Source organism: Rhipicephalus microplus, chromosome 4, assembly GCF_043290135.1.
Source record: "Rhipicephalus microplus isolate Deutch F79 chromosome 4, USDA_Rmic, whole genome shotgun sequence".
NCBI classification, from domain to species: domain Eukaryota; kingdom Metazoa; phylum Arthropoda; class Arachnida; order Ixodida; family Ixodidae; genus Rhipicephalus; species Rhipicephalus microplus.
In genome coordinates, this window is record NC_134703.1 from 8,019,271 (window position 1) to 8,163,449 (window position 144,179).

General features: G+C 45.7%; 2 protein-coding genes and 1 long non-coding RNA gene across 5 annotated transcripts in view; 2 read left to right on the forward strand and 1 right to left on the reverse strand.

Annotated features, from left to right (window-relative positions):
• The first annotated feature begins 3,633 nt into the window (after positions 1-3,633).
• On the forward strand, positions 3,634-61,163 carry LOC119171630 (heat shock 70 kDa protein 1B). Of its 2 annotated transcripts, none has more exons than XM_075892132.1 (8): positions 3,634-3,781; positions 7,971-8,190; positions 16,609-16,964; positions 29,115-29,395; positions 49,323-49,803; positions 50,694-51,014; positions 58,261-58,374; positions 59,076-61,163. In XM_075892132.1, the coding sequence occupies exons 2-8, from the start codon at positions 7,986-7,988 to the stop codon at positions 59,187-59,189; spliced, it is 1,872 nt and encodes a 623-aa protein (XP_075748247.1). In that variant the 5' UTR covers positions 3,634-3,781; positions 7,971-7,985; the 3' UTR covers positions 59,190-61,163. The 2 variants fall into 2 exon arrangements, with proteins under 2 accessions (XP_075748247.1, XP_075748248.1); XM_075892133.1 differs by having other exon boundaries at positions 7,974-8,190.
• Positions 28,532-48,102, reverse strand: LOC142814158 (uncharacterized). Its single transcript, XR_012894824.1, has 2 exons — positions 47,861-48,102; positions 28,532-29,288 (listed from the first exon to the last, which is right to left on the reverse strand). It is a non-coding gene; the product is annotated as an uncharacterized LOC142814158 (long non-coding RNA).
• Positions 61,164-133,383: 72,220 nt separating the features above from the next.
• LOC119171352 (uncharacterized) overlaps positions 133,384-144,179 on the forward strand; it is a 172,175-nt gene continuing 161,379 nt past the window's right edge. For both annotated transcript variants that reach the window (XM_037422208.2, XM_075892134.1), the window contains exon 1: positions 133,384-133,942. In XM_037422208.2, the coding sequence (XP_037278105.1) occupies positions 133,861-133,942 (82 nt within the window). In that variant the 5' untranslated portion in view covers positions 133,384-133,860. The remainder of the gene's footprint in view (positions 133,943-144,179) is intronic.

Consider the following 144,179-nt stretch of genomic DNA (forward strand, 5'->3'; position numbering starts at 1 on the left):
ACATCCATGTAGACGCCGAAGAATTCACTCAGCGTGCCGAAGAAGCCAGACGGCTCGCACGCGTGCGCATCTGTCATCAGCAGCATCAAGATGCACAACGCTACGACACCCGACACAAGTTTGTTAGCTACTCACCAGGCGACAAAGTGTGGGTCTGGATTCCAATACGTCGACGTGGACTGTCTGAGAAACTGCTAAGGCGGTACTTTGGTCCATACAGCGTCACGCGACGCTTGAACGACGTGAACTACGAAATCGTTCCCGACACTAATTGTAGTTCTAAGCGCCAAAAGCATTTGCCCGAAGTCGTGCACGTCGTGCGTATGAAACCGTATTTATCGAGTTAATTAACTCCCGGTTACCGTTTTCATACGACCACTTCATACGCCTGGTAGAGCACCTAAGTTGCGCATCGGGACGATGCTTCTTCCGGAGGGAGGCAAATGTCACGTGCTTGCCCAAGAAAGATGATGACAGTTGTGCATGTGCCACGAAGGACTACAAAATCGGACGAAGAAGAAGAACTCGCTTGCGCGCGTTCTAATTAAAAAGATCGACCTGCTTCTGGTCTCTCAGTCTCTACGCCAAGACCTCTGTTTTGACGTCGTGACAATATTATCGCAAGCGCGAAAAATTCGGCACATCCCACGTACCTGGGAAACGACGTTATGCGAAGCATGAGAAAGGTGGCCGCGGGGTAATTTTTTTTTCACTGAGCGACATCTCATGAAATGACGCTGAATATGTGTACAAATGTCGCACGCACAGACATATGTTGAATAGTTGCAGTTGTTTATATAACCAGTTGTTTGCACTTGCACAATGATGTCAACTGGAACATGGGTATTAGCAACACCAGAAGCGGATATGAAGTGCTGATGCTTGCGAAGATGCTGGCCCTGGACAATACTACATAAATGAACTTCATTGCATGGCACCTAACCAGAAGGGACATTAACCCGACGTGACGGCTGTATCGAAGGAGCACATATGTACTGTTTATAAAACTGGGTAGGCAACACTGCAACCACTATTGACGTTTCACGTAGTTAGCGTCTATTTGAAAAGTAGTTCCAAGACCTGGTGTATCTCTGTAGGAGAATGCTTGACTGCCACGCAGAATGCTTGGGTTGGATTCCTGCTGGGGTCCTGAAATGTATTATTTTCATTCGTCAGGTGGTCAACGCTACCTATATCAAGTTTTGCTTAACACTGACATTTATTGTATGCCTTCAGTTGGCCGATGCTACCATTATTGATTGATTTGTGGGGTTTAACGTCCCAAAACCACCATATGATGCTGCCATTAGAGAGTTATATAGCTACCATTAGAGAGTTATAGTATACCGAGTTTACCGGGTTACCGAGTGTACCGTGATACGGGAATCGAAGTGCGCATGCGCAGATACGTACGTCCCCCATACTGCTTCCTGTACGCGCGTTATTTTTCAGATTTCACGTTACCGTGGTAGCGTAGGTGTACGTAGTGTACGTAAACATGGCGGCGCTCTCGGACGCCCGCGTCGAAGTGATTTTGGCGTAGTTGTTGAAAGATTCACCTTGTCCGCCGCAAACGACTGTTCAAAGTGGCTTCGCTTGCCTCCAGTTAGCTTCGATAACCGAGTATTACAGATAAGTTGGCGTAGTTTTTGAGATCGCTTGCCCTTTTGAACGAGCCTAGGCCTAACTACAAGATCAATGTAAACAAATCGGCGACGCAGATGCTTTCGCGTTTGGTGTGTGGTTCATATTTATTTACTTTTATTACACTAAAATAAACTTCTAACAATAATTCGCGCGGTGGAATAGACAAACATTCTCGTTTTCTTTTCATTTTCACTGTTTAACTTTATAACCATCTAATGGGTGGCGCCACCATCCCAGCTGGGGCACGTAAACCACGTAAACGCTATTCCGCTAAACTATAAGACGCTGCCCACAACGAATGTTTGCTCTATGGTAACGCCATTCCCTTAACCTACGCTATCACGCTAACGCTTAACAATAACTGTCTATTGTCGGATATTGCTTAACGCTCACGCATTAAAATGACCCATGTGTGTTCTTGTCGTTCCTGGGTAGATACTGAGTGTCAATCACCTGTGACACGAACCCGCATACCAGTGGCACATACTCGCTTGTGGGTATGTGCCACTGTCCGGCGGGAAGTCTTTGACGACGTATGCGACGGGATGACATTATTCATGTCTTGACCAGCACGTTATATTCGTCAAACCATCTCACCGACCTATGCTAATTTCGATTCACACCAAGGGGGTGACTAAAAGAGCACCCAAACGTAAACGGATAGATAGATAGATAGATAGATAGATAGATAGATAGATAGATAGATAGATAGATAGATAGATAGATAGATAGATAGATAGATAGATAGATAGATAGATAGATAGATAGATACGCTCAAAGTCGCCGAAGTTTGCTAAGAAATGCTCCACATTTAAAAAAACCTACTAGCCCTGCATTTGTTCTAATGCTTACACTTACATCAGCCGCCGGGTAACTCCCACAGCGAGCAGGAGCCAGTGCTGAGGAGCAGGCTGGCGACGCCGTACTGGGTTGAGCCGTGCCTCCGCGCGACCATTCAGCCGGCTGAAAAAAGCAATCCAGAGACTTCGTACATCTAAGCTTCTTGTTGGAATAAACAGTGGTGCGTTCTTGGCAGTTAGAAATTACAATCACTAGATTAAAATGTGGAATTCCGCACTTAAATTATTACTTACATTAAGTTGGATTCACAGCATATTCGTTGTGTCTCTTTTGCAGGTAAATAGAAACAATATACCATTTCTTCTCAATTTGTCACCGATTTTGTTATCAAAGGAAAAAATACAACATCTTATCGATCCAATTGAGAAGGTAGGTTTAGAATAAACGTGGCAGTAACTATCCTTTGCAGGGATTACAATAGGTTATAGCCCCAGGAAGCATTGTCTGATGTGTTTGCGTACATAATGGAAACAAAAAAATTACCTTGTTAGTCTACTATTATTTTCGGCTCCGCGAGAGAAAGAAAACATTTTTTAGGTATATATAAGCAAATCATCTAGGAGGGAACCCTAGTCCAAGTTCCCCATCACGATCACAGCAACCAGCTGGGCCCATTGAACCATTGCCTGGCCGACCTCGGGAGGCCCGTCGCAGAAGGCATCGTCCCACAGCTTTTTAGTGAGGAAGGTGCGCAGGATAGCGGGAAGGGGAGGAAATAATTTTGTGGAACACTCCACCCTGACGTGAAACACTTTTGAGGAGCTGCCACAGACAGGGCAACAGTCTGCGCAGGGCAGAATTTATGCAAGGAAAGGAGGCTGGGGAACGCATGCATTTGGAGTTGGCGGACCCCTTCCGCTCGCGAGAACGACGGTGACGGCGGGTGCATGCGTCTAGCTCTGGTGTAATATGCCAATACGTCTCGGTATGTGAGTGGAGGGCCTACTTGATCAGGACTGTCGGCCTCGCCACACCGGGCGGCTCGGTAAGTTTTCGAGCAACCGCGTGAGCGCGATGATTACGAGGCTATCTGATTGCTTGACTGCTTGCGTGTGTAGCATTTTCATGCGTTATTTGTGATTTGTTTTTTACTGAAATTCCATTGGATGATTTTAGATACATAACCAACTAACGTGATGATCCTGCCACCTGGTTCTTGGCCAACCCCCTTTGTGGGAAAGTGACAGCAATATGAGAGGATCATCATCATCAAAGCACGAAGAGCGTGGTTTAACGTTCCACCAGCGAGCTCCCGGTGTGCTCCGCCAACCAGGTGAGTGTGTTGCAAAACTCGCACGTACTGGCGCCTTCACATCAGCTTCGTGAGTATAAGCACGCACATTAAATCACACGCTTTTTTTTTTCTCAAACGAGCTTCGTGATGCTTTAGTCAAAGCGGACAGAACGTGCACCGTGCTGGCTGTAGTGTAAGTCGTTTACTGGAGACGGTAACACCGGCATAGCATGGTCGTCTGAGGAGCCCGTGATAAGACGACCAGTCGACGCTGAACCCGGTAACAACTCCCTTTATTCAGCTTCGCATAAATGGCATTACAGCTATAAGACGGGGTGCCACCCACTGACACAATAGTAGTGACCTCTGCAATACATCTCCCCCCTTTCACACGCTCAGCAGTTATAAGTTTAGAGGCCGGTGGAACAGCGCGTCGGACCCTACGCACGCGCACAAAACTGTCGTGACTACCAACACCATCATCACTCTCACCACCACCCCCCCCCCCTCACCACCAGCACCAACATGATCACCAGCCTGTCCCGAGTCGCTCGTCGTTACCAAGGTACTTAGAAGACCTTGATATGGGTGAGCTACCTGCAGTGGTAGCTCGGTTTCTTCTGACCAAGCTTGTGGTGGCAATGATGCTGGAACGAAGGGGACAAGGCGACACGTGTTGCGCTGCAACATAGCACCTTGTCTCGTCTGTATTATATAGCTCCTGGGCCACTGTGCTACACTTAACGCTATCCTCTTGACGCTTTCTGGCCGTACCCAGACTTGCGATCCTACGGGGAGCTAATTTTATGTCTGGCCCAATGATGCCCATTGTAGCCCTTTTCGTTTTTTTCTGGTAGGATATGCTACTCAACGTTACTGCACCTTTCGGCGGCCCGTTTCGATGCAGCAATTCTTGCTTCTTGGGGACTTTGGTCCTCAGCCGACGACGCATCAAGAGCTGAGCCGGACTAAAAGCATTGGCACCTGGGGTATCCCTGTACCACAAAAAACCACGTGAGGGTCCTCTGTCTCGTTGAAGGGGTTTTCCACTGTCATGACGCATCTCTCCACCTCCTCATTCAACTGGGCCTAGTTGGGATGGCTTGTCGTATGAGAACAAATCGATACGATGAAACAAAGGTTGCAAAATCTCGTGACGAGAATGGTGGGCCATTGTCAGACCAAAGTGCCTCTGGTATTCAATGGCGAGTGAATATGCTTTTTTGAACATACACAAAACCTTTGTGGTCTTGCTCCTCAAGACTATCTCTTCTAGGTACCTTGAGTAATAATCAACTACCAGGAGAAGAATGGGTCCACCGAAGTGAAATAGCTCTATACTGAGAAGTTGTCATGGATGATCCAAGAGAGGTGTTGGTACAAATGCCTCAGCGAAGTTGCTCGCAGTTCACGACCAGAGAAGTAGTTTCATTGGAGAAACCGGGTCACAAAACTGAATCTCGCGTCTAGGCTTTGCTTCTGTTACAGCATTGATGTCCCTCATGCAGGAGTGCCAAGACTGTAGACCGAAGTTACGATAGGATCACAAAACAGGTACCTTTTATCAGCACGCCATCATAAACCAAAAGTTATTCGATCAGCCAGCAAGACTTAGAGATGTGCTACAGTAGCTTCTTTTTTGGAGGCCACGCCCGCTAACAGAAGCAGATCAATGTTGTGCATTCGCCATCCGAAGTTTGGGCTCGACGCACCTCTTGCACATTTAGGTATAAAACTTAGCGCCCAAACACAGAGGGACAAACAGACACAAAACACAGGGTTCCATAAGATCACGGTGTGTGCGAGCCACAGTTCCTGTGGCAAGAAGCTGAACAGCATCCGCGGGATATTCGTTCGAGTTGTTGCGAGAGAGAGTATTTGCTGTAGCCAAAAGCACCTGTAGTCAAAATTCGCTGTAGCCAAAAGTACCTTAAAGCGGCCCTGAAACACTTTTTCAAGTAACCGTGGAATGAATTCACTGGAAGAGATTATTGCCTTACGAATTCCACGTCGTAAAAATCCGTCCATCACGAGTGGAGTTACTAAGGCTTGTCGCATGCTGCAATTGCATTATCTCTTATTTGGTTCCGAAGAAAGCGCTGAGAGCTAAGCAGGGAGGGGTAGCAGGGGCAAATAAACTACGTCACCTGCGCCTAGTGACCTTAAGCACTTTTTTTTTCTTCGAATGCAAGGCTTTTTCAGTGTGATCGCGTGCGCACACGTGGATAGGTCGCGCCTCCTACGGCGATCTCTGTAATGACCGAGCGTTCAAATCAGCCAATAGCTGATAGATGGGCTTGCTACGTGTGATTTTTGTGCGTCTTGTGTCATTTGTCGAAATAAGACAATGATTTTTAGCTGACTGATATTTTATTGTGAATTCCAGGCCACGTGCTGCGCTATAATATTTGGTTTGTGTGTTGTCGGCATAGTCTACTATCGATTGGCAGCGTTTTTTGTCCATGCTCAAAATGTGTTGCAGGGCCCTTATGAGTTGGTAAAGCGTTGATTTTTTCCACCCCCTCTGTATTCTTAGAGGCAACATGTCAAGCTCCATCTTCCAAAAAGGGAGACGAGGGTTAGGTTATATGCCTCGATATCGAGTGATTTGACTGACTTGATTGATATGTGAGGTTTAACGTCCCAAAACCACCATATGATTATGAGAGACGCCGTAGTGGAGAGCTCCCAAAATTTTGATCTACTGGGGTTCTTTACCATTCACCCGAATCTGAGCACACGGGCCTACAACATTTCCGCCTACATCGGAAATGATCCGCCACAGCCAGGATTCGATCCAGCGACCCACGGGTCAAGAACCAAGTACCTTAGCCCCTAGACCACCGCGGCAGAGCCCTAGCGTAAAAATCGCGACATGCATGTCATGTAAGTCAAGACTACAAGCCATACTTATGATGCACTCGCAGCCGTTTCGCGAGCTTCACATATACGAAATTTGGTATTGCGTGGCGCGAATGAATTACAATGGTATGTAACTGGTGCAATAAATAATAATGCGATGCATGTCATGTAACAACATGGCTACCTGCCCCACTCATGATAAGCTCGCGGCCGTTTCGCTGGCTTCGCATGTGCTAAATTTAGTAATACGTGACGCGAGCGGACGACGATAGTAAATTACACGTCTAAACATGATAATCAAGAAATGCGTGTCATGTAACAACATGAGTACATGCCACACTCATGATGCGCTCGTGGCCATTTCACTAGCTTCACATATACCAAATTCAGTGTTACGTCACGTCAATCAATGATGAAGGTCATTGATTGACGTGACGTAATCATTGATTGACGTGACGTAACACTGAATTGGGTATATGTGAAGCTAGGGAAATGGCCACGAGCGCAAGCATAATAATCACTGGTGCAAACATAATCACAACATGCGTGTCATCTAAAACAAGACTACAAGCAACGCTCATAGCGCTATCTTGGCCGTATCACTAGCACCACATAGATCAAATTTGGTATCACGTGATGTGAATAGATGAAGGTAAACGACATGTTGAAACATGACATGCGTGTAATGTAAAACATGATTACATGCTACAGTCGTATCACGCTTGCGGCCGTTTCCCTAGTTGCACATATGTCTGATTCAGTATTACGTCACCCGAATAGACGACGAAGGTAAATGACATGTCCAAACATGATAACCGTGATATGGAAGTCATGTACGGCGTAATTTACGTCCGTCTCGTAACGTTCTGCTGATATTAAAGTGACATCTTCCTCAGTCGTGGTTCGCATACCATCGATTGTCACTGTACGTGGGATCTGCCAACTTTTTCAATTCCGCTTATTTCACTGCCTATTTCTGTTGAATTATCGCTCGTACAGGAAAGTTTCGATGTCGCTGTTACTATCCGATGAGCTTGAGCTTTCCGACTCGGAGTCGTTGCTGATTTTCGCAGTCGTTGATGCCATTCAGGTTGCGTAGTTAGCGCGAAAACCTGCGACAGCGGTGAACAAACGTGTTAAAGGGAGTACGTCACGCCGAGTTACCATTTACTCCACCGATTTCGGTGGAGCAACACTTCTTGCTGCTCAGAGTCACTGCCACTCTAATTCCACTTCGACTCAATCATTGGAACTGTTGACTCCCCCCGTCACTCTGCCATTGAACACATTCGCTCCAAAGAAAGTGGGAAAACTTGCTCCGAATCCGCCACTGAAATTCGACATCACCCTTGTGCCCTTTCCTCAGCAGGTCGGTGGCGGAATGGCGACGGCGCCAGCAATCGGCATCGACCTGGGCACGACGTACTCGTGCGCGGGCGTCTACCGCCAGGGAAAAGTGGAGATCATCGCGAACGAACAGGGAAACCGCACGACGCCCAGCTACGTGGCCTTCACCGACCACGAGCGCCTCATCGGCGAAGCCGCGAAGAACCAGGCGGCGCTCAATCCCACGAACACGGTGTTTGGTAAGCGCTCATCCGTTGTCAATGCATTATTTTACAGCAGAGCTGTCGACATCTTTGTTCGCGAAACGTGACCCAAATACTATCGCGATAATGAACCCGAACACGCTCCCTTCTTCGTTCCCAGAACACGGACTCCCATTTGCCCGACGTCAGCTGACCGATTTTGCGCTCCGCTGCCCGTTCCGCGCAAAAGCACAGCGTTGCCGGAGCGCAACGCGCATTTGCGGTTTTAGCCAAACGTCGTTCGGTCAACGCAATCACGACGCCACCAGTGCATGAACGTTGTTGTAAAGGAAATTGTTCTTATCTTGCAACAAGGTAGAAAATTGTGTTTGAAAAGAGTGTGGAATCATTTACTGTTTGACGCGTGGGGATTTCTTTGTTTTTGTCACCTTCACGTAGAGCTCGACTACAATCAAAGCCTTCAAGGTAGCCCGAACGCGTTTCAAACGCCCTGCCATGAGGCAGCGCGTTCACTGCGTTGTCTTGTGGCGAATCAAACTAAAGAGAGTTTCTGAATGACTCTTCGGTTAAAAACAAAATTATTACTAGTATATATGTTAGAAATCACTTACCAGCGATGGTTTGCAGAGTCTTTTAGACAAAAGTACCAAAGCAGCAGCTGGAGACGCCCCTTTACCGCCCGAAGTGTCAGAGGTCAATGTATCGCTGCGTGAAATGTCACACACATGCCCGGATTCTCGAAGGCATTGACTGCGACGACTTCTCGGAGGAGGCACAGATTCTTGTGTGTCTTGAAGTGCCGTCTGTGCTTGCGTGTTTGCCGAACAACCACTGCGTTTCCCGAGCAGCGCGGACTCGCAGCACTGGAGGCTGCCATTTTGGTCGTTTCTACCTCATGATCCTTCGTCACATGATCCTTCGCTCGCTATACGACGATCCGTTCACACGCTCAGCGCCTGGCCGTCTAGCGCATGCGCAGTGGTGCAACCTACGAATGGCTGAGCGGAGCGGGAGGCAAAATACGATCGGCTAAAAGTGCATATATGATGGCGAGAACGTGTACGAAGGGAAGCAAAATAAACAAAGAGAATGAGAGAAATGGATAGAAAAAAGGGAACAAAACGGAAAATATAGAAAAAAGGCAGGGAAACAGCAAGCATGCACATTTATTTTGCATCAAAGTATGGGAAACTGGGTTTAGGGGAAGAGAAATCGGAACGTGGAAGGGTAAACCATAGCATGATCTTGTATACAACATCGCTATATATAGTACTATAATACTATCTATAGTATAATAAAGGGAACTTTTCCGAGTGGCGGTGGCGCTGTGCATTGCGGGTAGTCCGCCATTTTGAAGGCATAACCTCCATCTGAGCCAGGAAATGAGCGTGCAGCAGCTCAGTGTGAACACGGACGTACCGGCGTTACCGCGGCTGTTGCTCGTATGAGAAGTACCGAGCTGTACCTACAAAATCATCAAGACCAGCATGTACGTAGCGACGCTCTCTCTGAAAGACCGCTAGATATACGACGAGAGAATCTTACTATGTGCAGTGTTCACTCTGCGAGCAGCCGACAGCACAGTAGACGTGAATTTGAAGCCGCGCGTCAATGAATCGGATATTTGCGAATTACTGCTCTTGCGAACGAGTTTTGTTACGCGGCAGCAGCAGAAAGAAGAGAACGCTCTGGACGGCCATAACTTCGTGACAAGCGAATGGGTACGCGTAACATGAGTGAAGGAAGTTGCCGACAATAGTGAGATTGTCATGTCACAGGTAAGCTTGTAAGAACATTTTAACGCCGAGTAGATTTTCATTTTTTCGCATTCTTTGATATGGGGGCCTGTATGCAGGCTCTGAACAAGCCTACCGTCAAAGTGCGGTTCCCGGTGAAGGATGACGGGGCCATTCTGACGTGCACTGCATTTTCATGGCCGGAAATTGTGAGGCGTGCTCGCACGTCACAGTGCCCCTTCTGCTACCTCGTGGAGTAAGGCATAGATGACGAAAACTTCTGGCTCCTTCCTGCCATGGAAAAAAAATGGCAGCATATCCACAGAGTGAATGATGGATAGTGGGGCGAAGCATCCGTCCATCCATTCGTTCTTGCTTCCGTCCATCCATGCGTGTGTCTGTGTGGCCGCCCGTGCGTCCATCTGCCTGTCCGTGCATCCGTCCCTGCGTTCATCCATGCATCCGCCCCTGCGTCCGTCCATGCGTCCATCCGTGCGTCCGCCTATGCATCTGCCTGTGTGTCCGTTCGTCCACCTATTCAACACTCCAAGTACTATCATCTCGCATCTTTTCATCATATATTCGTAATATAGAAGCACCGCCATCCAGCGGACATTCCTAGGGCTGAACGAGAGGAGACACACGCACACTTTCTTACGGCTTCCGCTTCGTGTCTACTTCCTACCTTTAACCCTCGAGTGCATGGTATATACTAGTTCACTGTATTCATGGCACTGCGGCCCAACGCTCGCTAAACCTTTCTAAAACCTAGGAGGTTATGCCCAGCGAGTATAACGTAGCTAAACCTTTCTAAAACCTAGAAGGTTACGCCCAGCGAGTACAACGTAGCAACCCTTTCTTGTCTTCTGTGCGTCGTTAAACAATAAAAATTCGCAGCATGCGCGTTAACTAAAAGCCAAATTCTCCTGTCTCTCATTCCCCCTTAGCAGCCATTGGCATGCACATTGAGCACTATCTTTTATTGTTCAACAACGCATAGAAGAAATCTCTCACCGGCACCACCTTGGAGGTCAAAATGTTATACTTGTTACACACTACTACAACGGCTACGAGGGACAAACGGGTGCCGCTATAAGGAGCTTCGCCCCTAAAAAAGTGAAGTGCGGCCTGCTGCTGAAATGAACTTGTCATCATCGGCGACGCAGAACAGAGGCGTCGAAACTGCAACCAGCGCAACTTATGCACCGCAGCCTTGTCTGCGACTAACGGCACCAGCCCCAATGACGTATGAAATGAACCTTTCCATAAGGAGCCTACATGATCACTTTTTTGAGGGTGGAGACATGCCCTAAAAAAAAACTTGGCCAAAATCAGCGGGCAATCGAGCACGCTGTTGCCAGCTCCCGAAAATTTCAACATAATGTTTTTGTGCGCCACCATTTTGGGGCCAACCGTATCATCCTCCCTTGCTAGTCGTGGTTTCATTTCGCTACTCGTGATCTGCAAGATTATTAATGACTTGCAGTGTATTTTCAAAGGCTTTTTTCTAGGCTATAACCTAAGCCTTCGATACATCAGGCGTGGCCCCGCCACAGTGGTCTAGTGGCTAAGGTACTCGGCTGCTGACCCGCAGGTCGCGGGATCGCATCCCGGCTGCGGCTGCTGCATTTCCGATGGAGGCGGAAATGTTGTAGGTCCGTTTGCTCAGATTTGGGTGCACGTTAAAGAACCGTTAAATTATGACAGGTAGTTAGCCACTATCCCTCAAGAGGAAGGTATACAACAGCTGTATCTTGCCGGTACTTGGCTACGGAGCAGAAACCTGGAGACTTACAAAGAGGGTTCAGCTAAATTGAGGACGACACAGCGAGCAATGGAAAGAAAAATGGTAGGTGTAACCTTAAGAAACGAGAAGAAAGCAGAGTGGATTAGGGAACAAATGGGGGTTAAGGATATCATAGTTGAAATCAAGAAGAGGAAATGGACATGGGCCGGGCATGCAGCGCGTAGACAAGATAACCGCTGGTCATTAAGGGTAACTAACTGGATTCCCAGAGAAGGCAAGCGGGTTAGGGGGAGACAGAAGATTAGGTGGGCAGATGAGATTAGAAAGTTTGCGTGTATAAATTGGCAGCAGCAAGCACAGGACCGGGTTAACTGGCGGAACATGGGAGAGGCATTTGTCCTGCAGTGGACGTAGTCAGGCTGATGATGATGATGATGAAATAACCCGAAGTGGTCGAAATCTCCGGAGCCCTCCACTACGGCGTCTCTCATAATCATGCCGTGGTTTTGAGACGTTAAACCCTACATATCCATCAATCAATGATACATCAGGCGTGAAATGTTGGTGGCGTCCAGCGTCGGCGTCTGCACGAAGATTAGATGCATCAAGTGCGAAATGTAACCACTGGTGGCGTCGTCCAGCGTCGGCGTCAACAGGTTACCAACGCCTCCCGTTACATGCCTCAAGCTCAAAACGTAACCATCCAGCGTCGTAGTCAACGTGTTAAATGCATCAAGCATGAAACTTAACTATCGGAGGCGTCGTCCAGCGTCGGCGTCAACACTAATCCTTAAGTGCATCAGGCACGAAATGTAGCCGTCGGGGACGTCCAGCATCGGCGTCAACACGTTACATGCAAAGCTCGAAACGTAACCGTGGGCGGTGTCCAGCGTCACCGTCAACACGTTACATGCATCAAGCGTGAAACGTAACCGTTGGTGGCGTCGTCCAGCGTCGGGGTCAACACGAACCCCTAGATGCAACAAGCGCGATATGTAATGGCCAGTGGCGTCCAGCATCGGCGTTAACACAATGGCAGGTGCAGTCGCTGCCAGTGTTGTGTACTTGGGAACTACGCTCATTTTCACTGATCCTGCACGTGTTAAAACGCTTGCGCTTCTCTCGACATTTGCTCCACCGTGATTTCCTTGCAAAAAAAAAAAAACCAACCTCCTTGAGCCCTCAGCTTGATCGCGCTATGTCGTAATGCAATAAAAAGTGTCGGTGTTGAAGCCATGCTCGTCGAAACAAGAGCTGTAATTCAAAGCTGTTACTGAAGGACCTCATGCTGATTTTTACGACTGTTTCGTAATAACGAGACATGCTTTTCTGTTCGTCTTGCCTCTGCAAAAGAAGGCGTCCCATTTGCGAAATCGCGATAGTGCCTCTCTAACACGATAGATTTATTTTTGCTTTGAAACATGATTGCTGGTTTGCTGTCAATAAATATGGTTCCCTGTGCTCACTTCTGAAATTTTTTTACTGATACTAGATGCCAATGAATGCCTATCGATTTCATGTAACCATTGTACGCACAGCTACTGAGAGTGCTTTGGTGTGCTGCTGAGCGTATTGATGCGCCTAAAACAAGCGGGCGAAAGATAACGAGACACCCGTAGCCCTGCACGAGGCCCGGCCTCTTTCATCGACAAATAAGTGTAGCCTTAGCACAAAGAACCAGCCGACGCAACCGCGTAGGCGCATACGCAAGCGGTACAGAATAAAAAAAGGCGACCATTTTCTTCCTACCTAAAAATAAAATAAACCAATAAACTTAGCTTTTCGCTTCCCGTTTACTCAGCGTCATCTCTTGGTTGCTCTCGGCAGTTCCATGGACCTCTGCTGCTTATCTTGCGTACTGTAGTCAAGGCTACAGTTTTCCTTCTGTAATTTTTTTCTTATTCTGTTCGTGCGCCTCACTATTGACCATTCTCTGTCTGATGAATGTGTATATGAATGGTTACGGTACAGATACTCATCACGTCAATAATTTACGCCATTAAAATTACTACGCCATGTTTTCTCAGCGAGAAATGCGCTTGCATTTCCTCAGGGTTCCCGTCATAAAGGCGAGGACAAATTTTTTTATTTTTAACTTGACAACGCACTTGCCGCTGATCTTAGCTCCAAAATGTGACAAAGATTTTATATACTCGTTGACGACTAGTTGCCTCTTTTGGGGTGTGACTCGGCAAGTGTTGCTGAAGATTCTAAATATGTTTTGCACTTGTTCAAAACTGCTTGTACCTTTTTTATGTCACCGATACACTTCTAAATGCCGGGAGCATTCGTTTTTTTTTTTTCATATGAACATCAGCTTTTGATAAAACCGCGTTATCTTGGGCTATAAACACCACGAAAATAAAAAAAAAAACATTATTCCTTGTAACTCAGTGCACCAAAAAATTGTAAAAAGGGGAAATGCGAATGTTTACCTAAAAACGCCCCGGGAAAATTCTGCCACATCAAGTGATTCGAGCCTTCTCTCAGTGAACAGCACGTTTATCATAGGCGCGTTACACTGATAAGTTCGTTGTTTCCGTAGCCGAGAAGCTGCTTCCGCGTCGAGCATGCCAAGCACACCTCAGGAGAGGGATGGAAGAAAATTTGTTGTAATTTCCTTATGTTAATAAGTTGGTCACACAACATCAAAAATATTGCCCAGAAAGCCAATGCCTAGGTTTCGTCTTTTGTGCTAGCCAAACTGTCTTCAGTGAGCAAAACTACAGACGCTAACTGCAAAAAAAAAAATGTAAAACACATCAAGCCATGTGATACATGCCTCGACGCCATAGATCTTGCTCATTTGCTCTGGCATTGGTCAGCGTTATGTAGTCACAAGGAAAATATTGAAAAATGGTGGGGCGTCGCTGTGCGCAGTACTACATAAGAGTGACAATTATGGGCAGTTCAACAGGCCTGACAAGCGGCCGAAAGGCTAGGTCTTTCGGTCCTAACGTAGGATCGGCCCGCTTCGTGCTAGGACACTCGCACGACCTATTGGTCCTTAATAAAGCTGTTTCAGCCATAATCCATCAAGCTAGACGTCCAGTGGGCTCACGAAGTCGCAGTGATGCACTGATACGTATCACATGATAAGCGGGCCAATCAAACCCCCAAAGAAAATTTCGAAAGCCAAGCAATTGCTGCTGAATGGAAGTGGCGAGACCACACGTGGTAGTTGTCGAGGTTGCCCTGAAGACCACGTCTGTTTATGTAGGTGAGCCATTCCCGCAGGTGCCACTCTGACAGCTCCTTCACGTTATCGCACCCGTTCAGGCACACTTTTGGTATCTTGTAGGCACTGCAGTCATCCTTGTTACTTCAGATGCAGCTGTTGCAGCCAACGCCCACAGTGTACAATCGCGCCACCTCCGTGCGCAGTGACAGCTGTCGCGAACGCATTGCGGATAAGTAGCTCTGCTGCCTATGACTTCAAAATGGGGGACACGACCCTCACATTACATGGCACCGCTTCCCCCAGTGAGAGCTCCCGATAGGAAGAAATGGGCAAGATGGCGAAGAGGGAAAGAAAGAGGTCAGACGCCACCAGCTCAACTACTCCGTCAGTTTTTGCCCCATTGCATCGTAGCTTCCTCTTGTTCATGAATGCACTTTTGTAACTTTCGAATTTTATTATTCACCATAGATATATTAGTTATTCTATGTACGCTACCACTATATTGCCATCATTGATGTTATGCCATCAATCAAACAATGGAAGACGGATGATTTGCGTAGTGAGAAACCTTTGAAGAAAGTACTTGCCTTCTTCGCGGTAGCAACTGCCCTGTCGAGAACAAGTCCACTTGTTGAAGCCGCTACTCCAGCGACACAACCTGTTATATTTCTGGCGTAATAAGAGAGAGTTTCCTAACCACCGATTTTATATGCTGTGAGTGCTGTTTGTTTCAGTAATTCTATTGCAAAAAAAAAAAACAGGAAGAAATGTGCACGCGTTGAGTACGTCGTTGAAAGTAGGACAGACAGACTTATTCCGACATGCGCGCATTTTTCTCATTGGCATTTTGCTTATTAAGGGAGTACTTTCGGAGTAACCATCATATTTGTGACTAAATGATTTTTCGCTCATTAACAGAAAAATTACTGGCGGCTACTGCAGTTTATTGGAAACAATATCGACTGGGTCTAATTCACGTAACAGCGTTCCCCTTTTTCTAATCGCGCTTTGTGATAACGGCACAACCTGTATTGCTGATATGTAAAAGTTTTGTAACAACATGTGATAGGAGAACAGAACGTAAATCATAAAAAACAACAGATAAAAATAAAGCCGCCACGATTCTCCGTTTACCACTCCGTTCTAGTTACTTCAATTGATTGATATATGGGGTGTAACGTCCCAAAACCACCATATGATTATGAGAGACACCGTAGTGGAGGGCTCCGGAAATTTCTACCACCTGCGGTTCTTTAACGTGCACCCAAATCTGAGCACACGGGTCTACAACATTTCCGCCTCCATCGGAAATGCAGCCGCCGCCGCCGCCGGGATTCAAACCCGTGACCTGCGGGTCAGCAGCCGAGTACCTTAGCCACTAGACCACCACGGCAGGGCTCTAGTTACTTCAAGTATCAAGAATCACAAACTCGCCCAATCAGAAATCTTGCATTCATAATGTGCAGGCCCATGCTAGAATTGACGAATATCCTAAATACTATAGTCTTTCCTGTGTTAATGTCGTGGCTCTTAAGTGGCTTTTATTCATCGCTAATCCCCTTTGCTGCGTTCGTATATGTGTAACGTTATCAAGAAGTTTATTGCACCATAGTCACTGAGAGTACAATATTGTATAATATAGAAAGCCGAGCATCATGATACGCTCGAAGTATCGTGGTTTTAATAAGAAAGAACAAAAACATATTACTTCTTTTTTCAAGTAAACGTGACGCCCAGTGACATACGGGCAAGTGATATCACTTATGAATTCTTGTACACACACACGACAGATGCGAAGCGGCTCATCGGACGAAATTTCGATGACCCTGCCCTGCAAAACGACATGAAGCACTGGCCCTTCAGGGTGATCGGCGAAGGGAACAAGCCACGGATTCAGGTCACGTTCCGCGGCCAAGTCAAGGTATTCTGCCCGGAGGAGATTTCATCCATGATCCTTTACAAGATGAAAGAGAGTGCAGAGGCCTACCTCGGCAAGCCCGTCACAAAGGCCGTCATAACCGTGCCGGCCTACTTCAACGACTCACAGAGGCAGGCAACCAAGGACGCCGGTGCAATTGCAGGCCTCGAGGTACTCCGCATTGTCAACGAACCAACGGCGGCTGCAATAGCCTACGGCCTCGACAAGGTTCGTTGCTCATTTTTAGGGACATACTCTGCGCGGCAACACCCACATGTATACTCTCCTAGGCTGCTCAAACTGAGCGTGAAAGTGTTAGTGTAGTATACATACTACAAAAGGGAAGTGGCCAGACCGAGCTTCGAAAAGTCAAGGCGATACAGGGTCAATCTGCTTCTGGCGCTGTGGTCGGTTGTCTGCAATTTGTCGTCATTTTAGGAGTTGTGTGTGTGGCTCCACCCCAGTGGTGCATGGGTAAAATGCCCGCTTCTCATTCAAAAGGCCTGGGTTCAAATCGCAGCTGTAGATGGCATGTTTTAACACGAAAGTGCTTTATGCTGGCGACGACCATGCCCCCGCTGACGCAATTTCGTCACGGGTGTGACGTAATAAAATTTTTACAAACAGATTGCGAAGAAAAATATGAGAAAAAAAATGGCAGATGCCACGTACAGTGGGAATCAATGATGTGCGAAGCACGAATGAGAAATGTTGATATGTTGCTTTGAAATCAGCACAACGTTACGAGGTGAAGGTAAATGATGCCGTACATAATTTCCATGTCGTGATTATCATGTTTGGATATGTCGTTTGCCTTCGTCATCTATTCACATCACGTGATCCCAAATTTAGTATATGTGGAGCTAGCGGAATGGCCGCCAGCACGCTATGAGCGTGGTATGTTGTCATGTGCTTACTTGACACGCGTGTCAGGATTATCATGTTTGCACCAGTCATATATTTCGCACCAATTGACATACAACATCAAATTTGGTATATGTGGAGCTAGAAAAACGGCCGCGAGTGCTTCATCAAGTGCCCAATATGCTTCAACGTAGCGGTGACGCGCGCGCACGCTGGGTACAGCGACGCTACGTAAGAGAAGCACGGGCACTCTATAGTCTGACGCGATGCGCAACCAGCGTCCGTGGGCGCGGCCCTACGGCAACCGGCCCAAATGTGACATGCTGCATTTCGCGCCCATGCGTTACGCAGACAGCACTGCGTCTCCCTCTTTTCGTGACTTAGGGACACCGGATGCGCTGAAACGCGCATGCGTCAAAGCAACGCAGGGCGGCGCACGCCTGCGAGTATATGGAAAGACCAGCGCCTGACGTGGCAAAGCCGGCGTGACGCGATGAAATGAACGCCGGCGAGCACGCGCACCGCGTCACGTCGAAATGTATTGGTGCCTTGCCTGTGGCACGTTTTCATGCTCTCACATGATACGCATCTGATGATTATCATGTTTGCACCAGTCACATACCTTCGTCATCCATTGACGTCACGTAATACCAAATTTGGCACATGTGAAGCTAGCGAAACGGCCGCGAGCGCATCATCAATGTGGCATGTAGTCATTTTGTTACATGACACGCATCTCATGTTTATCATGTTCACACCACTATCATACCTTCGTCGTCTATTCACGTCCCGTAATACCAAATTCGGTATAAGTGACGCTAGCGAAACAGCCGGGAGCGCATCATAAGCGTGGTATGTGGTCATGTTGTTACATGACACGCATGTCATAATTTTCATGTTAGGTTCGGTCGCTTGCGTTCGGCATGCAATCATGTCATACTATACCAGTTTTGCAACTTGCCATGTGAATGAAACCACCGCAAAGATCTGGAGGACCATGAAATGTAAATCATGCCATTCATGACATGTATGTCATGATTTTCACGTTATGACTGGTCACTTACGCTCGTCATACAGTTATGTTATGGCACACCAACTTTGGTATCGATACCACAATGAAACGGCCAGGGGAGCCAGAAGTCGCAGGCGGCTAGATAGTGTTACGAAGGCGTGACGCCAACACGGTCCCGAAGGCGCCACTGCTCCGAACTCCACCGCCAAGGCCACCAGACGTTTGGTAGCGTGTGTTACTCAGCTCGCGACTGCTTTTGCGCAGAGCTGATAGACGAGCGGACGAGACGACGGTGAATTAAGGCAAGGTTTATGTACAGCATAGAAATAGAGGCATTACATATTCGGCACTGGGGCCGACAGCTTAGGGACTCGAAGAGCCGAGATGTCTTATCTCGCAAGCATACGTCGGCTTCTCTCTGGCTCATAGGTCAACTGCTGGCGACGCGCCTCTTGGCTTTTCTTACAGGCACCGAGAGGACCTTTTGCGTCACCAACGTCCAACCAGAAGCGCCGCTGGCCGTGATGTCAGAATCTTCCAATGGGGACCCGCAATTGCGCTGCGTCTTGATTATCAAATTCGAAGCCGCTGCGCTTGGTTGCACCCACGGACGAGTGACGTTGCCACGCGTTGCGTAAGACTCGCCAGACTGGAAGGCGCTGATTGCTTCATCGGCTTCATGAGCTGAGGGAGCTTGCTGTGCGTTGCGTAAGACAGACCTGCGCCGTCACGTGATGACTTCGTTGAGTTGATCATGTCAGGCGGGCTCGATCGCTGGCCTTGACACAGATTGCCTTTGCAGAGGCATTGACGTTCGGTGTGGACTCCCAGATGTAACAATAGATAGATAGATAGATAGATAGATAGATAGATAGATAGATAGATAGATAGATAGATAGATAGATAGATAGATAGATAGATAGATAGATAGATAGATAGAAACATATGCTTAAGGTCGTCGAAGTTTGCCAAATAATGCTTCACATTTAAAAAGGGTTCTGCCAGGGGGCGTCAGAACCTCTCGATCCTTAGCCCACGTCACTATCCACTAAACCATGAAGCATACGTTGACCAAGCTTCTAACGGTAAGCCATGTATATACGCCATACATCACTGGGCAGTCCTCAGAGCTCGGCAGCCTGAGTGCGGTTTCGTCATCAGTAGTGAGATGGCGCGATGGACTCTAGTTTGGCGGGTTCTGAAGGTCGTCGCACTCGTTCTTCCGTGGAACGTCGCCTCTTGCGTTTGCATGAGCACCACCTCCACGGAGCGGTGTTTCTTCTGCGCGTGCGCTTATCAGACTCGTGATTCGAGAGAGAGCAAAGGCCAGTTGCTTGCTTCCACGGAGGAATTTGCGAAAAGAGCACGCAGTTCACAAGCGTAGTAAGAGTTGCGACAGTTCACGCTTGTCTTGTTTATACTTGTGGTTCGGTTCGTGGGTCTCTCTGTTTTGACAGCGTTTTTTTTAAGTGTCAAGCGGCGACAGTTGTTATTCCGCACTCATCCTGCTGATTTCACGCGAACTTTCTGCTTGGGGTGCGCACTGCAGTTTCGAGCTGCTTGCTGTTCTTCGCGTGACTTCGCAATTTGTTGCTGTAGCATTCATTTGTTCGCCCTTGTCTCGAAACTGCCCCGCCGTGGTGGTCTAGTGGCTAAGGTACTCGGCTGCTGACCCGCAGGTCATGGAATCGAATCCCGGCTGCGGCGGCTGCATTTTCGATGGAGGTGGAAATGTTGTAGGCCCGTGTGCTTAGATTCGGGTGCACGTTAGAGATCCCCAGGTGGTAGAAATTTCCGGAGCCCTCCACTACAGCGTCTCTCATAATCATATCGTGGTTTCGGGACGTTAAACTCCACAAATCAATCATTCAATCTTGTCCCGAAACAAACCACAATAAACGCTCAACTGCGCCTGGGAACACGGGGTTCACTTTCGAGTTATACCGATCCGTAGAAAAATATATCAACCTCGTTTTTTGCATTTTTAGTGCCACTTCACAGCTGTATAGGTTCGCTTTTGTTTCCTAAATCTAGCTTCATTTGCTACGCATTGTTGCAAAAAGTTACAGAAAATGCAGAGTCAAGAAAAAAATATGACAGCGAGTGTATTTATTTGCAGCACCACCACACGATATTCGAGAAAACGTAAAATATAGCTTGCGAGGTGTTAGCGAATACGAGACTCGTGCTGCGTGTGCTCGATACGCTGCTATTCATTGTTGGCTGCTCACTCGCTTCAAAGAAGAAAGCTGAAATTTTGCGTTTTCGGTCACCTGGAAACAGCGAATGTCTGAACACTGCAAAAGCAGCCATGTTCGGTGTTCCTCCCGACACTTCTTTCAGCGATCTTTACGTGTTCCTTCTGACTCTAAAGAAAAGGCTATTTGGCTAGTATTTTTAATAAAGTGATCACAAGGTGTGCGTAAACAGGTGACAGCTCCATATTGTGGATGCGAATGTCGTATTCCTGTAAACTGATTTTGCGAAGATATGCCTTAAATAATGACAAAGTTCTACGCTGTGTTCATATAAGAACTAAGTAAATGAATGACAGAAACGAATATTTGCGCTCGCCATGAGTACGCTCGCTGTCGATTTTTTTCTTCCTTAATTCACATCTTTTGCAGCAATGCGTAGCAAGTTAAGCTAGAATTAAGAAACAAAGGTTAAAAAAATAACCAATAACAAGTGATACAATACTCGAGAACAACTTTCTGTGGCAGTGAAGGGAAAGTTATGCGTGGGTGGAGCTACTCCTCCTGTACTCTTCCGCGAAGAAGTCCGGTTCGGATCGCGTTTCAAATGACGGCCTTGTTCAAGTACTTTCACTGCACACAATTTGATACGCCTGCTCAGAGAGCCACTTGTGAGTGAAATTCGACACACTATCCGTTGGCGAGTCGTCCAAATAGCGGGAGGGCGACACGCGCTCACTTAAAGACGAAGAAGCTATTTTGACGGTAAGGTGCACGTAAAACATGCGATGTTTTCAGACGCACAGAAACGTGAAATGACTCTTCAGATAGCAACAACAAATATGGATATCTTCTTGCTGCGTGCAGCGTCTCTTTTTAAACAGCATCCTGTAGAAAATATTGATCTTTGTAATTATCAAATGCGAAGCTTTTCTTAGCGAATTTCGGCGACTTTGAGCATATCTATCTATCTATCTATCTATCTATCTATCTATCTATCTATCTATCTATCTATCTATCTATCTATCTATCTATCTATCTATCTATCTATCTATCTATCTATCTATCTATCTATCTATCTATCTATTAATCTTAGCTCTCCTGGCCGTTTCGATAATGGCTCCCATAATTGCTCTGACGCATGCGCGTTTCAGCGCGTCCGGCGTCTCTCCATCATAAAAAGAGCGAGGCGCAGTGTTGTCTGGCTAACGAATTAGTGCGAAATGCAGCATGTCGCATTTCATGCCGGTTGCCGTCGGGCCGCACTGACGGAAGCTGGTCGCGCCTGGCGTACGACTATACAGTGCTCGCATTTTGCAAACGTAGCGTCGCTGTGCCCAGCATGCGCGTGCGTCAACGCTATATTGGAGTATATTGCTCTTCATGGTGCGCTCGCACCGTTTCGTTAGCTCCACATATATCAAATTTAATGTAACTGGACGTCAATGGATGATGAACTATATGACTGGTGCAGACATGACAATTCTGACACGCGTGTCATGTAAGAACATGACGACATACCTCGCTAGCGTGCTCGGGGCCGTTTCGCTAGCTCCACATATACTAAATTGGGTATCACGTGACGTGTATAGATGACGAAGGTAAATGACACATCCAAACATGATAACCATGTCATGTACGGCATAATTTACCTCCACCTTGTAACGTTGTGCTGATTTTAAAGTGATATATCAACATTTACCCATCGTGCTTCGCATATCATTCATTTCCACTACGTGGGATCTGCCATTTTTTTTTTACGTAGAAAACACGGACGCATTTGTTGCAGTATATTCTAAAGCGGTGGCACACGCCAACTTTGGCTCCATAGCCTTCCCTTCATTGGCAAAAAAAGTTGTCCCCGAGTATAAGAATAAAAGTCTACCACTAAACTGCAATGCAAACCCAGACTTTTTGAGAGAGAAGTGGGCCTTCCACTTTTGAACCCCTCTGGTGAAGTCGCACGTAGCTCCTAAAACGGTGACACATAGCAGACTACAAGCGGATTGACCCTGTTTGGGCTTTACTTTCTATGCATTGGTGCTGCAGCCATTCCGGACACTCCGCTGTGCTCTATAGCGTTAGTCACGCATGGTGACTGCATTCCTTAAGCAGTCCTACGATTTGTGGTTCACGGTGGGTCCACAGGAGCGCAGGAATCCTCCATAATGCAGGCCGGCGAACTCCAGCAGTTTACGTGACAGCATTGTTTTAAAGGCATGACAAACAGCAACGAAGAACTGAAAGGGTCGCCTGGGGATAGCGGTCATGATCTATCACGAACGCTCCTATTCTCATCGCTGGCAGCCACTCCCTAGCTCCGAGCATGCCTTTTCAACTGCCCAGCATCGTACGTCCACCATGCATATTTGTCAACTTGAACGTGGTGGTGCTTTAAGCAGAAGCAGATGAGGCCACGATAAACACAGCAGCGTAAGTTGCTGATAAAGGAGCACGCAATAAATTATGACAGCGCATACACTCTCTGCCCCTATTCCCAAGTTTTGTGGCCTATAGGGGGCGCACAGGGTGGTTCAATATGGCGCCCGCAGAAAGTATGGGAGTCGCTGCGCACATTTGTGGCCTACCCTTCACTGTTTTTTTTTTTTTTTGCTTCGCGATGGCTCTACGCTTCTGGAAGTCGCATACAATTCCCCGTTGAAGGTAAAGAGCTCCTGAATGCCAAACACATCACTTGTTGCGGCGTGCTATGTCCATGCACGTTGCCCTTCACTAAAGGCGTGCCTCACGATCATTACGTGGTTTGTCACGCAAAACCTCAAATAGTGTTTCTGCGTTTCCTTTCACGTCCTCAGTTCTTAGCGGATACTTATTGATGTGTGTTACCGCAATTCCGATATTCTTGACGCATTTTTGATAAAAGTCACAGACTTGCCGCAAAGGCGAAGCAATGAACGCGATAGCAACAAATCCGAAGGTCATGCGCTTAATGGCAAGCAGATCAAAACGTGCCGCGCGTTTCTCACGCACAAAGGACGCACGAAACGTACTCACAGGTACAGATAACGCGAATAAGCGTCTCAGTTGTTACTTCGCTGTGTCTGAAAGGCGCACCCTTTTCGCAAACAGAGACTGTGCAACGATTTCAGTAACCTTTGTGCGCCCGGTAATTACAACAGAAAAGTTCCAGTGAAGGACCAATGCCAGCCAAGACGTACATGCACATGCTATGAGCACCGCTGCCACACTATCTCGGTACTCTTCGAAAAAAAGAAATACGCTGGAGGCTGCGGAGTGGCATGACAGTCTATACGGAACTTACAAATAGTCCTGAAGCTTTGATATCAGTAATTCGATATCTGTAGACGCCGCGCGCTTCCAACGTCAAAGAACATACTTTAATTAAACATTGATATACGGCTAAGCAAGATGACCGTCTGATCGCTAGCGGGGTAGCTATAGTCACACACATGATTAAACGCGCACGCGTGCATACACGCCTATACGCTAGTGCACACACCTGCACGAACGCACGTACGCTTACAAAAACGGTTCTAAGCTTGTTCCTCCTTCAGAACATAGTGTTAGCGGCATCAGTTACACAAAATATGCTAACCCCTGACAGCAGCCGCTGAATAAATTCATTGCGCGAGCTGTTACTGCCAATGGTGTCACCAATGAGGTTGAAGATTGAACACATCATCCTCAAAAAAAAAAAACTGGTTATGAAATTGGCGCTCACCTAGTACCAGAGTCATTCAATGCACGTTACGGTCAGAAAACTGCCGTCTCAGTTTCATATGAAGCCAGGTGCAACCACCAGAGGCACAACTGTGCATGAGAACACATTCGACGCTGCTGTCACTGTGGCTGAGCGCAGAACAGCCTCGGTGCTCTATAGCTTGCTAAACTTCCAGGACAGTCGATTTACTTTCAAACGGCTACTTTTAACGTGTACTATGCGTAAATAGTTGCCAGAGTTTATCGTAAATCTGGAAATGACCCCTCGGGTATTAAGAGTAGTCGCTAATAACGCGCAGCTCGCGGTAGTGCTGCCTAAATTACACAAACATTCCGTCCATAATCAACTTATGCTCATAAGGCACGGGACACTGGAATACAACAAATGCTCTTTTGATAATTTATCTAAGCTATTTGTCCAAGCAATATTACACATTGTTTTTTGCTTCCTCCTTTTAGGGGCTTAGCTCCTTATAACGGCACCCGTTCGTCCCCCGTTGTATGTAACAAGTATAACATTTTGACCTCCAAGGTGGTGCCGGTGAGACACTTCTTTTGTGCGTTGTTGAACAATAAAAAATAGTGCTCAATGTACGTGTCAATAGCTGCTAATGGGGAATGAGAGACAGCAGCATTCGGCTTTTAGTTAACGCGCAGGCTGCGATCACCATTAGCAGCCATTGGCATGTACATTGAACACTATCTGACAAGAAGGGGTTGCTACGTTATACTCGCTGGGTGTAACCTCCTTAGCTTTAGAAAGGTTTAGCGAGCGTTGAGCCGCAGTGCCATGAATACTATGAACTTGTATATACCATGAATGAACTCGAGGTGGTTAAAAATGGGAAGTAGATACGAAGCGCAAGCCGTAAGAAAGTAAAAGCCGAATTCTCCGTCTCTCATTTCCCATTAGCAGCCATTGGCATGTACATTGAGCACTATCTGACTGGAAAAGTTTGCTACGTCATACTCGCTGGGCGTAACCTCCTTGGTTTTCGAAAGGTTTAGCGAGCGTTCGGCCGCAGTGCCATGAATACAGTGAACTAGTATATACCATAAACTCGAGGTGGTTAAAGGTGGGAAGTGGACACGAAGCGCAAGCCGTAAGAAAGTGTGCGTGTGCCACCTCTCGTTTAGTCCTTGGAATGTCCGCTGGATGGCGGTGCTTCTATATGGGGAATATATGATGAAAAGATGCGAGATGGTGGTACTTGGAGTGTTGAATAGATGGACGAATGGACACATAGACAGATGCATGGATGGACGCATGAACGGACGCAGGCGCGGATGCATGGACGAACGCAGGGACGGACGCACGAACAGACGCACGCACGGACGGGTGGATGGACGCATGGACGGTCACACTGACGGACGCATGGACGGACGGAAGCAAGAACGAATGGACGGACGAATTCTTCGCCCCACTCTCCATCATTCACTCCGTGGATATGCTGCCATTTTTTTTTTTTTTTTCACCACGAGCGAAATGCAGCCGGGGTCAGTGCCGTTAGTTTGGACACTATATAAAATGGTTTCCACTACCTAGTATTTGTCTCAAATTAAATGTTGCACACTCAGCCGTGTCACTTTTATCTGACCCGTAGGTCACAGAAACCAGTTCCGACCGCGGTGGCCCCATTTTCGGTGGAGCTGAAAACTATTCAGGCCCGTGTGCTTAGGTTTAGACGGACGTTAAAGAACCCCAGGTGGCCGAAATTTCGAAAGCCTTCCCCTACAGAATTTCTCTTAGTCACATCTTGCTTATAGGTTGTTGAACCCCAACAATTATCATTTTCATAATTGTGCATATATAGTCAAACATGTGAGAGGTTCCACCCATGTTCTCCCGAATAAATCGCGATTTCATTGATTGCGCAAAGGGCCGATCGATCATTCAGGCCGTACAGCCTTAAGGGTGAGCAATTCAATTTTCTGTTAGAGATACTTTAACAGGAGATGAATTTTTTGCTACTGTTGTTTCCTTAGAATGACTTCGTGTCTAGTGAAATGAAACTGAGGTGCTTCGCCAGCTGGATATTTTGTATTAACAGGATGCCATTTCTGATCGACCATTGGAATTGAAATCGCATGCAGCTAAGACTTTCGGGACATCAATGTGCTTCGCGCACATGCGCATTGATTCAACATTTTTTTCTCCGATGTGCGCTGGGGACCATCTCACGCTTCATCTCGTTAAACGAAAAGCACCGTTCGATGATTTTCTTGTAAAAGGAACCACCGGCCGGCACGTAAAACGTGTACGGCATCGTCATCCCGCAAGCGCACTTCAGTTGTCCCAAAAAATAACGCCGAAGGCGCACAGAAAGCACCACAATCATCATCAGCTCGTGTTGCACCACGCAAGCGTTTCGGAACGTGAACAGAGGCCACATTGGCATCGATTTGCCACGACTTTGGGCAGCGTATGCGAACCTGCCCCATAGCATGACGGGGAATATTCGTCACTCTAAGAAGCATCGCCGAACTCAGGTCGTGGTGACACCGTCATAAAGAAACCTCGAGACATCACTGTTATCAGTTATTTCGTTCGCCCTGTTCTATCACCTAAAACGCCATCTTGGTCCGTTGGAAAGCAGTCCCCGTGCAAGCTATTGATTGATATGTGGGGTTTAACGTCCCAAGCCCGCGGGCCGCGGGCCGTGCAAGCTATGGGCTTGAGTTTAGTAATGGGGAATTCTGAGTCGCCGTGCTGAACTACGTTTCTGTTCTCACTCCTTAAATTGCCCTTACGAAGATGTGTCACGTTAGAGTGCGTGCATGGCAATTTTTTTTAGATATCACAAATGGTAAGTGGTGCATGCTGACGTTGATTCGTCTTTATTCCTGCGCTTTATATGCAGCTTCTTTCTTCTTTTTTTTCTTTTCAGTGTACGTCGCAGGCCCTATTTAGCGCCAATGGACCAACAGTACTCATTCTCCTCATATTAGCGAATAATTCGCTCCTTCGTGCGACTGAGTTTTTTCTGACGACAATATTTAGGCTGACAACAATTACAGAAAGAAAATAGGCTGATAGTGAAACTTTAACGCTAACATGATTGCAATGTGCGAGACTGGAGCAAATCACGATATAAACAAGCAAACCACGAAATGAATGCTAAACACGCAGTAGAGGAGCAGTCCGGTAAATTTGACCACCTGGAGTTCGCTTTACGTGATCTAACATCCCACAATAACGGGTTTCTAGTGTTTCTGCGTCATTGTAGTCCGAAGTCTGGCACCGTCACCACCGCACCACCGAGACATGTGGTCACGCGTTTTATGGTTGAGCTAAGAATTGCAGCGCAACTGAAGCTTTAGCACGGATGACGACATCTGGGGAGGTATTTTGTAAGAGTAGACGACGCACACTGTCCATTTCTGCGCACTTCGATTTGATGGCATCCAATAGCCATGGCTACAACCAGCACGGCGTTCCGCCAGCAGTCGAGCTCTGTGCAATCAGGCGGAAAATATGAGAGAATGCATGCGATAAAACATAATAAAATGAACTGCTAGAGGTTACAGAGAGTTAAAGGCGTTAATCTTGCGATTAGTGACACCTTCTTACAAAACGTATTTACAAGGTCAAGTACAACGGCTCGTACAGGCACGTTTTTCGAGGTGCCTCCTGGTCACGCAAATAGAAGACACGCTTGCCGTTATTCGAAAACAAAAAAATACACAGCAAAACCACTGAGATCCACAAATCGAAGCTGGCCATCATTCTGTATGAGTGTCCCACAAATTAAAGACGCCGGCAGGCTGAGCAGTAGTTCCAGTTGCATTCTCGGCCCCGTAAAGTCTCAATGTCTTATGCCGGAAGGTCAGTCAAGACGAACCATCCAATGAAGCATGTGAAAAGAAGCACCAGACTTCGATTATCACTTCCTTCAAGGGAGTCGTTTATGACATCCCTCTGAGCTGCGGCTGCTGCAACGTAGGTCAAACTAGACGCTGCTTTAATGATCGCCCGATAGAACATTCCATCAATGTCAAACAAAAACAAGGTAGCTGCTTAATTGCATATCGTGTAATTGCACACCGAATTTTAATGAACTCACCGTCGTCAGAAAGCATTTGCGCCAGCGCACGCGTGAGAACACTGAAATATTCACCATTATCAAGCGGGGTCCTTGTTGCGTTAGTTCTCATGCAGTCCATCCTGATGAAAAAAAATAACCTATCTGCGAAGTTCACGTCTTCAACAGCTTATAATTCCAAGTCATCTTTTTATAACGTGCATTTTCTTCTCTTTCTTCTGCCTATATGTTTCGTGTTCACGCAATGAACCTTGTTGAAAGTGAGCGCCTGTGTTGTGTATAGTCTCATGTTGTCTCGCTTCCGCGCTGTTTGCAGTAACGATAAAACACGTCGTGCTTTTGGGACATAAAGCCGCATCAATTATTGTATTATCGCAGGGTGGTGCTTTAGTAAGTGCATTCTCTCAGCGAACTTCAGTTGTTGAATACTTGCCCTGTGCGTTTCTCCTGTGGCACCGTAACGTGGTGTTCATTCGTCATATAGTGTTCTCACTGGCGAAGGAAACCAGACTGCTAAATTGGTTGTGTCGAATGTTCCAGAGCGCTGTTTCTCCTGTTTCAGGAGGACAAGAATGCACGCAATGTGGTCATCTTCGACCTCGGCGGTGGCACGTTCGACGTGTCCGTGCTCTGCATCGAAGAGGGTACCTTCCAGGTCAAGGCGACGTCGGGCGACACCCACCTGGGTGGCGAGGACTTCGACAGCCGCATGGTGGCTTTCCTGGCACAGGAGTTTCTGCGCAAGCACAAGAAGAACATCGAGGGCGACAAGAAGGCGCTGCGCCGTCTGCGCACCGCCTGCGAGAAGGCCAAGCGTACGCTCTCCTCATGCACGCAGGCCAGGTGAGCTCTGCAGGGATTCATTGATTGATATGTGGGGTTTAACGTCCCAAAACCACCATTTGATTATGAGAGACGCCGTCGTGGAGGGCTCCGGAAATTTCGACCACCGGGGGTTCTTTAACGTGCACCCAAATCTGAGCACACGGGCCTGCAACATTTCAGCCTCCATCGAAAATGCAGCCGCCGCAGCTGGGATTCAATCCCGCAACCTGCAGGTCAGCAGCCGAGTACCTTAGCCACCAGACCACCGCCGCGGGGCACTGCAGGAAAAAAGTTTTATTTTATTCATATCTTAAAGCATCTTCTTTAAGCAAGTGGAGTTATACAAAAATATGTTAAGCAATGTGAATTAAAAAAAACAAATCATTTAACAAGTCTCAAATATGTGTACATAATTTATAAAGGAAGAAAATCGTAAGAGCTCATTTCTTTTTTGTTTTACACAACCATAACAAAAACTAGCCGATAAAAACTCCCAAGCATTTCCCCGAGGTTGAACATGGTTAAGTGCGAATACACGGGGTGATGCTATGAGGGCTATTTATTAATTCGCACTATTATATTTATTAATCACGCTATGGCGCCTTTATGGTGTAATGGTTCCTGGGAATCGCAATTTGATCACACGGGGGAGTTTACGTTAACTCGCTGGCGAATGCCGACGGATTTTAACTTTACTCCTCCTCACGACCCGCTCTCGACGGGAGACTGAGAGAGAAGGCGGGCGCGCGAGAGAGAGGGGTGCGCACGCAACTGCAGCGAGCGAGGAGTGCGGAGGAGCGAGCGAAGGGGGAGGGGGTATAAGGCACGTTACTGACACCGATATCAGCGTCGCGTCCGTGGCTTATTCAGTAGAGCGTCGCGCTGCGGCCCGCCAAGTCCTCTTTCTTTTAAAGATAGAGAGAAGACTGCGGACGCCGCCGACGGCGGTGGATGGTTTGGGGTCGCTTATAAAGTGTATTCACACTTAATAAATAAACAAAAAGGTTGAGGTACAGGTAGAAATATAAACCAAGGAAGAATGAGCAGATAATGAAGTCAAGAAGAGCACGGGGGACGCTAACTCTACTAAAGGTAGTAAGATGCCAAAAGTAAGCTTGACGAAAAGGCAACTAGCCCCAGCAGGGACCGATCCAGCAACGTTCGGATTACTCTCCCGATGCTTTGACCAATTGCACAACGATGGCGGTCGTTCACATATCGGGTATTTAAGGACATGCACACGTGGGAGTGTTATTCAGCACCATGTGTAGCCATATAACAAGTGAAAATATCGGCAAGAAAATACGGAGTATTCACAAATTTGGACAAATAATAAATACAAAAAAAAACTGACAAGAATGTGCTATAGGGTCATCTAGTACACTGTACCGATATTCACAGTCAAACACAATGAAAAGAAGAGAGTCTTTATTTTTTATTTGTTTTTCAGTATCGCACACATTCTTCACAATTGCGTTGAATCAGGCAAGTTGGTTGTATGCCGGTTCAAGTGTCGTCTCTAAAAACCAGTAACATGATGTATAGGTGATGACGATTGATATTTGGGGTTTAACGTCGCGAAACCCCCATATGATTATGAGACGCCGTGGTTGAAGGCTCTGGAAATTTCGACTACCTGGGGTTTTTTAACATGCACCCAAATCTGAACACACGGGGCTACAACATTTTCGTCTCCATAGGAAATGCAGCTGCCGCAGCCGGGATTCAATCCCTAGACCTGCGGGTCAGCAGCTGAGTACCTTAGCTACTAGACCACCACGGCGGGGTGCGAATCATTTTTTAGTGAACTTCGGCAAATTTGAGCGTAAAAGTAGTAGGTCGTTCATAGCCGCCTACGACTTTTAGCTCTCCTGGCCATCTCGAAGGGGGTATCTATACCAAATTGGTATGGCATAACATGACTGTACGACTAGAATAAATGGTTAGTCATAACATAAAAATCATTATAGGTACGTCATGAACGTTTTGATTTACATTTAATGGTCTTTCATGCTCTTGCAGTGGTTTCGTTCCCATGACATTTTGCAGAACTGGTTTGGTATGACATGAGTGCATGGCAAATAGAAGAGATAGACACTAACGTGGAAATTAGGATATGCATGTCTGGATTTTCATGTTAGGGCTAGTCATGACTACACGTCACGCTCATGGTGCGCGCACGGTCGTTTCACTAGCTTCACATATACGAAATTTGGTATTACAGGACATGAATGGATGGCGAAAGTACATGACTGGTGCAAACACGATAATCATGACATCTGTGTCACGTAAAACATTACTACCTGCTACGCTCATAGTGCACTCGCAGCCATTTCGCTAGCTACACATATTCAAAATTTCGTAACACTTGACGTAATAGACGACAAAGGTAAATGACACGTGCAAACATGATAATTATATTATGCGGGTCATGTGAAACATGATCACATGCTATGCTCATAGCGTGCTCGTGACCATTTCGCTAGCTGCATGTATCATGTCACGGGATACAAAACTTTGTATCTCGTGACGTGAATAGATTACAAAGCTAAATGACACGTCAAAACATAATAAACATGGCATGGAAGTCATGTTCGGCATAATCTACGTCCATCTCGTAAGGTTGCGCTCATTTTAAAGTGACATATGAACCTTCCTCATTCGTGCATCGCATATTGTCGATTCCCACAGTACGTGGGAACTGCTAACTTCTTTTGACACTAAGAAATAAGACGGAACCAAATGAATAATGGTATTCTGGAGCCCGTTTTGAAACTCTGCGGTTCATAATTGTTCTTCGCTGTTGGCCAGCCTCAATCACTAATGATATGCTCCGCCTATGGACTGCATCAGACTGCCTCTTTAAAAAAATCATGATATGTACCTACAAGCCAAGATGATGTCAGTCTTGATTATAAGCTGTCAAAACTGTGCCAGAATTGTCACAAACATGAAACGAAAAAATATATACAAGACGGACAAAAATATAGCAGCCGCTTAGATCGTTCATCATGGAAATACAATTACATCAACAAATATGTAATGAGGAAGAACTACGGTAGCCAAACCTGGCATCCAGAAGTTAACAATGAACGTTCAAGAAGCAGTATTTTGCTAGTGGCAACGCGAGAAAGACGGTTACAGATAAACAGTGTTGACACACTCCAGAAGTTAGGTTCATCGCTGATGATGGAGCCACAAAATTAATTAAACAATTAGCCTCCACTAAAGCAGTGCATTTGTAGATCTGGCTTGTGTACTGCTGTACCAGATACGTTTACGCAATCTTGTGAGCGTGCGTTTGAATGTGTATGTAAGTGTTTACTTGTGTGCGTGCGCGCGGGCATGTTTGCGAATGTGTGGTAGCCGAAACGAAGTAAAAGCAATATATATTATTTGCTGGAGTTTGTCCTTCCGAAATCGCCTTCTAATGACGATATACACCGTAGTTTGTGACTTTTGATCAGTTTCGACAGCCAGGTGTTTTATATTAGTGCACTTAAATTTAAGTACACTTTTGTTCTTGCATCTCGCTTTCGTAAAAATACGGATGCCATGACTGGGAGTCGAACCCCCGAGAATAGCAGTGTGAGAGCCTACATGCTAATCTACCACAGCGGGTGTGTTGTGCGTGTATGTGCGAGTGCGTTTGTATGCACACGCGATCGTTGATTGACTCCCAACACGCAGTGCAAACAATGTATGTCACTGACTCAGATTAAACCACAAAAGGAATAATGAAAACAACCAAGCTTGCACCCTTCAAACCCATCTCGTGTTAGAGAGAGAGAGAGAGAAATAGAGAGATAAATAAAGATGAAAGGCAGGGAGGTTAACCAAGCTCGGCTCGGTTGGCTACCCTACTCGTGTTATATGTTTACTGTAAAGACTAAGAACACACTGTAACGATGGAATTAATTTCTTTACAACGCGAAAAGCCGGAGATGCGTTGCGCAGTGCAAGGAACGGTCAGCCCACAACGGCTCACTGCTTGCGCGCGCTTCTTCCTCCTGTCCTCCGGTTCGGCGGACTCCTGTCGTGTCGCAATTTCTCCGGGTCGAGACGAAGCTCTCCGAGCGACTTACGTAGCCTGACTATATAATAAAGCTTCAGTCGCGCAGCGTGCGGTGTTTGGGTTCGACGTGACGGCCGCTTGTCAGAGGTCATTTTGGCGATGACGAGCTCCATGTCACTCAGACACCTATGACGTATGGTCCGCTATACCTGTAAGAAAACTTTCATAAACTTGCATAATCCTTTCTTTCGCACAGGCGTTCAAATCAAAACGAAGTCTCCTGTTTCAAAAGTGACAGACCTGTATCTAGCGTCATAGCGGGTTTTGGCTCGGTGTTGAGACGAAATAGTTCTGCGGCGAGCGAATCGACGAGCTTTCAGTGCGATATAAATTGCGAGCTACTGAGAAGTCTTCGTGCGGAGGCCAGGGATTCTCAGTGGCGTAGTGAAGGGGTGGGGGTGGGGGTTCAACCTTTTCTCCGAATTTTTCGCCCCCTCCCCCTCTGCCACTTACTCAACTATTTTTTTTTCATCACTTCGCGCTTACATGATTTAGAAAGTAAGCGATGCTACTTACTATCGCAATGTCAATGCTGGGCGCTTTTACAATAAATAATGTCTGCATACAGAAAAAAAAAAACGTGCTGCGGTGTTTCTCAAGGCTTAGCACTCTGTGAGGTTTAGGGCAGGAATCTCGGCTGCGAGTGTTTTAATTGGCTTGGCGACAGGATTAATGCTGACGCGGTGGTCATACTTGTATCCGCTGCAACAGATGTCGCCTGAGTCGATCACTCTGATAATTTTCGATAGGCAGAGGTTCATTTTAATAGAAATAGCCTGACACAGTTCTAAGGTCTGATAGGCCTCGTTCAAGCACATTACAGTGCGACTTTTAGCACGTGTGCTAAGATATACTCAAGCTAGAGAATAACATATCTATTGAACATTCGCATGTTATGATAAAATCTAAACACACACACACACACACACACACACTCACGTGCAAGCGCGCCACAGAATATTCGGTTTGTACACCTAACTCGACTTCTGTGCGAGTGTACAATGTATTTGTATATATATTTATTATACCCTAACGTCTAAGGCACTCCGAAGTGTTGTCCAGTGACGAAGGTGCAACACAGGCAAGCGTGAAGGTTAATCACAGCCTAAGAAAAGCCTACTAAAATACTCATCATATTGGCTTATAAATAAAAAGTTGGTGGTCATACACCTAAGGCAGCGTAATGAGAAATGTAGTGTGGGCAGCGTTAGTGAACACAAGCTTTATTGTTCAGCACTGTGGCAAACAGCGCAAGAACGAGGAACATAAACCTGAAAAAATATACAACTTATATATATGGCTTCGCTTCATCTGTTAGATTCGTTACATTGAAATGACTAGACGGTCACATTGAGAAAAATCTGCAACTAGCGAATCGACGCAGGACAAGGAATTCGCAGAATGAATAAACATGGGTGGCCGTGTTATCTCGTCATTTGACGAGCAATATACATATAAAATAACCATATTTTTCACAAGAAATGCAACAGGCTACGTGCAAACAGTGTCTCATGCCTCAATCAGACACATTAGATAGCAGAATATTGTCGATCATCTTTTTCAATTGAGGCAAAGATAGTCCTACGCATAGCATGTCACATTACATTTCCCCCTATGCTATCGAAAATTTGCGAGAATGTCCACATGCAAATATGGGTTGGTGCATTGCCGTTCACACCTTTCGTATCCGCAAACCACGCCTGCAAGTGAAAGGTGCCACCGAAAAGGAAGAAGTAGGCAATGGAAAAGAACGGAATTACTCTGCAACGCTGTGAAAGTGGTTTTCAGCTATTTATCTCAGTTTAACTTGCGCCCTTACAGCTGGACGAAAAGTAGGACATACTGATTTTACCGAAATTGTCTTTTTTACTATACCACCAGGGTGATCCTGTGGTTATGGTGCTCCATTGCTGACCCGCAGTTAGCGGGATCAAATCCCTGTCGTATTTTCGTTGTAGGCGAAAATTCTTGAGGCCCGTCACTTTGATTTAGGTGCATACTAAAGAACCAAATTGGTGAAATTTCCGGAGCACCCTAATACGGCATCTCTCGTAGTCATATCGTGGTTTTTGGACGTTAAATCTTTTAATTTTATTATCAACAACTATATTTTACTGTTATTCAGAACATTTCAATCCAAGAATAACTTCAGTTAACTTTCATTCTTGATTGAGCTGGCGCCTATCATTGATATTATACACACATTCAGCTGAAGCCGTCTACGTTCCCTTTAAAGAACAGAGAGAATGTCTTCCGGGTGGGCTTGTATTTAACGGTGGGTGTTCAGAGAGCGATGCAAAAAATATTTCATTTGTTGTTGTAGCTGTACAGCTTTAGGCGTCTTAGTGATGAAATATCGCCGGAGTGAATGATGATGAGTGGGGTGAAGCGTCTGTCAGTCCGTCCGTGCTTTCGTTCATCCGTTCGTTCTTGCTTCCGTCCATCCACGCGACCATCCGTGCGTCCATTCATGCGTCCGTCCATCTGTCCATGCATCCGTCCGTTAGTCCGCCCATTCATTTGTCTGTTCCTGCGTCCATCCGTCTGTACGTCTGCGCGTCTATTCATCCATCCATCCATTTGATAGTCTGTCTCTCCATCTATCCGTACATCTATCTAGCGAAGACTTCAAGTACCGCCATCTCCCATCTCGAATACCGCTCTAGAGCGGGTATGTGCCACCGATGACTAAGTACTACGTACATACATACAAAGGATGGACCGACCCACACCTAAGGAGCTCCGCCCCTAAAGAATCGTGCTGCTTCATCTGTCCTCACCGGCAGAGTTGCCGGAATCTTTAGAAAATGGTGCATGTTTGGGAAGAGTATCTCTGGGCAATCGGCAACCACTTGCATCGCAGACATGCTCAGCGTTTCTCGCTTCTCTCGCTTCCATTTCGCAGTTTATGCTGCTAACTCCCCTTGCAGTGCCGAATATGAGATAATGTTCGAGTACACGTCAGTAAACTCCTCGGCAGTGGGAATAGTGGCAGATTCGGGAATATTCTGTGGCAGAAGCGAAGAAACCATCTTCAAAGCGAGCCGATGTTTTTTAAAGCGCTCATTGAAGTTTCCTATAAATAGTCCAGAAAAGGCTAGAAATACTGAAAGCCTAAAGTGCTCTTTCACGCCAGCCACTGCCACGTTATTTTGATGAAACTGCCTGCCTGTGGCAAGCAGCATTCTCATTTTAGCCACTTGTCAAGTGTTCACTGGGAGCAGCGTCACTTTTCGGGAAATAATCATCAACCGTTATACCGTACGGCGTTTCGGCTCGACCATCGAGTCTGGTGGATGGGTGCTGATCAACCCAGGACATGAACTACCAAGCATCACGTGTGGGCAGCGTATTTCAAGGAGGTGGCTTCACATTGCTAGGAAGCAACGAGCTCGGCAATGTTCGGGCGGTGACCCTGAATGCGAGAAACGAGAACTTTAGCAACGATACATGTCGGCTGGTAAAGTTCCACCTTAAACACTAGCACTCGTTTGTCTTCTGGCGGAAAGATTCGCAGATATACATTTCCTTCGCTTTCCTTCAGGTGCCGGTAAGGTTGCACTCCCCCAGTATCTTACTCGGCGCACGAGATGTCTCACGTTTGTGATTGCGCTTATACGGAAAGCTGCTGTTTCTGTCGAGTTGTGATGAAATACCACAAACATGAATGAACGCGAACGAGGTGATGGCAGCAGTAAAACTCTATTGACTCGCATCAGAAGGCCCGACGCAGAAAACCAACAGGCATGGATGGTGCACAGTAGAGCGTAAGTAAACTCGTGTTACATGAGTTGGCAGTTCTCGTCGGAGTTCATGCGTTCTGAGAGTATTGTGGTGCACGTGCTCTGAACAACTGCGGAGTTCATTTTTTCATCACCGGTGAACCGATCAATGAAGATATTGTGTGGTTCGATGCTGCTCCTGTTCATGCTGGCGTAAGTGCTGGAAATATGACTGCACAGTTCTGAATCTGTTCAGATAAACGAAAAAGTCGGCTGCACACTTGCGAACAACGGTAGACACCATGCCACAACGCTGTCGTTTCAGAGAGCCAAGTGAAAAAAGTTACGAAAAAAAACAACAAGAACATACCGCGTTTCTTGCCCGTATTTAGGTGGTTTGGCCCATATACGCAGTGATCAAGCTAGTTTTATGTGAGTAGGTATAGTCCGGTTGCACGTGCACTTTTGATTGAGACCAAGTGAACATTTCTCCTCAGTGATTATCTTGCCCTCGAATATTGCGCTATAAAACCTGTATACGATTGGAGTGCTTTATTGCTATCAATAGTCACAGTGCAACACCAAGTCTGCACAAAAAATACTGTGTGAAAAATGGTGTTGCCAATGTGCACCTTATCTTACAATAAGTTACTTAGTGCGTATCGCAAGCATGCTTGGAGGCACGCAGTTAAAAAAAAAAGTTGACTAAATCTACCACTGCGTCAAGGCGGCATGACGTATAGATGTTAACATGAAAGAATTCCAATTGGGCATGAAGTCACAGACATCGACAGTAAAAAAATCGCCCAGCAAAGTAAGCAAATCCAAAGTTTAATTATGAATGTACAAAAACATGCTGCGTATCTCTCGTTCCTCGTTGTAAGCGGAACCATCCCTTACTTTTCAAACGTACATCGCCCGGACGAGAGCCGAGGATGAGAGACAAAGATTAGCGAATAACGATGTCTTCTTCGATCAGGCGTGTGATTCCAAGAATGCGTTTTTGAAGAGAGAGAGAAACAACCTTATTTAAGTGAAAAAAAAATTCACAGAAAAATGGTGATCAGGCCATGCCCGGCCGCCACCTTCTCAGCTCATTAAATGGTGCGCGGAGAGGTCGTTGCTCCAACCTGTCACTGTACCTGTCGTTTACTGTATTTAGAGTACTTATTACAATCCTGTCCCACCGCCGTGATCTACTGGCTAAGGTACTCGGCTGCTAAACCGCAGATCTCGGGATCGAGTCCCGGCTGCAGCGGCTGCATTTCTATGGAGGCGAAAATGCTGTAGGCCTGTGTGCTTAGATTTGGGTGCACGTTAAAGAACCACAGGTGGTATAAATTTCCGGAGCCCTCCAGTACGGTGTTTCTCATCATATGGGGGTTTTGAGGCGTTAAACCCCACATATCAAGCAGTCATTCTTACAGTACTTTTACTTACTCTTTTCACAACCATACGTATGGGAAGAGGGGGAATCTCATGAATTGATATACACGTGCGCCATCTGTTTAAACTACCACCGGTAGTAGTGACGTCACAAAAAAAACGATAAATGTGCCCCCCCCCCTCATTCAGTTAGTGTGAACACCCCCCTCCCCTCCCCCGAAAAAATTCCTGGCTAAGTGCTTGGCAGGGAAGTATTGTGTCGATTAAAGTTTGAGGATTTCGAGCGTATATCAAGAAGAAGGGAGTGTAACTAGTGACTTCATGCTTAGCCGTGTTGTATGCTTACGTAATAAGTGTCAAAATATAGTCCCGATTTTTGTGGTCGTTGGACACGTACGTGGCGAGCACGTTGCAGGTTCGATTTGTGCGCTCAGTCTGGCCGTTCATTTGAGGGTGGTAGGGGGACGGCTGCCGGTTGTCAGACCCGCAAAGACACAATAGCTTCTCAGCATCATCGCCCCCCTGCCGCTAATTACAACAAGCGGAGCGCCATGACGAACAAATATTGAGTGCAGCAGGGAAAATGAGACGTCCACTTCCGTAGCAGAAACGAGTATGTATAGCGTCAGGTAGCCCACACACATCATTATCCAGCGTCACTCTGTAGATGACTTGGGAAAGGGGCCAAGCTAGCCAATGCCGACCTTTTCAAATGGAAGGGTTGGCGGCCTGACAGGCTGCAAGGCAACAGCCGTAGGCTCGGTTGGTTGTCTGTGACACTGGCAAATGGCACAGTGGCAACGTACTGTGTCGTCGCTTTCCAGAGCTTGGGCCAATAGAAACGCTGACACACTCAGTGCCGCGTCCTAGCAAAACCTAGATGACCTGATATTGATTGATTGATTGATTGATTGATTGATTTGTGGAGTTTAACGTCCCAAAACCACCATTTGATTATGAGAGACGCCGTAGTGGAGGGCTCCGGAAATTTTGACCACCTGGGGTTCTTTAACGTGCACCCAAATCTGAGTACACGGGCCTACAACATCTCCGCCTCCATCGGAAATGCAGCCGCCGCAGCCGGGAATCGAACCCGCGACCTGCGGGTCAGCAGCCGAGTACCTTAGCCACTAGACCACCGCGGCGGGGTAGGTGACCTGATATGTCATAGTGCATGGCGCCAAGGATTTCGGCTCTAAAGTTCTGGGGCATGGCGAGGAGAAGGAGTGTACCTTCTTGTAGAGTAAACCCACCTATATTGTGAAAGGTAAGCTCCATGTTGCTGACCGAGCGGAATCGAGAAGAGTCGTTAACGAAGGATGTAGCACCTGTTCACGCTGGAAAGCATCGGGAAACTGCGTTCATATCCGAAAAGGTATTCGTCCAAGTCATCTTTCCCATCTCTGGTGCTTGCTGACGGAAGTCTTGATAAGCAGCATCGGTGTGACAGCGACTGCCCTTGTACGTGACGGAGAAGTGTTGGAGCCGAGAGAGAGAGAATAAAATGAGGGAAAGGCAGGGAAGTTAACCAGAAAATGGAGCATCCGGTTTTCAACCCTGCACTAGGGGAAGAGGGAATGGGGAAGAAAGATGGGAAAGAAAGCAAAGGGGGAAATAGACGCGCGCAAAAAAAGGGGGGGGGGAGCTGGGGTGCTACAGTCTATACAATATGCCACTGCCACGCAAAAAGTTTAGTAAGGCCTTCACTGATTTTCTGTGAGCACACAAATCATGTCGCCTTTCAAGCACTGATTGTTCAGACAAAGGTCTGTCGTCAAGGTGAGCTAACGCAGCAGCTAGTTGCCGTCTTTGCACGTTGTAACGAGGGCAGTGACAGAGAACGTGCTCTGTAGTTTCATCGCTGCCGCAGTGACCGCAAGCAGCACTGTCTTCCATGCTGATTCGGAAGGCGAAAGCTTTGGTGAAGGCGGCACCAAGCCATAGTCGGCAAAGCACCGTTTTCTCGAGTCGAGGGAGTCCAGACGGAGGCCGGAGTCGACGAGACGTGTCCAGTCTATGCAGTCGCGTGTGCCGTAAGCATTCGGCGTTCCACCGGGATTTTAATTCTGCATTAGCGATTTTTCGGATTGTCATTGCAGCATCAGTCCTTGAAAATGGCATAGATTCTTCTTCACCATCTTCGTGTGCTGATCGAGCACCTGCATCGGCATGTTCGTTGCCCAATATGCCGCAGTGACTGGGAAGCCACTGAAACGTGATTCTGTGTCCTGCGTCGAAGAGGTGGTAAAGCAGCTCTCTAATTTCCAGCCCTAAGTGTTCATGAAGTCCCCGGCGTAAGGCGAATATCAAAAACTGTAGTGCTGCCTTAGAGTCCGTGAACATGCTCTATTTCTTGGCTTCTTGGTGTTTAATGACTTTAACTGCGCTACGTAGAGCAGCAGGTTCCGCAGCTGTCGATGATGTCTGGTGGGATAACCAAAACTCCACCGTTGTCGCTCTTGCAGGAAAGATCACCGACCCTGCAGACCCACCCACTTTAGTTGAAGCGTCAGTAAATAGATGAGTATGCTCACTGTACTTTTCACATAACAAGAGAAGAGAAAGCTGCTTTAGCGCTGGAGACAAGAGCCGGGCTTTTGACCCTATGTCTGGACCCGTGAGTTCAACATGTGCATACTCCATGGGGGAGTTGAAATTCCGGATGGAGTTGTGTATCCCGTGGGAATGCGTGTGAGATATGACAAGACTGTCTGGCAAAATGAGGCACGAGGTCGGTCTTCTGGTTGTGAAGCTAGATGATGGGCAGGGGCGCGAGTAAGATGCCTCACGTGAGCTTTGAGCACTTCTATTATGATATGCGTCTTGAGCGGGTAGTAATTAGTGATCTCGATTGTCTCAGCTGTTGATGAACATCGCGGTAGCCCCATACAAACTCGCAGAGCCATAGCCTGGATGCTTTCGAGAGTCCGAATGCTGGTTCTACAGGTGTTGGACACAGGCATACTGTAGCGCGAAAAGCCAAGATAAAACGTTTTGTACAATTGCATCATTGCATGTAGTGATGTCCCCCAGGTTTTTCCTTCAAGATAATTGAGTAAGTTAGCAATTTCTGTCAGCCTCTTCTTCAAGTGGGCCACATGTGGGCTCCAGCAGAGGTCTCTATCAATGAATACGCCTAGAAACCGATGCGTCCTGACATATAGTATGACTTGGAGCTGAACTTCCGAGCGAGCTAACGGCTGGTGGGGTCTCGTAAATCAGTGTCTGATCAGTGTCCATCCTGAAGATGCAGACGTACCGGTATGGTCGGAATTTCTGAATGGCAAACACTACCGCAAGGCATTCTCTTTCAGTTCACTTTATTTACCTTCATAGAAAACATGCATGCTTACATAAGTATACAGAAGGAGGTCCCAGACCACTTGGCTGAAGGGGGACCTCCTATCAAAAAAAGTGTTATATGTGTACAAGCAAAATGCAACAACGTAGAATATGTTAAACAATATATGTAACACAGACTAAGGGTAGTCGAATTTCAACAATCATAAGTACCACAAAAAACTGCATCGAACATTTTAAAATAAGTTTGCAGATCCCACGTACACTTGGATTCGATGATATGTCAAGCACGAGTATGAAAGGTTGATATATCACTTTAAAATCAGCAGAACATTACGAGGTGGAGGTGGAGGTAAATGATGCCGTACATGACTTCCATGTCATGATTATCATGTTTGGATGTGTCCTTTACCTTCGTCATCTATTGAGGTCTCGTACCAAATTTAGCATATGTGGAGCCAGTGAAACGGCCCCGAGCACGCTATGAGCGTGGTATGATGCCATGTTCTTACATGACACTCGTGTCAGGGTGATCAAGTTTGCACCAGTCATATATTTCATCATCCATTGACATCACGTAACACCAAATTTGGTATATGTGGAGCTAGCAAAACAGCCACGAGCGCATCATGAAGGGCCCCAAAAACACTTCAATGTAGCGTTGACGCGCGCGCACGCTGGGCACAGCGACGCTACGTTAGCAGAACGCGAGCACTCTATAGTCTGACGCCAGGTGCGACCGGCGCGACGAGCGTCCGTCGGCACGGCCCGATGGCAACCGGCTCGAAATGCGACATGCTGCATTTCGTGCCGATGCGTTACTCAGACAACACTGCGTCTCCCTATCTTCGTGACGGAGGGACGCCGGACGCGCTAAAACGCGCATGCGTCAAAGCAATGCAGCGCGGCGCGCGCCGCGAGTATATGGCAGGATCAGCACCTGGCGTGACAACGCCGGAGTGACGCAACGAAATGAACGCCGGCGAGCACGCGCACCGAGTCACGTCGAAATAAATTGGCGCCATGGCTGTGGCATGTAGTCATGGTGTCACATCACACACATCTCATGATTATCATGTTTGCACCAGTCACACAACTTCGTCATCCATTGACGTCACGTAATACCAAATTCGGCATTATGTGAAGCTTGCGAAACGGCCACCTGCGCATCATGAGTGTGGCATGTAGGCATATTGGTAAATGACACGCATGTCAGGATTATTGTGTTTGGATGTGTCATTTACCAATGTCGTCCATTCACGTCCCGTAATACCGAATTTGGTATAAGTGAAGCTAGCGAAACGGCCACCAGCGCCTCATGAGCGTGGTATGTAGGCATTTTGTTACGAATCATTACAATTGTTACATTCATGTTGTTACGAGAAGTCATGAATCTCATGATTATCATGTTTGCGCCAGTCACATACCTTCCTCATCCATTCACGTACCACAATACAAAATTTGGTATATGTGACGCTGGCGGAACGGCCGTGAGCGCATCATGAGCGTGGCGTGTATTCATGTTGTTACATGACACGTATGCCATGATTTCCATGTTAAGGTCTGTTGCTTGTGTTCGCCATGGAATCATGCCATACCATGCCAGTTCTGTAACATGCCATGTGAACGAGACCACTGCAAAAGCTGCAGGACCATGATATGTAAATCATGACATTCATGACATACGTGTTATGATTTTCTTGTTGTGACTAGTTAAATATGATCTCCATACAGTCATGTTATGCCATGCCAGGTTTGGTATCGATACCATTATCGAAACGGCCAGGAGAGCTAAATGTGGTAGGCGGCTAGATAGATAGATAGATAGATAGATAGATAGATAGATAGATAGATAGATAGATAGATAGATAGATAGATAGATAGATAGATAGATAGATAGATAGATAGATAGATAGATAGATAGATAGATAGATAGATAGATAGATAGATAGATAGATAGATAGATAGATAGATAGATAGATAGATAGATAGATAGATAGATAGATAGATAGATAGATAGATAGATAGATAGATAGATAGATAGATAGATAGATAGATAGATAGATAGATAGATAGATAGATAGATAGATAGATAGATACCCTCAAAGTTGCCGAAGTTCGCTAAGAAATGCTTCGCATTTAATAGACGAAACCCCCCCAAAATATTTACTAAATGAACAAACGACTGAAAAAGCAAGAAAAAGATGAATAGCTATGACACAATTGGGAGCACATGAGTATAAACTTGTGTAGATATTATTACACTTTTTTGAATTGTAAAGTATCCAGAAAAAAGTGAATGTGTTTTTAAACAGAGCTGATGATAAAGACTGCTTAACGTTAAGAGGAAGACGTTCCAGGACGATAACGATGTGAAACAACCAGAGTGTTTTCCATATTAGTATACACTAATGGCACTAATAAATTGTCGGCTGCGAATATTCTTCAGTGTTTACTAAAACAGCTTCTAGAAATATGTTTACTGAAGGAGAGTTCTTCATTATTATAAATACACTATGCATAAATTGTAATTAGCAAGGCTGTCTAGTGAAATGATTTTTTTATTATGAAGAGTGTCCGACGCACAGCAGTTGAATGAGCTGAACGTTATTATACAGATGGCCTGATTTTGTTAATATTGAAGCGTTGCTATATGTGTGTTGGATAGCTGGCACCCCACGACGTGATGCAGTAGTTCAGGTGACTGTGGATGAAACAGTAATAAGGTTAGTAGTGTAGGTTTGCTGAAATGGTATCCGGCCTTTATTCAAATTCTAATACCAGGAGCAATTTTGCGCTTTAGATGGACGATGTTTCGTAACTTTAATGTTTGAATCTAAAGTAACACCAAGAAATGAACATTCATCAACTGCACGTATCACATGAGAATAAAAAATGACCATGTAACAGATTTCTGGTGTTCTGTGACTGGTATGAAAAAGCATAAAAAAGTCTTGGTGGGGTTAGTTTTCAGCGAATTGAGGCGGCATCATGCTAAAATATTGTTCAAACGAGTATTCTGTTTCGGTGTAAAAACAGTTAGTGATCGATAGCTAGCAAGCAATGTCGTGCCATCTGCGTGAAGGGAAGCTTCCGTTTGTGATTGAAAATTGGTAAATCATTTCTGTAAATTAAAAATAGTAGTGGGCCAAGTATCGATCCCTTCGGAACACCCTTGTTCGTTCTTTTGAAGTTAGAAAGCAAGAAACGAACACACACAGCTTGTTGTCTGTATGTCAAATAACTCTTTATATACTTCAGCACGGGCCCGTTGACACCTGCTGCCCGTTGTTTATGAGGATGCCATCATTCATGGAGTCAAATGCTTTCAATAGATGTATGAAAACTGATCTTGCGTAAAAACGAGCATCTATGGCGCTTTTCATTTTATCTGTGAAAAAATGTATAGCATAGTTAATCGAAGAACCTGACCTAAACCCAAATTCACTTGAAGAAAAAATATTAATTTTGAGATGTATGTGGTAAGACGTTTTCAATGCCCTTTTCAATGACGTTGCGAAAAAAGGAGTAAATATAGCGGTAGGATGATAATTTGAAATGCAAGCCCGGTCTCTTTTTTTATAAACGGGAATAGTTACCGCTTTTTTTTTAGCTGACTTGGAAATATTACACTCGTGAAGAGTAGGTTGGTGAAGCAGGATAAAAAGCTATAGCGATGCAATGAGCGAGTAATTTTACATTTGCTGTACTGATTACATCGAAACCTACAGCCGTAACCTTTAAATGATTTATGACATTGATTATCTCGTCTGGGTCAGTTGTGAATAAGTACATTGTTTGTAAGCGCAGTTGAGGAGATCCTTGATTATTGTTGATTTCTTCGAAAGTGGGACCACAGACGAAGTCACCGAAAGCGTTAGCAATACCTAACGGTTTCGTACGGAAGCCACTTGATGACTGAAGCTTTCTGATTAGTTCATCGTGATCGACCAGATTGGTTCAGGAGAGAATTGAATATTTTCCATTATCACCTTGCATCAGAGCCAGCCTCAGCAATTCTACATTCATAATATCTTCTTTTGACTTCTTTTAGTAGTTTGTTCAATAGATTGCAGTAAACTTTATTGCGCGTTTTGCGTCGAATGTTGAAATGATGATTTTTAACTTTGCGGTAAAGATTATTTTTCGCATAAGCTAGCCAGAAGGCTACTTGTTAACCAGGAATTGTGCAACGCAGGGATATGTCTCCGGCACCTCACAATTTTGGTCGAAGTTATTTTATATTGTTTCATGCTATCCGAAATTTATTAAATGCGGAATCAACGTTTGATTCTGAGTTTATAAAAACCATATTAGCTTAGAAACCTGTGTAATAAAGTCATCTTTGTTAATCACAGCTTTATTGAATTTATGGCAATGTTTATGCAATTGACAAGGAAGTTTAACGAAGATAGGAAAATGATCCGTGATGTTATTTTCAAGTATACCGCAGACATGAGGACACATATGATTGAAAAATATGTGGTCGATTAATGTGGCTGAATACCCTGGTGTACATGGGGTTTGAAGGGAAACCAATGATTCGTGACCAAAACTCTGAAGGCAATCATTGTAAGCAATAGTAGAAGCCCTGCAGGCATCTAGCAAATTTATAATAATGTAACCGAGAACGAGAACATCTTTCTTTTCTGAAGATAAATTACCAAGCACAATGTTCAATTTACTGCAAAAGCAGATACAGACGATGAAAGCAACCAGCGATACAAGCAACCGATAATTGTTAGATTGACATCTTCTATATCGATTCACACAGCTTCACAATTTGGCACCGAAATTGTAGTGTCATGCCGCCGTTTGTAACGTAGATTTGAAGTTACAAAAACAGCGGCACCGCCATAGCTTTGTTATGGACGGTGGCAGTACTCGGAAGCATAAGAGAAAAATCCGTATAAATTACTGTCTGCGAGTGACAGCCAAGTTTCAGACATGCAGATAAAAGAAAATTTGTGATCTAAAGAAGCCATGAAATCCAAGATTTCATCATAATGCATTTTTTAAACTTTGCGCATTGAAATAAATTGCAGGGAGGCATGGGTTTGAAAAAAACGACTGAACTTACGCAGTGGAAAAAAAAAATTACATCATTGGATGCGTTCAGGCACTAAGTTAGTTGCCTGGCCCGTTAGTTTTTATCGAAATATAGATAAATCACCCTCAAACGAGATACAGAGGACTCGAGTGTCGCACATCTTTCTGGCTTTTATTTGGCACTTTTTAGTTCAAACGAACTCACAGCCTTTGTTCCTTTTCAGTTACTGAGCCTTTGCGAACAGAATTTTGTTTTCACGTGTCAGGCGATCATTATTGTAAATGGGAACATGATTAGGGGCTGAGAATCCGAGATTCTTTGAATTTATGCGAGCTTTTCACGCGTTGGCGATGAAGTCCTGCTTCTTTGTTCTAGAGAAGAAGCGGGCAACAATATTCTTATTGCCCGATCCAGACCTTGTTGGCACTCGGTGGACAATATCAATGTGATCGTCAGAAATCGGACAACTTATTTTATCGCCGACAGCCTTTACAAGTGCAGAAAAGTTCTTGCCCGGTGTGGAAGCTACGCCCTTGATTTGCACGTTGTTTATGCGAGAGTACTGTTCAAGTTCTGACATACGTTTGGCCATTGCTTTATTTCCAGTTTTTAGTGCTTTGTTGTTTGCAGTCAGACCATTGTTCTGAGCTCAAACTTCTTCAACCAACGAGTTAAGCATGTCGACACTTCTGGTTAGTGCCTCCATTTCCCGTTTCATTTCAATAATTTTACCTTCTGATGACAGCTTTATCGAACATTTTTTCACAAGATCAGAGACAACCTCGTTCGATTGACTCTTGAACAAAGCTTCTAGCTGATCAATTCTTTTCGGAAGCTCAGCACAAGAAGGCATGGTGTCAAGCACAAACAATAGCAATATATGAGCACATGCAGCAGTGGCGGTCTCGCAAGAAATGGTAAACAACATTACAATCTGTAGTGTCACTAACCTGCAAAAGCGAGCAGAGTGATCCTCTGCTCGTTCGTTGCTTCTAGCCATGACCACCGCTGTCCAATGATGCCAAGCCAGTTTTGCCATCCCTCTGATCCGGGGAAAATCAACAAGGCAGCTGCGCAGTACCGATTATAGACTCGGGTAGACAGTGCAAGAAATCCACGCAGGGCCCACCAGCAACGCACGAGACAGGCGATTAAACCGAAGCAACAGCAACACGTGAGCCGAAGGGACCGTATCCGGCTAGGTATAGACGACGAGCACTGCAAAAGCAAGCAAAGTGATCCTTGAAGTTTGTTGCTTCCCAGTGACGGTAGAGTTCCGTTATGCATTGGTCATTGTACGACTTGCATAAGGCGATGACTTGTTGGCGTCCACAATGTACTGCACAAGTACCGCGCCAATGCCCACACTGCTAGCACCGATGTGTAGATCGGTTGGTGCCTCTGGATCAAAACGGCGTAAAACTGAAGCAGAGGTAAGCAAAAATTTTAGCTCGCTCAACGCAGACTCACACTCAGCACTCCATGCAAAACATTTGTCCTTGTGGAGCAGCGACGTGAGCGGATCAACTAGACGTGCGAAGTTGTTGATGAAACGGCGGAAATACGAGCACGGCTCCAGGAATGTGCGAAGGTCTTCCACCGTCTCGGTTCCTCGAAGTTGGCTCGCTTCAGTGGACTCTTGTCGCGTGACAATACTAACAAGCAAGTCGCAATGTCATTGCAAGAGTTACAACCTCAATATAAAGCTACCACAATAACATACTTTTCATTCAGGACATTGACATTCTATGTTTGAAAGACGTTTGACTAGGCATAATTAAGAGCAAACACGCAGGCCTTGTAACAAAGGAGTTCTTTAAAGCCGTGCAAACATACTAATTATAGAGCAAATATTAGGCTGTTTGCGTATTTCTGCAACGTGATATGTCACCTCACGAACAGATGTAACAGTTGAACGTCATCCGCTCTTAAGCGATGCTGTTCCGATTAGGTTTCATTGGGCACAAATTAAATATCACTCATGTTTTACTGAAAGCCCTATAGGTTTAAAATAAATTATTACAGAAAAAATAGAAGCCAGTAAAAGCTCATCAGAAGACTGTTTTATGCGTATACGTAGTAGTCATCCATACTTCTCGCGTAAATTAATAAGAAAGGCTATTTTGCTCGTGGCAAGTCTGACCATCGCAGAAGTTTCAATGCTGTCTAAATGGATGTATTACTGTCCATGGGTGAGGGCGTGAACACGGAATAAGGGAAGGGAAACGTTAGAAGGAAGTGACTGGGATACGCAAGAAGACCCGTGTATTAAACCTAAGTGCGCATTAAATGGTCAAAATTATATCGGAGTTTATCACTAAGCATGAACGTCGTTTCTGCGCGTGAAAGCGGGAAAATTGATTTCATCAGCGCATTTCGATGAGCTCTCACTTCGAAAATATCCCTACGCAGCATTGAGATCGACTCCCTGTTCGAAGGCGTGGATTTCTACACGTCCGTATCACGCGCGCGGTTTGAGGAGCTCAACTCGGACCTGTTCCGGTCTTGCCTGGATCCTCTGGAACGCTGCCTCAACGACTCCAAGCTGACCAAGCAGGAAATCAAGGACGTCGTGCTCGTGGGCGGCTCCACCAGGATCCCCAAGATACAGAGACTCGTGCAGGACTTCTTCAACGGGAAGGAGCTGAATAAGTCCATCAACCCTGACGAGGCCGTTGCGTACGGCGCCGCCGTGCAAGCGGCCATCGTGACGAACATTAAGACAGTAGAGCTGGAGAACGTACTTCTGCTCGATGTCACCCCGTTGTCACTGGGCATCGAGACGGCGGGTGGCGTGATGACGGTGCTCATCATGCGCAACACAGCCATTCCCATCAAGAAGACTCGCATCTTCACCACCTACACGGACGAGCAGCCGAGCGTGCTGATACAGGTATGCCACATCACAGCTTGGCTGCCCTTCTCTCCTCAGACCAGGAGGGTAACGTTACACGAAACTATTCGTGCGAGAACTCGGCATGCTGCATTTCCAAGGATGATAAAGGCCGGTACATGTTATTCACGAATGGTTCCCCAATATTCGTTTTTCTACAGGAACAGCTGCTCTATGAAAATCACTTTTTCGACAAACCTTCAGAAACAATGTCCAAAAAAGGAGGGGGGGGGGGAGCTAAGCCGAATGTTTCAGACGACACGGACACTCTTGGTCATAAAGTTTAAAAAAAAACTACCTTATAATGAGCGGTCGTTACATAAAAAAAAATGTCCACACACACACACACACACGTGCGCGCGCGCGCGCGCACGCACGCACGCACACGCACATGCACACACACACACACACACACACAGTTTCCTATAATTTGCATATACCTATCTGGCTGGCAAAGGATAAGCATGAAGCCCCGCCGCGGTGGTCTAGTGGCTAAGGTACTCTGCTGCTGACCCGCAGGTCGCAGGTTCAAATCCCGGCTGCGGCGGCTGCATTTCCGATGGAGGCGGAAATGTCGAGGCCCGTGTGCTCAGATTTGGGTGCACGTTAAAGAACCCCAGGTGGTCAAAATTTCCGGAGCCCTCCACTACGGCGTCTCTCATAATCGTATGGTGGTTCTGGGACGTTAAACCCCACAAATCAATCAATCAATCAATCAATCAATCAATCAATCAATCAAGGATAAGCATGAAGTACATTTCTTACATTTAAGCAGATAAAGAACACGTATACGTAAAGCAAAATGTGACAGCAGATACTTTATGTTGGCCATTTTTTTTCTCCACCTATTCATTTCAGTACTTACATTATAATCTGCAACACGCGCTCAGGTATTCGAGGGTGAGAGGGCTCTCACGAAAGATAACAACCTGCTTGGCAAGTTCGTGCTCAAGGGCATCCCACCTGCACCTCGGGGCGTGCCACAGATTGAGGTCACCTTTGATCTGAACGCCGAAGGCATCCTCAACGTGACTGCTGTGGAGAAGAGCGTCGGCAAGCCTAAGAACATCACCATCACGAACGACAAGGGCCGCCTGACCAGCGAACAGATTGCCAAGATGATCAAGGAGAGCGAGACCTACAAGGAGCAGGACACTTTCGAGAGGAACCGCATCGCCGCCCGAAACGCACTCGAGAGCTACTTGTTCCAGGTGCGTTCACACTCCGCCAGCCTACAATGGCTTAACTCCTGTACTGTCAGTGTTTAGTACAACGCCATGAGGTTTGGGCTCTTTGGCATACAGGTGCCATGCGTAGTGGAATGGCAAGAGCTCCAGGTATTTTTACTTTTTGTGTATGAAAACCCACATACGTGCGCCTAAAACAACTCAAACGATAAGCCGTCATAGCCTTTTTACGCGATGCTCCCTCCTCTCCCAAAGCTTTCAGCACCTTATGTGGTATTGATCGAGCTGCCTCTGGAAGAGTCGGCGCCTCACCTGGTTTTGGTATCGGCTCACTTTTGACCTAGTGACGATGTTACATGACGGCGTCATCACGTCAATTCACATTGTGACGTCGTAGTGACATCGCTGTGACACACATGTTAGCAATCTGTGACGTCATGAGGGCGTAATAGCGTGATAATCACTCGTGCTGACCCCACCAACGGTTAATATCCATGTTTGATACGCAATCGAAGGTTTCATTTAAATAAATGTGAGATCGCACCAATGCCCGAGATGCCAGGCCGAGCTATGCATTAATGAAGGAAGGCTTCATGCACTCTCGCTTGACTAATACCAATTAACCCTTTACTACAGATGACCGTCACTCTTGACCTGTCATCTGTAGCACGATGTCTTTGCGTTCTGCGGTGCCCCTTCAAGGTGACATTGACTGCACGTGCCAGCATAAGACTGGTGTTTCTGGCGCCTGTCAAACTGGAATCACTGTGAGCAAAAAAGTGAGCGCCCTTTGCCGAAATAATTTCCTTTGCAAGAAGCAACATACTGCGGGATTAGTTCTTTGAAAAACTGAATCCATCTACAAGATACCGACGTCTTGCTGTTCCCGCAATGTTGGTCAAACAAGTTGCTGCGGTAGCGACCGGCTTCTAAAGCATCATAAACACCTCAAAGATGCCCCGCCGCGTTGGTGTAGTGGCTAAGGTACTCGGCTGCTGAACCGAAGGCCGCGGGAACGAATCCCGGCTGCGGCGGCTTCATTTCCCATGGAGGCGGAAATGTTGTAGGCCCGTGTGCTCAGATTTGGGTGCATGATAAAGAGCCCCAGGTGGTCGAAATTTCCGGAACCCTCCACTACAGCATTTATCACAATCATATGATGGTTTTGGGACGTTATACCCCACATATCAATCAATCATCAACCTCAAAGATGAAGCTGAAAGAAATCTGTCGAATCACTGTGCCGAGTTCGGATGCACTCCAGGTTTTAACAGACGCACATATCACGCATAATTTTTGCGCATGGAATGAAGGGTTCACGTTTACTTCTATTGGGCCATCATGTGTAAGCGCACCGTCCGTCGCACAAAAGATTAATTATAATCGTGATTGAACTTCCCTAGAAACTCTTGTGTGGGGCCTCCCTTTCTTTCAATTTTTTTGTCTTCTTCTTTCCAAGGCGTATATATTTGTTCCAACAAAATGAACGCTCAATTTGTTAGCCAGCGCAGAGTCCAGTTGTCTTTCTTGCCCTGTGTGTCCAAGCTGTTTTTTTTTACGATTCAGCCCTGCCAACGAGCTCAAGTATATAACCCATTTAAAAGTTTGGTTTGAACTCCCACACTAATCTATCTGCCTCAACTACTAATCAACGGCAGTGTACAGATTTAGGAGAGCCCATCCTTCGGACAAGGCTACGTAGTGTGCACAGGCGTCAAAGGAATCGCGCACATGACGCCTTTAAGTAGAGACACAAGCCTTCCCCCGTGATGCCTACTGCAATATGTTCTTTTGTTTTTCACAGAGATAGATCAGCACGTAACAGAGATTGTCGTGGGATTAAAGTAACACCCGTTGTCTAGCAGTTTCTACAGCTTCTTGGGCCCATGTTCGAAGAAGACATAGGGCAAAATGCTTGAGCACACACTACGAAAACCTGAACCACTGATCTTAGTAGAAAATGAGTCGCTTATGTTAAAGCCTTGTCATTCGCATACGTTAAAAGATATGTGGGACAGACAAACCCTTATACAAATGAAGTGTCTTACTTGGCCTTTCCGACGAAAGAACACCCGGGGCCCCTTGCCCGTAAGACGGCTGGAAGGCCAAGGCCATTTATTTCTTTTTCTTCCAGTATTAAACACTCTGAATCATTTCCGTTGTTTTCCGACTGCTTCAAGGATCGGAGGCTCTGCCAGCTTCCTGTACCTCAACTGTTCGTTCACTGTCTCCGTGATAGTGATCCAGAACTACCAGTTAATGCTCTATTGATAATATTGATAGTTTCTTTTATACTAGTGATAGTGTAAAGAAACTCGATGGTACTGTTATTGATGAATGACTGACAGTATTATTGACAGTGCAATCAATACTGCAATCAGGAGTATACTTAGGCTGATAGTACAATAAATCAGGCTGTGAATGGTTATGTTACTAATTTTTTTGGTGGCGATTTTGCGAAATATATGGCGATAGCCTAGTCTCAGCTGTCCTTAGTTCACATTGAGAAATGTTTTTCTTCTGGTAAAAGAAATAAATTATTGCCGTAATCAAAACGCCGGATTTCGTCCTTCGATTATTTTATATAAATGTAACCAGTGAATCTTACAATAAAAATTAGCTCTTCATATTTGTATTTTCATATCACAAGATGGATTATATGTTTCATGCAGTAAAGTTCCGCCGCACGTAACGACTTGCGGGCTGCTAAAGGTGAAAAGCCCAGCTTGATTATCCTGCGACAGTCAGTCATTCAGCCGAAAAAAGGCAAGGATGTCAACTTTTGCGCACTTAAGCCTGCTTCTACTGCTCCACCATGTACAGTTGCAACTAGATTGGACGAAGTGACTGGGTCGCTCAGGTTATTTCCATAACAACGCAAATTTAGCGCAAAAAAACACGGACAAGAATGGGTACACCACAAGCGCTTACTCATAACTGAAAGCTTTAATGCTCGAACCAAAAATATGTAACAGTTACACTAGGTGCCCTAAAAAATACTGCGCATGCGAATCGTGGGCGAAACAAAAAAGCACCAATACAAAGCAAGAACACACCTCCTGCACCACCCTCCCCACTGGTCTACCCCCTTTCTATGAGTAGCACGACTTCCTTTTCCGATAAGGCCAGAGAAGGATTGCCAACGCACTTGGGAGCTCTCGCGTTAATGTGGTAAGCCTCGACAAGTTCTCGTGTCGTGCGATCGTGGTGTCTAAACCATACCTCTGTGGCGGAGCATTGCGCTTCACACTGGCACCCAGTGCGGTGCATGGCCAGCTGCGTTATGGGTCTTCCCTGCAAGGAAGACTGATGCTCCCTAAGACGAATGTTTAAATATTGGCCTGTCTGGCTCACGTAGACATGACCACACGACAGAGGGATGCAATGGACGACGTTGGCCCTACATGACACGAATCTAATATGGTGGTTAATGGAGCAACCACGCATTCCGGCCTTGTCAAGCCTGTTGCCCACTATTGAACATATTCTACCTAGCTTGTTATTAGCAGAAAAAATGACCTTCGAGCCAACCCGCTGTGATGTTTTCTTAAAGGCCACCTCCGGCGATTTTTCTGGGTATGTTCTTCGCTGGGTATGTTCCTTTGCACATTTTCGCCCTTTATGCAAAATCACAGGTTTGAAATATGCACTGATCGTTTCCAAAAGAATTTTAAAGGTGGCCTCGAAAAGCTCACCTCCCTTGTCAGAATTATTGGCAACACTGTCTGTGTGACGTCATGATTAGCATGTGAACGTAAGAGACGCAGCCGATGGCATCGGTACTTTGGCCACTACAGCGTTCATTGTGCTTTTCACAAGGCGACCGTGGCGATGTTTGGCACGAGTATAGCCCGGGAATGTTTTCTTCCTTCCTCTGTGGTGTTTGGCCGGTGCTTCGCTGGACTGGCTTTCCCAGTTTTCATACTCCGCGCCGGCGGAACCAGTATACGGCCTTCGGCTCCACCAAATGGTACGCCATACTCATAAAGGGCGCTTGGTTGAGTTTTGGTTTCGGTATTGTACATTTTTGCTTATTAAACAATATTTTCGAATTTCCTGAGAATTTCAGCTACTGTGCTCGTTTCAAGAGTGTCTCAGGAACATAGAAACATCATTACCTTTACGCGGCCAAAAAATCGCCGGAGTTGGCCTTTAAGCCGATGTTAGAGCGCGTGGGTATATGGCGTAACAGCTACATTTGATCATTGTGAGCTGTGTTCTGACTGCGTGCGTCGATACCTTTTATGTGTTTGACAAGGCGCAGGCAGGTGGTACGTATTGCCGAGACAGGGAAGGCTACGTTATTTAGGGGATCGACCTGCTCTAGAAAGCTACGCAGAGCGAAATGCGTGCAAGATCTGTTTACAGCTACATTTACGTTGTAATGGATCAGTACCAACTCGCTCACCTCTCTGTTTTGCTTCAGGCTATTTTGTAAAGTTGGGAAATTTGGTGAAATAAAGCAACAGATTCTCCATTCTTTAAAATACAAAATTTTAACGTAATGACACCCAGAGACTTCCACGGCATTGCTTTTATCAGCAACTCACGCTTGCGTGTCTGAAAACTTGGCGATTACGATGCGATGGCGGCTCAGGCATAGCGGACACCATGTTCAGGTGATCAAGGCCCCAGGTAGGTCGTCATGTGGTGCTATGTCCACCTACCAACATGCCATAACACGGAAAACGAATGCAGTGACTGTGTCAGCACTTTGCGAAAGATATATGGGAGGCGATGATCAGTGCTATTCGTCATTTAAATCACGATAGCCAAAGCAACCACTACCGCTTCTAGCACTAACTCGTACGTAAGAATGATACCGGCGACGAGTTTGTTGCTCTGCGCATCGTTGCGACGCGTAGGTCCATCCAAAGAAAGCTAGGGTCCCTTCGTTGCAACAAGGTTTAACACGATAGTGCGACAGCGCACGCTCGAACTAAACCTGTCTCAGTCAAATATGGAAAGAATAATCAGCGTTTTTTGTTGAGTTATTTCACAAAAACCTGTTTGTATATTTATTTATTCACAATACCTTACCGGCTCCTTGTCAGAGCAATTATATGTAAGATTTGGTGGCCGAATCAGTTCGATAAATTAGGTTAATTAAAAAAGTGAATGCTAAGCGTAATTGCCTGAGAGTGGTTTTTTTCTTTTTTATGTCGACAACTTCGTAAAATGGGGCTTTCTTAGATCGCGTTTTAACTGTACCACACACCTGGGGAATTCATGCTGCTACGAGTTCACGCGGTTGATTGTACGTTATGGAAGGCGCTATGAAACTTACCATATACTGCGCTATCGATAGCTTTTTCAACCATCGATAGTTAGATACCGACTCAGCTGCCGGGAGTATAGATCATCCTATCGATTGTTCTGCATCCCTGTCCATATTAACCGTCCTTGGACCTAGCGAAGTTGTTATGCATGGCGTCACCGTCGATGTCACGTCATAGTGTTGTCAGGATGACGTAAATTTTGGCGATGTGTGATGTCTTGATGATGTATTGTGGTGACGTCATTACAGGATGACGTGCTTTTTTCGTCACTTGTGTCATCGCCGCGTAATCTGGTTCGGGCACCCGGTCATCAAGGACTCAAGGGAAATAAACAAGCCGATCACGCCGCCCGCGCACTCTCTTCCCAGGCTGTCTCCCTGTCTTCAGAAGCCTACGACTAATCAAACAATTCGGCCTTTTCAAAGTTGAAAGATATTACCAAATATTACAAGGAGGAGCACCAGCGCTTTGCGCACCCTTGCAAGGCACAGCATCGCACTGACGAGCACCTTATTTTAGAACTCTCTACCAATAATGTACTGTTCCGGGTAGAGCTAAAATGTTTCAATTCATTTTTTGATGGCACGTGCCAGTACCATAGAATAGTGGCCGACACTTTTCACATAGACTGAACGTGCCACTCTGATCTATCTATCCCCCCCTCCCAACCCCAACCCCAAGAGAGAGGACTGGGAGGCGGCCCTGCTCGGCTGTCAGGACCGGAGGGCCCTGGTTTTAATAGAGGTTCCACCTAAAACTGTGAGGGGAGGAGGCCAATGAATCCCCTACCCAATCACCTCTCTGTAAGCATTTAATGGTAATTAAGTGTTTGACCACCACCACCGCGAGACGCCACCGAAAGCGTGTTTGGCGAGGCATGTAAGTGTTAGTTCAAACAGCCGTCAAACAGCCCGTCACGTCACCGTCTCATCAGAATAGCGAACAGCAGATGTGACGGAGCAATGTACGAACAGGCTACGGTGGTCGCAACGTCGACAGATGACGTTTCAGGGGCGAAGCTCCTCTTAGTCTAACCCTGTACTGCGTCAGGCGTAACCGGCAGTATTAAACAAACAGATATACAAACAGACAGGCGGATGGATGGACTCACAGATTTACGGATGAATGGACGGATGGAAGCATGGATGGACGCATGGACGGATGGAGGGACTAAAGCATGGACGGACGAACGGATGCACGAACGAACGCACAGACATACAGACAAACAGACATAAATATGGAGGGACAAACGTACAGACAGACACACGAACGGACGGACGGACACTTCGCTCCACTCATCATCATTCACTCCTTGGATGTGCTGCGATTTTTTCACCAGTTCTGACTGATCTTTCTCGTATGTTCTCTTGACTTACAGAAATTGAATAAACATTATGCGCCAAATAAATTGAATGAAGTCTTAGTGCTTCTGCGTGAAAACTACCTTGAAGCTTATCAATATTGGACATTTGGCACCACACAAACTTCACAAGCTGCATGGCGTGCCACATGCTTAAACGCTCGTGTCAAACTCGAATGCTAATAATAGTTGTGAGTCGGGATACGACTGTGACTTTTGCACAGCCTGCGCTGTAGCCTGTAAATGAACAGGTCCGGCTTCGTTAAAAGCGTCTTATTTAGTGGCCAGATTCCTAAACTTTGATTGGTTCATTTTGTAAGGGCGGTGCACCATCATCGTTCCCGCAGCGGAAACGTAGAGCATCGTTTTACATCATCATCAACTCGTTTTTTGAAATGAAAACAGCTCGAAAATCTTCTTCTCCCTTGTCGAAAACCGCTGCCGTGACGGTCGTGTAAATGAGCCGTGACAGCCGTGCAAATGAACACTAGGGCGTTTGCCTAAACGCAGAAGCACCTCGTTATACAGTATGTTAGGAAACAGGCAAGTGCTCTTGGTAAGAACAACAACCCACGGTTGCATTGTAGCGGTTAGGAATCCCAAACAGCACTGAGCCTACTACCTTTCGCAGGTGCGCACCAAGATCAAGGAAGACCCCTCAGTCATCAATGTGCTCAGGCAGCAAGAGATGGACGACGTGCTCAAGAAAGTGGACGAGATGGAGGGCTGGCTAGAGATGAACGCCGTGAGAGATGTTCTTCTAATTTACATCAGCCTCGTTTTCACTATTCGTTTCTTTCCTGCGTACAGTAGTGCTCCAGGGTAAGAAATAGGAGGAAGGTTGTGGTTAACGCACACCTCCACACGAGAGAAGTTTGGTGGAAAGTGTAGGCTTCGAGTGACGAGAAATGGTCTCCGAGGAAATGTCGCACGAGCTACCATTTCGGCAACTGCCCTTGTCGTTCACACAAATGTTGTTTTAGCACTCCTGAATTGGCAATGTCTTGCTCTCAAACACACGCAAACTCGCACGCGCACATGCACAAACACCCATGTGCGTTTTAGCACGTAGATGCGGCAGGGTTTTCTGGTAAAAAAAAAAGGAAATATGTGAGCCACTGCAGCACGCTACACGGTAATTATTAAGCTTGCAATTAATAGTAAAACTATCGTTAGCACGAGTGCCTATGGCCACCCCTTTGAATCATGCCACTTACAAGTATACTGACCTCGACGTGGTATTAAGTATTTATCGTACTCATCGATATTTCATTTTCTGCTTGTGAGCCTGTGACTCTCCTTCACAACCCCTACGAACATTTGCACTTAGAAGACTCCTTCCTGATTTAACGGTGATTGTGAACCTAAATCTATTACTTAAGATTGGTGTGTTACGCCCATGGGTTTGCGTAATTTCTGTTTTTTTTTTCTGTTTTTTTTTTTCAGAGATCAACCCGGGACGAGTTCGAAAGAAGAAAGAAAGAACTAGAACAGCTCTGGGAACCTCTCCTTTTGCGTGTATATGCCAGCACGCAAGGAGCAAGCTTGAACACTAGTTAAAACGCTGAAGGAGAACGCATCACTGATTATCTCTGTGCGCAAATACATTTGGCAAAGCACTACGGAGTGAATGATGTTAAGTGGGGCGAAGCGTCTGTCAGTCCGTCTATGCTTCCGTCTGTCCATTCGTTCTTGCTTCCCTCCGTCCGTAGTTCGTTCGTGCGACCGTCCATCCTTCCATGCGTCCGTGCGTGCATCCATCCGTCTGTGCTTCCATGCGTCCGTCTATGCGTACGTCCGTGCGTCTGTCTGTCTTTCTCTTCCCCCGTGCATCCATCTGTCCACTAGTAAGTCCGACCATCTGTCTGTACATTTAGTGAATACTTCAACTACCATCTTGCATCTTTTCATCATATATTCGTCGTATACAAGTACCTCCATCCAGCGGACATTTCAGGGACTAAACGAGAAGCAGCTACCACTACTACTACTATTACTACTGCTACTACATTTACTACTACATTTGATTTTACTACTACTACAACATTGGGGACGCACGACTAATGGCATAAGGAACTTCACCCCTTAAAAATCACAGCATATTCACGGTGTACATGATGATGATTGGGGCGAACCGTCCGTCCGTCCATTCGTTCTTGCTTCTGCTCGTCCGAGCGTTTGTCTGTGCATCTGTCTGTCTGTTAATCCGTCCATCCGTCCGTCCAACTAGTGAACACTCCAAGTACCGCCATCCCGCATTGGTTCATCATACATTCAGCATATAGAAGTACCGCCATCCTGCGGACATTCCAAAGACTAAACGAGAGGTGGCACTCGCGCACTTTCTTACGGCCTGCGCTTCGTGTCTACCTCCCACCTTTCACCCCCTATAGCTCATGGCTATGTACTAGGTCAGTATATATATGGCACCGTGGCCCAACGATCGCTAAATCTTGCTAAAGCCAAGGAGGTTACGCCCAGCGAGTTTAACGTGGCAACACTTTCTGGTCAGATAGTGGTCAAAGTGCGTCCTTCTGATACTAGTTCCTTTCAGTAAATATCAAATTTATGGCAAATTTTATTGGAGATAAAGTCGCCAATACTCGTCTCTGTAAGTTATTTAATCAGAAACAACTATCGTGTAATTTATGATTGACGTGCGCGGGTTGTTTCCTCAATCGAAAAGAGTGCGCGCGAGCCACTCCTTTAATCCGGCCGTGGAGGTGGCTACCTACTACTACTACATACATCGCGGATGCACAACCCAAGGCATAGGGAGCTTCGCCCCCGAAAGTCACAGCTTTACCGCAAAGGCGAAGCAATGAACGTGATAGCAAGAAACCGGAAGGTCACACGCAGAATGGCAAGTAGATAGAAACGTGCCCCGCGTTTCTCAAACAGAAATGACGCACGAAACGTACTCACAGGTACAGATGAACGCAAATAAGCATCTCAGTTTTTACTTCGCTGTGTCTGAAAAGCGCGCCCTTTCTGCAAACGGTGACTGTGTGATGATTGCAGCCACCTTTATGCGCCTGGTAACTATACAAGAGAATCATCCCGGTGAAATCCCGAGACCAGCCACAACGTACAATTGTCCCCACTGCGAGATAAGCGCATGCGCTCGCCTTGGCCTTGCCCCCTCTCCCCGTGGCAAAGTACGCGTGGGAGATGAGAGCACGCGCCGCCACGTCGTGACGATGTGGGTACGCATGGTCATTGCGCCAACTAACGCTGTTAACGCTGGAAACACGATAGTTCTCCCCGAGATGCTCGTCACCAGCGGTCAGTTGTCGATATAAATAAATATGTTGCCGTTTGAACGCTCAAGGATGTGCTCTTTCGTAGCTCAGTGGCTAACGCTTCGCACTCGCAATTCAGAGGTCCCACGTTCGTTTCCGCAAGCCGAAGTCTTTTGCGGGGCTATTTTTTTTCATGTACGTATTTTCATACATATAAGCACGTGTTAATATATGGTGAGAACGCTGGCTCCAGCGGAAAAATGCAGCAGCAAGTGTCCACATAATTGCCATGACGATACAAACTTAAAGTACGCTTGACCTTCGAGTGTATAATGCGATGGCGTAATAAAACCACCTGTGCATCTATTTCTCAATCGCTCGTTTTGCTTTGCTTCTCGCTGGACACCACAATCAGGCCACTAACAAGGGACGACTGTGCCTACACACCAAGGAAAGTTGCAAACTGCCACCACTGCACCAATAAATACTCTTTTTGCGAATCGATGAAGTAAGGTGCCCCACGCACCTGCGCAGCTGCACACTTTATAAATATAGCTTTAGCGCTTTGCGAAGGGTGGACCTTTAAAACACCCTCTAGTTGCGCGATTCACGCGTTTTAACATGTCGTTGGATTCTAGCTTATGCCACGCAATTTTTTAATGTTAATACTCTCATTTCGGACGCTACTCATCACTACATAACATTCATATTGGGCGTATGAGGGGGGGGGATGGTGCGCACGTGTGTGTGTGTGTGTGTGCGTGTTTGCGTGTGTGTGTGTTTGCGTGTGTGCGTGTGTGCGTGTGCGCGCGCGCGCGTGTGTGTGTGTGCGTGTGTGTGTGTGTGTGTGTGTGTGTGTGTGTGTGCGTGTGCGCTTTTTGGTTCCTATTTATGAAAATAAAAAAGCAGGATTAGCCCGCACCACCAGGAGGTGTATAATGGGCTCAAGTCATGGCAAGCATAAATGAAGAGAGGAAATGCCCCAATGTAATTTAAAAAAAATCCAATTCGTTAAAATAAAACAAGAGTAAAACGTAATGAGAGTGGCATAGAAGTGCAAGCAATCAACCGATTAGGTTCTCGAGAAGAAGCAGGTCGGTAGGCATAAGCGGTGTATTTGCGTAAGTTCAGTGTTTGGTGTTCGTGCGGGTATGTGACTGCGTGTGTGTCTATATGTCTGTGTGTTCATTTAAAATGCGTTGCTGTTGAATTGCGGGAAAGTCCAAACATGACGGCAAGGTGGGATGCGAGCCAGTAGCCTGGAGGATGAGGTAAGCGTTGATGAGGATGATAACAGTAGTCTGTCAGAGGTCCATTTCTTCACCAGGAGCAGTGTAGCCAGCCATGACGGGCTGTAGTTCAAATTATTGATGCAACAGGCAGCCTTGGGCAGCCTCTTAGCAACAGCGAATTTAGACAAGACATCATAGTGGCGTGCTTTTTAAATGGAAAGAAAGTGATAATTCCTCGCGCAAGCGTTGCACGTGTCATGCCTCATGTATTGAGGGAAGATTGGAGCAGTGGTGCTATCAGTCACAGGGATTTTCCTCATCTTTGTTTATTATAATCAAGAGCACCCACGTGGACATGATTATTATGGACTACCACACCTGCCTGATGTAGTTACAATAAATCAATGAAAGTGTCTGTGACCAGACAATAAATGTGTTAAGCTTTTAGAAAGGGGGAACCACTGTGGAATTTCGTATGGACTTGGGATCTAAAGAAAACTCTCAGGGCGCGGCAATACACTAATCCCAATGAGCGCGGCACTATAAGTTCAAGATTTTATGAAACTGTGTCCGTATTGGCCAAGTTAATATTTTGGCCTAACGCGCGAATTTTGATCTCCCTCTCTCCTCATTCAGCAGCTGCGTCATCTAGTTCGCTTCCTGAAATTCCCATATGGTCGGTACATGATACAGCTTCATTACTTTGCCTGTAGAGATAATATGTTTAAGGAGCAGCTTGATGTTCCTAATTCATTCGTCGTTATCCGTGAGTATTAATAGTTTCATCAGAAGAGATAATCAGTGTAAATATGAATTCGCTTGTTAAAGTTATTTGTAAAAACAAAATGGAGCGCTTCTTGAAGCGTTGCCTATCCCACGTTTCCTGACAGTTATGAATTTTTGAAATTTTCGTTGAGAGCAATGTATGCCACTTCTGTCACGTATGACGTGTGTGAGCCGTCGGTGTATGCTTGAGTGGCTTTGGTTTCTGAAAAAAAAAAAAACACTTCTTCGGACGATAAAATTTTAGTTATACTAAATTTACATTTTTTAACCAGGGTATACAGTGAGCCCAGGGACTGCATGGATATAGAATGTCAGCCGGTTTGGTCGTTGTACACTACAGTGAGTTACGTTCCGTAGTATGAACAGGGAAACTTTTACAGATGGTCTAGTCGTAACGGAGGTGCGTTAGCAGGAATTAGTAGGCACGACGTACGTGAGGTGTAAAGTTCACCTGTTAAAGAGATTATTGTGGTTTGCTGAACCGATAAAACTCGCGCTCTAATGAATTTCGAAGGGAACATAGGCCACCATACTGCAGATGAATATGTGAGAGACGGCAGGATGACGTGGTGGTAGAGTTGTCGAATGAGTGTATACTGTTTAGTGAATGGTGCGATTTAAAAAATGTGAGAAGCCAAGATGTAGACACTTCAGCTTTTTGTTTTATGTATTCATTGTGAGCATGAAAATTCAAAAAGGGGTTGAATAATATGCCTAGGTTTTGAATTTCTTTACCGTGTTTGAGGAAAAACGCCATCCATTAGTATAGATGGGTGGCGTGTTGATGTGCCCGTTGTTAAAGAACATGAAGAAGGACTTCTATGCGCTTACCGTAACTTTTTGTTCTCGTGCCCACCTGAATATAAAAGTTTGGACATGCACAGACTTTGCCTGTGTGGATGTATCTATGATGCCAATCATGGTATAGTCCGCCTGCATCTGTATACACCGCGTGGCATGGGAAAATCAAGTAAGCCGTGTATTGCTATGTTCTACAGTAGCGGGCTCATACAAGATCCCCGTGGGCTGCCAACGGTTGGGTGAGCTGTGTTTTCTGCGACGTTAGTTGAAAAACTTATAGTGCGGTTAGAGAAAAATATTTAAGTAGGAAGTACAAGTTTTGTGGACATGTGTGCTTACGTAGGGAAATTAAAGACTGCAAGATGCCAAACGCTATCGAATGCTACGACAAAATCAAGAGATATGAGTAACGTAGGAAGTTCGGATGCTTTGTACGCTGCACAGCTACGTGTCCGCAAAGATGACGCTAACGAAACGCTTCTCTTTAAATGCGGAGAATTTCTTAGTCGCATTATGTCACTCGTCGTCGGCGTCCGCACCCATACTACGCATGCTCGGCTCGTATCCTCTCCCCTTCCTTCTCTCCCATTTCATCATCCCTCCCTCCCCTCATTTGCTTGACGAGTAAATGCGATGGAAGTAACAGATGACAACAGTGCCTTCAACCAGTACTGTGGCACAAGCCAACATAATCGTCCCACCACTCATTAAAGGCAACGTTACCTCACCCTCACCGTCTTCAGCGTGAGGGTGGGGTAACAACAGCAGGCAACGCAGAAGCAACGCAGAAAGGGTGCTCTTGTAGCTTCAGCTATGACTGTGCTGCGCCTTCCGCGCAGGCCTGGTGTTTTTTACCAAATATAAAAGACATGATCAGCCAACCCAAATTATCAACCTAATGATATCCAAACATAATAATCTCACAGTAAAATGAATTGAATGACGTATCTACACAAATCTCTGCCCCGCCGCGTTGCTCTAGTGGCTAAGGTACTCGGCTACTGACCCGCAGGTCGCGGATTCAGATGCCGGCTGCGGCGGCTGCATTTCCGATGGAGGCGGAAATGCTGTAGGCTCGTGTGCTCAGATTTGGGTGCACGTTGAAGAACCCCAGGTGGTCGAAATTTCCGGAGCCCTCCACTACGGCGTCTCTCATAATCATATGGTGATTTTGGGACGTTAAACCCCACATATCAATCAATCAATCACAAATCTCTTTCCGGTAAGTTACAACACGTTTCCCGAACTGTATGAAACGTCTACCGTCTAGAAAAACAAAATATATGCATGAATATTCATTGCCACCTGTTTTCACTCGTATTACTGCTTTCACAAATACTTTTTCGTCAGGACTATTGCCAACTGGGACCTCTTACCAATAAGTGTTTTTCAATCCGAGGATATTAAAAACAACTTGAAGCTCTTTTTCTCTAGTTATTTTTGAACGGCCCGCCGAAAGCACCCTGGAGCTACATGCAAAATGCACAAGAAACAGAACATGCGTGAGCGGCTCTTCCATTGCACTGCCGGTTCCACGCTCCTGTACAGGTTCGAGGCTGAGGCTAGCCCGCGAACTTCTCAGGGAAGAGACGGAGACCGACAGAAAGCGTGTTCACTGATCATAACTCGGACCGCAACCGCCCGCTGTCAGCGGATGCCCCCGAGCGCACCCGCGATCCTCAGTGTCCTGTTCTCGCTGTAATCGGCAGACTCGCAGCCGCTGCTCCCATAACGCATTGTAATAAATACCACTCAAAGACAAGAAAGTGCTGGCTCAGCCGAGTGGTGAACACGCTCGCCTTCGGGTGCTGGGTTTCAACCTGGCCTGGTGAAGACTTGTTTCCCTTCGAATTTCTTTTTTCTAATTACCTCGTTGTCGCATGCATCAGAGTTATTGCAATCCACGCCGGAGCTGTCTGCGATTGTGTTTTAACAACTATGCAAAAGATGAAGATTGTGAAAATAAAAAAAGAGGACAAACAAAGCAAGTTTCGGTCTCGAGAAGAAGGTGTGGCACATCTGAGACATTGGCGGTGGCTAGGTAACGTGAGGTACTCTGGAGTTTCGTTCTCACTAAGAACTAAGAATAACGAGAAACAGGAACGGCCGTCCAGCTGCACTCTTCGTGCAGTCTGGCACCACTAGAGCGAAGCTGTCGTAATTTTTCTCTTATGTTTCATTTTGAACGTATAATGAGCAACATACTTATCTCTTCTCAAGCATCACGCACCCACCAACACGCACAGAGCTACGAAGCCCTTCCGAAAGCAAACTATATTACTCCTGCACACTATCTCTCTTCGTCGCTTGTTTACTGAAACATGAAAGTTCCATAATTTTATTCGCACCCGACTTATTTCAGGACTGTCTGGAGGGCTTGTTCGGTGCAGTGTTGTAACCTTCACTAAACTCCACTGTAGCAATGTCGGATGCTGCAGAAATAGAAAGTAACAATCCCGAAATCATTCTGCCGTTCTCTTTCACGCGGATGCTCAATTCTCGTTTCGTCCGTCTTGTGTGAGCTACATCACCGTGAACTTCATTTAAAGCCGGCCGTTCTTTTATTTTGGCAATACTAGCGTACCTTGAAGAAAGTGCTTTTTTGTATGTGCGATTGCATACATAGTGAAACAAGTTTACCTTCTTAATAACCTAAAGCAGCGCAAGCAAAAAATAAAGAAAAACCGCGATGACAAAATTAAAGAATTGACACAATGATAAGTTGCTGCTAACGCGTACCTGTCACGTAAAGGTGACACAAATTTTTTTATATTTGTACTGTACAGCATAACGGCGGCGTTACCATAGTAGGTAAATCAACCAGTCCATACGACAGCGTAATGCCAAAGCACGACTGGAAATTCATTCCCATGCTTGTTCAACATATTAACATTTCTTACTCCACCGCTCCATTCACCACTACTAGCACTTGAATAAATCTAGTGAATGAATGCGGAGTTGACGTCATATTGCTACGAATCCAAGTTACAAGGGGGGAGAACACTCAAAAGAAATAGATGTTTCGGGATATGTACCAGCAGAAGGTGTACATAAAGCGGGAGACACATGGTGTGAATTCGGATGCGATTTGCCGTGTGGCTGTTCGTCCAACAGCCGGATCCGACAGGCGTCCAACAGCATGCGGCGACGAATCGCGCGCCGTGCGTGCATCCAACCTTCTGAATGTAGCCGCGCGGCAGCCGCAGCCAATGGCAGCGCGGGAGCGTGACAAGGGGTGCCCACTGGTGGGCGCCGTCGCAAGTTTCTGCATCGCTGCTCCGATCGCCCTTGGATATCGCCGTTACCTGTGGCATCAAAAAGATTGGATAAACTACTTATGACGTGAAATAACGCATGCTTGAATAAAGTGATGCTTGAAGTGTGCTATTTCTGCAAGGCAACGCCCCTTTCCGAACCAACCACGAGATGTCGAGCCGTGATGGAAGCCCATATCGCAGGTAAAGAAACAGTGGCACCGGCGGTCTCGGCGAACCGGCCGCTTCGTTCCCACCTTTGCTTTTCACATAGAGGCCGTAGAATAAACCAGTTGCACGTGTGAAAGCGTCATATACTAAGTGTACGAGTTTTCATCGTGTTGGTAAAACTGAGCGCTCTACAATGACCTCACGTTGGACAGAGAGCAGCGCTACGAGAACGTCGGCCTTCCTAGGCCTACGCTCGCAGTCGATAATGAATTTGGGCTGTGTCGATGTTTGTCGCTTGCGAAGGCGTAGCTTTGTTGGCGATGTTATTAGACAACAAGGCATGACTGCCTGAGCTTCTTTATTTTGCGCTCAATAAAGAGGACATGGTGTCTTCCGAGCGGGCAACCTGAGGGGGCCGTATGTGGCCGGAGCCTGAGCGCTGATGGCTGTTCGCCCCTTGTGTCGTGAACCGTCGTACGTGGCGTGTGGCGTCGCGCGCCGCATCGAATGCCAAACCGCACCATGTGTCTCCCGCTTAAGCCGACACCTTGGCAGTGGCAATGGTGGATGAGCCTGGCTGTGCAATAACTATAGAATGTAGCATATTAGAATGTTGAACGCATCTTCAGCTGTGCTTTTTAATATGTAAACCAATTTCTCGGTTTTTTCCAAGCCATTGTCTGTTTTTCGGCAAAGGGCGATCACGTCCTCCATGAAAATTGGATGACGTTCGTGCCTGAGATGCCAACTTCTTCTTGAGTGCTGCCTTTCCCCACAGACTGGCCAAATAGAACGTGAATCTTTCCGTCCCAGCTTCCAATTTCTTCTTCGTGGTTCTAGAACCACACGTTTTGTCGTTCTTTTCAAGTAGAACATCATGTTCACAAACATAAAGAGTTTTACGCCAGCGGCAATTCTTAGGCAACTAGAAGGTTCGTACAACGGCAGCCATTCTTCAACGTCGACATTATCCGTCCCACAGAACATGCCAGGACCTTTACCCGAGGAAAGGCAACAGTTGTTGCTGTGGTCACCTCGGTAGGAGCGGGCCCCTGGTTCGCCATGACGGAAAAAAAATTGGCCCAAATCTGCATGTTACACTGCAAATGTCGTCGAAAGACAATAGCCTTGCGTCTGGAGAGAGCAAAGAAAACGTTTATTTGATGTCCTGTGCAAGAAAATCGGTGAATGGTATTCTGGGGGCGCTGCGTTAGAGTGCCTTGAGCATGTAGCGGAAGCGAACTAGCCTATCAAGGCACGTTAGACACGAGCGCCATCTGGCCGTTATCTTCGAAAGCGAAGGCCGAGAAAGTTGCGCGCCAATCTCGGAGGTGATAAGGAGCAGAACGCAAAGTGACGGACAGGTGCCACTACCGTATCATCGTAGCAAAGCGTTGGAAACGCTAACCTTTTTGAGCATCACGTTGCACTGTCAGCGCAGCGCAATAAACGCTCCAGTCCTTAGTGTTACTTGCGTGTGCCTCTTTAGTATAAAGGCCGACATACAAAACATAGACGTGTTGTTACGGCGCCTCAGATATGCGCAATATTTGCTTTTCAATCGACGATCGCACAACTATGAACGCTAAACCTTGAGCAATATTGGTGGGGGCTGCGGATGGGGTTCACCGTTTAGTGCCGTTTGAGGTATCGTTAAGGGCGGACAAACAAACAAATGTGCTACTACACTGTGAACTTTTAGCGGGACGGCTCAGTGCTCTCCCATAGTTGAGTACGAAGTACTCAAAATCGTTATAACTTTTTCTAAACACACTACACGGGACGGCTTTCTGCTCTCCCATAGTTGAGTACATCGTACTCTAAATCGTTAACAACTTTTTCTAAACAGACAAACAGACAGACCAAAATGTTTCCGTCGAAGGTCCCCAAGAAAGACTATCATCTTTAAAGACCAAACGTCAGCCACTGCGGAGACCTTATATCATGTTGTACCCGGCACCTCCACAAAATGTTACGGGGGTGACTGAAAGAAATGTATTTACAAAATATACAGGAAGAGAGAGAGAGGGGGGAGGTTCAGGAAAAAAAAATACGGAGGGAATCAGAGGAAGCTGCAGTCAAGGTGGCGGGACGATAACAACACGAGCGCGATTGCATTCGTCGTCCTTTTCGTCATCTGTCTGATGGTTTCTCGTGCCCGACGTCCTGCAACAATATGTTGGGCACGCCGACATGCACCTTCTGCTGATTCTCGGCAAGCAGGCCCATGAGGGGCGTGTTGTTACGAGAGATTGCGAGTTATGTCATGTACATCGAAAATTTGTCCTGGCTTTTTGTCAGCTAAAATGCTTTTCTTTCTGAGATATCCCTTCGAGTTTCCTTGTGACTTCGTGCCACAAACGGGGATTGTCTACATCGTCTTTCTCAACCTTTCCGGCACCTTGAGGGTATCCGCAGAACTTCTTTGTATCATTAGTGTTGTATTAAAGCAACAAAACATTAAGTTGTTCGTCAGCGCTTCCTTTGAGTGGTTCTTCGTTCATCTCGTCTGTTTCGCGCAGTTCTTACCCTTTGCGAAGCTATATGACAAGTTAGACACCTGGCTACGCATCCTCGCCAATGCGTATTCAAGCTCACTAACGCGTTGACGTTATCAAGCCTACATCTCAAAATCTGAAAACAAAAATGAAGCAGCGTAGTATAAATAATTACAGCTTTAATCATTAATTAGGGTCACAAAATATTTTATAAGAATAGTCTAATTGATATTGATCTCAGCCGAGATTGCCGGCCAGTTTCTTGTTTTGTATACTTACAGGTAAATAAGCGAGCCTCGTATGATTTTCTTTCACGTTGGAACTTATAGACCTTTTCACTGAAGTCACCATGGGCGCCACCATAGTCCTCTCTGGGCTGTTGTTACTACGCCTGTCCCCAGAAAAATGCACTGCCGAGGCTACTCTCGTGCAAGACACCAAAAATGAGGAAATCCCCCTTTCCGTAAAAAAGGTCCATCGCGCAAAAAAAAAAAAAAAACAGGGAATTGCAATTTTTAGTACGTTACTGTTGCTCGTTTTGTGAAGCATGACGTGAATTTAATTTCGAGATCAGACCAGATATATCCGTGATCGCTTTGGTTTTTATTATAAACACAAGCAGCCCCTACGAACTTCCTTATTCACCAATCCTCCCGCGTGCCAGAATTCTTCAGCGCCAAATACATAGAAACAATAACTGATGTTTTCTCTGACGGGAAGTATGTCTTGCTGTCTCGTCCGGTGTTTTTGTTTTGTTTTGTTTTCGTATTCCACGCACTGAATACTATCTGACGCTTACTCCTCATCGTTTTGGAAACTTCTAATACTCCTATATTTTCTAAGCTTTTGATCGACATCGCGAGCTTAAGCTTCTTACGGTTATAAACGAGGTTCCACGCACGCCAAGAAAGATTCGATAAGGAGCTCAAATTGCTTCCTAATCAGCCTCTTCTTTGAGCCAAACGCGTTTTTATAAAAGCTCTTAACCGCTCCCTCCGTCTTTCTGTACCAGCAGTGCGATCAATAACCCTCTTCGCACTTGATTGCATCTTCCAAAGCAGTTTTGCACTTTAAAGAACAAGCCGCCCGCTACGTTACGCCGACAAAAATGAGGCAGCCGTACCTCAATCATGTTTTAAAAAATCGTTTTAATCATTCGCATGAAACTCCCTTCAATTTATTTAAAAACGCCATATCCAGATCCTTATAGGCATGCAAGCGTTAAATTATACTTGTTCAACATAAACAATTGTTATTGCTGTCTCTGAATATTTCTAGCCACTCTTTCGTTTCCGAATAAACCGATCTAAATTAGACATTAATTGCACATGCAGCACCAAGTAGTTTCCTTTTTGAACAAGACAGTGAAAAAATTGGCAGATCCCACGTACAGTGGGAATCGATGATGTGCGAAGCACGAATGAGGGCGGTTGATATGTCACTTGAAAATCAGCACAATGTTAAGAGGCGGACTTAAATAATCTCGTGAATGACTTCCATGTATTAATTATATTGTTTGGATGTGTCATTTACCTTTGTTGTTCGTTCGCCTCACGTGATACCCAATTTGGTGTATGTGAAGCTAGCAAAGCGACCACGAGAGCGATATGAGCGTAGCATATATATGTCATGTTGTTACATGACACGCATGTCATGATTATCCTGTTTCGAAGTGTCATTTTATATTGCCGTTCATACACGTCACATAATACCAAATTTGGTATTCGTAAAGCTCTAACGAAACGGCCGCGAGCGCATCACGAGCGTGGTATGTAGTCATGTTGTTACATGACACGCATATAATGATTACAATGTTCAGACGTGTCATTTACCTTTGTCGTCCGTTCGAGTCACGTAACACCAAGTTTCCAATATCAGGGCTAGCGAAACGGACGCGAGCACGTCATGAGCGTGGCATGTAGTCACGTTTGCACCAATCACATACATTCGTCATCCATTCCCGTCCTGTAATACAAAATTTTGTATATGTGAAGCTAGCGAAACGGCTGCGAGCTCATCATGAGCGTAGCATGTAGTTATGTTGTTACGTGACTCGCATACAATCATTATCATGTTTGCACCAGTCACATACTTTTGTCATCCATTCAAGTCACGTAATACCGAAATTGGTATATGTGAAGCTAGCGAAACGACCGCGAGCGCACCATGAGCGTGGCGTGAAGTCATAACTTATGACTTACATATAATGCATGTCATAATTTTCACGTTGTGGTTTGTCATTTGTGTTTGCCATGCAGTCAAGTCATACAATACTAGGCTTGCAACATGTCATGTGAACGAAATCGCCGCAAGAGCAGTAAGACCATGAAGTGTAAGCAGCAATTATGACATTCACGACATACATATCATGATATCCATTTTGTGACTAGTGAATTGTGCTCGTCATACAGTCATATAATGCCATACCAAATTTGGTATCGATACCAGTACGAAATAGGCAGAAGAGCTAAAAGTCGTAGGCGGACGGACGGACGGACGGACGGACGGACGGACAGACGGACGGACAGACAGACAGACAGACAGACAGACAGACAGACAGACAGACAGACAGACAGACAGACAGACAGACAGACAGACAGACAGACAGACAGACAGACAGACAGACAGACAGACAGACAGACAGACAGACAGACAGACAGACAGACAGACAGACAGACAGACAGACAGACAGACAGATAGATAGATAGATAGATAGATAGATAGATAGATAGATAGATAGATAGATAGATAGATAGATAGATAGATAGATAGATAGATAGATAGATAGATAGATAGATAGATAGATAGATAGATAGAAATGCTCAGTCACCAAAGTTTGCTAAGGAAGGAAGGAAAATAGAGGGAAAAGAAAGGCAAGGAGGTTAACCAGCCTATAGGCAGCCGGTTTGCTATCCTGCGCATGGGAGAGGAATGGGGGAGATGAAAGAGAGCAGAGTTCGCTAAGAAATGCATCGCATTTGTAGGCCTAAGGCAGCTGCGCACATACGTGGGGCCAAGTGTGGAGGATTTCTTCATTGTGTCTCCAATTTTCTCTCGCTTTTCCATTTTTTCTGCGTTTTTTGTTTCTCTTTGTCTTTCAATTTCTATTTTTCTTCCTACTTTTTTTATCTTTCTCGCTTGATGCCTCTGTTGCATTTTTACGCGTGATTTTGCCTGCGTTACGCCAAGCGACGATGACGCTCAAAGCCTGCAAGAGGCCCTCAAGCGTTGCGCATTTAAAATAAACTGCAAAGTGAGCGCACTGCTTCAGTGGGAATCAACTGCTTCCCTAAATTTATGCACGGCATGTGCACGCACTGCGTAGCTGTGTAGAGCAGAGTTGTGGAAGAACAGCGCAAAGTGTCATTTGGAAATCAAACACAGATATGGCCTACCTTCCTCTATCAACTGTCTTCATAATCTGCGCAAAGTATTGCACTAGTGGAAAACAAAATCTCCTTATTGGTGAAATAATCGGCGGAGTAAGCGTGGACATTCATCGGCGCAGGCAAGATATAGAGAACAGGACTATGTTCATCGATAAGAGACAGTTGCCTTTTAATCACTCAGTTTGCGGGGAAAAAAGATTCGCGTGCAGGAATAAGGCGCAGCTAAGGTCGTGTTATCGATGTGCCTCGGTTCGAAATAAAATGTGGGAGCACACTACCAGGCAGCTTCTACTTCTGGGAATGAATAGAATAACTGTTTTAAGTGATGAAAAATGCCGTAAGTCGGACGTAAGAGGCAAAAAATCAGAGCCTCACTTTATTGAAAAGGTTTCAAGTGTGCAAAGATTTTCTTTTCGTTGGGACTCTTCAGGCAAATCATGCGGCGATGTTATAATGCTTGATTTTGCGCAACTAGTCACCCTTGTAACGTCCACGTGTGTAGGGGCTAAAATATTTTTCGAAAATCACGTTTTGTATTATTTAGTGATGTCACCACAGCATAAAGTACCCCTTGTGAACTAGCAATGTGCAGTCGGACGGAGTTCATTTTCTAATTTCTATACGGTTCAGCCGCTTTAGTTCATCAACCTACAGAAGACTAATGTGGGGTCACACTTCGGTTCTTCCAATTTATAACTAAGTCGTCACCGGATGACATAATGTATCTTACTCGAAACGAGCAACCATAAAAACAAATTTTATCTAAAGTAAGACTAGCACACTTCGATTGATGAATGATAGTATGCATAGTGAAAGTCCTCAGCAGTTCCTTGCTTTGGTTGAACAACAGACGAAAAAAAAAAAGCGAAAGCGTCAAAAGTTTCAACAGTTCTTCATCTCTTGAGCGCACACTGAGATTAAAGAACATTTTCTAGAAAAGATCTAGTCTGTTATTTCTTATTTTTTCCAAGAAAATTTGAGAGCTCTGTAAAGACGTCTAATACACTGCCGTGGGACCACTACAACCTACACAAAGACACAAATAAGTAAACGCTAGCGTGTTAACACTGTCATGACCGTTTGTTGACATACCAGCGCACGTAAAAGTTATATACCACCCCATTGATGTACCCACTTTGTAGTGACAAACTTTAACTCTGTGTAGTGCACTAAAAGTTGCCTAGACGCGCGATACCGTTCGAAGCCCGTCTCTAGAACTTGGAGCTTACTGAGGGTTCTATAGCCTACTGCTGCAGTAACATTCTACATCGACATTCGAAGCAAGAGCTATTTTTGTATCAAAGATAGAGCGGGAAAATGCCCTTATTTAAGTGCGTAGACGCTTGTCAACGACCCAATTTTAAAAAAATTATCCCAAAGTGTCGTCTTTATTGACAGGAGAACTTGATGCAAGACCAACGCCACAACAATGATTGCCCTTTTAATTTGTGGCTATATGGCTACTTTAATATTAACTGCATGCTAGGTATGGGAGACGACGCGATAATATTCTTCACGGTGCTGCTCATACATGACAAGTATATGCGAACACAACCACTACTTTTCTTAGATAGTAAGGGAACTGAGAGTGGTTGTGAAGGGCGAATCTCCTAAGAGTCGAGTCTGCCCGGCACAGAACGGCCCCTACATTGCGCCCACCCGAATTTTGGTGAAATAGAGAAGCATATGCCACTTTGCCATTCGTCATTCGAGGGTCGCTACACATTTGTAAAGCATTATGTGCCCTTTGCGATGTGGCTGATCACGAAGAACGAGCGTCTTCCAGCCATTCTCTTTGTGCGTGGGTGTGTTTTACTCCACTCTTTCTGCGATACATTAAAATAAACGGGAACGTGTTCTCACCAGCGAAGGGCAACGTCTACGCAGACAACAAGCTATACCTAGAGGCGAGAGCACAGTACGCAGTGATTATAATCACTCCACGGCTCCCATTCACGAGTATCAGGCGTTTAACGAACGGCAACGAGCAGTAGGAAATCAAAGGTCGAGTCGTCAACATCCCGATAGACGTTCGGAAAACGGTATACAATGCTTTCCAAGAAACACACCCGACGATGCAGAAGTCACCGTGAACATTGAGCGAAAGCTTAAAAGCGATTCTCGTACAAGTTTGGCATATAGTCACGAAACGAAACATTTACGTGGGATTGAAGTACCTATAGAGGGCTAAGCGTACCTAAATATAATGAAAACGTGCATAGACCTCGTGTTTGCTAGCTTCAGGGTAGATCCCATCAAAGAACCCTTGCCTCTACATTTCATGGACTTCAAAGTAATAATAATGAAGGCAAAAGGGAATGCAGAACTCGGCACAACATACGAGTTTTGACCAATAAGATATTTTATCATAGTGTATACACACGTGCCAGTGGGCACGTGGTTTAACTCCCATCGCCCACTCATGATGACTCACTTCATGGAGATGCGTGGGTCATTTTCTACCGTTATCCCGATGGTTTGTTACTCTGTCAATTGTTTTAGTGTGACGAAACACTGCGTTTACACTCAGCCATGTTTTTTTTTTTTACTGTTGCGAAAAACTGACTACAACTTTTGTGAACATGTTTACCTACATTACGACGCTGCAAGCGCTAGCTATACGTTGAGAGCCCCGCGTCCAAACTTTACTTTCAGTTTCAGTTTTTCTTTGCCGATGGGGTTCTTGCAAATATCTAAGGTAAGCCACCGAAGGGCAAGCGTATGCACTTGTGTCTTTGAATAAGATGAAACACAATGATATATGTCACAAAGCACTCAAGAGCAACGTGACAGCCGCTCATTAGAACAATATTGCCTGCCGACATGTTGTAGGGCCTTACGGTGTCCAACAGGCACCGCCGCGGTGGTCTAGTGGCTAAGGCACTCGGCTGCTGACCTGCAGGTCGTGGGATCAAATCCCGGCTGCGGCGGCTGCATTTTCGATAGAGACGAAAATGCTGTAGGCTCATGCGCTCAGATTTGGGTGCACGTTCGAAATCATTGCAAAAGATCGAAATCATTATATTTATTATTGTAGATACTTTGTATACTGTGAAGAGTGGAGTGTCGAAAGAAGTTGACCGGTACATGAAATGATCGATTCTCCCTGGTTAACTTACGCGGAATCCAAAAAATTAACACGACTGAGAAGCGCAGGATGTTATACTATGAACTACAGTCTCTAAAGAAATATCAGATCAGCGCAATTTTATCAGCAGTGAAGGGATGGCAATGATAATATTATGGCAGTGTTAAAACGATATCTAGAAACATTTCTAGCAAATGATTGGTTGTAAGCAATAATAATAATAATAATAATAATAATAATAATAATAATAATAATAATAACTTTAGACACTCCGACATCTTTCCTGTTCGTCCTTATGAATTCCCCCCATCACATAATGCACGATTATCTTTATATGCCAAAACAGCGAGCTACAGGGGTCATTTTAACCCATCGTCAAGATTTTCTTTCTACAGAGTTGACTACTCGGGTTTTTATTATTACTTTTCAGCCGTTGATTCTAGGATTCTAGGACTCAGATTGGACAACAGCAGAAGACAATTAGCACATCTAGTGCTCTGTCGCTGGATGAACAGCTAATCTGCTCATGCATTAGGGGATTAAAACCATCCTTATCGCGTGGCCCAGATGGCATCCCTGCCGCCACATTAAAGGCTTATAGTAGTATAGTTTCCCAGTACTCATTACTATAATAGTTAACTCCCTGATCACTTCCACAATTCTGCAGCGTGTGGAAAACTGCTCATGATTTTACAGTATCTAAATCTGGCTGCAAAACTGATGTTTCTAATTATCACCCGCTTTCTGTATATTGTGTGCCACATTGAAGACCAGTGAGCTGGCTCTTCACAACATATTTTATGTCAGTGTGAAAAATTAATTGATTCGTAATCAACACGGGTGTTTCCCTGACCGCGCAACTACCACAAATCTTGCTAATTTCGTGACCCAAATCACCCCGCCTATTTCTCAGAAAGGAAAGGTAGGGGTAGTCTACTGTGACCTGAGCAAGCCTTTTGACATAGTCAGCCGCTCACTACTTTTGTTAAACTTGTAAACTGTGATGTTTATTCGTCTGCTGTGAAATTCTTGCACAACTATCTGCCTAATATATCAAATTATGTTGTCTTGAATGGGCAAACGTCTTGATTGTACTAAATTACTAGTGGGATTCCCAAATGGTCGGTATTAAGCCCACCCTTATTTTTAATTTATGTTAACGTTGTTCATTTGCAATTCATTATGCTTTTTTTCTCTTGTATTCAGATGACGTCAAAATCTTTTCCTGACAACCTCACAGACCAAGTTGATGAGTACTCAGCTCTTATTGAGGAAACAAACCTTAGCGTATATACAATGAATGATAATCTGACGAGTATCATTACGGAGTGTGCAGTGGAAGTTGGAGGCACGGTAGTTAGACAGGACACTGGCAAGCTTTCCCAGGAAACGAAGACTCTCATTAAGAAGCGTCAAAGCATGAAAGTCTCAAGTACAAGAGACAAAATAGAACTGGCAGAGCTTTCGAAGTTGAATAACAAGCCTAAGGTATCTAATGTAAAAAGGTACAAAATGGAGAGAATTGAACACGCTCTGAAAAACAAAACAAGCGTCAAAGCAGTGAAGAAGAAACTTGGGACAGACAAAAATCGAATGTATGCACTAAGGGACAATGCCAAATAACTGCAAATACGGATAGGATAGTTAAAATAGCGGAAGAGTTTTACAGAGATCTGTACAGTAGCCAGGACAACCACGATCTTAATACTATAAGAACTAGCAGTAACCCAGATGACACAGTAATGATAGAACAAGTAACAAAATCCTTGGAGAGCATGCAGAGGCAAAGCTGCTGGTGAGGATCAGGTAACATCGGATCTGCTGTAAGATGGAGAACAGATTATGTTAGAAAAACTAGCCACCCTGTTTACGAGACATCCCCAGACGGGAAGAGTACTAGAGTCTTGGAAGAACGCTAACATCATCTTAATACATGAGAAAGGAGATGACAAGGACTTAAAGAATACAGGCCGATCAGCTTGCTCTGTATAGTATACAAGCTATTTACAAAGATAACTGCTCACAGAGTAAAGAAAACATTAGAATTCAATCAACCAAAGGAACAAGCAGGATTTCGAACAGGCTACTCAAAAGTCTACCACATTCATACTATCAATCAGGAAATGGTGAAATGCTCAGAATACAGTCAACCACTATACATAGACTTCATAGATTACGAGAAGGTGTTTCATTCAGTAGAAATATCAGCAGTCATGCAGACACTGTGGATTCAGCGCGTCGATGAAGCATATATAAACATGCTGGAAAAAATCTAAGGGAGCAACTGCTACCACATTGCTTCATAAAAAAAGCAAAAGAATATCAACTAAGAAAAGTGTAAGGCAGGGGGATACAATCTCCCCAATGCTATTTACCGCGTGCTTACAGGAGGTTTTCAGAGGCCTAGAATGGGAACAACTAAGGATAAGAGTTTATCGAGAGTACCTTAGTAACCTGCGTTTCGCTGATTACATTGCATTGCTGAGTAACTTGGGGGACGAGTCGCAACTTATGATTACGGAGTTAGACAAGGAGAGCAAAACGTTGCGTCCTAAAATTAATCTGCAGAAAGCGTTAGTAATGTACAACAACCTCAGAAGCGACCAGTGCTTCGAGATAGGTAATAGTCCACTTCAAGTTTTAAAAGACTGTCTACTTAGGGAAGGTAATAACTGCGGAGCCAGCCGAAGCACGAGATTGAAGTAACTAGAAGAATAAGAATGGGATGGAGCACATTTGGCAAGCACTCTCAAATTATGGCAGATAGATTGCCACTATCCTTCAAGAAGACGGTACATAACAGCTTTATTTTGCCGGTACTTAGCTATAGAGCAGAAACCTGCAAAATTACAAAGAGGGTACAGCTTAAATTGAGGACGACGCAGCAAGCAGTAGAAAGAAAAATGGTAGGTGTAACCTTAAGAGACAAGAAGAGAGTAGAGTGGATGAGGGAACAAACGGGGTTAACGGGGGTTAGGAAACAAAGAGGGGTTAATAAACGGTGGATATCACAGTTGAAATCAAGAAGAGGAAGTGGACATGGGCCGGGCATGTAGCGCGTAGACAGGATAACCACTGGTCATTAAGGGTAACTAACTGGATTCTCAGAGAAGGCAAGTGGGTTAGGGGGAGACCTAAGGTTAGGTGGGCAGATGAGATTAAGAAGTGTGTGGGTATAAATTGGCCGCAGCAACCACAGGACCGAGTGAACTGGTGGAACACAAGAGAGGCCTTTGTCTCCTGCAGTGGACGTAGTCAGGCTATATATATATATATATATATATATATATATATATATATATATATATATATATATATATATATATATATATATATATATATATATATATATATATATATATTCAGTGTTTTGTATGAATTGAGGAACTAAGGAAGAACGTGCGACAATGTAAATGTTTATTACTTCAAACGTTTCGGCAGAAGGGCCTGCCTTCGTTAGGGCAGGCCTGATGAAGGCAGATCCTCTTGCTGAAACTTTGGAAGTAATACACATTTTCACACGTTCGTCCCTCGCTTCTAAACGTAATATATGAAGAACTAATACAAGACCCGGACGTAAAGCAATATATCAAGAACGTAGAAATAATCGTTCCGGAAACAACTGACGTTTTAGCCACTGGACTGGCCTTTGTCGGAGTAATGCCCACATAGAAGACAACGAATGACGTAGAACAGCACTGTTACTGGCTTACAAGAGGTTGCCAAAAGTGCGTGGGGAAGCTGTACACGTGATAGGACCAGAAAGAAATGTGCGCAGGCGCACTTACACGAGAGATTGCAGTAAAATAATGAAGCCAAAATAGATGTTTCATCCGCACAAACAATAAAACATAGGTTCGGTTGCGAGCCGATTGTCGATCCACTTGAGCGCATGCGCAACATCCTCTTATGATCTGGCAACAAAAATCAATTGAAACAGGGAACTAACCCCCGTATTCACAAACGCTCCTTGACTTCACTTTCACCCTTCACTTGACAGAGTTGAGCACTGCGCCACCACTCGGCTGAAAATGGCACTGCGCTACTCAGGAATCGCAGCAGCTTATCGCTAATATGCAGTGACCCTTCGTGACTAGAGACAGCGCTCCAATCGGCTTTCTCAAGTGAAGGCGGAGCGTCGAGTGAAGGGACGTTCTTGAATACGGGGGTTATATATCTGCGTGAAAGAGTAACAGCAAAAACAGCGGGGAAGGCAAGAGTCAAAAAATGGATAAAAGGGAATGTTTGCCAGCAATTTCATTCATACCATAAGTAACAGCTTTACATTTTGCAGACTTGATATGGTTCTCGAAGATCTGTTTCGGGGTGGAAACGGAAACCAGATTGAATAATTGTAGCTGTAATATTATCAAATGAGTGGCCCAGAATTCGCATGCGTTTTGATATCGGAAGGTTAGGAATACTGGCAGCACGACACTTGTGGTTTTTAAATCGGTATTTGAAGGGCCTCTCGGTTTTTTCAATATACAGTAATTTGCAGACGGAACATTCGAGCAAATAGATTCAGTTGTGTCACACGTGACACTACCTTTAATTTTATAGAAGAAATCGAAAGCAGACCTTTATATATGTGCAAGGTCTTCATATGCGTGCAAACTTTGCATCGCGGTTTTTTACAGAGTCGACAACCTATACTAACGGGAAGCCTTGTTTTCGATGAAGTTGGGATTCCATGCCGATTACGAGACCATCTCTAGACTGCCCCACGGGGCACTGGAAAGATTACTTTAGGATTAGCGCTTTGCACTATTAGGTTGAAATGCTTTTTAAGAATTGAACAAGCATTTGGCACGCATGCTGAGTGTGTTAGGACCAGATTACTTTGTGCCTGAACTGATGATTGCTCTTTAGCGCAGACAAAATGCCTGTGATTATGTGCATCGGCTCTATTGAGGGCATCCTCATTTTACTATTATTTGGCATGGCTATTCCTGCTGGGTTAAAGCTTCGTGGAGTTCTTTACAGTTTTTATAAATGTCTTTCTGTTCCGAGCTTTCCAGAACTTTCAAATTATAGACCGATCTCCTTAACAAGCATGCCATGCAAAATTCTAGAACATATCGTATCATCAGCAATTATGACGTATCTTACAAAGCACAACTTTTTTATATCCATCAGCATGGATTTCTTCGAGGACGTTCGTGTGAAACCCAATTATTTGAGCTTGTAACCGACCTACATCAGGCCGTTCATGACTACTCTCAAATTGATGCCCTATTTATCGACTTTGCAAAAGCATTTGATAAAGTTCCCCATAAACGCCTAATGATGAAACTTGCCCGGCTTAACATAAACAGCAGCGTGCTCAATTGGATTGCAGCATTTTTAACCAAGCGCTATCAATACGTTTCCGTAAATGACCACAATTCCCCCTTAAGCGAAGTCAAATCAGGAGTGCCTCTGTACTGGGACCAATTTTATTCTTGGTTTACATGACGTAGGCCAATAACTTAAGATCTAACGTTTGGTTATTCGTCTTTTTCGCCGACGATTGCGTAATTTACAGAAAAATTAACAGCTCTGAAGATTCTAATACTTTACAGACTGACCTGGATAATATTGTTAACTGGTGCGAGGATTGGCAAATGCAAATAAATGCTTTCAAAACAAAAGCTATAACATTTACTAGGTCTACTAACATGCACCTAAATTCGTATTATATTAATAACACAGCTATCGAAAACGTTTCTCCGCTAAAAGATCTGGGTGTCTATTCGTCGTCCAACCTTACGTGGAATGAACACATTGATGCTATAATTTCCAAGGCAAGTAAAACACTCGGTTTCATCAGACGAAATTTGTATTTAGCTAGTCAGTCAACTAAACTTTTAGCTTACACTTCATTAGTTCGATCCAAACTCGACTACGCGTCTATTATTTGGAACCCAAACGAGGCATACTTAACAGACTGGAGGCCTTGCAAAATAAAGCAGCACGTCTTATTACTAAGAACTATTCCCGCACATCTAGCATAACTGCCATTAAAGAATCTCTACAGCTGCCCTCCCTGGAAAAACGAAGAATACTAGCATTACTATGGCACTTCCACCGGCTCTATCATAGTGCGTCGTCATTTGCTGCATCGCATATCAAACCTGCCCATCGCATTTTTCCGCGTCTAGATCACCCTCTCAAAGTCCTCCCCTTGTTTGCCCGTACTAATCTTCTTCGTCTATCCCCGTAGTTCTTGGCCATCTGTCATTGGAATCGATTACCAGAAGATATTGCCACAATTCATAATCACGATTTGTTTGTAAGCCACTTGAAGCGATTTTTATTATCAGAGCCATGAATCATGCACTATGTGCGCTTGCTTTGTATTTCTTTTCCATTTATTTTTGTTTGTTTGTTTGCTTTTCTACCGTTTTTTGTTACTTGCCCGCTCTTTACTGTGTTTGCTCTTGAATTGAAATGTACTCAACACATTGTTCTCCCCCCCCCCCCTATGTAATGCCCTTCGGGGCCTTTAGGGTATCTGAATAAAAAAAAAAATTCTTTTAAAGCGGAGTGCCTGAACTGGTATGCTGGTTTTCCATTGTTTTATATGCAAAGTGAAGATAACGGTGCCTGTAGAAAAGTTTCCTGCAAAGCTTAGTGGTTTGCTTGTTGTGAGACATGAAAACAGTGACGTCAAGAAATTTGATGGTAGAAGGAAAGTGTTCGTGAGAAAACGGAATAGATTGGTGAACAGTGTTGAAATCAGCTATAAAGGATAAAAGTTCTCTTTCACAATGGCCCCAGATAGGAAAATGTCATCCATAAATTGCTTATAATAAGGAGGCTATAACGCCCTATTTTTAAAGAAGTCATTTTCCAGAACAGACATGAAAGTACTAGCGTATTAAGCGGCAATGTGAGTGCCCATTGATCTTCCGCTTACTTGAAGATAACTAGACCTATCAAACTAAATATTGCTAAGTTGTAAGAACACTTTATATATATATATATATATATATATATATATATATATATATATATATATATATATATATATATATATATATATATATATATATATATATATATATATATATATATATATATATATATATATAGTGTTGATGTCTACTTTTATGCGCCTACCTGCAGAAAGCAACTCAAACACACAGAGAACATCAAGTCGTTGCAAAATCATTCGAGAGTTTCTTTGTTACCACACCATTTACGATTGCACCACACCTTTCATGCTAGCAAGCCCGAACATTAAGGGCACTCGAGATTTCCCCCTTTCAAATAGTGATGCTACACATGTTCTTTTTTCTTCATTTTGTCCTACCCAAGAAGTGCCTGAAGACGTAGATGTTATTTATCGTGATTGTACATTTGTTGATATTGAAAGAATAAATGAAATCAGACACGCAAGTTATTACAACTGCATTAACAAAACAAATATTCGAAATAGGAAAAAACGGCAGAGAGCATTGAAAGCTTTGGCTGAACTGCGATGATGCACCATATAAATACTTAACATGCACTTCACACTGTAAGCGCAGTGATAGCCACTATGTAGTAAATGCAAGTGTCTGGAGCTCACATCTTCGAAAACCAAGTACGTGTGTAGGATCCATGTGGCTCCATAAAAGAAAAGAAGAAACAAGGAATGTAGACTGCTCATTTGTTCTCGAGAGGCTCATAAGTAAGCCAACCTGACCTGAAGCGGCTCGGCTGAACCTATCAGCCTAAACTCTTCCCGTGAAGCTCAGAATGCAGGAGAATATATATACGAACCTTCCTACCCTCCCCCCTTTCACTCTTAAATAACTACAAAAACAAAAGGAAAACCATCTGTGCTTCATCACAAGCGTTAAACGTGGCCCGTCACTTTCCTTGCTTCTGCGCGTGAATCTCCTCACACCCTTTATACTTAGCGCCAGCTATTTTCTCCCGTTGTGCCTGGAGGGCAGTTGTGCGACCTTTTAGCCTGTGAACGGCAGCTGTAATGTATTCTGAAAGCGACCTGATTTAAGAGCGCCAAGGCATTCGAATCACGCTCTCGTGGGTGGAAGGTCGAAGATGGTTGCCCCGCGATGATCAATACTTTCGGTGTCGGAATTCAAGGGAGCCGACAGTTCATGCGCTCGCAACGAAGGGAAAAAATATTTTTGAAAAGGTGCGCAGAGAACAAACATGAAACTCTGACTGCGATGGAGCGGGTTTGTGACCAAAGCTGTCAGATCAGGACACCATGACAGTGGTCTCCACCTCGATTCCTACTGCTGCTAACTCCGTGCAGTAATGCTTGTGCATTGTTTTCGTTCTATACTCCACCATTTTGAAAGTGAGAGTGGTTTCTAAAGCATGTTCAATGATTGATTGATATGTGGGGTTTAACGTCCCAAAACCACGATATGATTATGAGAGACGCCGTAGTGGAGGGCGTCGGAAATTTCGACCACTATATAGGGGTTCTTTAACGTGCAACCAAATCTGAGCACACGGGCTTACAACATTTCGCCTCCATCGGAAATGCAGCCGCCGCAGCCGGGATTCGAACACGCGACCTGCGGGTCAGCAGCTGATTACCTTAGCCACTAGACCACCACGGCGGGGCGAAAAAAGCATGTTGCATGGCAGGACGCTATAACGGACAGGTTGTGTGCGGAGCTGCCAAAGCCGCCATCGTTGCTGTGACGGTGTTACACAAAACTGAAATTTTCAGGCGTTTAAGATACACACCTTACGCTATCTGCCCAATATGCATTAGAAACTTGTATTTGCACAAACACGCACGCTAATGCTGCCTTAGGGTGACTTCTCTGTTTTCTTCTAATAAACTTTTTCCCTCTTTATATTTTGCTTCTTTCTGCGCAGGTGATCACGTTGCACAAATCAGGTGCTTTATCACAATGGTAGTGAACCAGTAAATATACAATTGCTGCTCAAAGATCCTATAGGGTCACCTTGCGCGTGCGATGTCGTCGCTTCCATTCACTACACAACTCAACGATCACGAGCGAAACAAGCCCGCACATCCATCATCTTGAAGCTCCACTTTGATAAACAATGCGCCCACTTTACGGTGAGGTGCAGTGCTGCGCGCAAAGTCACCCGGTAATATCACGCGCGAACATTACAACGCCACTTCATTGTTCTCTCAGGTGGCGTCTTTTTCGCCCTTTTTCACGTAACGGCGGCACAAAATCACGTCAGCCTACATGGTCACCAAAGTGGGGGTGTGGAGGGGGAGCCTCTTTGTCAATCAATATCGCGAGCCCCGCGGGACAACGACAGTTATGGCGCGGGGCACTTAAGGCCAGGCGCGGTGGACGGACGACGTGCGAGCAGCTTTTTTGCATGGTGGCCCTGTTCCCTCCCTTGGTCCCCGACTCGAACGATTCTCCTGCCAGTGGGCGCTGGACGACAACCGACGCCTCTGTGCAGCGATTCACAGTCGGGTCATTTGAAGAGCCGCCTCGGGCGCTGACCAGACTCCTCCTTTTGGCGACGAAGAGGCCGTGGACGCTAAGAGTGCGCGTGCGTGAGAGACATCGAAAAGCGTTGACCTCTTGAGCTGCTTTGTGGCCGGCCTAAGGCTCCGCAGTGGGCGCCCATATCGACTGTGTTCAAGAAACCGACATTGCGATAATAAGCGCCATCATCGTCAGTCGGCTTTGTCCTCTCCAGAACGTAGGCCTCTCCAGACGATCGCTGTGCGAACTGGCTTCATTTTGTTCCTGCCAACTAGCGAGAAAGCCGCCAATTTAAGCCAAGGCTGGTAAATGTAGCAAAAATTAGCCACGCGTAGCGCAAACAACAGTGGCGTTTTTATGAAAACTGAATGAAGAAGCCCGTTGGCGAAAATGTCACTCCTGGAGATGACGTCACCACTAACCCTTTTAAAACTCACACGCCAAGGATGACACGGCGCCCTTGAAAAAAGGATAGGTCCTCCTATCGAGACGTCGGCCAACCAGTCTGAGGCACTTCCATCGATAACCTTAATTGTCCCACTACGTTGCTCCCATCGGTCGGCTCCCATCTAGACCTTTATTATTTTGGACAGTTGTTCGACAGCTACGGTTCGACAGCATTGGTACTGAACAACTGTCCAGAACAGTACTTGTGATCAGCTTCACTAACAAGCATACATTATTTCAACCAGAATACGAACTTCGTAATTTACCAGTTGAGAGTGTACTTTTAAGCAATTATGCTACGGCCTGCTTTACGATGTACGCTTTATTGTAAAAGACTGGGTGTGCAAATACGGACACAATTCTGCGTTTCTTATGTATGTACACCCAGCTAATTAAATGAATAATTGCTTCAGCTTTCCTATAATACCTGCGAATTGTAATCCATCAGTTCAACTGGCTGGAAGGGGACCTAAACAACTTAACACCCTCTGAGCCTGCATTCCACTTCGTGCTTCCTCCCTGCCCCATCATCTCACTAGAGCGAAGGTAGTCGTGGTGAGAACGCTTCGGGCAAGAAGCTTCCTCTATACATCATCTATACGTAGAACTGGCCACAATTACCGCTGGGTGCTATGCACCTTTACAGTGATGATTGCAGACGCATACCGTATCGTACGGACATATCAAAGGTTATGGCAGGAACACTCCTATCACCTCCTAAAAATGGCATTCGCTACAGTGACACGACAAGTTATGAGTGTTGTATGCATAGCAGATTGCATAAGACATGCATCACTTGATGCATAACACTGGTATTTAAACACATATCTAGTACGCGAATTATTATGCCTTAAGGGAAAGTCCATATGAGAATGAAAAAAACTGAGTTGACTGGCCGGCCGGTAGACGTACGTGAAAACAGATCATTTTGAGCTGCAGTGTTCTGTAGGGCATCAGTTTCGAGGTGTTGCACTTGACTTCTGCGAATGTGATGTAATAAATAACGTAAGATGAAATACGAACGGTCAAGGGCGTCAACCTGAGAGCACGCACCCCGGAGCGTGACCTGACCTTTCGAGGCTCGCGTGAAGCAAGCAGGTGGCAAGCGCTGCATCGACTTTAAAATGCCGGCACCCAAGCGCCTATCACCGCAGTGCAACAGTCTCAGAACACCTTAAGTCGACACCGAGAAGCTTCAGATGTAGAGGCGATGTTGTAGAAGCTGTAACATGGTTGTGTAGGTGTAATGCGGTTTCGTGCCTGAAAAAAATTAATTAGAGAAAATAAACGGAACGCCATTTTGACGTTTTATATACACTTTAGAGCATTTTTTTAACGAGATAGCGTTAAAGAGGCCATGTAGCAGAAAACCCGCCGCCGGCGTCAGCCCCGTTGATTGTGAACGAAAAATCGTCGGTGCGTCTGTGACCGAAAAATCAAGTTACCGAGATAGCCGCAGGAGGCCGCTACTTCTCCACGCGTGCGCGCGCGATCACACTGGTAAAGCCGCGCATTCAAAGAAAAAAGTGCTCAAGGTCACGGGGAGCGGTAGTGTCTTTGCCCTGCCACCCCTCCCTGCCTCGCTTCCAGCGCTTTTGTCGGGACGAGAGAAGAGAAAGTGTAATTGCAGCATGCGACAATCCTTTGTAACTCCACTCGCACTGAATGGATTCTTAAAATATTTGCGGTGTTGAATTCGTGAGGCAATAAGCTCTTCTAGTGAATTCGTTCCATGGTTACTGGAACGAATCATATGGTGAATCATATGGTGATTTTGGGACGTTAAACTCTACAAATCAAATCAATCAACATACTGCTGAGCAGTAACAATCTATCGCACACATTGTTTTTTTTTTTTCATCAGCAGTGGCAGACAACTCGAAGGTTCAACAAAAAAGCTAGGCAGCTTCAAAATGAAGCATTTATTTGAAGCACCACATCAGTTCTCAGAGTAACCATGTGGGACGGCCTAGTCAATATCAAATGCTTCTGTGGAGCGGCAAAAGTAAGGGACTTCGAGCTTCCTTAAAAATGAAATAACCAAAGTTGTAAAAGCTTGCTTCCTTATTACAGTTGAAACTTTATCTAATGAAGTGATCGGCACACCCGAATTATTTCTTTAACTGTGGCGCTGACTGACGCTCCCGCGTTCAATTGCGCCTAAACAGGGTGCCCCAGCTGTCTTTGGCCAGAGTTTGAAAATATGCTGGCACACGCAATGCTAACGCGACCAAACGCATGTTGCTGGCCGTTGCCTGAAGTTACACAACTTATGTGTTATAAAGTATTGTTTAATTATATCTGGATACCTAACTAACTGTTCAAAGAACAAAAATGAATATAAACTTCAATGAGAAAGTTGTAGATTGTTTTCGAAACGTCCGACTAGACAGTTTTGAACTTTATATGTGTTAATTAGACGTGTTTTTACTGCATACTACAAATGCCCGTGAAATACAAAAAGTACCACGTGACAAACCCACTGGTGAGCCTACTCACCTCGTGATTCTAATGCTCCCTAACGTTGCGCGTTCGAACGATCACAGCATTTGCTTGATTGTGCTGTCTCGACAGGGCTGCATTGATAGTGGTGGCTTTGCGATGAACACGTTTTGCTGTCGGCCACAAAATCGATAACCACTGCGACAGCTTATCGCTGTCACGAACCGGTACAAGAAAAGCGTGTCGTTCGTACGCGAAACGTTAGAGCCGGTTCAGGCTAGCGGCAAGCATGCTTCAACGTTTGACGCGCTTCATGTTCTCAGGTAGCCGTGCGCAGCTGTTTCGTTCGTGCACGTCTGCCGTTCTTTGCTGCTTGAAGAATGGGTCGGAGACCTATTTTGGCGCCGTTTGTCGTTCGCCTGAGAGTGACGTAGCCAATCAGCGATGAAGGAGCAACATGGCTGAGTCAGCTCAGCCATGTCGTCTGCTTTCACCTCTCCGCATCGTCTGTGCCTGCCGCGGGACACTTCGAGCTGCTCTCTTCTTGATCCGCGATTTTCCCTCTATGCCGTATGTGTTATTCCCAGACTACGTTCAAGCAGTGCATAGAGCATTTTAGCCTATCTGGTATTTAAAAAAAAAAAAAACGCCCGGCCTGCGCAGTAGGCGCAGCACAGTCGCAGCGAAAGCTAGAAGAGCAGCCTTTCAGGGCCTTTTCAAAACACTCTTGGTGTTACTACTTCAAGCACACGTGCTTGGTACCCACTAGGGCATTAATAACGACCCTTTTGGTAGTAGGCCGGCATTCGCTATGCTATTTTTCATCATTCGTCTGAGAAGCGTGGTATCCGCTAAACACTTGCTAGGAATTTTGTGTCAAATGTCCATGCAGTGGCTGACGATGATGAGGAATTATGGCTGAAGTGGGTATGCGCCACAGTTATTAGGGAAACAAGAACCAGCTTTTGTAATGAATTGGAGCATCGTTACGCTAATCGCATTGTGCGACGGCTGGTCGTTCTTTAGCTGTTGTAAAACGCTTTATAAGTCGTATCAACGCGATTGCTTTCCCGACATCAAGACTGCCTAAGGCAAGTTTGTCAACAAGTCACAAGCACCGGAGTAGCTCAGTGGTAGAATACTGGGCTGGCGCCCAGCGGACCCGAGTTCAGCTGCGTACCAACACTTTCGCAATCCGCGATTGCGAAAGTGTTGCGTTATGGCGACCTATATATATATATATATATATATATATATATATATATATATATATATATATATATATATATATATATATATATATATATATATATATATATATATATATATATTACACGTGTATACTTTTCGCATGATCGTTGTATCATTTGCATCAGCGATCCTCTTGAGCTGTTCACACAAATTTTCATCGATTACGTTTATATATCGGTTGTGGTCAACGCTTCTTCACTGTGCTTGATATGGACATGTATATATTAACGGGAATGTTGCCACACACTTTATTCTGATGAAACTTGGACCCCGAGCGAAACGTCAATAAAACTGCCTCGCACGCGCGTCTGTTTTGACTTTTTTTGTGTAATATTTAACCGGACCTAAGAGCCACCTTTGTTCCTTCGTTTATATATATATATATATATATATATATATATATATATATATATATATATATATATATATATTGTCGCGGATCAACATAAACAGATCACCGAGACATTGAGTCTGAGAACCGATGGCGTGTGTTTTTATGCAGGAGGCAAGAGCAAGAGACATAAACAAAAGCACGTCATCTTCTTCAGTGCCTCTTTTCACGAGGCGTTTGGCGCGCACAACGTCTTCGTTCTCTGTTTATTTTGGGCGGCGGCATTTGCCTCCCCTTAAAAGACCATCGCCCCGATGCTATAGCTGAGACAGTAATTCGCGCATGAAGTCACTTTGTAGAAGCGACGGTGCCTCGCAGAGTCACTCGCTGGCGTATGGCTTAATGCGCACTATGTGCACCCGTTCACGTCGGTGATGGTGACACCTTGTATAGGTTGGACTATCCAGGACGACTTCGTAGGTAACGTCACTTAGTGGTCGCAGCACTCGATAAGGTCCGAAGTATCTTCTGAGCAACTTTTCGGATAGTCCACGTCTTCGTACAGGCGTCCACATCTATACCCTGTCCCCGGTTTCGTACGTTACAGGTGTATGACGTAGGTTATGGCGACCTGTTTTGTACACTTTCTGTTGGTATATTCGCAGACGTCCGAGCTGCCTGGCTTCCTCTGCGGGTTGAGTAAACGCGTCAGCACTCGTTTCGTTGTCATCGCATTCGTGTGCCAGCATCACGTCCAACATAATCCTTACTTCGCGTCCGTGAACAAGGCTGAGTGGGGTCATCCGTGCGGTTTCTTGTTTAGCAGCTGCAGTATTGTATGCAAACGTTGTGTAAGGGAGAATCTCGTCCCAGTTTTTGTGTTCGATGTCCACATACATCGAAAGCATGTCTTCTAGAGTTTTGTTGAGCCGCTCGGTCAACCCGTTGGTTTGTGGATGGTAAGCTGTCGACTTGCGATGAATAGTACCGCTGAGCACGAACACATGAGCTAAAAGCGAGGCCGTAAATGTGGTTCCCCAATCTGTTATAACGATCGACGGCGCACCGTGTCTGAGCACAATGTTCTCTATGAAGAATCGGACCACCTCTTCAGCTGTGCCTCGCTGTATGGCTTTTGTTTCGGCGTAGTGAGTAAGGTAGTCGGTCGCCACTATAACCCAGCGGTTAGCAGCAATAGAAGTGGGAAGTGGGCCCAAAAGGTCAATTCCGATGTGGTCAAATTGATTGATATGTGGGGTTTAACGTCCCAAAACCACCATATGATTATGAGAGACGCTGTAGTGAAGGGCTTCGGAAATTTCGACCACCCGGGGTTCTTTAACGTGCACCCAAACCTGAGCACACGGGCCTTCAACATTTCCGCCTCCATCGGAAATGGAGGCGGAAATGGACGCGGGTTCGTATCCCGCCGCAGCCGGGATACGAACCCGCGACCTGCGGGCCAGCAGCCGAGTACCTTAGCCACTGCACCACCACGGTGGGGCGATCTGGTCAAATGGCGTTGCCGGGAATTGAACAGGGTATAGTGAATCGGCTGGTTTCGTCGGAGGTAACTTGCGCCGCTGGCAATCGAGCCAGGTGCAAACATGCTGCTTCAGGGCAGCGGCGAGTCTAGGCCTGTAATACCTCCCTCGAACTCTGCCCAGTGTGCGCGTGTAGCCTAAATGTCCAGATGCGACCTCATGGTGGCACGCTTGCAATACCTCAGAACGAAGAGTGGTAGGGACGACAAGCAGGTAGGTGGACGCGTCTGACGAGAAGTTCATTTTGTAAAGGACATTGTTTCGCGGACAGAACGACGATAATCATCTTGAAAAGGCTTTGGGCGCGTTCTGGCTTCGTCTTTATAAATAAATAGTCAAGCCAAGTAGCTCAGGATCGTTATGCTGGTGATCTGCGATGGTTGACGTGTCGAGGATTCCGAGGAACGCTGTCTCTTCATCAAGGGAAGCAGCCGACTCCATTGGTGATCGAGACAGGCAGTCGGCGTCCATTTGTCGTTTTCACGACTTATACACCATCGTTATATCAAATTCCTGTAGTCTAAGGCTCCAGCGTGCCAATCGCCCGGAAGGATCTTTCAGACTTGTTAACAAACACAACGAATGGTGGTCACTGATGAACTTGAATGGGTGGCCGTACAAGTATGGGCAAAATTTCATACCTACCCACACCACGGCAAGGCATTCCTTTTCAGTGGTCGAGTAATTTGCTTCTGTGCAAGACAGAGTTCTGCTTGCGTAAGCGATCACTCTTTCCTCATCGTCCTGGCGCTGCACAAGCACAGCTCCGAGGCCAATATTGCTGGCGTCAGTATGGAGCACTGTAGAAGCTGTCTCATCAAAATGGGCAAGCACGGGGGTCGTGTGTAGACGTTGCCGCAAGTCAAGACGAACAGGAAAGCAGCTTCCTGTTCGTCGCCCCAAATAAATGCGACGTCATTCCTCGTGAGACAAGTAAAGGCGACGCAATTCGTGCAAAATCTGGAATAAACCACCAATAATATGTGCACAGACCCGAAAACGTCTAACTGCCTTTTATCTGACGGTGTTGGAAACTGTGACGGCAGCAACTTTCTCGGGATCTGGACGAACCCGTTCGTAACTGACGACATGACCAAGAAACTTTAGTTCCTCAAAGCAGAAGTGACACTTCTCCGGCTTGAGCGGACTTGCGGCCCGTATGGCCTACAAGACCACCTGCAATCGTTTGAGGTGTTCGTCAAACGTTGTAGAAAACACAATGACGTCGTCAAAGCGTACTAGGCAGGTTATCCATTTAAGCCCAGAGAGCATGGTATCCATGAGACGCTGGAAAGTAGCAGGAGCGGAGCACAAGGCAGATGGTAAGACCTTAAATTCCTACAGTCCGTCAGGCGTCACGAAAGCGGTTTTTTCACGATCCATGGGGTCCACTTTGATTTGCCAATATCCACTCTTCAAATCCATGGAAGAGAAGTAACGTGCGTTTCGAAGACTATCGATCGAATCATCTATGCAGGGAAGGGGGTACACGTGTTTTTTGTAACCTAGTTTAGCTTTCGATAGTCCACACAGAAGAAACGCAGGCAGCCATCCTTCTTCTTGACCAGAACAACAGGGCTTTCCGACGGTTGAATCACGTCGTCTTCAAGCATTTTTCTTACCTGCTGTTCTATCGCTTCTCGTTCTTTTGAAGCCACATGGTACGAATTTTGATGGATTGGTCTAGCCGTGTTCTCTGTGATCATTCGGTGCTTGGTCAAGGACGTCCGGCTAACTTTTGAGGTCGACGTAAAACAGTCGTGGAACTCGGCTAGCAGCCCAATAGGCGTTCCCGCTGTTGCTGAGTTCAAATAGGGCTGACGTCAACGTTAGGTGCTGGCTCATGTGGGCTTTGTGTAGGCGTTGCTTCGAGAGCTGAAAAACAGTCACAAGCATCTGCTATCTCGTCAAAATATGCCAAAGTTGTGCCTTTTGGAAGTTGCGGTCGTTCGCAGGTTAAATTCGTCAACAGCGAGTTCGTTCGGCCCTCGGTGACATTGACTATTCCTCGTGCTACTGAAATTTCATGGGTGAAAAGCAGCGAGGTTAGCTGGTCGATGACTCCTTCACTGTCGAACGGTACATCACATGTTACTGTAACGAGGGTACATGATCGAGGCGGCACAGCTATATCGTGGTCTTTCAGACGAAATGATTTGTGCTCTGGTGATGAAGAATCAGTCAGACGAGCACTCTCGTAAAACGAAACCGCGCGGTCCGGTATGTTGATTATTGCGTCATGCTCCTTGAGAGAGTTCATTCCTATAATGAAGTCTTTGCAGCACTCTGGGAGAACGATGAAAGCCGCGACGAAAGAGGAATCTCATATGCTGATTCTTGCTGTGCTTCGTTCAGCAGGGTGCAGCAATTCACCACCCGCTGTTCTTATATCTGGTCTTGTTCATGGCGTTTTTACTTCTCTAAGATGATCGGCCAGCTGGTGACTTATTATGGAAAAAGCAGCACCCGTATCGACTAAGGCCGTCACTTGCTCTCCATCAATAATTACACCGAGGTCGGCGCTCACTATTTCGTCGTTATTATTATTCATCGGCGTCGAGTCGTTCTGTAGCGGCAGTAATGGGGACTTTTTATCGTCTTGTGGTCAGGCTGCGACCTTACTCCGAGAGGTCGCCACCTTTAGTTTCCCCGGTAAAGGTTGGGTGACCTTCTTCTCCGAAGGTCAGCAAAGGACGATTCGGTGACAATGTCTGAGCAGGGGATGGAGAGCGTGACCTGTCGGCGGAGTTGGGCTGGCGGTTGGGTAGCGACTCGTGATAGGGAGACCACGTTGATGGAGGTCCTCGAAAACCAGTGTCGTCATGGCGAACAATGTAGTAGGCGTTGACACGGCGACCATCTTACCCTGGCCGAGACGGGCGAAGTGATTTGTCGCGGTACTAAAAATAGCGAACTATATGGCCGGCACCACCACAATTGAAGCAGAGAGGGTGCCGATCGACAGTGCACCAAGCGTCCGTTCTGAGAAATTGTGGGTGTCCCATGTCATCTTGTGTTGGTGAGTAAGGCGCGGCGAGTGGTGGCTGGAGCCATGAAGACATCGGAGACATAGCCCGACGTCTGAAAGCCTCCTGCAAAGGTTGCGACGAAGGTGCGGCTGTGGATGGCTGGTAGTATGACGTAATAGGCGGAACGGGTGGCGGACGGTGGACAGCCTCGGCCTAACTAATTTGACGCTGCTTGCGACCGAGATCAGCTGCTGAAAAAGCGTGCCCAAGTTCGTCACGAACGACTGCGGTAATGGCGGTCACTGGTGTATCCACTGGAAGAGTCCAAAGCTTCTGAATTTTTTCTCGAACAATATTACTGATCAGGTCACGAAGGGAGCCCTGATTGTCTAGAGTCACTGAAGCGGCGTTGATTGAGGTGGTAGTGGATGAGCGATCATACTGCCTCGATCTTACGGCCTCGAACTCTGAAGGCATTGTATTATGCATTCATACACGGTCATCTCAGTTATTGCATTATATTATGGGATAATTCATATTTGGTGCACATTTGACCGTTAAAGGTATTGCAAAAACAAGCAATTCGACTCATAACTTTCGCTTCACGTCAACCACCATCACATGAGATTTTTCGCCAGCTTGATGTATTACCCATCTCCCAAATGTACGTTTATAATGTGTGTGTTTTGTTTTTCAAAATTTTCCACCGTACCCTCACTATCGACATATTTCCTATTACCTTGTTTCCAATAATGCTAGATTCGCGGTCGACCATAACCTGTTATTACTTAAAGTTCGCACTAATTATGGAAAATGAGCATTTTTCTTTCATCAATTTCATTATGGAATTCTTTATCACATGATGTTAAAGACTTATTGCACATTCATGTTTTCAAGAGAAAATTGAAAAAGTCTCCATTAAACGTATAACTGCTAGATTTTGTTAATTTTTGATATCTTGCTTTGTTTGTAAAAAAAATTATGTTCGAAATGTTCCGTGATTTGCTCTTTCGTTATTCGTATTTTAGCTTTTCATTGTATTAACATAGGAGGTCCCGCTTACGGTTTACTACCTTGGGACCTCCTCCTGCATACTTACTCACAATGTACACTTCTGATGCTAATAAAGAAACATTGATTGATTGATTGTTTGATTTGGTGCAGAGCACGCTCAATGGTAGTGGCTTCTCTTATAAAATCGGCCACGGTTGTTAGGGCATAACGCACAAGTCCGGCGAACAGTTGTTCCTTCACGCCGTGCATAATGTAGCGCAACTTATTTTACTCAGACATATTGGAATCAGCCCGACATCATAGGTGCGTCACGTCTTCAGCAAACATTCCCGCAGTTTCATTAGGTTTTTGAAGTCTTAATTCGAGCAACTGCTGAGTCCGCTGTCGATGGTCGACGCTTGCAAATGTGTCAATCATCTGCTGACGAAACTCATCTCATGTCGATATACGGCCTTCTCGATTCTGAAGCCACGTTTGAGCGCTGTCATCGAGAGTGAGTACGTGCGGGTGAGCTTGTGTTGAACATTCCACTGGTTGATGTCGGCAACGTGTTCGTAATGCTCAAGCCAATCTTCAACATCTTCCACTAAAGCGATCAGGTGCAAGTGGCTGAAGAAGTGTTACCTGGTCTGTATTGGGGACGGGGCAGCCTTGTATCCTTTGGACCACCTGTGGCTGGCTGGCGGAGGCCATTGGCAGAGGAACAAAATGTCTGATAGAATGTTCGTCCACGGAGGTCAGCTCAGGAGAGAGGACTAGCAACCACCAGCTGAAGCAATGCACTGGTGTCGGGCTGTGTATCGCGACTTGATGAACGGCTCCCAGATGGGGTGTAGAGCATCGGCAGGCTTGCAGTCCAGCACCTCCACCAGTGTCGCGTTTCAACGTAAGCAGATCGCCGAGACGTTGAGTCCGAGAACCAACGGCGTGTGTTTTTATGCAGCAGCTAAGAGCAAGAGACATTAACCGTCTTCTTCAGTGTCCCTTTTCACGAGACTGTTGGCGCGCACATCGTCTTGGTTTGGTTGTCTGTTTATTTCTAGTGCGGCAATATATATATATATATATATATATATATATATATATATATATATATATATATATATATATATATATATATTGTAATGACGAAAACCGAAACTGGAACTCTCTCTGGCACAGACTCGCATGCTAGGAGGAAGAGGACGAAGACGAAGCAGAATAAGAACAGCCGGCCTGCAGCAAAGGCGTTGTGTCTTATTTCTCGTCGTTACAATGGCGCAGTCGACAGGATGAAGACGTCATACGTCCCGGCTTCGTCATCCAGGACGCCCGCCGACATGCAGATGCGGTAAGCGTCGCTTGGGGACGGCGTCAAGGCCTCCTCAGCAGCTGTTCACCTGCCGCCACTGCCACCACCGTTCGGGGATGGCGCCAAGGCCTCCTCGGCGGCTTTAGTATACCCATCACCGGTATTTCTTCATGAAAAGGGACACCGTCTACGCGTCCTTCGCCACGGATTGTGCCGTGAGCACAGGTCGACAAGTGAACCCTGCGGCACAAGCCACCTGTCCGTACCCTCGTGGATCATCGGCAGCGTGGTTCTCTCATCGTAAAAACGCTGTTCACGCTTCCTCGATCATGGAGCCGACAGCCCTCCTGCAGCCGGGAGCACCTGTGCCGCCATTCGGGGACGGCGTCCAGGCCTTCTCGATGGCTCCTGGGCAGGCTTGCCCCGGCCCCACCACGACAGTACATGGCCTGTCGTTGACCGGGAATGCCGTTCACGCTTCCCACTGCGACAACGTCCTGCTCAGTGCTTCATCGGCACCTCAGCCGCTCAGGGGTGCTGTTCAAGCTCCCTCGGCCGAGGGTACCACAGCAGTGAGTACGCTGATCGGGGAACACGTCCCCACTGGCTCCGCATGTGGGCCGCCCGAGAGTGCCACCGAGCTTTCGCGCACCATTGCGCGACTCCGCCTCGAGGTCGGCGCCCTGACAGCGTCGAGTTCTGCGATATTCCCTGCTGCCTTGCCGGGACTTCACATTATCGATGAGGCGTTGGCCGCGGCCGCCTCGCAAGACCATTCAACAACTTCCCCCGAGAGCCGCAGCAAGCTCCAGTATACTCTCGCGGCTCTTTCACACCAACTTGGCTGTGTGGCGTCGCTATTTTCTGGAGCTTCGCCTGCCGTGACACCACCACCGGCTGCCTCCGAGCTACCCGAGTTTCGCGGCTTCCAGGACGATGCCGTCGATTGGGTGGCTACCATCAATGCTCTCGGAGCTCGCAAGGGATGGAGCGACAATCAGAAGTGGTGCGTGGCCTTAGACCGCCTTCAAAATCCTGCTGCTGCGTGGCACAGGTACGAAGGCGTGCGGCAGCAGTCCTGGGCGGACTGGAGCGCCAAGCTCATTGCTGCGTTTGGAAGAATTGAGTCTGACCTCACTGCTACCTCTCATTCTACCCTCGCCACTACCGAGCAAGGGGCTATTGAGAAGCACAACGACGAGGCAGCTGCACCCTCTGCCAACCTGCCCTACCTCGGAGATCAACCTCACGAGGCGCCGCGCCCCCCTACAGCTGTGCCGCGTGCCCCCTCCCCGGACAGCTTCCCAGAGTACCCTGCGGCAATCATCGAGACAAGCTGGACGGTGTACTCCTCCGGGCAGATCTCTGACTCCGCGTCGACACCTGACACACAATTACCCTTGACCCAACTTAGGACCGCCTATAAAGCACAGAAGCCAGTGAGCCAGCCTCCAAGCTGGTCAGCCCCAAATGGCCTGGATCCATTGACCTGCTGCGTGACGACGGCGGCTCTTTCACAACCAGCCGGAGACCAAGCACACGTCACAACGGCCAGTTTGACCCATAGTAAGGAGCCGCACCATCCCCTGCCACCTTTGCCGTCATTGGCCGAGTGCGTGGACGCTCGTAACTTGCCAAATGCCGTCTCCCCTAACGAGCCACAAGTGCCTACTCCACCTGAGGAGGATGCCATCGAAGTCATTCCGGTGCAGTTCACGGTTGCTCCGGATGGCGAGGCAACTGGCCATGTCGACATGAACGCACGTGACGGATTGGCAAAAACCTCCACTTCGACCAGCAGTGCATCAGCGAAGACGCTAGAGCACGACTTGCGTCGCAAGTCTACGCGCAAAGTCTACACAGCGATGTCGCTGATATCTATCGATATAGCCCATCGTACCTTCCCTCGCTCTGAACAACGCAGGCGTCCCCGCTCAGTGTGGGCCGCAGTACTGCATACTGGTGTCCCTGTGTGATGCAGGTTCTTATTGCTGATTTGTTTCTCCCGGGCTGAGCCTCAGAGAGTTTTTCTAATAAGGACAAAGCCGTTCGGTTTCCAAGAAACACACAAAAAGTTTAATTGAAAAGAAAAAAAGGCAAAGATTCCTCACAAAACAAAACACTTAATAAACAGTTGACTGGACATGACGAAACACATCTGTAAACACCCAACAAAAACGTTCAAAGTCAGTAACCAAACCTAACGTTCGAAAGGGGCTGAGTGATGGGAGTAGCGCAAGATATCTGTTCGGTCTCACCCACACGCTGAATTCCGCCGACGATGAGCAAACCGGAACGCGGTGATTCCGGCTTCAGGACGCGGGCAGGACGGGGATGAAGGAACGCTGGCTGCTGACGACACGTCGAGAAACCAGGCCGGAACGTGGTGGCTCTGGCTTTAGGAGTGTGGACCCGTCTGTGACGAGAGAACGCAGGCTGGTGGTGACGCGTCAGGGAACTAGGGTCGACCTAGTCAAGCAGCTGGGCGCACAGCTCGGGCCCGGAGCCCGACGGCTGTAGCTCGCCTGCCGGAACCAAAGTCCGCAGGCCCTGGAAAGGAGTTCAGGACCGGATGGCCACGGTCCTTTGGAGCGGGAACACGACGGCAGGAGGCCCCGGCCGGTTGAAGACCTGCAGGCTCGGGTCCTACGCCCGACGGCCCATCTTCAGCGCCCGGTCCGGTGACGACCTTCCGCTTGCCCCGTCTTCTTCGAACTCCCCTTGCTCTGGTCTGCTCAGGCTCCTGCTTCAGCTCTGGCCCACTTGTCTCGTTCTCATTGGAGATACTGCTGTTTCGTGGTGTCAAGCCATTGGGCCTTGAAATCTCCGTGTTCGCTGCCCATTGGATGTTTTACCTTTTGTTTACTTCACGTCCTGCCACGCATCCTCGTGCTTGACGCTCTTTAACGTCGTCATTCTTGTTTAAGCAGCACCGCACGTGCACTCTGGTATTTCTCCTTTTGTTTTTTTTTTTTTTCCGTGACGCGCACTTTTCGAAGGCGCGCACTTTGAACGCGCACCACACATCACATACGCCCCCCTTTTATTCAAGTTTTTTTTTTTTTTTTAGAAAAAAAAAACTGCCGATGAGTGCGCGTTCTGCACTACGTCACAATTAAACCACATATTTGCACCACGCAGTTCAACACATCACCGGGCTACAGTTCGCTACATCGTCCAAATGTCCACACTTAAACTTTAGATTCACCCAATTGCATTTAAAAGTTCTGAAACCCGGAATAAACCTTTTTACTACAAAATCGACTATGGACAAAGCTACTTGTGTCCGCATCTAAAAGTCGAAGTCCAGAAAGAGCTACCGGTTTTCTAACCCTACACTCAGGTTATCGCGTCCCAAACCAGACGCACTGCCCTTCTCGCACGTTTCGAAAGTAACTGTGGCCAACATGCTTTTATGCACTTTCGCTGAAACGCGTGTCTGCGCCCCCGCCGGCCACATGAACGCTTACCGGTCACAGAGGAACAGGGCGCGGTCTCGAGCCGTCGGCGTCGACACGAAACGCACTGTGACACGAATGTCCAAATGCCACAATCTCTCACACAAATGCTTTCTTTTAGTTCACCATCTAATGAACACAAGCTCGGGGTGCCCTCAGCAAGCCCAAACGCTCCGACAAGCGTGTGAGGTTCCTGGATTCTTGAGAAGGGATGCCGTTGTGCTCGGTCATTATACAGCTCATCTTGAGTGGACTTAATTATAGGTTCAAAACCAATCACGTTCTCAGGTTCAAGACCCTGTCTGGCATTCTCCATACCTACTATCGAGCCCACCTCCGATTCGATACTGTTTATTTTGAAGAGTGCTTCAGCACTCCCATCGTGTTTTCTCGGACAAATAGCAGTTACGCTATCCTGTGAACTAGAATCCCCTCTCTCTCTGAGTGAGATATACGTATGGTCTAGGACCATTGACGTGGTGCCTGCTGCTACCTCTGTCGGTACAAAACAATCAGTGGCCACTATATCAGAGCCTTCATGGCATTCGCTGCCATCTTCCCAATGACGTTCTAGCGCTCCTTCCATGGAGCTATTGAGAGGTAGCCCTACCCCTTCCCGAAATGTGCTCGGCCTTTGAGACGTTCTGATACACACCTCATTCTGAATGGAACTTCTTTGTTCCCTGCTATCGAAGCTTTGCTCCACCACATTTTCCACAGCTTCTAGGTCGCCCATATCCAGGCGCTCTTCTTCATAGGTGCTTGGCCTCTCAGAGGTCCCCAAGCAGCTAACGGAAGTAATATGTTCCCAGCCAGAGAAGCTTTCCGTCGCTTCAACAAACTCCTCATGACTCCTGCCTTCTTGGCTGTCCACCTCTCTGCCTTCCTCTATCTGAGCTTCTCGCTCCGAAGTAAGGCTGTCGCGAGGTTCGAGGCCAACCTTGCAGGAATCGACTTCCCTCCAGCAAACGCTGCTATCGGAGCAAACATTCACCGCTTGCTCGACCTTCTGCATCGCCAGCTGCCCCCTTTTCGCCATCGCAAGCTCGAGTCGCCGCTCGAGGTCCACCCTCTCTAATTGGAGCTGCTGCTTCAGTATGCGTGTCTGACGCTCTAGCAACACTTTATTTTCACGCGTTACGCGCTCTAGCTCCTCCTTCTTAGCTCTAAGCACCAATTCAAGCTTTTCCTTCGCCGCCTTTCGTTCTGCAGCCCGTTGCTCACGCTCCCTCTCCATCCGCTCCTCGTACCATACTCTAAACTCCGCTCCCGTCAGTCCCATTTTATCCGCCAACTCAATTAACTCCCACGTGTTCGTCATCGTGTTAACCGCGTCAAAAAATCTACTGGAAAAACAAACGACTTTGTCCTGTCGCGGACGCCAATTTGTGATGCAGGTTCTTATTGCTGATTTGTTTCTCCCGGGCTGAGCCTCAGAGAGTTTTTCTAATAAGGACAAAGCCGTTCGGTTTCCAAGAAACACACAAAAAGTTTAATTGAAAAGAAAAAAAGGCAAAGATTCCTCACAAAACAAAACACTTAATAAACAGTTGACTGGACATGACGAAACACATCTGTAAACACCCAACAAAAACGTTCAAAGTCAGTAACCAAACCTAACGTTCGAAAGGGGCTGAGTGATGGGAGTAGCGCAAGATATCTGTTCGGTCTCACCCACACGCTGAATTCCGCCGACGATGAGCAAACCGGAACGCGGTGATTCCGGCTTCAGGACGCGGGCAGGACGGGGATGAAGGAACGCTGGCTGCTGACGACACGTCGAGAAACCAGGCCGGAACGTGGTGGCTCTGGCTTTAGGAGTGTGGACCCGTCTGTGACGAGAGAACGCAGGCTGGTGGTGACGCGTCAGGGAACTAGGGTCGACCTAGTCAAGCAGCTGGGCGCACAGCTCGGGCCCGGAGCCCGACGGCTGTAGCTCGCCTGCCGGAACCAAAGTCCGCAGGCCCTGGAAAGGAGTTCAGGACCGGATGGCCACGGTCCTTTGGAGCGGGAACACGACGGCAGGAGGCCCCGGCCGGTTGAAGACCTGCAGGCTCGGGTCCTACGCCCGACGGCCCATCTTCAGCGCCCGGTCCGGTGACGACCTTCCGCTTGCCCCGTCTTCTTCGAACTCCCCTTGCTCTGGTCTGCTCAGGCTCCTGCTTCAGCTCTGGCCCACTTGTCTCGTTCTCATTGGAGATACTGCTGTTTCGTGGTGTCAAGCCATTGGGCCTTGAAATCTCCGTGTTCGCTGCCCATTGGATGTTTTACCTTTTGTTTACTTCACGTCCTGCCACGCATCCTCGTGCTTGACGCTCTTTAACGTCGTCATTCTTGTTTAAGCAGCACCGCACGTGCACTCTGGTATTTCTCCTTTTGTTTTTTTTTTTTTTCCGTGACGCGCACTTTTCGAAGGCGCGCACTTTGAACGCGCACCACACATCACACCCTGCAATGTCATCCAAGCAGCGAAGGGGTAGTCATCGCGATGGTCCGCCACCAATGCGATCACTCCGCACCAGCCAGTATCACCTGCTGGGTTTACATTCTCCAGGTGACTACATTAACTTGCCGCGCGGACGCGACCTGCAACGACCACCTCGACACAGCCAGGGTCGTCCACCAGAGTACAGGACAGTTCCACAGGACAGCTCGAGGCGTGCACATGACAGACTACCACGGCACTCCCAGTGCCGCCCTCCAGAGAAAATTGCCCTTTGCGCGCTAGCAGTCATGGCCGAGTGTAATGACGAAAACCGAAACTGGAACTCTCTCTGGCACAGACTCGCATGCTAGGAGGAAGAGGACGAAGACGAAGCAGAATAAGAACAGCCGGCCTGCAGCAAAGGCGTTGTGTCTTATTTCTCGTCGTTACAATATATATATATATATATATCAGGGTGATATATGTATATCAGGGTCCTCCCTTCATCAGGGAGGACCCCTCCCGATACTGTTGGGAAATAAATATATTTATCCTTGTTGACAACGCTCCCGTTGTGCCATATCCCATACCTATATGTATGTATATATATATATATATATGAATTTGTGTACACATAGGTAACACCAGTGGCTTTCTTAAATACCACGAAGTTCATTTACTCCTTAACAGGCTGAGGAATGGCCGTCTTAACCTGATTCCCGCGTCCGAAACAATTCGTCACACTCATCGGCTCAGAACAGTTTCGACAGAGCAGTGGTGACAATATATCCTTTTTGAAGAAAATTATTTTGCGGAAGCAGCAAATGCTTTCGCTGGTCTTTAAAAAGTTTTATCGTTCCCATGCATAGCTTCATCAACAAGTAACAGCAGAATAAATGCATGAAAAAGTGATGTAATATTATAGGGCCCCCGTTAAGCGCTTGCCTGCTTTGCAATACTGTATACAGCACAAGACGCGAAGGCGTCGCATAGACAGCCCGCACCGCAAAGAGCCTACAAAGAAAATCATCCCAGCGAAAATGTCGGCGAAACTTCACGTTGTAACATTGCCTCGTAACATTTTCATTCCCTCGTAAGAACACATTTGAGGGATTACTGTTGTGATAGAAAACTTCACCTTACTTATTGGTTTCCCCAGCATGCATCAAGAGTAACCGCTATTATTATTATTATTATTATTATTATTATTATTATTATTATTATTATTATTATTATTATTATTATTATTATTATTATTATTATTATTATTATTATTATTATTATTATAGGTGGGGGGGGGCTCAGCCCCCAAATTTTCCCAGTGAGGGGGCTGCTCACGCCCCCCTTGCCCCCCCCTTCTAATCCGCCTATGCCCGGGTTCGAGCCCCACTGTACCATTGGTACTAGGCCATGCCTGCCTAAGGCAAGTTTGACAGCAATTTACAAGCACCGGCGTAACTCAGTGGTAGAATATTGGGCTGGCACTCAGAAGACCCGAGTTGAAGCCCCACTGTGTCATTGGTACAAGGTTTTTTTTTTTCTAATTTTGCGCGATGTGCTTACGTACACCGGCGGCGGCAGTGGCGGACAACATGCAACTGTGCGTGAATCGATTTGTGATCTCATAACAACTTTCGCTGTAAAAAGGGCACAGCAATTCAAAATGGCGTCACTCAAAGCAGTCGCTTGGACAAATGGCGGAAGGTAACTATCGTTAGCAACAACTGACAAACGTGTAATGTATTGATTGATTGATATGTAGGGTTTAACGTCCCAAAACTACCATATGATCACGAGAGACGTCGTAGTGGAGGGCTCCGGAAATTTCGACCACCTGGGGTTCTTTATCATCATCATCAGCCTGACTACGTCCACTGCAGGACAAAGGCCTCTCCCATGTTCCGCCAGTTAACCCTGTCCTGTGCTTGCTGCTGCCAATTTATACCCGCAAACTTCTTAATCTCATCTGCCCACCTAACCTTCTGTTTCCCCCTAACCCGCTTGCCTTCTCTGGGAATCCCGTTAGTTACCCTTAACGACCAGCGGTTATCCTGTCTACGCGCTACATGCCCGGCCCATGTCCATTTCTTCTTCTTGATTTCAGCTATGATATCCTTAACCCCCGTTTGTTCCTTAATCCACTTTGCTCTCTTCTTGTCTCTTAAGGTTACACCTACCATTTTTCTTTCCATTGCTCGCTGCGTCGTCCTCAATTTAAGTTAAACCCTCTTTGTAAGTCTCCAGGTTTCTGCTCTGTAGCCAAGTACCGGCAAGATACAGCTGTTATATACCTTCCTCTTGAGGTATAGTGGCAATCTACCTGTCATAATTTGAGAGTGCTTGCCAAATGTGCCCCACCCCATTCTTATTCTTCTAGTTACTTCAATCTTGTTGTTCGGCTCCGCAGTTACTACCTGCCCTAAGTAGACATAGTCTCTTACAACTTGAAGTGCACTATTACCTATCTGGAAGCGCTGCTCTTTCCCGAGGTTGTTGTACATTACTTTTGTTTTCTGCAGATTCATTCTAAGACCCACCATTCTGCTCTCCTTGTCTAACTCCGTAATCATGAGTTGCAATTCGTCTCCTGAGTTACTCAGCAATGCAATGTCATCGGCGAAGCGCAGGTTACCAAGGTACTCCCATTAACTCTTATCCCTAACTGTTCCCATTCTAGGCTTCTGAAAATCTCCTGTAAGCACGCGGTAAATAGCATTGGGGAGATTGTGTCCCCCTGCCTTACACCCTTCTTGATTGGTATTCTGTTATTTTCTTTATGAAGCACTAGGGGTTCTTTAACGTGCACCCAAATCTGAGCACATGGGCCTACAAGATTTCCGCCTCCATCGGAAAGGCAGCCGCCGCAGCCGGGAGTCGAGCCCGCGACCTGCGGATCAGCAGCCGAGTACCTTATCCACTAGACCACTGCGGTGGGGCAAGGTGAAATGTATGCCATCTGAGATATGGGAAGCCTTGCTTAAGCCTGCATTTAATATTTGAGTATGACTAAAAAATGGTGCTGAACCGATTGAATTACTGTGTGGTCGAAGCTAAAATACATCAGTCGATAGCAAATGAAAGCATCAGCTCGGAGCGTATACGAGCTATTTAGCGCACGTCTGCCACTTGATAGGTTCGACGCGATCGACATCTGCATTCACAAGGACAGCCATGTTTGTCGGATGCAGAAATTCCTCACCGGGGAAGCTTGCCGTGATTTTGAATAGTTCTCCTGTGGGCGGTTCAGGCCACTGGTCTATGGCACCACGGCATCACGGCATGCTTGCCGCTAGCGAGAACCAGCCCTTGAAGAGCACCAGAATCACGGTGCACGTAGGCGTGCCAGTGGAGAAGAATGGCGATTTGGGCTAGTTGGTTTGAATTCATAGTAATAAGGGCTGCAGCGCGAGCACGAATGTGCTAGAAGAAACAGACAAAGTCGAGGTACGGAAGGCAAAAGAGGACTCGCTCGTGTTGTCCTCTTTTGCCTTCCGTACCTCGACTTTGTCTGTTTCTTCTAGCACATTCGTGCTCGCGCTGCAGCCCTTATTACTATGCGTGCCAGTGGGTTCGTCACATGGTATTTTTGTATTTTGCGGGCATTTGTAGCTAGCAGAAAGACACTAATCGTTAACAGATACAATGTCTGAAGCTGTTTAATCGGACGTTTTGCAAACCGATTCAACTTTCTCATTGAAATTTTTTATCCATCGTCGTTTTTATCCATCGACGGCATCAGGTGGTTGGGCAACGTCTGGGGTCATATGCTGAAGCGATGACTTCGCAAATGCCGACTTTGGTGCAGAAGGAAGGCGCGCTCGATGGCTGTGTTTTTCCCAAAATACGCGTTGTCGTCCGCTACTGAACTCGTGTGCCACTTCGTCTTTTGTCAGAGGTCGAATCTTGTTGTGCGTTCGAATGATTGATGACTGCCTGTAAAATTGACGACTGAGTGCAGTTGTCTGTAGATGGTGGGTTACAAGCAAGTCTTCGTCGTAGTCGTCATCGTATTTTTTAAACCAAACGATCATTTCTTGTTTTATCTTTTGCCAAGACTCATCGTTGTCGAATATGTGGGTGAGGTAAAATTTAAATGCCTCACCGGTGACGTAGTCGCTGAAGTTCGTAACCATTTCTCGTTCCGACCAAGATGCAGCGGTAGCGTGGAACTCGAACAGGTTGAACCAGTCCTGTACAGGTCCATCGTCCGCTGCTCCGGTGTACTTGGGGATGGGAAGGTCGGTCGATGATTCTGTCATGGTGCTGGTCTCTGTGTGTGGCTAGGAGATGATTCCGTAGTCGATGTATGGTCAGGGCGTCTTGTGTAGAACTGCGTCGATGATGAGATACTGATGAAGTGGCTGGGAGGTCTTCATCCTGTCGACTTGTGTGATGCTACGTTGAATGGGTGACGTGGCCTGGCTCATACCCCATGTTTATTCTGTTCTCACTTCTTCTTCATCGGCTTCTACCAACAATGGCTTCATACGTCATATATATATATATATATATATATACAGTATAAAAAGAGGTCGACAAACGTGCGAAAAACACTAGTTTTACTAACGTTTCGGCAGGTGGGCCTGCCTTCGTCGGAGTGAATGGTTACACATGGCACACAGGGCACATATATAAGCCGCTTCTTTGCGTATCACACGGCTAAGTCATTATCAGTAGTATAGGAAACAAGATTATATATCACCAAAGGTACGTGGCTATAGTGTATATACAGCTGAAAACGCGTATCATTATACAATAGTGAATTGGCACGTATTAGATACCCTACAACTAGTGTGGAATGAAACAGGTCAGCAAAATAACAAACTGCGCACGCAGTAGCTCACTCGGTCATACGTTCTGCGGGATAAACACAGCCTAAAAACATTCGGTAAGCCTTTAAAAAAGAAAAAGAAGTTTAGAGAGATAAACAAAATCACAAAGCAGGCAGAGCAAAATGAATGCGAGTAAATGATGAAGTGACAAAGACCACCTACATTATGTAGGTAATATTTGACAATAGGCCAACATCGTGCGAAGAATATACACTTGTCAGTAAAACAAAAAAAGCGATTTACTAAGGCAATATGCAAGTAAGCGTACCCGGGCTCTCGTTCATGCCGGCAGATAGTGTTTTGAATTTATGAATTAAAAATGACTCTTTTACTTCGCGTTCATGGTGTGATTTAAAACCCGATTCCAGTATTGTAGCTTTCATGTTACTGAATGAATGACCTGCCTCGGTGACATGCCTTGAAATCGGTAAGTTAGGAAGGGCATGCACATGAGCTTTATGATTATTGAAACGGTATCGAAAAGCAGTTTCAGTATGACCTATGTATTGTACATGACAGATTGAGCATTCTAGCAAATATACGACATTTGCAGTATCACAAGTAAAACTGCCCTTAATTTTGAACTTGAAGTTCGTCGCAGTACTGGCTGCCAGTGTTGTTGTCGTCATGTGTGCGCACACTTTACAGCGGGGCTTTTTACAGGGACGGCAACCAAGCGCCTGGTCGTTATTGCTCTGTCTGGTTTTAGAGGAAGTTAATAAATCTCGCAAATTTCTGCCTCGTCTGTACACAACACGTAGTGGTTCTGGAAACGCTTTTGCAAGGCGTTCGCTCTGCATAAGTATGTTGTGGTGTTTACGGAAAATTGATGCAACGTTAGGTGCCGATGCGTTATGGGTTAAAACCAGGTTAACCTGTGAATGACTTTTAGGATTTTTCTTGGGGATGCAGAGTGTTGTACGGTCATGTGCGTCGGCACGCCTTACTGCGTCATCGACTAACTTGGGCGGATATTTCTGTTTAAGAAGTGCAGTGCGTAGCTGGTTACAGTTATTATCAAAGTCAGATTGCTCAGAGCAAATTCTCTTAAAGCGTAAGGCCTGGCTGTAAGGTATGCTGGATTTGCAGTGCCTTTTGTGGCTGCTTTGAAAGTGTAAATACCTCTGTCTATCAGTCGGCTTGCGGTACAGTTTAGTGCTCAATTTTGCATTATCGAGACAAACGGTTACATCGAGAAAGTTAATGGTCTCTGGTGAATATGTGTGCGAAAAGGATATGGAAGGGTGAGCATTATCAAAGTCCGAAATAAAAGACAAAAGTTCCTCCTCTCCATGTGGCCAAATCATGAAAATGTCGTCAATAAATCTTTTATAATAAAAAGGTTTTAGCGAACGACCCAACAAGAATTTGTTCTCAAGGGATCCCATAAATATATTTGCATAGCTTGGCCCGATCTTAGTACCCATAGACGTACCACTTACTTGAACATAATGCACTCCATTGAATTCAATGCACTCCATTCAGTAACATGAAAGCTACAATACTGGAATCGGGTTTTAAATCACACCATGAACGCGAAGTAAAAGAGTCATTTTTAATTCATAAATTCAAAACACTATCTGCCGGCATGAACGAGAGCCCGGGTACGCTTACTTGCATATTGCCTTAGTAAATCGCTTTTTTTGTTTTACTGACAAGTGTATATTCTTCGCACGATGTTGGCCTATTGTCAAATATTACCTACATAATGTAGGTGGTCTTTGTCACTTCATCATTTACTCGCATTCATTTTGCTCTGCCTGCTTTGTGATTTTGTTTATCTCTCTAAACTTCTTTTTCTTTTTTAAAGGCTTACCGAATGTTTTTAGGCTGTGTTTATCCCGCAGAACGTATGACCGAGTGAGCTACTGCGTGCGCAGTTTGTTATTTTGCTGACCTGTTTCATTCCACACTAGTTGTAGGGTATCTAATACGTGCCAATTCACTATTGTATAATGATACGCGTTTTCAGCTGTATATACACTATAGCCACGTACCTTTGGTGATATATAATCTTGTTTCCTATACTACTGATAATGACTTAGCCGTGTGATACGCAAAGAAGCGGCTTATATATGTGCCCTGTGTGCCATGTGTAACCATTCACTCCGACGAAGGCAGGCCCACCTGCCGAAACGTTAGTAAAACTAGTGTTTTTCGCACGTTTGTCGACCTCTTTTTATACTGCATTTTCCACCGGATCCATTGAATATCACCCCACCATATATATATATATATATATATATATATATATATATATATATATATATATATATATATATATATATATATATATATATATATATATATATATATATATATATATATATATATATAAGGGAGAGAAGTGTATACCTAAGGGCTCGTATTTCCGTGTTTTAACACATTAATAATGAGATATAACAGACAGTAATGCCAAGGAATGTACAGGGGAAGTTATTAGAACCAATGGAATGTAAATAAGAAGAAAGAAGAAAGAAAAGTGGACGAAAAAATTACCAGCTGTGAGCAGGAATCGAACCCACGACCTTCGAATAACGCGTTCGATGCTCTAACCACTGAGCTATCACAGCGGCCGTCCCTCCATCCACTTTTTGGGGTTTATATGTGAATTTAGAAGTAGGAGTGACAGTCAGCGCCATCTATAAGCCAAACAACGAGTGTGAAAACACTCTTATTCGCATGTTTGGCGTCACGTAGCACGTGAACTTATTATGAGCGGGCAGCTGATTAATTGTCCCTCTTATACAACCTAAACACACCAAGTCTGCCAGTACGAGACCCTCGTTCAATCAAATAAGGGAGAGAAGTGTATACCTAAGGGCTCGTATTGCCGTGTTTTAACACACAGACAGTAATGCCAAAGAATGTACAGGGGAAGTTATTAGAACCAATGGAATGTAAATAAGAAGAAACAAGAAAGAAAAGTGGATGAAAAAATTACCAGCTGTGAGCAGGAATCGAACCCACGACCTTCGAATAACGCGTTAGACGCTCTAACCACTGAGCTATCACAGCGGCCGTCCCTCCATCCACTTTTTGGGGTTTATATGTGAATTTGGGCTTTATATGTGAATATCTCATTAATATTGTGTTAAAACACGGAAATACGAGCCCTTAGGTATACACTTCTCTCCCTTATTTATTTGAACGAGGGTCTCGTACTGGCAGACTTGGTGTGTTTAGGTTGTATAAGAGGGACAATTAATCAGCTGCCCGCTCATAATAAGTTAACGTGCTACGTGACGCCAAACATGCGAATAAGAGTGTTTTCACACTCGTTGTTTGGCTTATAGATGGCGCTGACTGTCACTCCTACTTCTAAATTCACATATACACCCAAAAAAGTGGACGCAGGGAAGGCCGCTGTGGTAGCTCAGTGGTTAGAGCATCGAACGCGTTATTCGAAGGTCGTGGGTTCGATTCCTGCTCACACCTGGTAATTTTTTCATCCACTTTTCTTTCTTCTTTCTTCTTATTTACATGCCATTGGTTCTAATAACTTCCCCTGTACATTCCTTGGCATTACTGTCTGTTATATCTCATTAATATTGTGTTAAAACACGGAAATACGAGCCCTTAGGTATACACTTCTCTCCCTTATTTCATTGAACGAGGGTCTCGTACTGGCAGACTTGGTGTGTTTAGGTTGTATAAGAGGGACAATTAATCAGCTGCCCGCTCATAATAAGTTCACGTGCTACGTGACGCCAAACATGCGAATAAGAGTGTTTTCACACTCGTTGCTTGGCTTATAGATGGCGCTGACTGTCACTCCTACTTCTAAATTCACATATAAACCCCAAAAAGTGGATGGAGGGACGGCCGCAGTGGTAGCTCAGTGGTTAGAGCATCGAACGCGTTATTCGAAGGTCGTGGGTTCGATTCCTGCTCACAGCTGGTAATTTTTTCATCCACTTTTCTTTCTTCTTTCTTCTTATTTACATTCCATTGGTTCTAATAACTTCCCCTGTACATTCCTTGGCATTACTGTCTGTTATATATATATATATATATATATATATATATATATATATATATATATATATATATATATATATATATATATATATATATATATATATATATATATATATATATACCGCCTACTTCTGCCATCGTCTTGAAAAGGGCCCAGGCCCTTTTCAAGACGATGGCAGAAGTAGGTGAAGCCTAATGTCGGACGGAAACGGTGCTTCTCTCGGCGAAAAAAATGCATTTCCATTTCCTCACGACTTTCTTCGGAAGGGGGGGGGGGCAATTTAGGGGCAGAGCTCTTTAAAGCGCCACCCGTTCGTCCCTCGTAGTAGTGCGTAACATGTCTTACGCTTTGACCTACAAGGTGGTGCCGGTGGGAGATTTTTCCTGTGCGTTGTTGAACAATAAAAAAAATTGTAGAATGCGCGTTAACTAAAAGCCGAATTCTTCTGTCTCTCATTCCGTATTAGCAGCCATTGGCATGTACATTGAGCACTATCTGACAAGAAAGGGCTGCTACGTTATACTCGCTGGGCGTAACCTCCTTGGCTTTAGAAAGGTTTAGCGAGCATTGGGCCACAGTGCCATGTATACAGTGAACTAGTATATACCATGAACTCGAGGGGGTTAAAAGTGGCAAGTAGACACAAAGCGCAAGCCGTATTAAAGTGTTCGTGTGCCTCCTCTCGTTCAGTCCTTGGAATGTCCGCTGGATGGCGGTGCTTCTATATGAGGAATATGCGATGAAAAGATGTGGTGGTACTAGGAGTGTTGAAAAGGTGGATGAACGGACACACAGACAGATGCATGGACGGATGCACGGACGAACGCATGGATGAACGCACGGATGGACGTGTGGACGCACGAACAGACGCACGCACAGATGGGCGGAGGGACACATGGACGGTCACACAGACGGACGCGTGGACGAACGGAAGCAAGAATGAATGAACGGACGGATGTTCGCCCCACTCTGCATTATATTCACCCCGTGGATATGCTGCCATTTTTTTTAATCACTGCTCAAAAGCCGCGGCTGGTTTCAACCACTCCAGCCAGTGCAGAAGGCGCACGACGCGGCGGTGAGGCAGGGACTTCTCGTGCCAACGTGGAATCGGCCAACGGCCCTCGCTCAATGGAAACTGGGAGATGAGTTCTTCGGCACTTCATTAAGGTTTAATACTTGCTCGCAAGCTTTAGATCGACATATGAATACCCGAATTTCCAGAACAATGTGCACTGTACACTTAGGTAAAGTAAATTAATGTAAGTGATCATGCCGCGACACAGTATATCCTGCTATTGTCTTTTCGTACACGCACTGCATCCCACAAAAAGATCACACATCCACAAAATAAATCATGTTAGAGGAGCTTCTCAGGAACGATCGAGTGATCGCTCGGAGATTGAATTCAATTTCAATTTATTTACCGAAAAAACGAATCTGGACGGTCACATGGGCAAAAGCTGTCACAGCAGCTTCACGAAGGCCCACGGTTCATTACAAGACAATAGTACATACATGACACGTGTCACGAAGTGTTTTTACATAGTCTTCGCATCGAAAGCATTATACATACAGATAAGCATACATCACACGTACACATAAAATGTAACAATAACACTTCGTTCAAGAATGCATGGTAATGAGTTAAAATAATGATCGCGTAACCAGCGAATCTTCCATACACATCTCCTACCATCCTATATAGACGGGAGAGCGTTATTAAATATACAATACATAAACAATGTTCATTCATTCACACTTAGACATCATATATACATTACGTATACACAAGAGAGTTTTTTCTTTTCAAAATCCAAGAATGGCGTCCCCCGATGAGCTTGAAGACCCTTTTCCCTTTAAAGATGATGGTTCTTAATGTCTGAACTATATAAAGTATATATACACCAGTGGTGTTATTTTACAAAGTACACCACTCGTAGGATGCTCCACTTTGGTGGAGGAGCCTGAAACTTATTCATCAATGTGCATGTTTCTAGCGTTCCCCGTCTCCGTCAAGCAGAGCACGCCGGCTTCGGTCAGAAAAGGATCATGTTCGATGACATCAACGTGTGCGTTGAGGGACCACACGTTGAGAAGCACAAGTTTGAACTCTGTCGAGTGGTCAGCGTCTTCTCGCAGAGCATGCGGGTAACATTGCGTGAGCGTGGGCAACCTGTGCTGCTCGAGACGCCGAAACTCACCTAGCATGTGTTTGTGTTTGTTGGAGGTAGATGTGGCGGTACCCGTTGGCGTTAGTCAGGCAAGAGTTGTCGACGTTGGTACACCGACTGAGGTCCACGTACACGAGTGTCAGCAGGAGCGTCTTGCTGCACTCGTGTACCACCGAATAGTACGTTAGCGCTTGAGACTTGTGAACCATTATGGCACTTGCTTGGACGAGGAGAGAACTGCTTGCGTCTGCATGAAACGCCCGTCTTGTGCTCGAGGGTGTGCATGACCATGCGAGGTTCGAATGGTATCCAGCATGGTTCATATCGTAGCCATTTCGCATGGTTTCACTGGCCCGTAGCTCCAGGTTTGCTTCACGCGAGTCCTCTTCGCTTCCTCCTCCCGGGCTGTCACCACAGGGTCTTGGCGGTGAGCCTGAGCTGCCCCTGCTGCGTTGCGAGCCCGCCACCCTATGGCCTTGGCTTCTCAGGTGTTCATGTAGCTGAGCGGAAACAAAAAATTTTAACTGCGTCAGCATCAGGAGAAGACAAAGGAATCGCACGTGCCGAGAGCATGTCTGCCGGAGAAGTGAACACGCCGCCGCGGGCAAGGCGCAGGCATAAGAATCTTGCCGAGCAATCGTTTGAAAACTATTTTAAAGATGATAGAAGACTGGTTCGAATTCACGAACTCACACTGATCACAATATCCACGAATGTTGTCTTGAACTGTGCATGTATAGGACCAGTTTCCAACTGCCAAGTCACGGCAGCCGTCCACTCTAACGCCCGGCATCATTTCGGATGTGCATCAAACGGGGCTCTCGAGAGCACAGCGCTTTCGCGAGTGTCTCGTTTCTCCCGACGTGTATGATTTATTGTCAAGTGGCTCACAAAGACATCGCCAAAAGTTGTCGACAGAATCCGCTCTCCCCCGCAATCTTTAGCGCCTTTCTAAGAAAGACCCATGGCCGAGAACAGCCGGCGAGCGTGCTCCTACATGAACGACCAAGTATGCTGATCCAAGTGAGTGAAGAACCAGCGGCAACCACGCTCACAATGTTTACTTTCGCATGCGCAATGAAGAGTCCAGAATAATGCACTCGCGCCCGTGAGAGATCGTAATCGCGAAGCCCAAACTTCGTATGCATTAACATTTTTCTTTCCTTGTGCATCTGCGTGAAATTCATTCTTGGGCGTTGCGTCAGGGAAGCTCTCTTGTGATTTTTGAGATAATTCTATTCCGTTTTTGTGTCTTCCCTGGGAAGGCGTAAATGCAGAGGATACCGGCAAGGTATTGTTAAGCTGGGTGCTCAATGTGCAATATGTTTAAAATATAAGAAGCAAAATAAGCCTTCAATGCGCATATACTCGAGAATAGGCTTCGAACTATCGAAATAGAAGATTGCCCCATCAAGATCTACATAGAATTGAGGCGTGAACGTGTGCTTTTACCACCGCCTACAGAGGCAAACGTAACGGCATGCTCTCAGGAGAACTTCGGTAATAGCTTGGAGAAGAGCATGGATGCGGCGATTCCTACTTGAAGAAGTTAGCGTCAGACAGAGAATTAATTTTTCATCACGCTTTGCTCTGTAAGTGCCACAGCGTATAAAGATAAGCGCATCTGTCCCGTGTGTCCTCTTTGCTTACTCTTAAGCAAGTAGACAGCGATAGCCGCTCATTAAGTGCGCGAGCAGGCACCATGCCACTCGCTGCTCTTATTGTTTGTTATATGTACATACCTATGAACAATTGTGGTCAGTCGGTACGTCCGCTACCCGAATGTACAACTACTGCATCGGGTTTAAGCCACTAGATTAGCGCCCGCCCCTGACTGAAGCATAACTATGATAGTGCCACTATATGACCAAAAAAAAGTCAGAGCTTTGCTGCAGAGGCGAAGCAATGAACGCGATAGCAATTTATTGGAAGGTCACGCACAGAATGGCAAGCAGTTTGAAATTATGTGCCCCACGTTTCTCACACACAAATGACGCACGAAACGTGCTCCCAGATACAGATGAACGCCATTAAGCGTCTTAGTTGTTACTTCGCCCTCTCTGAAAAGCATGCCCTTTTTGTAAACGAAGATTGTGCAACAATTTCGGTGACGTTTGTGCACCCGGTCTCTACAACAGAATCGTTTCAGTGAAAGCCCAAGGCCAGCAAAGACATACGAACCTTCCCATACCGAGAAAAGGGCGCGCGAGTGAGCGTTGCCCCCTTCCTCTCTGCGGTGCCATGCACGCATGGGAGATGAGAGCGCGTGCCACCGCGTCGTAACGATGTCGCGACGCACGATCATTGTGCCATCTTGCTGGTAATGCTGAAAACACTATAGTACTCCCTGAGATGCCCGTCAGCGGCAGTAAGTAGCAGATTCAGAGAGCTGGCCGTTTGAACGTTGAAGGAGATGCTCCGCCATGACTCAGTGGTTAACACCTCGCACTAAAGATTCAGAGGTCCCAAGTTTAAATTCCGCGTGGCGGAGTCTTTTTTTTGGATTATTTTAAAGACGATAGTCTTTCTTGGGGACCTTTGACAAAAAAAAATTTTGGTATGTCTGTCGGTCTGTACAACTGTCTGTTTATCCGCCCTTATCGATACCTCAAACGGCACCAAATGGCCAACCCCATCCGCAGTGCCCACCAATATTGCTCAAGATTCAGCGTTCATAATTCTGCAATGGTCAACTAAAAAGCAGTTATTGCGCATATCTGAGGCGCCATAACAACACGTCGATGTTTTGTATATCTGCCTTTATACTAGAAGAGGCACACACAAGTAACTGTAAGGACTGTAGCGTTTATCGCGCTGGGCTGACAGTGCAACGCGATGCTCAAAAAAATAAGTGCTTCCAACGCTTTGCTACGACGACACTGCGGTGGCACCTGCCCGTCGCTTTTTGTTCTACACCGAATCACCTCCGAGGCTGGCGCGCATCTTTCTCCACTGGTGCATGCGCCTTCGTTTTCGAAGATAACTGCCAGATGGCACTCGTGTCTAACGCGCCTCGATGCACTCGTTCGTCTCCGCTACACGCTCGAGGCGCTCTAACGCAGCGCCTTCAAAATACCATTCAATGATTTTCTTGCGCAGAACATCAAATAAACGTTTCGTTCACTCTCTCCAGACGCAAGGCTATCGTCTTTCGATGACATTTGCAGTGTAACATGCAGATTCGGGCCCATTTTTTGTTTCTTGCGTTCACATATATATAAATAGGTATTGTGAGAAACCGGTTTATTCAGCCAGGCTCGAGCTAAATCACGCTGGTGATTATATTTACAGATGAAGAAGATGTACAGGTGATGATGATATCAAAGAGAATAAAGAGTCATTCGCTTGTCGCGCTCACACTAATTCCCCCACGCGGTGAAAGCGGCCGCCTGGTCGCTGGACAGTATTATGAAATGCGTGGCGCATAAGGCTTTAAACGAGATACGTGCACTATCTCTGTTCCTCGGCAACGATGATCAGGACTAGCGCTAAGAGGAGAAACGCGGTGACAGGAGATGTCTGTTCGACCACCATGCACGGCCCAATGAAGCGACTGATGAATTTGTCGCATAGGCCGGGGACGCGTAGTGGAGTCCATAGAAGAACTTCGTCACCAGGGGAAAAACTCACAACACGGCGAGACGAGTCGTAGCGAGATTTTCGAGTGTCTTGAGAGAGGCCGGTGTTAACACGGGCCTGGTGACGGCAGTGTGCGAGACGAGATAGGAACTCTTCAGAGAAAGGAGCCGTCGAGGGTGCAGGGGCCGAAAGGAAAGAGACATCCAGAGCGAAACTCGGCGAGCGACCATGAACGAGAAAAAATGGAGAAAAGCCGGTAGTGCGTTGAGCAGCCGTATTATAGGCGAATGTCACGAAGGGTAGAATCGCATCCCAGTTCGTCTGGTTGAGTTGAATGTACATGGCGATCATGTCCGATAGGGTCCGATGAAACCGTTCAGTCAATCCGTTGGTCTGCGGGTGGTAGCTAGAAGTGGTCTTCTGAACAGTGTTCGAGGCACGCAAAACTTGCTCGACAATGGAAGAGAGGAAGACCTTGCCACGATCACTGAGGAGAATGCGTGGAGCTCCATGACGCAAAAAGATGTGGCGAAGAAAGAAATCGGAGATCTCAATGGCAGTCCCAGACGGTATAGAAGCTGCTTCTGTGTAGCGGGTGAGGTGGTCGACGGCCGTGAGAATCCAGCAATTCCCATTGGATGATATAGGAAGAGGGCCATACAAGTCGATTCCAACGACTTCAAAAGGCGAGGAGGGACGAGGAAGAGGTTGCATTAAGCCAGCCGGAGCAGTTGTCGGTCGTTTTCGCCGTTGGCAATGAACACAGGAGGCGACGTACTTAGCGACGGCTGAAGAGAGGCCAGGCCAAAAACAGCGACTTCGTATTTTGTCGTAAGTCTTGTGGTAGCCTAGATGAGCGGCGGTTAGATCATCATGACAGGCTTCCAGAACTTCACGTTGCAGAGAACGTGGGATGATGGGTACCCACTTGTTGCCATCAATGTGGTAAATGTAGCGACATAAAGTATCACCGACAAGCTTAACTTGTTTAAGTTGTCGACGGAGTCTGGCGTTTGGAGGAGTAGTAGAGCCGGTCAAGCGGTCAACAACGGTGCGGAAGTATGGGTCGACACGTTGTTGTGAAACAAGGACGGATAGGGTGGCAGGTGATGAACTTAGCGCTGCGATTGGAGAGGTGCTGTCGTTTTGGAGTATCGATGGTGAGTGGCTTCCGCTGGGCAAAGGACAGCGCGATAGAGCATCAGCATCTTGATGCTTCTTCCCAGATCTGTAGGCGACATCGAAATCATACTCCTGTAAGCGAAGCACCCAGCGACCAAGGCGACCCGATAAATTTTTCAGCGAGTTTCTTCTTTGCTCCCTCAGTTCGAACTGCAGGGGCACCAAATAGCTGACGAATTTGCTGCTCGAAAGTGTCCCAGTCGGGGAGATCCGGGTGGTGGTTCTAGAACCAAGTTTTGGCAACATCGGTTTCTCACAGTATACATATATGGTGAGTAACGGTGACCCCGATGTCGACGCCGGCGGTAAAATTCAGCCGAAAGTATCCATACAATTGCTATCGCAATAAAAACGCCAGGCCTTCGCGGAAGGTGCAGCACAATCACTGGGAAACGAAAACAGCGGCCTTTCAGAGTATTTTCAAAACACTCATTGGGTAACTGCTCCAAGCACACTTTCTGCGTACCTACTACAGCATTAATATTATTAATTGCTGGGCAGTAGATGAGAATTCACTCTGCTATTTTTTGTCCTTCTTCTGAGAAGCGTATTATTATCCTAACGTGTCTACAATATTATATACGTACAAAAATTAAAGTATTGCTCTAATTTATTATTACATTCTTCTCTTTATTCAAATAAATATACGCATTAGATGAAGCACCACAACTTGGTAGGTCATCGGTGATATTTTTGTTATATAATCTTCATTATTCTAAAACTTCACAATAACTTATAGAACCACTCAATTCTTGGCCAAACCCTCACACCAGGTATGCACCATGGGCAATAGGTGAACAAAGACAAGTGTATAAGCGCCTCAGTAAATAGGTGATGGAAAACAAGCTTTTGTAGTAGGTTGGAGCATCGCACGACCTACTCGTTACGCTATTCGCATTGTGGGACGTCTCGTTGATCTTTTGCTGTTCTAAATCGCTTTATTGAGCCCTAACCGCATGCACACGATTTCTCCGCGACAGCGACAAACGACAGCGACGAGCGAGAAGATTTGCTGTCGCGGAGGCCCATCCGTCGCCGCCGCTTGTCGCGTCGCGCGTTTCCGGAAAACCGGAGAAGATCGCTTGTCGCCCCGGAGCCAGCCTGGCGATTTCCGGTAACATGGCTGCGCACTTGGTCCCCGCTTCGGTTGCGAATTCGCTTTCGATGCTTAAGAAATGCAAGGTTTAAGCTACATTTTTTACATTGTTATTTCACGCGGAGAGCGGGAGAGCGGTCGTATTTTGTCTTAAATCTTATTATCGAAGGTTTGTTTTGATGTCTCGACGCATTGTAGCAAGCGACAGTTTTGTCTCTTGCTACAATGCGAAATCATCGTGCGAAGAGCGTCGTGCTTTTTTAGCGTACACTTCTGGGCAGCCTGTCTGGGTTAAATCAAAGATTGCAAAAAAAAACAAGATAAAGAAAAGCTTTTTTTTTTGGCTCTATTATGTCACAGAAGACCGTAATAAATTTTGCATGTTATCATCGACCAACTTTTAAATCTCTGGTCGCAATATATGGATACATGCACGCGATAGTTTTCATTCACGCAGCAATGACACTTCGCCTCCGACATGCGGCTGCAGACGTCGCGACGGAGCAAGTTTGTCACTGTCGCTTGTGTCTGTCGCTACGAAATCACGTGCATGCGGTTAGGGCTTTATTCATATTAACGCGATTCCTTTCCCGATATCAATCCTGCCTAAGGCAAGTTTGCGAACAAGTCTCATGCACCGGCGTGGCCATTTGGTAGAATACGGCGCTGGCACGCAGTGGTCAAGGGTTCGAACTTCACCGTGTCTGTGGGGCTAGTTTTTTTTTTTTCCTTATTTCGCGATAGTGGTTACAGACACTCGCAGCGGCACCGGCGGACTACTACGGCACCGCACGTGACTTGAGTTTTGATCTCATAACAGCTTTTGCTGTAGAATTGTTTCTATGGCTGAAGTGCGTATCTACACGTTACACGCAGTTTTCGTGAATTCATCATGGGCAAGGAGGAAGGAAGAAACAACCGAAAGGACCAAAAGGTTAGCGGCTTTGTGAATCTGCTGGCTACCTTGTGCTCGCAAAGTGGGCATTCAAATAAGAAAGAAGCGTGCATTCGTGAAAGCCACGCCAAGCCACAGGCTGCTCAGCAGAATCTCCTCAGCTCCAGATATTTATGATAGAAGACAAAGCTTGAGATCGGAATCTATGGTGTGTAGGCGAGCGTTTGTGAATTCCATAGAGTTCCACTGCGCCACTGTGAGGCCACGTGCCAAGCCTTGTAGCTGCGGTGGTTCTTCAGAGCGGCGTGGCTGTACATTGGGTACCGTGATTCGAAAACATCTGCGCGGTCTTTGCCATGTATCTCACAATGACATCATGGGCGAAATTTTGAAATCCCGATTCCGCGCGAATGCACGTATGTATGTATATATGTATGTATGCATGTATGTATGTATGTATGTATGTATGTATGTATGTATGTATGTATGTATGTATGTATGTATGTATGTATGTATGTATGTATGTATGTATGTATGTATGTATGTATGTATGTATGTATGTATGTATGTATGTATGTATGTATGTATGGAAGAATGCATACCCGTTTGTACGCGTTGCGCGATGCTTTCGTAATGGTGTACGCCGAATGCTTTCCGGAGAGCTCCCTGGATATTTCAGTTCAGCGGCGCGATTTTCAAATGCACGCCAAAAACTACGAGTGATAGTATGGTCCCCATGATTTCGCATCTACGTGAGACAACACGATTTCCTTTGTTCCATAGTTGTTGCGTCGAATGAAAATTCCGCGACTCTCTCAGTGTTGAGAAACCTCGCTCAAAAAACTAAACCACTGAACACGTGAGTGATTTATAGCGGGCGAACTTGAAAAGCGCACGTTCGTTTCAAACAGCTGCGTATTTCGGAAGCTCTACGACCATTTCTGCTCGACACGATACCAGGCGCTAGATAGCTTCGAGTCCATATTTTATTCGCAAGGCCTGCATCCAAAATGTTATGCGCCGAATATGTAGAGAGCGTACCCTACCTGACAGAACAAAGGGGGGAACCGGCAGATCAGAGTGCGAGATTTGTTTTGCTGTAAAAGGATACCCAGCTTTCTCTCTTCGGTATCACCTGCAAGTTCCCTACTAAGAGTAAAATGTCTTACGAGCAAAATTACAAAAGAAACACACACATTCAGTGGAAGAAAACGGAGATAGAGAAGAAAAAGGCAGAAAGGTTCATTCCTTCTTTACTGGGGCAAAAAGGGATTGAGATGCAGCGAGATAAAAAAAATGGCATATCCTACGTACCTGACAACCGACGTTATGCGAAGCATGCGGAGGGAAGCTGACCATGTTGCATCTTTTTATTAAGCGACACCTCATGAAATGGCGCTAAATATATGTACAAATGTTGCACGAACAGAGACAAAGAGAGAAAAAACTTTATCTCATCTTAAGAAAATCGGGCTGCGAGAAGGTGTGGGATCCTACTCAAGGTAGGCCTCCTTCATCACTTCATCCCACCTCAGGATATTCTCCTGAAGGTCAGATTTGTAGCTGCGCACGGCAGCCTCCCACAGCTACTGACTCCTTATTGACATATGTTAAAGAGTTGCAGATGTTTATAATACCAGTTGTTTACACTTGCGCAACGATGCCAACTGAAAAATGTGTTCCACTGCCCTTCAGCCTATAAAATATAATGCCAGATACCAGACAAGGAAGGCTCTCGAGCTTTTGTCTAAGCAAATCTCTCTTTTTCTGATCAAACGAAACAGAGAGAAAACTTCACAGGTGGCTTTAAACTAATTAAAACTATTTCTGAACAACAGCCAGTAATACCACGAGTAATGTAGATAAAAATACCTTTTTAGCTGACACCAATGCTGCTCAAAATCTAGCAAAAAGAATTGGCAGATCCCGCGTACAGTGGCAACCGATTATATGTGAAGCACGAATGAGGAAGGTCGATATGCCACTTTAAAATCAGCACAACGTTACGAGGTGGAGGTAAGTTATGCCGTATGCGACTTTAATTTCATGATTGTCAAATTTGCACGCGTCATGTGCCTTCGTCATATACTCACGTCACCTTGTACTAAATTTGGTATATGTGGAGCTAGCGAAACGGTCACGAGCATACTACGAGCGCAGCATATGGTCATGTTTTACATGACAGGCATATCATGATTATCATGTTTGAACGTGTCATTCAGCTTAGTCATCTATTCACGTCCCGTCATATCAAACTTGGTATATGTGGAGGTAGTGAAACGGCCGCGAGCGCATCATGATCGTGGTATGTTGTCATGTTCTTACATGGCACACGTGTCATGATTATCATGCTTGCATCAGTCATATACATTCGTCATCCTATGACGTCACGTAACACCGAATTTGGTACATGTGAAGCTAGCTAAATGGTCACGAGCGCATCATGAGTGAAGCATGTAGTCATGTTGCTACATGACATGCATCTCAGGATTATCATGTTTGCTCCAGTCTCATACATTCGTCATCCATTCACTTTATGTATTATCAAACTTGGTATATGTGACGCTAGCGAAACGACCGCGAGCGCATCATGAGAGTGGCATGTAGTCATGCTGTTACATAACACGAACCTGCACTGATGATTATCATGTTTGCACCAGTGACATACCTTCGTCATCTATTCACGTCCCGTAATACCAAATTTGGTAGATGTGAAGCTAGCGAAATGGCTGCAAGCGCACCATGAGCGTCGCGTGTAGTCATGACTAGTCATAACATGAGAACTATGACATGCATGTCATGATTTTCATGTTAGGGTCTGTCGCTGGTGTTCGCCATGCAATCATGCCATACAATACCAGTCTTGCAACATGCCATGTGAGCCAAACCACCGCAAGAGCTGCAGGACCATTAAATGTAAATGACATTCATGACACACATGTCATGATTTTCATGTTATGATTAGTCAAATATGTTTTTATACAGTCATGTTATGCCATACCAAGTTTGGTATCGATACCACTATTGAAACGGCCAGGAGAGCTAAAGGTCGTAGGCGGCTAGATAGATAGATAGATAGATAGATAGATAGATAGATAGATAGATAGATAGATAGATAGATAGATAGATAGATAGATAGATAGATAGATAGATAGATAGATAGATAGATAGATAGATAGATAGATAGATAGATAGATAGATAGATAGATAGATAGATAGATAGATAGATAGATAGATAGATAGATAGATAGATAGATAGATAGATAGATAGATAGATAGATAGATAGATAGATACGCTCAAAGTAGCCGAAGTTCGCTAAGAAATGCTTCGCACTTGAAAGAAAACAAAATTTGGCAGACCCCACGTGCCTGGGAATTGACTGCGGAGGGAAGGTGACTGTGCTGCAATTTTTTTTGTTGAGCGACACATCATGAAATGACGCTAAATATAAGTATAAACGTTGCACGCACAGGCATATGTTGAAGAGTTGAAGATGTTTATTAAACAGTTGTTTGCACTTGCACAACGATGTCAACTGGCGCATGCGTATTAGCAACGCCAGAAGCTGATATGAAGCGCTTATGCTCACGAATATGCTGGCCTTGGACACTGCTACATAAATGAACTCCAGAGCAAGACAACTAGCCACGGTTGACGTTAACCGGACGTGCCGTCTGTATCTAAGGGGTATTATACATGTAAAATTCACAAAATGAGGCAAGTAGCACTGCAACCACTATTGAAGCTTCACGAAGATTAGGGTCTATTTGAAAAGTAATTCCGAGACCCGGCGTAGCTCTATGGTTAAATGCTTCATTGACACGCAGAATGCTTGGGTTTAATTCCAGCTGGGACCCTCACATTTATTCTGTGCATCCATCGGGCCGACGCTACCAATGTAGGGAATTTCTTAATGCTCGCGCGGTAATATTGTCTTGTGTGCTTTTGTCGTTCCTGGGTAGATGTGTCAATAACTTGTGGCACATATCTGCATACCAGCGGCACATACTCGCCCATGAGTATGTGCCATTGTCTGGTAGGAAGTGTTTGATGACCTACTTGACGGGATTGTGACATTATTCATGTCTAGACCAGCGCGTCATATTCGTCAAATTATCTTACCCTCCCATGCTAATTTTCGTTGACACCAAGTTAAGGGGGTGACCACGAGAGCACACAAATGTAAGCGGATAGATAGATCCACAGGGTGAGGGCGAATATCCACAGGGTGAGGGTGAGTGGGGCGAAGCGTCCGTACGCCCCTTCGTGCTTCTGTCCAGCGTTCCATCCGCCCGTGCATCTGTCCATTCGTCCGTCCATCCATCCGTCCGTCTGTCGGTCTGTGCGTCCGTCCGTTCGTCTTTGCATATGTGTATCTGTGCATCCATCCACCTGTCCATGTGTCTGTCCGTCCATGTGTCTGTCCATCCACGCGTGCGTCCATTCGTCCGTGTGTCCGTCCGTCGATTACGTTCGAGAATGCAGACGGCGCACGGGCAACACCGACAAGATGCGAGCCAAAGCACCCGAGTGCAAGCGTCTTCAACGTGCCCACCACTCTGCTTCGTCCATGCCCTACTTGAAACCGCCTTCAATGCAGCGCTTTTGAAACGTGTCTGTGCATTCGTGCTGCCTTTGTACCACCTAAGTACAGCGCGTTCGAAACACGTCTGTGCTGCATTGAAATCGGTGGCAAGTCAAGTTCAAGTCAAGCAGTGTTTCTGAATACGGGGGTAAGAGGAGCTTCGCACGTAAATACGCTACACACACGCTGCCAGCGCGAACGCTACAAACGCGTTTCAAACGCACTGCATTGAGGCGATGGCAAGTCACGTTCAAGTCAAGGACGTGCGGGCTCCAGTTGCTAGGGGCCACGATAAGCGCGCGTGCCCGCGGCTGTTGCTATGGAAGAGGGCGGTGGATGGATCCCGACAGACACCTGACATAGCTCGACTAAGAAATGCATTTGCATTGAAAAAACCGAACTGCTCGCGCTGCACAACCGTTCACCGGCCATCCAATATGTATATACTCTAAGGAAAAATTGCTCGAAAAAAGAGTAACGGAGACCAAAAGGCGTGCGCGATGAACGGATAGACCGTCGAGGAGGAACCACTGAGGGAAGCGTGCCGAGTGAAAACCACTTAGTCTCCAAACATGCTCAGAAGAGATGAACCACCCGGGCAATGCAGGCAGCGCGCAGAACGTTGCCAAGGTCACTAGCTGTCCTCCTTCTCTCCTGGCTAAGTCTTTCCCTGTATTTTGCTGGCGACGGTTCGCGTTGCGTCACGCTCGGGAGTGCTCGACATGGCCGCCTGGATTCGACGATCTAGGAATTGTGACGTGGTGCTTGTGTGTACGCTTGGATCAGCGTGGGCTGCTGCTTTTACGTTTCGCTGCACCCATGAAGTCTGGAGCAAGTCTCGACACGTCACCACACCACGCTGTATATCTCTGGCTTCAATATAGTCACTACCAACACACGACAGCAATAGTTGGGAAGGCCAACATGGGGGCCGAGAAGATGGCAGGCCTATCGGATATATACTTCAATCCGACTCAGAGCAGAAATCAGTGCTGGATTCTTTCGCAAGTAGGTTATCGTTCTTTATTCTACTCTTCTGGTCGCTTGTGCGATACGGATTGCGCTTGCCGGCAATGGGCTTGGTCGTGTTGTATAATGCAAGCACGAAATGCACCACGAAGGTGACACGGATCGCGCTTGCCGGCAATGGGCTAGGTCGTGTTGTATATCGCACGCACGAAATGCATCGCGAAGGTCAGCTTGGGCGTCTGCAGTTCGCCTGTGCTTCGCGACCACCTGGAAATTGGCCGCCATTTCCGTCGGCTTCCTATACGCTCACTCGTCGAGTGCTCGCCTGTCTTCACCACCGCGATGAGCTCCGGGCTAACGATATTGGGCTGTGACCTCGTCGCTGTGTTGGGAGTCGTCGAAAAACGTTGCGGGTTCTCTCGATGAGCTTGGTTATAGTATGTCGCGCGCTGTAAGTGCACCAGCACGGGCTGGCGGGGCTTTCGCTAGCGTCGGAACTCCGTGAAAATTGGTCGCCAATACAGTTGGCTTTCCCGTCAGTCGGTCGCAAGCAGCTCGGCGCCGTCCGTTGGCAGCGGCGGCACACTCGCGTTTGCGCGCTGCACTCGCTCGAGTTTGTGGAAAAGGGCCGCATTACAGTCGATTTCTTCGACGCTAGCTCCAAACCAGCTCGGCGCTGTTCGTGGTGGCGGCCAAGCGTACGGTCGCTCTCCTGTTTGAGGAGTAGAAGGAGGAATAAACATTTGTTCGAAGTTCGCTGGCGGCAGACACTCCGCGTGCAGCGCCGTGTTTGGTCTCGCGTTCGCTTGCTCAAGCTGAACGACGTCGCTCGCTTAGGACTCGCCGACTTGTTGGCGGCGTTGCGGCGGCGGTCGCCGCTCCTGAGCTGTTGCGCTACGGCGATCGAAATAAGTGACGATGTGTGACATCGCGATGAAATTATTAGCATGCCATATCTCACGTATATTTTTATTCACCTTGCACGCATTTCTCATATGCATTCGTGCTCATCCTCTGTCACGTGCGACGCACTATTTTATATAGTTATTGTGCAGCCGTGCGCACACACCGTGCTCAAGGCTGTGTGTGCTGGCATCTGCGATGCCTGTCATTCATCTCTCTCGTCAGAGCAGCTTCAGCAGGACTGTGCGAGATGTGAAGGTAAAGTTATTTGTGTGTCATAAATTACACGCATGTTTTAGGGGCGAAGCTCTTTATAGCGGCACCCGTTCGTCCCTCATAGCCGTTTTAGTGTGTAACAAGTATAACATTTTGACCTCCAAGGTGGTGCCAGTGAGAGATTTATTCTGTGCGTTGTTGAACAATAAAAGATAGGGCTCAATGTACATGTCAATGGCTGCTAAGGGGGAATGAGAGACAGGGGCATTTGGCTTTTAGTTAACGTGCATGCTGCGATCCCCATTAGCAGCCATTGGCATGTACATTGAGCAATATCTGACAAGAAACGGTTGCTACGTTATACTGGCTAGGTGTAACCTCCTTAGCCTTTAGAACGGTTTAGCGAGCGTTGAGCCGCAGTGCCATGAATACAGTGAACTAGTATATACCATGAATGAACTCGAGGTGGTTAAAGGTGGGAAGTATATACGAAGCGCAAGCCGTAAGAAAGTAAAAGACGAATTCTCCGTGTCTCTCATTTCCCATTAGCAGCCATTCGCATGTACATTGAGCACTATCTGACAGGAAAATGTTGCTACGTTATACTTGCTGGGCGTAACCTCCTTGGCTTAGAAAGGTTTAGCAAGCGTTGGGCCGCAGTGCCATGAATACAGTGAGCTAGTATATACCATGAACTCGAGGTGGTTAAAGGTGGGAAGTAGGCCCAAAGCGCAAGCCTAAGAAAGTGTGTGTGTGCCACCTCTCGTTTAGTCCTTGGATTGTCCGCTGGATGGCGGTGCTTCTATATGGGGAATATATGATGAAAAGATGCGAGATGGTAGCACTTGGAGTGTTGAATATATGGACGAACGGGCACACAGACAGATGCATGGATGGACGCATGAACGGACGCAGGGGCGGATGCATGGGCGAACGCAGGGACGGACGCACGAACAGACGCACGCACGGACGGGCGGTGGACGCATGGACGGTCACACAGACAGACGCATGGACGGGTGGAAGCAAGAACGAATGAACTGACGAATGGTTTGCCCCACTCTTCATGATTCACTCCATGAATATGCTGCCAATTTTTTTATATTAGCTTGCACGTACTTCTTATGTGCGTGCACTTTCATCTTCTGTCACGTGTGTCTAACTATTTTTACTATAATATAGTACGTGCAGCCGTGGGAACACAACAGGCAAAAGGCTGCGTGCGTGCGTTGGCATCTGCAATGCCTGTCATCTATCGCTTCCGTCGGAGGAGCTCCCCAAGGAGTGAACAAGATTTGACAACGAGACGACTTGTACACTTCACCATAAATTCACTTAAAAGAATGTAGAAACTTCGTGTGTATGTATAAAAATAAAAGATATCGATGTCTCCCTTTTGTCTTTCGTTGTTGTCGTGACTGCGAAAGCAGTTACACATAGGTGGCTAAGTACTTTTTCGTGTGTTCTTTTCTGCGCTATTTGTTGCTCACTGCGCAGAAAAACAGGCGAAAAAAGTATGGCCTGGCGGAAAATAAACAAAAAAACAATGTTTGAACTGGGGATAAGAAGTTCATCCGATTGGAGTATTTGAGTGGATCAATCGTAGGTAACTGTGAGGACTAACGGCTGCCCCGGTGAGGTGTAAATGTGGGGATGAACAGTTGCCCTATAAGGTGCAAATGAGAGGACTAAGTGTTAGTCTTTTGAGGTGACTTGTGGGACGAACGGTTACTCACTAAGGTGTAAATGTGAAGACTAAATACTAGTCCCTTGAGCTCGTCTGGAGACGAACTGTTAGACCCGGTGCTGGTAGCCCTTAAAGGGATTAATGGTTGTGGCAGCTCCGTTAGTCCCCAAAAGGACGAACCACACACCCTTTCAACACCCTTTTGCCTTAGAGTGTAGGCACTGAATCTTGGCCTCCAGGGTAGTGCTGGTGGGAGTTATCTCCTGTGCGTTGTTGAACAATCGAAATTCGCAGCATGCGCGTTAACAAAAAGCAGACTGTGGGTCTCTGAGTCCAATGGCAATCCTTTGTTTATCGTTATCTACTAGCAGCGATGTTCCAGTAGGAAACACCGGTCAAACCCTCCATGCTTTGCACCTTCCCAGCTCCTGCGACACGCGTGCTGGGCGTGAACGTCACCGCCAGTGTAGGCGTTAGCACGTGCTGCTTCGCATCTATACGTCGTTTTCTTTACCGGAAGATGGCATAATTCTCACCCAAACTTTCACCACTTTCCGCAAAGACAGAGACTTCAGTGCTACCAAACCGAAAGGCGGTGGCGTGTTGTTTGCCATTGACAGTTCTCTGAAATGCATTAGACGTAAAGATATGGCATTTTTCCTAGAATCGATCTGGTTACAAATCATCATTGAGCGTCCGAAAATATTAATGATAGAATATGCCCACTTAACACCCAGCATTGCCTCTGCCTTGTTTCATGATATTGTGTCATCTATTGAATTTGTGATATCGTCTCGTAGTGGGCCCAGATTTATTTATTTATTTATTTATTTATTTATTATACCTCAAAAACCCCAGGGAGGGGTGTTACATGAGGGGTGGGCAGTACAGGGTTTCTTCAATGTGCGCTTTGAAAAGAATGGGGCTGGAGTGGCGCACGACGTGGGACGGAAGGTCATTCCAATCCTTCGCTGTCTGAACGAAGTTGTTCTTGGTGACTTCCATGCCCGTGCAATGGACTGGAGCCCGCTGACTTTTTCTCAATAAAATCAATTCATTGAGAGAAAGTACAGCCTGCTCTTAGATTTTCCGGTGTTCATTTCCCTACTGCAGTATACCGTCGTCGTTGATTGCAAAGGCAATGTCTCCGACCTCTGTCTGTCAAACGGTCAGCCTGTCACGCTCCAACAAGTTTCCCGCTCCAACAGCTCTCTTGTTTTTGTTAACCAATTCCATCCACCACTTAACGAAATATTATCTGTATGAGCCGAAATAACGAGCTACAGCAGTTATTTTAACCAGTCTTCAAGATTCGCTTTCAAAAGAGGTGACTGCACGGGACTGTATCATTACTTGTCAGCCGTTCATTGGTCACAGGTTTTTGACAAACCAAATTTTGATGGTAAAAAGTGAGGCAGTACGTTCATTTATGTCATGTGTTTCATGTGCACAAAATTCAACTATGAACAGTCTACGGACGCCATGATACTACCTTGAACTCATAGGTGCCTTTTGAAGTAGTGCACCTGGATTTTGTTGAAGTAAAGAAGAAACGACAAGGAATCATGAAAAAACAACCTTTCTTCTGGCCATATATGAATGCACCAGGATGGTCGCGACACGAGCGGGAAAGAAAGATGCAAATAGCATCATAACCCGCCTCGAAAGGGGCATGTTTAGGGCTACGCGGGCAATTTTATGTGATAACGGCATTGTCTGCAAGAGTGAAAAGCTAGCGATAGGGGCACAAGATCACAATATATTTATAAAATTTCGTGCACCATAACATCCCACAGCGAATGAACTTACAGAACGTACCATACGGGACGTGAAACAGTACATCAAGATATACGACAGTCTTCCTGGTGGATGAAAATGCTGCTTGAAAGCAGCCGTTATCATCAATCATACGCAAGTGACTTGGGGTTTAGTGCACAGTACGCTTCCTCAGGAGAAACACCTATTCTGGAGGCAGGCTGTGAGTTGGGACTCCTCGAGGAGAGGCAACAAAAATCACCGTAACATAAGCACCGAAAACGAATAAAAAACATTTTTGACAGGAGACATTGATGAGATATGCGAGACATTCCAGTCAACGACCTCGCACTAGTGAGCAAATGAATAAGCGATCCCAGTTCCGAATTTCATGGTTTTTGCTCTGTGACAGAGACAGCCACACTAAAGGGAATTTTGAAGACTTTCTGGTACGTGTGGATCGGTTGAATGTGCTTCGATTAAAAATGTCTTCCAGTATCACCCATGGAGGGGTAACTAGAAAGGGAAGAGTGAAGTGGTACGAGCCTTTGAATAAAAGATGAAGCACAAGAACAGAAAATAAGACAAAGCTAAAAATAAAGTAGATTACCATGACTTACAGCTCCGCAGTGATGTAGTTTAATTGTTTGAAGTGCGAACAGTGCAATTATTATTATTATTATTATTATTATTATTATTATTATTATTATTATTATTATTATTATTATTATTATTATTATTATTATTATTATTATTATTATTATTATTATTATTATTATTATTATTATTATTATTATTATTATTATTTGATTTGCATACACATATACACGAGGGCACAAATAAAAAAAGGGAGAGAGCAAGCGCTGGCAACTGCCACCTGAAGGGGCACAGCAGCTGTTGTACATATGCGATACACTTGCAGTCATTTCTATGCTCCTCTACTTTTTTGTACATATAAAGCATGGTGGAAAACGAAAAACACCCAACTGCGCTGCCGCATCATTAATTCATAAAGACCTCGAATCACGGTGCGCCTGTAGATGGCTTTAGTTTGAACAAGCTATACCTTGTTAGTACGAGGTATTATGTTCGAGAAAACAAATTTTACGATCATAAAATGCACGAATCGTGAAGGTTCTCGTGCATCGCTACACGGCTTGGAGTCACTGTTCACCCAGCCGAAGAATAACATCAATCGGCAGAACGACTACAATTGGCTTAACGTTTGCTTGATTGAGTCCAGCGACTGGTATAAGAGCACTCCATTATTCCGGGCCCATTTCTTCTCATTCGCGTCACAGCTCCCCCCAGAGACACAGTGCAAATGAAAAATAAGTGTTTTTGTAACGTGGTAGAAATGCTTATTATGCGAAATTCGTAGAACCCAGAACGCTATATACAATCTCTGTGAAAGCTTGCTCTCGTTCTACCGTCTTACTGACAAAATCCAGACGCCTTGAATTGATATCAGGCTCAGTCAAGTGATCCTTCTAACTACGCCCGCTACGCGGTGCAATTTCTACATGGTGCTGTTTGCCATGATGTCAGCGTACGTGTGTTTCATATAGAAATGAAGAAAAGGGGCCGCCTTAAATACGTATTATATATGTTGCACTCCATCCTTGCCATTTTTTGTTTTTGTTTCAGCAAACTTCTGCTAAGCATTGTAGCTTGACTGCATGAAACTAACAAGCGAAGCATTATGTATGCGGATATCTGCACCGCCACACATGCTCGAAACCTTTCCGAAGATTTTCAAAACAGCTGTAAATAATTCAATATAGGCTAGTTAACGTCGTACAATATTTTTTTACATGTGGTTTGAGTACATAAAAACTAGTAAATTGAAGCATGCTATTAAGAATACTTGTTCCTGAGGGCACAACAATATCGACTACGACGACGATGAATCGGAGTTTTTTTTTCTTTTATTTTGTGCTTCTAACACATGTTGAAAAGTTGTTGAAGATATGAACATTTCTTACTAACTAGGCTAATATTTTGTCCAACATAGCCAACCAAACCATATGGCAATGTACAACAGCTAGTCTTCTTTAGGGAATTGTTACCACGTCGGCAAGAAGGAAATGATTCTAAGCAAGAAAAGAAATATTGAATAACAGCTTGGTAGTCAATGGTTCACATCTCGTGTCTATCATTCTTATTCTCGATTACCCTCGAGCATGCCCGGAGATACAGTGCCTTCAGGCGCCACTTCCGAAGGCAAGTAATCACTGGCATTTCCGAAAGGGAGCCGCCAGAGCAAACAACAGGAGTCGGGAAGAGAAAATTTATTCAAACAAGTCACAAAGACCTTTTGGCTGGGTTGTGACCTGCGCGCACGTCCGCGCATGGCGGCCCGAGAATGTCCCACGTCCCACTCGCCTGATTCCACTTTTCTCTCCCCTGCACTTCGCTCGCCACTTGTCCAGCCGCCTCCCTTCCATCATTCCCTATTTTCCCGCGCTGCCGTCAGTGATGCTCTCCTACGCACCGCTCCACGCGGGCCACACAGCGGCAGCACCACGTGACAATTACGTCACTCACAAGGCCACCAATGGCGTTCGGAGCGAATGCACCCTCCTCCGCGAATTAACTGGGGCTCCGGACCCGACCACCTGGGGAAAGGGGAAGAAATGGGGAAGGGCCAGCCTGAGGCAGTGGTGAAGGTAAGAGGCGAGTGGGAGCATCCATAAAACCAACTGAGCGAAAGGCGCGAGGGTGACCACGGAGTTGACTTCGAGCCACAGGTTTCGACGGGACACCCCTTCACGAAAGGACCCGTGCGTCGAAAGCGAGTGCGCGCGCCCGTGCACGCCTTCCCGCGACGACGCACTAGTGCGCCGAACAACTGAAGCACGCGTCAGGGAACATTTTTTTTTTCTCCTCGGCGCTGTTTGCTCGAGTCAAGAGACCCCGGGCCGGACCAGGGAGCAGAAGGGAGCGCCGAAAACACTCCACACAGTTAGCGCGGCACTCAACTGAAGCCGTGGTTTCTCGTCTTCAGCAGTTCGACCCAGTGACGGCGAAGCTTCGAGATCGGGATAACTCTCTAACACAAACAGTCTCAGTCCTGTACTTTCGCTGCTCGCTTTCTTCTGAATCTCGCAATTTTTCGAAGAAAAGCGACTAGGCAGCCGCTTTTCTTCGGCGACGTCACACGGTCAAGGCTGCGTGCATTGGCGGTGAACTCTCGCATCACGAGAAAGAGGAGTCTCTGGGTGCGGCAGGCTACTGGACCCCGGCGGTGAAGAAATCGCCAACGCTAGCCATCCCCGCAGGGACACCCGCAGATCACGCCACAACCAACAACCATGCTGAAAGCGAGAGGCGTCACCCTCGGCTATTCCCAATTCATACTGGTATTGGGTGTAACGCTACTGCTCGCCGCATCCGGTAAGCCAAAAGCAATTCTCAGCTCTCTTCTTTTAATCAACCGCTTCTCTAACCCACTATCACGAGTAACACGTCCTTCGCCTCCTTATGTTTTCCCCACTAGCTTCTTCTGTATCAAAGATCTGACAACCACGATATTTCAAAGCATGATATGATGCTGCCATCAATAAGAACGTCACGAAGTAAATTTTCTGCAAACGTACTATGTTACGAAACCCAAGAATGTGCTTCGCATGCAAAAGCTGCAGTATGCGTGTATATTTTATGCGGGAAAACTCAAAGTGGTACTGAAACTCAATAAACTTGCATATTCGCTGCCATAAAGCTTTTAAAAGCAGCCGAGATGGGCTAAGAAGATTTATAAAATGTGATGACAGTTGACTAAAAAACGCAAGAAAAAACGCAGTTTCCAGCAGTGTTAAACTGGTCGCAACAAAGGTACGAAAGTACTTTTTTTCGCTTTCTCAAACAAAATGGTAAATGTGTGTATAAATCAAAGATCGAGCGTTACTTGAACGAACCTCCTGAAAAGTTTTGGCGTGTGTGATAAAAGTTTTGCAGTAAATAAAAACGGAAGGTCTTCAGGAAGCGACCATCCCCTTGAGCTTTTGGTATACGCCGAAAAGGAAAATGCCACGTGCGTGGTTTACTCCACCTCCAGTACCAACCTTTCACCGCACCGAAATGCAGCTGATGCTCGCGCATAATTTTTAAATTACGACCTGAAATCTCGCCGTAAACCCCAGGCTCACTCGGGAAGCACAAGCTTCCTTGCGTCAATATTAATCTTTTTTTCCCCGTAAAGCATGCTTTGCCTGGCAATGACAATTGATGCGACAAAGTGGGCTTGACTGCTGCTATCCAGTTGGCTTTAAGAGAATCAGGCAAACGCTGACTGGCATTACACTTTAATTGAATCTTGAGAAGTCATGGCATTACTATTCCTTTTGAATTACGTCTGAGTTTTGGTCGTTGTCAATTGGCGCCAGCGTGTTGTTATCAATGACGTCTGCCTTGTGTCCCGAGTGCGGTAAGCTCGAAGACATCGGCAGTTTTTGCTTTGTTAACTTGCCAAGCACAGGCTTATCGCTTGAACATATCAATAACAAAACAGATTATACAATAAGCAATAAAAGACCGCAACTAAATAACGTAACCTGTATATAAACCTGCGCAAACAGCCCTTCATGCAACGCTTTTTTTATTTATTGGTGTTATTGTTGCAGAGGTGTACGCGTGTTTTTTGCGAATAGCGGATTGAAAATCAGCTGCTGCCGTTTCTTGCCATTCTGTCGCATAATTTACAACGAACTATATGGTGAATCAGTAGCATAGTGGTTGTTGGAACAATAGCATACCATCAGTTCACAGCACAGGCTTCTTATGCATGCAGTAATAATCAACTTGCTATGAATTTTATATGTCGAAAGCGAATCGACTCACCCGTCTCTTTACAAATTATGGTTGTAACTGAAAAAAAAGAATATACATTATAATCTTTATTGTTTCAATGTTATTTTCAGCAAACACTAAAAAGTGCTCGAGTTCTCAAGAATTATTTAAAGTTCATTTAACAGATTGTTTCCAGTTTTATACTTCTTTGTGTTAAGCCTTAGCAGAACACCATCACAACTCTATAATACTTTGAATAAGTATGAATAAATAAAATGAATAAATGATATAAATAAATAAATAAAATAAATAAAATGAACAATAAGTATGAATAAATAAAATTTGTTTGGTTTATGCATTCTTGAGCGCCAACATTGTGAAACTTATATCTGTAACCACCCTGCTAAAATCTCTGTAATAGGGATTGCAGTATGAATAAGTAAAAATAAAATTAATTTGCTCCCTGGGAGCTTACCCATCGGCGCAGAAGGCAATAAAACTATCCGGATGTTTGAACATCTTTGCAGCGTCAGGCTGTACGACTACGTTTGCATTCAACGTCTTCACACGTGCCTTGATTTATCTGCATAGCACTCCACGAAAGTGCATGACGTTGCAAGAATAAAATAAGTGCTGGAACCGAACAATGAACGGTCTTTCATCTTGTAAGATGGACAGAATATTACGTAGCAAAAGTACGACTTTCAAAACAAACGTGTTTTATGCGTTACGTTATGTTAACTACACTGCGTAGCAATAATGATGCTTGAAGACTGCTTCCGTTTCACGGACTATCTAATAATAATTTTTAAGTTGGCGGACTTTATTATAAAATTTCAGGAAATTCGGACCACCTGAGGTTTTTTTTAAATATAACACGCGCCCATAGAACTTCGCCTTCGCCGAAATGCGGCCGACATCCAATCTTCGAATCCGCAGTGAAGCGTCAAAATTAGTAGACCACCACGGCGAGTGCGGAACTGTCTAACGGGAGCCGCGCTACTCTTTTGTACACAACAAAACATTATTCAATCATGAACATTCGCCCCACCGCGTATGTTTAGTGGCCAAGGTACTCGGGTGCTGACCCGCAGGTCGCGGGATCAAATTCCGGCTGCGGCGGCTGTAATTCCGGTGGAGGCGGAAATGTTGTAGTTCCGTGTGCTCAGATTTCGGTGCGCATTAAAGAACCCCCGGGGGGTTGAAATTTCCGGAGCCCTGCACTACGGCGTCTCTCATAATGAAATAGTGATTTTGGGACGTCAAACGCCACATATAAATTAATAAATCATGAGCATTACTCTGGCGTTTGCTTCATAATGGCCACTCGTAAGTGCCGTGTTTGGCCACACACGAAGGCGAAGCTTCAGATCATCCAGTCTATCAATCACTCTGCGATGGCTGCCTGCCGTTGTGTTTGCAAGGCACACATGGTTATTTATTTCGCTGGACTGAGCTTACCAAAGAAACGTGTTCCAATTTGTAGATTACAAGACACTGGCATCATTATCAACCTGCGCAATGTTCTTCGATAAGCCGTACACGTCGAAAATAAGCATTAACAGCAGCACACAGGCGGGATTCTCACGGGCCGTACAGTACACGTAATGTGAGGCAAATAGGATGATTTCACTAAAGTATTTTCTAAAAACGAAAAATTGGGTCACTTGGACTTGTTTAAACAGGAAGTAATTAGGATCCTACGTTATCGCATATTCCTTCGCATGGGAGCGCGTTGGTTTGCTACGGCGCAACAGCGAGAACAGGTCATATTTTAGTTCAATCGAATGTACTTGAATTTGGTCGTTCCTTACGTAAATTCGAAACCGTTGTCCATGTTATCACAAGGCATGATCACGAGGCCGTTTTGCGTACCAGTGTGACAGTAGGATCATTCACATGATTCATGCAAGCACGCGCACCAATCTTTGCGCTCACCACAATGTATTATAATGAGGCTACTGTACCGAAACGACGGCAAAGTGCGTGACTCACAAAACTTCTTTTTTATGCCGTTACAATTAAATTGGAGCCACCAAATATGCAACCAGCATACAATATACAGGACGGAGCCCCAACGCCACAGCGACTACTGCCGAAGTGACTAATTGGAGTACGCTTAACTTAGAGTATGCCGAATTTCGGGTTCGCCAGATATCACAAAGTCCTAACATACTGAAACTCTTCATACGACTGTGTGCTTAACATTTTAGGAACGACAAGTAATGGCGTAGCGAACACCGTTTCAAAAAAAAAAAAAAACACTGAATGTTGAAATTTTATTCGTCAAGCTTGACAACACTGTGGTGGCCGTTGTTACTGAAGGGAGTCTAATTTATCGCACTACGCTTATCTCTGCCTTGACCTCACTCAATTTCTCCATCTCTCCAGCAAAAGTTTTCTTCTTGGCGTCCATCAATACTCTTTGAATTACTGCTGGACTCACAACACCGAAACATTATACGCCGAGCGTAAAGCTGACATTGAAAAGAGTCATCACCATGAACCATTCCGATTTCTCTGCGCTGTAGACGTTCCTCAGGTAAGCTGGCCAACGTGAGCCAGAGTTGAAGCTTAGTATAGCTTGTGGGTATACGTTAAGGAACATAGACAAATACTGGAATAAAGCTTCTATAAAAAGAGTGAATGACGTATTTATTTATTATTCATTCATTTATTCATTTATTTCAAATACTGTCAACTATCTTGCGAGAGTCCTTAGAGAGAGGGCAACGTAACATTAAGAAAAGAAAGAACAACATTCGCAAGTACACAAATACCAAAACCAAGCGGTACACTCGTACAGATAGCCATCCATGGTCTGTTCAAAGTTTGACAAATCGTTCAGTTCACAACAGACAGCGACAATTGATTCCGTGTTTCAGTTACGTTAGGACTCAAGAAGGAGTAACAGAAGCTGCAGGTGGGAGTGATGTAAGCTACGCTTGGAATGCCCTGTTGTGGTTGGTTCTTGTTTACCTGATGACAGTAAGTAGACTTATTTGCTAATATTTAGTTGAACATTTAGTATCTCAAGTAATAGCTTCAGGTGGTCTTTCCGCCTGCGCGTTTCTAACAGATGCAGGCCAGAAAACGAAGCATTTCTGTAACTGTCTCTGTCCATCAATATCGGGAGCATATAAGTCTAACCGCGTACCTCTGACTTTTTTCTAATTATTTCTTTTGATAATTTTGATAAGGGCTGCATACCACCAACGAGTACTAAAGAGCTGGCCTTACAATGGATTTGTAAGCAGTAAAATTCGAATCGACTGTTGCATTCTCAACTCTTTTTCGAAGAAAAAAAAGGTGGCCTCACGTATGCCTTTGAAAAAAAAAAAAAAACATTGTTAGTGCGTGTGTTCCACGATAACTTTTGCGTTATCGTTAGTACTAAATATTAAAATTAGGTAGTACTTGTTTTCAATGGTATGCAGAAGAACAACAGTGCTTCTTTGTCGTGCATGTCTTTATAAGATAGTTTATTTTCCTATATCATTTCTTGCACCAATCGTTCAACACTCATAAAGCGCTATTTTTTGAACTCGGTTCTGCTTGTCTTGCACTGTATAAACCGTCAATAGTGAAAAGTTTAAGTTTCACGATTCGCTTGGTGATGGCACAAATGTCATTGATATTGATATACACCAAATATCAGTACAGATCCCTGCAAGACTCCTGAGAGCACGGCTAGTCAGTCGGGAACCATTCATTCTTACTTTCAGTTTGCGATTGGTTAAGCCTGCTTTAATCCACTTCACATTATTGGTACCAAGTCTGACTATTTCCAGCTTCTAATTACTGTGGGCCATCTTATCGATAGCTTTGGCAAAATCTATGGCTATTGCATCAATCTGCTGTCTGGTATGAATCGCCCATTCGAAACCGAGAATCGTCTGTGTGGAGAGGCTCGTTCTGAAGTCATGCTGGAGGGGGGGGGGGGGGGGGGGGATAAAGTAAAGTGTTTTTTTTAGGCAGCGTAACTATTGTAGTTTAGGTGTTACAGCTCGGTGTGACTTGCTGACAAAACTTTATATACCGTAACCTAGCAAAGCTATTGCAATACAATAGAAAAACATTAGCAAAAACATTAAATAAACGTAAATTTAGCTCCACCGTGCTTTTGACCTTGCAACAGCATGCAGAGCTAGGTACAGCTCTTCTTTTCCTGAATGTTTCGTAACCCGCAAAGATCAGTTTACCACTATGAAAGGACATGGTGTATGAATCAGGAACATTACGTGCCATGTTGTCATTGGCTTTACTAGATGAAAGCTCTTTTTATTTCCTCCCTGTTGCTCTGTAAACTAAGCCGTCATTCAAACCCAGAGGCACGAAAGTGAAGCCTCAAGCACCCAGCAACAGAACCAGTCAAAGCCCTCCTCTGTTCTGCATAGCTAAAGAAGAAATCACATGAAGCATTTACGTATTTATTTATTTATTTATTTATTTACATTACTCTCAAAGTAAATAAAGGTTTTACGGAGGCTGACAATTGCGCTTGTTCGTTCATTATCTTAAGCGTTGAACAGTGCAAACAAGACAGAGAGAGTAGGAAGTAGTGCAAGAACAACAACAAAAATCAGTAAAATAGAACACACAAGTACAACAAAATTGAAAATAGCTATTCAAACAACACTACGTTATCACATCCTAAAGAAATGTTCAGGTACTGCAGTCTTGAATGATAAGGCGTCCTGGATGCAGACGACGAAGGGACTATTCAACTCGGCACTGGTTTTTGGCAAAAAGAAGCTTGAAAAAAATCTTAGTGGAACAAAGAAGAATGAAAACTTTGTATCGATGATCACGACGTGACCATGTGTATGAAGGTTCTCAGACGAGGTCCTGTTCAGCTGAAATATTCTGGTAGGTAATTTTCGGGAAAAAAGACGGACGAGAAATTTTGAAGCTGAAAATTTTATTAGTGGCCAAGGGCCAATTTCATTAGTGAAACACTAGCTGTTCAAGGATATCGTAAAGAATGAAATATGCTCAATTATTTTGAACTGGCTCAACGATAGTTGACAACGACTCCGGTCCCAAACACAGGCGTACTAATAAAGGACTTATAATGATCGGTATCTCCAAAGCCCGCGTATCTTCCTAAGAAGCAACGCATAGTATCAAACGATTTTTCTATTTTCACAATTTATTTAATTTTGGCCACCCAAATCTAGGGCTAATCGGTACGCTCCCATTTCGCACCAATACTGTCAACTTTGCCTCATTGGCTTCCTTTTGCTCATAATGCATGGACAATTCTTGAACGCGTCTATGTACGCGTCAAAATATTCTGCACATACTCCTTCAATTAGTACTATTTTTTCTTAGGTGACAATATCTGTCGCCGTCGTTTTTGCTGCTTAATTATCTTTGCTGTGTCCCCGCTCGTTCTAGCGCTTGTACTTCGGCACACACCGCGGAGACCTTACTGCGAGACCACAAATAAAAATAAACACATTTGTATGCACCGTGATCACTTGCGCTACACTCAAGTAAACGTTTCATTATTTTTTTTTCATACAGATTGCCACACGCTCACTGAAGCAGCTTTTCTCTCTGGCCGACTCAGTCAGGAAAATTTTCGAAAGATTTGATTAAACATTTTGCGTCTCATGTAAAAGTGCTGCAGTTTAAAAATGATAGGCAAGCGCAAATTATTGTTCCAATGTTCTTTGAGCAATACGCCTACTGATTTTCTCATTCCTGCTGCTGTATTCTGATCTACCTCTGCCGCCGAGAAAACGCTGAAGCCTTGGATAGTTGAACTACTTTTTTCGCTGTATTTGATAGCACAGAATAAAAAAAATTACAATCAACAAAGTGCGCTGTGAAATAGAGTTCAATAAAGATAATTCATTGGATCAGCTTTAAAGTATGCACTTCTTTGCCAATAAGAAGAATACAACACGCATTTAGACTTTAGTTTTATCAAGTATAGCGTTAGATATACAGTTATTCATATATTTCTTTGATGTTCAATATTTGATGTTCAATATTTGATCATATTCTTTGATGTTCTCACTATTGTGAAGTCAACAGATCTAAATTTGCGTCACAAACAAACGGCAAAATCGTATCTCGTTCATCGTTCTTAACGTCGTAAACAATTCATGCGTTCGCTTTCTAAATAAAGCTTTTTCATATTTTTTCAGTTTTACCTGAGACACATAGTTTTGAAGCAAGTGTCGGCTACCTCTCAGCTGGTCTTCATTTTTTTTTTTGTAATTTTGAGCCAATCACTTTGCGTTCCCCCGCATGCTCCACGGCCCTTTTTTACATAGATTACGCTACTAAGTACAGATTTATAAGCTCACTGGTGTGACTTATTTAGCGTTAAGCTCGGAGCTTATATGACGAGCGCTTGCGTGTGTGTGTTGCTTCCTGTCCCATGTCATCGTATATATACATTGTGCTTAGCATTGAATCTGCGGTATTCTCCATGTGTCAGTTCTTTACGTTATTACTGCCGTTGCAATGGCTGTACATCCTTTAATTTAAGGACAGCGGCAACCTGACTATCATTATTAAGGAATGCTCGACATGCATGCTCAAGCCTGTCCTCCTTAACCTTATGCGAAATCTGTTTTTATGAGTAGCATTGCTTTTGGTAAACAACCACACTCCTTTTTTTTACCAACTTTGGTCGTTTCTAACTGTGAGCTCTTATTCTTTCACGACAATATTATCAAAAAGAAGGAAGAGGTTTGCGAAACTTTTTGACACAATTTCTGTTTATCTTGAGTTTTATTTGCTCCTGATATAGTTGTTTGAATACTTTTCCGGAGAATGTTGTAAAGATTGGTGCAGTTATTTCATTAGTACTTTTAAACACCATCTTGATCACATTTTTTTTTACTTTGTGGAAACTCAAGGTAGCTCTAGAGTGTTCGTGAACTTTGTCTAAGTAACCACATATTTTTTAAGCTTGTTTTGCTGTCTTTTTGTTTTTCATGAAAGCAATCATGCCAGGCGAGTCCACAGGTAACCCTAGACATATTGAATTTAACAGCAATAATGCCGGCGTAAGAAATCAAATAACATGGTTCGAAAACGACTATTGTAGTTATCGTTCAGTATTGCAAAGCTCATTCACATTGCAAAGCCATTTCTTTAACATTGTAACTTTCCCTCACATCGTTATGCGATTAGTGCATGGTCGTAAATTAGAAAGAATTCTACGTCTATACTTTTTCCTTTCTTTAAAGTAGGATCTAGCTTACCATTTCTTTCCGGGCTTTCACTTTCACATACCACATACTCGCGCACATCACGCACATATGCCACCATGCGAGAATGGCATATTATATATATATATATATATATATATATATATATATATATATATATATATATATATATATATATATATATATATATATATATATATTTGCAGCTATGGCGTAGTGGTTACAACATCAGCCTCGAATGCAAGAGGTCCGTGGTTCGAATCCCGGTGCCACGCAGTCCCCAACCGGATTTTAAAAAAAAGTCCGCGTGGTGATGGAACTGCATTAAGAGGCCTGGGGTGCAGCCTCACCGGTGACTACCGCCGGTAACGCACTCTCTCACGAGAGAAGGATTGTCCACCCTGGTGCAGTATCTGGCTACTAGTTCCACATGCATACACGTCAATTAACCGAGCTTACTGGTGGAACATGGGCGTGAGGCCTTTGTCCTGCTGTGGACGTAGTCAGGCTCAATATATATATATATATATATATATATATATATATATATATATATATATATATATATATATATATATATATATATGTGTGTGTGTGTGTGTGTGTGTGTGTGTGTGTGTGTGTGTGTGTGTGTGTGTGTGTAGTGACGAAGAGTGGCCCAGGGACTCGTGTGCACGGGGAGCTGTAGGGCAGGTCGAGAAAGATGAAGTTAGGTAAAAAAACAGCTGACCCATTTTCAGTATTATTTATTAATTTCTAACAATTCATATTGGTCTTGTAGCACAACTGATTTTTTCGTTTATCGAAACAAAATTTTAGGCGTTCCTCCCTCTTCCCCTCCCTCTGAGGTATATTGATCCCTCGGGGTGAGTTGAGCCATTTCTTTGGGGTTCAACCAAGCAGCGTACGGGCGTTGTCGCTCTGTCTCATTTCATTATAATGGCGCAGTCTACACCCTACAAACCGTAAGTGCATACCTGTGGGTCTTCGCTGCCATGGGCTTGCCTTCTAACGAACGACGCTCACGGCACTGCGATCATGGAGCTGACCACCCTCCTGCAGCCGAGACTACCTATGCTACCATTCGAGGATGGCATTCGGGCTTCTGGATGGCTCCTGGGCAGGCTCACCCCGGCCCCACAGAGGCAGTGCATGGCCTGCCGTTGCCCGGGAATGCCATTCATGCTTCCCACAGCGACAACGTTGTCCCACTGCGAAACTTCAGCCATTTAGCGGTGCTATTTTAGCTCCTTCGGCCGAGGGTACCTTAATCGAGGGCTACTCTTCGGGGGTCGCCCTGGTTCCGAATGTGGGTCACCCGAAAGCTTCGCCGAGCTTCCGCGCACCAGTCCGCGACTCCGCCTCGAGGCCAACGCTTTGACAGCATCGACCACTCTGCTGTTTCCTGCGGCCTTGCAAGGACTGAACGTGATCGACGATGCATTGGCTGTGGCCGCCTCTCAAAACCGTGAAAAAAGCTAACCTGAGAGCCGCAGACATCTCGGGTATAACCTCGCGACCCTCTCAAGCCAATTCGGCTGCATGGCGTCGTTATTTTCCGGAGTCTCGCCTGCCTTGTCACCACCACCGGTTGCCTTCTAACTACCGGGGTTTCGTGGCTTTCAGGATGACGCCTAAGAATGGGTGGCGAC

What these genes read in the sequence shown, in the direction of transcription:
- LOC119171630 (XM_075892132.1), top strand. Translation starts at nt 7,986, where the DNA reads ATGGCGACGGCGCCAGCAATCGGCATCGACCTGGGCACGACGTACTCG. An exon ending in TAGCCTACGGCCTCGACAAG is followed by an intron (nt 16,965 to 29,114) that starts GTTCGTTGCTCA and finishes CTCCTGTTTCAG; the next exon opens with GAGGACAAGAATGCACGCAA. An exon ending in TCCTCATGCACGCAGGCCAG is followed by an intron (nt 29,396 to 49,322) that starts GTGAGCTCTGCA and finishes ATCCCTACGCAG; the next exon opens with CATTGAGATCGACTCCCTGT.